Genomic DNA, 144,179 nt, shown 5'->3' with positions numbered 1-144,179 from the left:
AGAAAACTCACGGAGTGTCCCATCCCGCGGGGCGTCAACTAGGGCCGAGCACCTAGAAGGAGAAATGAAGGGACAGGAGACACAAAGATGGCAGCAAGACAAGGGTTCTGATCAAGCTGCACATTTTATTTTTCAACCACACTCTTATATATCATAAAGGCAGGGTGTCGGGCGGGGGAAGGAGGGGCGTTTAGGAGGGCAGGACGTCGGGTGGGGGAAGGTGGGGGAGCTTATCTTGTAGCTGCAATGCTTGTGCAAGTAGGGGAAAGGTTACAAGGTCTTAAGGCACAAGGTCACACAAGGTTGCGTTATCAGTACTCTCCGGCCTGGGCTGTCTAGCCCTGCCTCAGTAGTTTTCCACTAAGAGGCCACATGCTGCGTGGTCCCTGACAATGGAGTCTTCCCGAGTGAGGGGATGTTGCCACTGTGTCTTGGTCCATTGAATATTTTTATTATCTTCCTGATTCTAGGGATGATTTTCAAAGAAACATAGTAGAAAAAGATATACTTACAAAATTGATAACCAGTTGGGTTTATAATACAGTAAATAATTATGCTTACATTTTTTAAAAGAAGATAGCTCAGATCATTGATGTTCCATTTGTGAAGAAAATATAGAAAAGTACTTTGAATAATAGGAATAAAATCTCACTTCATATTACTTATAATAATTTTGTTTTCTAGTTGTAGTAACCATAAAGTGTTAAAAAGTGAGCTGGGTCACCAAAATTAGTTTCCTAAATCTTCAAGAGCTACATCCAAGTAGTGTCTGTGTTTCTTGACCACCAGGCTAAGTTTTATTTGAAAGACATCTATCATCTTCTTTGTCCTAAGCACCCAATCATAAGTGCAGGTACATTAAATAAGGGTTTGAGATCTCAGTTGGGGTATCTTCTATGAAATAATTCTCTTCAAATACTTTTAGAATTGTAGATGCTTTTTTTTTTTTTACAGTGTATCAAGAAAAGCACTGAGGAAGACTTCAAGGGTAATAGAGTTGCCATATTAAAAAACTGAAACTTAAGAGAGTGGCACAGTGGTTAAGTCACTAGTTAGGATGCCTGAGTCCCAGATCTGAGCTCCAGAGGTCGAGCCTTGGCTCATGTTCCTGCTAATGCAGACTCTGAGAAGCAGCAGTGAGAGCCTAAGTGGCTGGGTCCTTCACCTGTGCGGGAATTCCTGGCTCCTGGCTCGAGCCTGGCCTAGTCCAGGCCACTGTGGGCATTTGGGGGAGTGAATTTGTAGGTGAGAGCTCTTGTTCTCTTTGCCTCTCACTATGTCTTAAATAAATACAATTTAAAAAAAGTAGAGCATACACACGTTTTGCATGATGCAAAATTTTCGTGTGTATTTGTAAAGTAACATTGTATACGACACATTAATCGTCAGTTTGAAGCAATGGGTAAGATTTGCAATATAGTGTTGCTCTTATTGTTTATCTAAAAGTATGATTAGGATGAGAACCCTTTCTTTCTTTATTTTAATGTCTGCTGTTTTATAAGCCTATATTTTATCCATTGGATCCACATAATTTCTATAAGAAATATTTATTACTCTCAGTGATGCCTATTATCAGTATAAAGATACTGCCAAATAAAATGAAATCATAAATATAGTTATACAAATATGACATAATCACATTAAAATAAATACAATCATTGATGGTAAATACAATTTAGGTCTGCAACTTAGAGCTACATAACACTTTCTTAGGTTGAATACAAAACTGCTGCAACTCCATCTGAAATGAAATTCTCGAATATCTCCTTTTCTGCAAATTCCTGTTTTTTTTTTTTTTTTTTTTTTTTTTTTTAAGGCAATGATATTATTTATGTAGTCTAATGTGTTCCTGGTAGTCATGGGCCCATGAAATTCATTCGGAGCTCTTGTCAAAGAAATCTATTATGTCATCTCCATAGAACTTGCAACTTGTTGACTCAGCCTTCTCATTGCCAACTTCATATCTTTGTTCCTTAAAGTATAGATGGCAGGATTTAAGACAGGGGTAACAACAAAGTCCACAATGGCAAAAAATTTATCCAATGACTTAGTAGGGAAAGGCCAAACATAGAGAAACATGCATGGAGCAAAAAACAACACCACTGCAGTGATGTGAGCAGACAAAGTGAAGAACGCTTTGGATAAATCATTGGAAGAATTTTGTCTGACAGTGACCAGAATAAAAATATATGATACAATTAGGAGAAAGAAAGTACCCATAGAGATGAAGCCGCTATTGGCAGTGACCACGAATTCTAGCCTGTAAGTGTCCATGCATGCAAGTTTAATAACTCTTGGAAAATCACAATAAAAACTTCCCACATTGTTAGGGCCACAGAAGGGTAAATTTATAACAAAAACAAACTGAGACACAGCATGAATTACCCCAATAACCCAAGCAGTTACTATCAAAAGCACACACATTTTGGGATTCATGATAGTTAGATAGTAAAGAGGCTTGCAAATTGCTGTGTATCTGTCATATGCCATGGCTATGAGCAGCAGCATCTCAACTCCTCCCATGACATGAATAAAGAACATTTGTATCATGCAGCTACGGAAGGAGATGACTTTACAATCACTAAAGATATCCGAGATAATCCTAGGAACTGTGGTGGAGGAAAGACCCACGTCCATGAGTGACAGGTTGGCCAGCAGGACATACATGGGCGAGTGCAAGTGCGGGTCCAAGAGAACTGTGAGCACAATGAGAAGATTTCCTAGGATAATTCCCACAAAGAACAGTAACAGGAAGAGAAAAAGGACAAGCCGCGCTCCCAAGGATTGTACAAGTCCCAGCAACACAAATTCAGTTACCACAGTGTCGTTTACTTGGTCCATTGACTTGGAAAGAAGGGAACACTGACCTGATCTGAAAGACAAGGAAAGAAACAGTTTAGAGGCACTGAAAATGATTTATTAAATGCTGACGATTTGAAATTTATCATTAACAAATATTTCATTTATTTCAGAGTTGACTTACAAGATAGTAGACGCAGGGTTATAAAAGATTTACGTAGGACAGAGAGCACTGTATTCAAAGCTGACCGATTTTAAACACTTTTGTTCTATCAAATACATGAACTTATGAGACAAGTTAGGAAGTTAGGAAAGAATGCAAAAAATAAACTCAAAGAATTAAGGTGGACATTAAGGATAAAGATTAAAAACAAAAACAAATGAATATAGGATGTCAAAACTGGAAGACTGTATAGACTGTATATGAGCATATAAAATGATTTTCAAAAACATTATTTTAAGATGTAATCAAGTGTAATGAAATTAATAAAATTGTAAGTGAGAATATATATGCATGACAAATGTTAAGAGCTCTCTGCAGTCTGTTTTCTCTATGTGACTACAACAATGTTCCCCAAACTAACGCCTAAATCATGCTGTACTTGAATTTGAAATGCTAAGGAGAGACAAAAGTGGGATATGTTCAAATTTAAATAAGTTTCAACTATTCGATAAAGTCAGGTAAATAAACCAATGATATAAAGAGAATTGAGAAGTGTAGGGAACACACCTGTGAGTGTGTCATACATATGTATACATGTGTGAGCGTTAAGGAGGTGAAATGTTAATAACCAGGAGTTGATCAGTACACATTCTAATCATGCACTGAGACACACTGCTCCCATAAGTATGGAGAATTACTATGTAGTAAAAATTAAAGAAGAACGTTTAAGGAAATGGGACTGCCAACTCCCCTGATTTGGTCGTCATACATCACACGTTTATGTTGAACCATCACACCATTCGCCAAAGATATGTACAATTAATTAACAGCTCAAAAATCTAAAAATGACATTTAATACTCTCATTTTCCTATCAAATTAACAGAAAGTTTTGCAAATGTTATCATCAAAAGTAACAAAGACTCAAGGAAATATGAACTTCCATATATTGCTGGAGGATATGTGAACTTATTTAAATATAAAAACATTTTGCAGTTATGCATTAAAAATCTTATATTTGGGTCTTTTGGTCCAATAATATTTCTCTGGAATTCTCTTTGTTTTAAAAAAATGAGTTCAGCATAAAAATGTCACATTTTATTGGCAGTGATAAAATCTTGAAATAATTTAAATACCAAATACTAGATACTAGTTTATTATAATATATGCACACGGACTAAAATACAGTTATGAAAATTAATATTGATGAAAAAATTTACAATAGTATTAGTAAGACATTTATTAAAATATTAAGTACAATAAAGTTCAATAAATAGCATCATACAACATTTAAATGACAGCAGTTGCTTTTGATGTTTTAGGGTTTTCTAATCTCACTTCAGATTTTGAAGTATTTTCTCAGTATATGTATTTTACTTATATTAGATTTTCTGGATGAAACATCAAATGACATGAAAATCTGAAAGAATAAGTGGTGAGTTAAAATTGAAAACCAGGAGTGACTCATAATTATGAGTACAAACCATCTGAAGAAATAAAAGGCTACAATATTCCTTTCATCTAGAAACTTTCTCATGGCTGAGTTTATCAAGTAGGAAGAGTTGATACGGGTTCTGAGGAAACTTTTTTGGACTTTGTGTAAAATGATCATGGAACTTTGGGATATCCCAGCCAGACAACAACTGACAAAGCATCTCCCCTGCTTTATTTTCACCAGGGTTGGCCAAACTGAATGAATGTTGGTAATCATGAACTAATAATAAGGGAAATAGATTTTTTGATTCTCTCATCAGAAACAAAATTGTGCCCCACAAATATATAGGGAAATTACATTCAACACTATTCCTGCGTAAGTTTCCACTGCCTGGTGTTAAATCAGTTATATAGGTTTTTTATATACGAGTACATATTTTTATATAGGAGTATATATTTTTTTACTCATATATATATGAGTAAAGCCCCCACCCTTTCTGTCAAAAACTTCTGGAATAATTATATATTATTGATGACATCCTGATGACTCAAGAAAGCTTGTCTGGTGAGAGAGAGCCATGTGTTTGGCACCTCTGCCTTCTTAGGAAACACTGGGGGCCAGTGACACGCCTAGGATTCTTCAGAGGCCACATCCACACAGAATTCGTCATCTTTCCTTTTGGAGATTTAAAATTCGTACCTGGGGAGACACATCTTCAAAAAGCAAATGAAACACACATTAAATAAAAGTAAAATAAGAATTATAGCTTTGTATAGATGTGTTAAGGAAATTTGGTATCAACTCACCCAAGTCACTTTATTCTACAAGTAGAGAAACAACCCAGTGTGGTTCAGGGTCTAGCCAGTGTGCTGATGGTAATACATCTCAAAGCCAGAACCAGACATCAGAATTTCTAAATTCCCATCTCTTGGTTTTCAGCAATAATTCTTTACATCTGTTTAGTCCAATAGTCATGAGCAAATCAGAACTCCTTATGCTTCGTAGGAACTCTCCATCCTGTTGCAAAGGCCTCTTACTCCTTGAATTCTGGTTTTGTTTAAAATTATCCTTTCCTTTCGAGAGGACTGTTTCTTCTCCTCCTCTGAGCACTGCACTTCCCAATTCTACTCTTGTTTCTTCAGCTTGATCAGTCCTTGAATGATTTCATTTCAGAACTCATAGCTGCCCCTCCGTACCATGCCCTGGAAGAAGAGAAGAGTACCCAATCAGCACACTATCTTACTCTAGGCATTGCCTAGAGCTTTCAAATGTGCAAGGAATGTTGCGGGGGGTAGAGAGAGAGAGAGAGAGAGAGACCCCAGATTATTGGAGGTCAATGTTTGAGATTATGTTCCTCTGGTTTAAGAAATAATCTGGTCCTCAAGTAGGGTGGAAATAGCTGAAACCAGCTGTCTGCTTTGCGCAGTAGAAAATGAAGTTTACTATGTTTTGGAGAGTGCAAAAGTAAGAAACACACGGATCCTGAAAAATCTTCACACCAAGGAGACAAATGGAAAACATAAAAGAAGGGTATACACAGAATTAATTTTCTATAGTAAAACATATTTCAGTGATTGAAATTTGGAAAACAGGAGAGAGATGATATGGAATGAAGTGACAAAAACATTGCTGGAAGGAGAAAATCCTGACAAAAATATTTCATGGAAGGGCATAATTCAGAGTGAGATCAAAGGAATAAACAAAGGGAAGTAACCAGGGTAGGGCTACTTTTGCAATTGAAAGCATCCCTCTTACCTATCTGCTCAGGCATTGGGTGTGCCTCTTTTGGAGGAGAAATTTGGATAGCTTAGTTTTAATTTCTGCAAATAAAGCTCCCAACGACAAAGCTATATATAAATTTCTACATAATGGGAATGAAGCTAATTAGCGACTCTGATGTTACTGAGATGGCCAATATCCAGATCATTACTAGTTTCTCTTGGGGACTACAACTTTGGGTCACGATGGTTTCCTCAAGAGAAAAATAGCAGAAGAATTGCCTGGTGATGAGACAGAGGTGAGGAGGAAATTTCATGGTAATATGTTGGCTAATATAAAGTAATCCCTTTTTAGAGTAGAAAATCTTGGAATGTTTGAGATGAGAGAAGGAAAATATATCCAGGGTGGACAGCCATCCCTTCACTTGTGTTAGTCTGAATAAAGTTGAAGGAACAAAGCTCAAACCGCTGTCTGTAGACACAGTGTATGTAGTTAATAACAGAATAAATTCATCTTTCTCCTGCTTTCAAATAATGAATGCTTGCTTTTTTTTTTTTTTTTTTTTTGACAGGCAGAGTGGACAGTGAGAGAGAGAGACAGGGAGAAAGGTCTTCCTTTGCCGTTGCTTCATCCTCCAATGGCCACCGCAGCCGGCGCACTGCGGCAGGTGCACCGCGCTGATCCAATGGCAGGAGCCAGGTACTTCTCCTGGTTTCCCATGGGGTGCAGGGCCCAAGCACTTGGGCCATCCTCCACTGCACTCCCTGGCCACAGCAGAGAGCTGGCCTAGAAGAGGGGCAACCGGGACAGAATCCGGTGCCCCGACTGGGACTAGAACCCGGTGTGCTGGCGCCGCAAGGCGGAGGATTAGCTTAGTGAGCTGCGGCGCCGGCAGAATACTTGCTTTTGATGCCTACTGTGCTCCCAAACTGTTTGGTGTTGCATGTGACTCTCTGAAAACTTCCGACCTTTATCTTTCCTGAAAACAAGAAACACTTGTGTTTTATTGAATTTTTTTTCATATGTTTGAGAAAGCAAACACAAATGTAATGGGGAATTTTATTGAGTTGTCTTGTTTGTTTTACTTAAGAGAGAGATAACCATTCAAATGGACTGATGTTAAGTCAATGGGACAAGCCTAGTGACTCTCCCTGGGGAAACTTGGCTTTATAATTGGTATAAATCTGACTTTCGTGTTTTCACAGAGGCCTGAAAGTGTCTAGATCTGTCTTTGTTTAAGTAGCATTAGTTGGGAGCTGTGTCTCTTTTTCTCATGTTCTGAGACAAGAGAAATGATTTTCTTTGGAACAGCAGCAGATTAAGGAATGCTGGTTGAAACCAAGTATTTGTTTTCAAAATTAACTTTTTAAAATAGTGACATTCTACAAATTTATAAGCAAAATAAAAACTAGAAAGTAATATGGGCAGAAATATTAAAAAAACATAGATGTAGATGGAGTAGAGTACTTCAGTTGCTTAAGGGAAGCACAATTGTCTGACACAAGAGGAAAATGTCTTCTGTTGACCCAGTTTTGTCTGCAATAGTAAAGAGCCCATAAACCACTCTTTCCCGGCAATGTGACCTGTTCTAAAGTGTCCTTGTACCACTGGGAGCCTGGAGACATGGTACATCAGCACAGTAAGATGAATGAGGGAGGACCCAGGTAGAAACTAAGTTCTAGGGAGTTGTTCAGCCAGGAACAGAGTGTGCTGTGATTGGAGGGCTACCTCCTCAAGCAGGGGTCACAGATTTGCTGAATAGCAGAAGACGTTTGGATCAGTAGAGGAGCAGGAGTTGTAGATGTGCATTTAGTAATGTGAAAGATCGGAAGCAAAAGAATCACATGCTTAGATTTTTTTAAAAAAAATTATTTATTTATTTGAAATGTAAAGTTACAGAGAGGCAGAGCCAGAGAGAGAGAGGTCTGCATTTGTTGGTTCACCCCCAAAATGGCTGCAATGACCAGAGCTGGGCTGATCCGAAGCCAGGAGCCAGGAGCTTCTTCTGGGTCTCCCAAGTGGATGCAGGGGCCCAAGCTCTTGGGCCATCCTCTGCTGCTTTCCCAGGCCACAGCAGAGAGCTGGATTGGAAGTGGAGCAGCCAGGACTTGAACCAGCGCCCATATGTGATGCCGGCACTGTAGGCAGCAGCTTTACTCACTGTGCCACAGTGCCAGCCCCACATGCTTAGATTTTTAAGAACACACTCTTTTACTGAAGTATGGGTAATGGGAATTAAGGCAAACAAAAATTGAAGTGGAAAGACTACATAGGTGTCCGTATTCTATTCGAAAAGATGACAGGTGAAGCTGTAGACAACAAAGGTGACCTTGAATACATACATAAAAGGATACAATTGAGAGCTATTTAGAAAATGGAATTATTAGGATTTGGTGATTTGTTGGTTAATGAGTGAGGGAGGGAAAAATCCACTATCTTTCCGGAGTTTGGATTCTACAACAAGGTAGTTATTGGTACCATTTGTTGTGACTGAGGACACAGTAAGAAAAGCAAGTTTGAGAAACGTTTCATTGATTAACTTTAGATTTGTTGAGTGAGAGACGCCTGCGAGACATTCAGGTAAGAAGGCAGTTTGATTCGTGGGTTAGGAACTTAAGAAAAAGTACCAGGTTTGAGAGACCCTAGGGTCTACATTGTAATTAAAGCCATGGGAATGGATAACACCTGGGACAGAATATAAATGAAAGCAAATCAAAGATGAAATTTTGAGAACACAAGGATTGGTGGTTGAAAAAATAAGGAAATCTCTGCAAACGATGATGGAAATGAGTAGCATAAGATGTAGGAGGAGAAGCAAGGAATGTGGTATTTCAGAAGCCGGGGGCAATACTTGAAGGAGGGAAAGGGCAGCGATAATTCAGAGAGGAAATTCTCTTTCACATGAATACAAAACAGTTGGAATATGCACAACTGATTTATTTACACAGAGGAAGTCAGAGAGGTTATTGTAAGGTTCCTTGTGAATAACAGGAGAGAGTAGCATAGGTATTAGTTTTTTTTTTAATTGAACAGCGCTTATTTACAGAGGAGCAGAAACAAATACTTAAGCAATTAGTATAACTTCAAATAGTTTTTATTTCAAATTTAGAAATACTCATTATGTCTCACTATTTTTAGTTTTATTTTGTCCAAGAAGATGAACCACATCAGATGTCTAATTTCATTTTTTTTTCATTTTTAAAATTTTATTTTGCTTGAGGAATACAACTTCATGCATTTAATATATACAGATTTGGGAACATGATGCTTCTTTCCCACCCCCACCCATACTCCTGTCTTTCTTTCACATCCCTCTTCCTTTCTCATTCTTATTTTTTACAGAGATCAATTTTTCAGTTAATTTTTATACTCATAAAATTAACCCTACACTAAGTAGAGAGTTCACAAATTAATATGAAGAAAAAAACCAAGTAGATGAACTGAAAAAAAGAATAAATAAAAAAATTGTTCCTTGACAATCAAGGCAAAGGCTGTTAAAATGAACGCATCTCAAAGTGTCAGTTTTGCTCCTATAGATTACATTTTAGGTACTCAATTAGTTACTACTTATCAGAGAGACCATATGATATTTGTCTTTTTGTAACTGGCTTATTTCACTAGGGTAATGGTTTTCACCTGCATCCATTTTCTTGCAAATGAAATGATTTTTTTTTACCACTGTGTAGTATTTCATAGTGTAGATATACCATAATTTCTCTATCCAGTCCTCATTTGATGGACAGCTGAGTTGATTCCATATCTTAGCTGAGATAAACATGGGGGTACAGATTACTCTTTCATATGCTGATTTCATTTCCTTTGGATAAATTTCCAAGAATGGGATGGCTGGGTCATATAGTAGATCTAAATTTGGCTTTCTGAGATATCTCTATATTGTCTTCCACAGTGGTTGTACCAGTTTACATTCCCCCTTGTTAGCATTTGTTGTTTGTTGATTTCTGTTTGAGGGCCCTTCTAATGAGGGTGAGGTGAAACTTCACTGTGGTTTTGATTTGCATTTCCCTGATGGCTAGCATTTTTTCATGTGTCTATTGACCATTTGAATTTCTTCTCTTGAAAAATGTCTGTTCAGGTCCTTTGCCCATTTCTTGACTAAGTTGTCTGTTTTGTGGTTGTTTAGTTTCTGGAGCTCTTTATAGATTCTGGAAGTTAATCCTTTGTCAGTTTCATACTTTGCAAATATTTTCTCCCATTCTGTCGGTTGCCTCTTCACTTTGCTGAGTGTTTCTTTTGCAGTGCAGAAACTTCTCAGTTTGCTGTAATCCCACTTGTTGATGTTGGCCTTGATTGCCTGTGTTTCCAGGGTCTTTTTTAAGAAGTCTTTCCCTATGCCAATTTCTTGTAGGATTTCCCCAATGTTCTCCAGTAACTTGATGGTATCATATTTTAGATTTAGGTCTCCAATCCAATTTGAGTGGGTTTTTGGATAAGTTGCAATGTAGGGGTCTTGTTTCATGCTTCTACATGCAGAGATCTAGTTTTCTCAGCAACATTTGTTGAAGAGACTGTCTTGGCTCCAGGGCTGATTTTGGTTCCTTTGTCAAAGACACATTGGTTGTAGATGTGTGGAATAATTTCTGGGATTTCTATTCTGCTTCATTGGTCTACACATCTGTTTTTGTGCCAGTACCAGGCTTCTTTGTTTATAACTGCCTGGTAGTATGTCTTATTGTGATGCCTCCACTTTTGTTTTTATTGTTTAAGATTGCTTTAGCAATTTGGGGCTCTTTTGTGTTTCCATATGGATTTTAGCATCATTTTTCTATATCTGAGAAGAATATTATTGGTACTTTGATTGGGATTATATTGAATTTATAGTTTGTTTTCATTAGTATGGACATTTTGAAGATGTTGATTCTTCTAATCCATCAACATGGAAGATTTTTCCATTTTTTTATGTCTTCTATTTCTTTAATGTTTTGAAAATTTCATTGTAGAGATCTTTGGCATCCTTGGTTAAGTGTATTCCAATGCATTTAAATTTTTTTGTAGCTATTGTGAATGTGACTTATCTTAGAAGGTCTTTGTCAGCTATGGCATTGTCTGTGTATATAGAGGTTATTTGTTTTTGTGTGTTGATTTTATATCCTGCTACTTTACCAAACCCTTTTATGAGTTCCAATAGTCTCTTTGTGGAGTGTTTTAGTTCCCTATATATAGAATCATGTCATCAACAAAGGGCAGTGAGTCAACAAATACAGATTGTGTTTTTGTTGAATTATGTGAAATCCTCCAAACTTGACCTAAATGGAACAAAATCCTATAGATATTTGACAACAAAGTTAAAAGACTCAGAAATGAAATTTCATTCATAGAGTATTATTCCTTGCATCTCCTGTTTATTTTATGCATAATTACTCTTTGATCTTCCTAAAACCCTTGAAGTAAGACAACTGGTTGTTGCTATCTTTAGGCATAATGTGCAAAAGGAAGTTGTCACAAGCCATTTGCAATAGCCAAATCTGTGTGAAATGTGCTAGTATCAGTTGAAATTAGAAATCAGTGCTTTAAGATGTCCTGCCATGATTAAAAGGAGTATCAGTCATTGTAGTGAAGAACAAATAGTCATATACTTCACAAAGTCCTGGAAGGAAATAATCAGGCTTCTATGTCAAATGAAAGACTCAATTGTCTTAATGATGTTGGGCATTTCTCTTGCATGTACCCAGAGACATATCCTTCCTCCGTTGTAATCTAGATTTGTGAAACTATTTTATGCATTACAATTGTAAATGCTGCCAGAAATCTCCAGGGGAGGACTTTGCTCAAGAGACACGCATGTTGGGTCTACATCTACCTACATATTGCTTTGTAGATAGTAGATACTCAATCGGTGTTCAGTGGTTGTGACTTAATCTGCCGAATTAGTAAGACTCCTAAACTGGTTTCCTGTTAAGGGAATTGATGAAATATAAAGTCAGAAAGAGAAAATACATTTATGAAATTCACACTATTTGAAACAAGACTGAAGAATTTAAGTAGCTTGTATTTATCAGTAGTTTTAAAGTTTTTGATGTCAAGACCCTTTTGCCCTCTTAAAAATTATCAAAGTGCTTTTGCTTATGTGATGTTGCTCAATAAGAAATTAAAAAGGGAGTGCTTCAAAAATGCTTATTTTAAAATTTACTTCAATGTCACCACAATAAGTCCATTATAAGCTAATGTAACCAACATGAGAAATAATTGTTTTTTTTTTTAAAGTCAAAAAAAAATTAGTGAGTAGAGCAGCTTTGCTTTACATTTTTTTTTAACCAATTGCTTTACTATCTGCACTAAGAGAAAATAGCTGAATTCCCATGTCTGAGGACAGTCTGCGTTAACCTCATGCATATATGTGGTTGGAATAAAGAGGACCTCTGAAACCTCTTCAGAGGATTTTGGGGATCTCCAGGATTTAACAGACCATGCTTTAAGGACTGATAGCATATTTAATAGCAGGATTACAATCAAGAACTTCCTGGTGAGACAAAATTGAAACTTTAACGGCTGATCGATAGCAGTTCTGAGAACTGTTTTCCTGTGCCATTGTCTTGCAGGGTTTTCCCAGTGTTCTTTAATAATTTGATGTGTTGGGTCATATATTTAGTCTTTAATCCATTTTGAGTGGATTTTTGTGTAAGGTGTAAAGTAAAGGTCTTACTTCATGCTTCTGCATGTGGAAATCTAGTTTCCCCAGCACCATTTGTTGAATAGACTGTCCTCGCTCCAGTGATTGGTTTTAGCTCCTTGGTCAAATTTAAATTGGTTGTAGAAGCTTGGATTGATTTCTGACATTTCTATTCTATTCAATTGGTCTATCCATCTGTTTTTGTACCAGTATCAGGCTGTTTTGATTACAACTCCTTTGTAATATGTCTTGAAATCTGGTATTGTGATGCCTCTGGCTCTGTTTTTGTTGTATAAGGTTGCTTTAGCTATTCGAGGTCTCCTGTGTTTCCATATAAATTTCAGCATCAATTTTTCTATATCTGAGAAGGATGTCCTTAGTATTTTGATTGGTATTGCATTGAATCTATAAAGTGCTTTTGGAGAAATGGACATTTTGATAATATTGATTCTTCCGATCCATGAACATGATAGATTTTTTTCCATTTTTTTGTGTTTTCTATTTCTTTCTTTAATGTTTTTTAATTCCCATCACAGAGATCTTTGACATCTTTAGTTAGATTTATTCCAAGGTATTTGATTTTTTAGTGGCTATTTTGAATGGGATTGACCTTAGAAGTTCATTTTCAGCCTTTGCATTTTCTTTGTATACAATGGCTGATTTTTGTGTATAGATTTTATATCCTGCTACTTTACCAAACTCTTCTATGTGTTCCGATAGTCTATTAGTGGAGTCTTTTGGATCCCCTATGTATAGAATTATGTCATCTTCAAATATGCATAGTTTGACTTCCCCCTTCTCAATTTGTATCCTTTTGATTTCTTTTTCTTGTCTACTGGCTCTGGATAAAACTTCCAGGACTATATTGAGAAGCAGTGATGAGACCGGGGACCTTTGGTTCCAGATCTTGGTGGAGCACGTTATTCAGTCTCCATGTGTTTGCATATGTTCTAAAGATTCCTGAGTTGTTGATTACCAGCTTCACTCCATTGTGGTCAGAGAATATTCATGGTATCATTTCGATTTTCTTGAATGTGCTGAGTCTTGCTTAATGGCCTAGCATGTGGTCAACCCTATAGAAAGTTCCACGCACTGCTGAGAAGAATGTGTATCCTGTGACTGCAGGATGAAGAGTTCTGTAGTTATTGGTTAGGTCCATTTGGTCTATAGTGTTGAGTAATTCTGCTGTTTCCTTGCTGATTCTCTGTCTGGTTGATCTGTCCATTGCTGAAATAGGGTATTGAAATCCCCTATTACTATTACATTTGAGTCTATGTCTCTCTCTAGAACCCTTAACATTTATTTTTAATAGCCAGCTACCTTGTAATTAGGTGCATATGTGTTTATAATAGTTACATCTTCCTGTTGAATTGGTCCCTTAATAAATACATAGTGCCTTTCTTTGTCTCTGTTTACTTTAAATTTCTTCTGTACTTTTACTGGCTGATTTTCTGCACTCACAATCTTTCATAATGATGGCTGTCTTTCTGTGTTTCTGTGTGTAGCACATCCTTAAGCATCTTTTGTAAGGCCGAATGAATGTTGACAAATTATTTCAATATGTTTTTATGGAAGGTCATATTTCACCTTCATTCATAAATGAGAGCTTTTTAGGGTATAGTATTCCGAGTTGACAGTTTTTTTCTTTTAAGTCTTGGGCAATATTTTGCCATTTCCTTCTAATCCGTAGGGTTTCTGGTAAGTAATCAGCTGTGAGTCTACTTGGAGATCCTCTGCAAGTAAGTTGACATTTCTTTCTTGCATATTTTAGGATATTTTCTTTATGGTTTTTTTTTTTTTTTTTTTTTTTGTGTGTGTGTGTGTGGAGAGTTTGACTACAATTGTTGTGTGAAGGTCTTTTCTGGTAATGTCTAGTAGTAGTTCTATGTGCTTCCGTATTTGGATGTCACTTTCTTTCTCAAAATTGGGGAAGTTTGCTGTAATTGTTTCACTAAATAGGCCTTATAGTCCATTCTCTTTCCACACCTTCAGGAACTCCTAATACCAGTATGTTGGGTTGTTTGATAGTATTGCATAAATCACCAACACTGTTTTTAAGTTTTCTAATTTCTTTTTCTTTTTTTTTGTTTTTAAGGTAAAATTTCTGAAGATTTATTTTCTAGTTTGGGTATTCTTTCTTCTGCCTCACCAGGTCTGCTGTTAAGGCTTTCCACCACATTTTTTATTTGATCTATTGTATTCTTCATTTCTCATATTTCATTTTGATTTCCCTTTAAAATCTCAATTTCGTGGGAAAAATTCTTTCATGTATGGTTTCCTTTAGTTTTTGAATTTGCTTCTGATTACTTTTGAGTAATGCTATGATTAATTTTATGAATTCCATTTCTGGCATTTCCTCAACCTCTTCATCTTCATATTCTAATATTGAAATGTTGTTTTGTTCCTTGGTTGGGGGGGTGGTTCATGGTATCTCTCTTATTCTTGTTTCTTGAATTTCTGCATGTTTTAAGGCATTTGTGGAGTTGATTTTTTTTTTTACCTCTGATGGCTTTTATCTTTGAGCTATGCCTCTGTGGCTTATTGGAATTTCTGCGCTTTCAGTGAATACCAAGAGGTATGTGGTGGGTGTGGCTAGGAAACTCTGGTCACTGCTCCTCAGTGGGGCAAGTATCCATGGTAACATCAGGCGTGATAGATCTCAATGGCTGGGTGTTGGCCTCCAGTGTGTTCCACACCACTGTATGAACCACACAAATGATCTGTGCAGTCCTCACTTTGAGCACAGTTTCTGTTGCAGTGATCTGCTCTAGGCCACTAAGGTGCTCCAAATGTGTGGAGCCACACCAGGTGATAGCCCAGAGACCCACCTACACCATGCACCTTCTCATATATCCACCACACACAAAGCTCCCACAGTCACTGGGCACAGATGTTTCTGCCCTGCCAGTCTGTCCAGTCAATAGAGAGACAGATGTTCCCCAAGACCTCTCTGCCTAGGCGTCTTGATCCTGGGAGCCTACAAGAACCTCATCATTCTACATGCTTGTCCATTCACATCCTGTCAGACTCACAGTCAGTGGGGACTGTGGATTGTTATCTATCTCTACTAGAATCTCTGGATCACCTAAGAACCACTGGACGAATGTTGCTTTCTCCCCACTGCTGCCACTAGCACTGCTAAGAAGATGGTGTTCTGTCTCAGCTAGTTGATGTGCACAAAGTCTCCTGTAGCTCCTGTCCAAATCCAAAATGGCACCCACCTTATCTCAGCCAGGAAGCAGGTGCTGTTGTGGGGATGTTGGGATGAGATAAATGTGCCACCTCTACTTCCAATGGGTCTGCAGGCAACAGCTAGCAACTACTAGACCCCAGGGCTCCAGTCCAGACTCATGCCATGCTCTCCCTCTGGCTGTATCACCATGGTTTGCAGTCTGCTCTCACCTCTATCTCCAAGCTGCCACCTGCTCCAGCTCATGGCTGCTGCAGTGCGCCTCTACATGACTATAGATTTTTGAAAGCGGTGACAGGTACAAAGGTAACCAACATGCAGAGCTTTTTTGGCCAATCTTCATCCTCATTATGTTTTCTGGACAATCTCATATGGATGCAGTATGGGATGTCCCTTATTCCTTCGGCCCAGACAGCTTTGTTGGGGTGGTATCCATGTGTACACATGGAGTCCCCATTTCTTTCATGGAAAACTTCTGGATCTCTCTGAGTGCCCAGGAGCACACGTCTTACAGCTCATTCCATGGATGTGCTTGTGAATGTCGATGGTACACTCTCGGGTCACCACGTCAGTGGTGGTGGAACAGCCTTTCTTCTTCTCACCACCCTTCTCTGCGGGAGGATTTTGTAGAGCCCAAGTTGGAAAGCAACACTCACACATTTTTTATACTCTTTCTATATAGATTAACTTCTACATATGAGAGAAAATATGGAATTTGTCTTTCTGTGTCTGACTTATTTTACTTAATATAATGATCTCCAGATCTATCTATTTTGCTGCAAATTTCATGATTTTATTTTCTATTGCTGAATAGTATTCCATCATGTATCTATATTACATTTTCCTTGTCTAATTATCAGCTGATGGACATCTAGATTGTTTACATAGTTTGTTATTGTGGATTGGCTGCAATGAACATGAGAAAGAATATAGATGGGTCTTAAGGTAAATCTATTTTTAGTTTTTTGAGGAATGTACAGAATGTTTTCCATAATGAATGTACTAATTTCCATTTTCACAAACAATGTATCAGGGTTCCCTTTACGGCATATTTTTACCAGCATTTGTTATTTATTGACTTGGATAATAACCATTTAACTGGAGAGAGAGGATATGTCATTGTGGTTTTTATTTGCATTTCCCTGATGGCTAGTGGTCCTGAGCAATTCCATGTATTTATTGTCCATTTGTATTTCTTCTTTTTAAAAATGTCAGGGCTGATGCTGTGGCACAGTAGGTTAATACTCTGCCTGCGGCGCTGGCATCCCAAATGGATGCTGTTTCTAGTCCCGGCTGCTCCTCTTCCAATCCAGCTCTCTGCTATGGCCTGGGAAAGCAATAGAAGATGGCCCAAGGACTTGGGCCACTGCATCCACATGGGAGATCTGAAAGAAGCTCCTGGCTCCTGATTCAGATCGGTGCAGTGCCACCATTACGGCCATTGGGGAGTGAACCGGCAGAGGGAGGACCTTTCTCTCTGTCTCTCCCTCTCACTGTCTGTAGTTCTGCCTCTCAAATAAATGTTAATGAACAACTAAATACATTATCCCTCTTAGTAGTTTTTTTTTATCTGTTCTACTTAATATGACTGGTTTAGATCTGTAATTGATGCACAGTTATTCTTAAGTGTTGAAAATTAACTGAAATGTGATCCCTGTTGAACATGGTGGTGGGAATGGGAGAGGGAAGAGATGTATAATTTGGGACATGCTCAGGCTGACTTGCCCCAAGTGGTGGAGTTGGAAGCATACCAGGGGATTCCAATTCAATCCCATCGAGGTGGCATGTACCAATGCCATCTCACTGTTCCAGGTGATCAGTTTCAGTTCACAGTTGGTCATGGTGAAGGGACTGGGAGTCAAAGGGAGCACATAGACAAGTCTAGTACCTGCTAACGCTAACTGATGGAGTAAATAAAGGGGAGAGTGATCCAACATGGGAAGTGAGATACTCAGCAGACTCATAGAATGGCAGATGTCCTAAATAGCACTCTGGCCTCAGAATCAGCCCTAAAGGCATTCGGAGCTGGCTGAAAAGCTCATGAGAGTATTTCAGGCATGGAAAGCCAAGACACTCTGGCAAAAGATCTCTGCGAGTGAGATCCCAGTGGAAAGAACAGGCCATCAAAGAAGGAGGTACCTTTCTCTGAAGGGAGGAGAGAACCTCCACTTTGACTATGACCTTGTCTAAACAAGATAAGAGTTGGAGAACTCAGAGGGCTTCCATAGCCTTGGAAACTCATGACTGGAGCATAGGGAGATTACTGATGCCATAGACAGGAGTGTCAATTGGTAAAGTCAACAACAGGAGTCACTGTGCACTTACTCCTCATGTAGGATCTCTGTCCTTAATGTGCTGTACATTGAGATTTAATGCTATAACGAGTACTCAAACAATATATTTCACTTTGTGTTTCTATGGGGGTGCAAACTGTTGAAATCCTTACTTAATGCATACTAAACTGATCCTCTGTAAAAAAAAAAAAAAAAAAAGAAATTTTCAATTCCCAACTTGACTCTCACTGGGATTAAACATGACAATAGGTCTGCTCTGATTTCATCATCATTTAAAAAAATCATCTATTATTTTTCACTTTATGTTTCTGTGTGGGAGCAAACTGTTCAAATCCATACTTAATGTATACTAAGCTGATCTTCTGTATATTAAGATAATCGAAAATGAATCTTGATGTGAATGGAAGGGGAGAGGGAGTGGGAAAGGGGAGGGTTGTGGGTGGGAGGGACGGTATGGGGGGAAAGCCATTTTAATCCATAAGTCGTACTTTGGAAATTTATATGCATTAAATAAAAGTTAAAAAAAAACACCCTGTCTATTCATATCCTTTGCCTGTTTCTTAACTGGATTTTTTTTTTGTTATGGTTGAATTTGTTGAACTCTTTATATATTCTGGATACTAACCCTTTATCAGATGCATAATTTAGAAGTATTTTCTTCCATTCTGTTCATTGTCTGTTCACTTTGTTGTTTCCTTTGCTGTGCAGAATCTTCTTGTTTGATGCAATCCCATTTGTCTGTTTATGATTTTATTGCCTGTGCTTTCTGGATCTTATCCAAAAAGTCATTGCTTATGTCATGTCTTGAGTCTTTCCCCTATGTTTTTCTGTATTATTTCAGGTCTTAAATTTAGATCTTTCATTGATTTTGAGTTGATGTTTGTATAGGGTGTGAGGTAAGGATCTTGTTTCAAACTTCTGCATGTGGAAATCCCATTTTTCCAACATCATTTATGAAGACAGTGTCCTTTCTCTGGGGAATGTTTTCAGCATGGATAAGTTTTCTGTTTATTTTCTGTTCCCTTGGTCTGTATGTCTATTTTTATGTCAATATCGTACTATTTTGGTTATAGGAGCCCTTCAGCTTTGTTTTTATTATTCCAGATTGCTTTGGCTACTTGGGATCTTTCGTGTTTCCACATGAATTTCAGATGTTTCTTTCCAGTTCTGTAAGGAACATCATTGTTATTTTGATGAACATTGCATTGAATTTGTAATTTTTTGGTAGTATGGAATTTTGATGATATTAATTCCTCTTCTCTGTAAATATGGAAGATCCTCGTTTTTTGGGGTATTCTTCGATTTCTTTCAAAAAAGAGCTTTGTAATTTTCATCATAGAGGCCTTTAACATCCTTTAACATTACATTTAGTTCAAGATATTTGATGTTTTGGTGGCTATTATTATGAATGGGATTGCTTTTATGATTTCTGTCTGTAAGTTTGCTAGTGGTGTACAAAATGCTACTAATTTGGCGGTATAGATTTTGTATCCTAAAGTTGTACAGTTTATCAGTTTCTGTATAGTATCATATATTCCAAAAATTTGACTTTCTGCTTTCCTATTCATATGCCTTTAATTTCTTTCTCTTGCTTGATTCATCTAGATAAAACTTCCAATATTGTATTACTGAATACAAGAATTGGGAGTATACCCCCTTGACTGGTTCCACATCTTATAGGAAATGCTTATGTTTTCCCCATTCAATAGGATGCAATTATGTGTTTGGCACGTGCAGCCTTTGTTTTGCTGAGATTTGTTCCTGTTATACCAAATTTCTTTTTCTAAAATCACAAATGGATATTGAGTTTTATTTATCATTATTTTTATTGACAAGGGGATATTGTATTTACAATGTCATGTTTTAACAGATGTATGCATTGTGAAACTAATAGATCAAGCTAATTAGTGTGTCCCTCATGCCATTAACATCATTCTTTTATTGTGGTACAACACTTAAAATATACTGTCCTATCAGTTTTCAAGGATCAAGACACTGTTATTAACTATATTCAGAATGTTGTGAGAAAGATCTCCTGAAAAGATTCCTCCTAATTGCAGTTTTATAACAGTTGGTCAAGAATTATCCATTTCTATTCCCTCCTTCCAATCATAGTAACCACCATTCTACTCTCTGCATCTGTGAATTCAACTTTGAAAGATGTATGTATGTATGTATGTATGTATTTGTTTTTTTATTTTTTTTTATTTTTTTTTATTTTTGACAGGCAGAGTGGACAGTGAGAGAGAGAGACAGAGAGAAAGGTCTTCCTTTTTGCCGTTGGTTCACCCTCCAATGGCCGCCGCGGCCGGCGCGCTGCGGCCGGCACACCGCGCTGATCCGATGGCAGGAGCCAGGAGCCAGGTGCTTTTCCTGGTCTCCCATGGGGTGCAGGGCCCAAGCACCTGGGCCATCCTCCACTGCACTCCCTGGCCACAGCAGAGGGCTGGCCTAGAAGAGGGGCAACCGGGACAGAATCCGGCGCCCCAACCGGGACTAGAACCCAGTGTGCCGGCGCCGCTAGGCGGAGGATTAGCCTAGTGAGCCACGGTGCCGGCCTTGTATGTATGTATTTGTAAAGCAGAGTCTCTCTCTCTCTCTCTCTCTCTCTCACACACACACACACACACACACACAGAGAGAGAGAGAGATCTTCTGTCTGGTGGTTCATTCCCCAAATAGCTGCAATGGCTGGGGCTAGTCGCGGACAAACTCAATAGCTCCAACTCCATCCAGGACTCCCATGTGGATGACAGGGCCTAACCTTGAACCATCTTCCTCTGCTTTTGCAGGCATTTTATTTTTAAAAGTTTTATTTAGAGGGGGCCAGCACTGTGGTGCAGCGGGTTAAAGCCCTGGCCTGTGGCACCGGCATCCCATATGGGCGCTGATTCTAGTCCTGGCTGCTCCTCTTCCAATCTAGCTCTCTGGTATGGCCTGGGATAGCAGTAGAAGATGGCCCAAGTCCTTGGGCCCCTGCACCCATGTGGGAGGCCCAGAAGAAGCTCCTGGCTCCTGGCTTCAGATCAGCGCAGCTCTGGCTGTTGCAGCATCTGGGGAGTGAACCAGCGATGGAAGATCTCCCTCTCTGTCTCTACCTCTCTCTGTAACTGTCTTTCAAATAAATAAAATAAATCTTTTAAAAAAGTTTTATTTAGAATTCATCTTAAAATGCATTAATTTTCTACTAACATGTAATACGTGTACATTTTTCACAGGGCACAGTGCAATATTTCAACAAGTATACACACAGTAATCTGATCAAACCAAGCTGCTCATATTTCCACTTAATTACATTTTCTTTGTTGTTTTTGAGCCTACCAGCTCTTTTCTTCCAGTTTTTTATATGGTATATAATCCATTACTATGAACTGTAGAAGGCCCACTGTGCTGTGGAACACTGGGACTTGTTACTGTTGAGTTTTATTATGCAATATCAAATCTCCCTTTGTCACCCATTCCATATACTTTCTTAACATCTAATAATAACTATTTTAAATTCAAATGGAATTTTTCTGATATAATTATTCTGCTCTCATTGGGCTTCAATTTGCATAGCCTTCTGTTTTCTATTTTACTTGAATGGACCTGAAACCATTGGAGTGGGCTCAGAGGCTGGCCTGACGCTGAGTCAAGTGCGGAACCTGGGTCCATAGAATGGGGTGTTTGAGTTCATATGTGCTGGCATGGGACTAGAGTACTGATTGATGTTGGAGCCTAGAGTCTGAAGCAGCAGGAGTTGGTTTGGATCCTGGGACCATGGGGATTGGCCTGGTGCTGGCATGGGTCTGGACTTTGAATACCTAAGGATGGCCTGGAACGTGGGACTCTAGGGTCTGGCCTGTCACAGGAGCAGACCTGCCGCCTGAGAGCATGGTGAATGGCTGGGTCCCCGTCTGGAGCCTGGTGGAGAGTGTCCAGGAGCTGGCATGGCCCTGGGCTCAGCAGAGCAGACCTGTTCCCGGAGCCCACGACAAAGTTAAGTGCTCACCTAACTGCTGTTCCACATGTGTAGGGGACCTCTCTCTTCATTGTGCTCCTTGAGCTTGTGAAGAGGGGGATGTGGATAACTGGAAACTTTTATTCTACCCTCTTAAATTCACCTTTTCTTATTTCTGTTCTACACTCAGGGGCTGTCATTCTATGGCTAGAAATTCTTGGAAAATCTCCTTTTGCCTTCTTAGAGAGATCTTATTTTCCCTCCAACCTCCGGTTTCTGTCTGTTATTCTCAATTTCTCTTTCCTTGTTCTTATCTTAAGATAAGTCTGATCAGCAAAATATGAACTAGTATTTCTGTTTGCTCAGTCTTTGTACTGCTATCTTTATATCTTTGTTCCTTAGTGTATAGATGATAGGATTCAAGGCAGGGGTGATAGCAAAGTCAACAATGAACAGGTATTTATCAATTGATGATGTGGGGAAAGGCCACACATACAGAAACACACATGGGGTGAAGAAAAGTACAACCACCGTGATGTGAGCTGACAACGTGACGAGTGCCTTGGATAAGTCCCCTGCAGAACGTTTCCAGACGGTGGCCAGAATGAAGACGTAGGAAATGATTAGCAGGAAGAAGGTTCCTGCAGTCATGAAGCCACTGTTGGCAGCAACAACAAACTCAAACTTGGCCCCATCTGTACATGCAAGTTTGATTATCCTAGGAAAGTCACAGTAAAAGCTGTCTATTGTATTAGGCCCACAGAAAGGCAAGTTTATCACAAAAGCAAATTGAGACATCGCATGGACAACTCCAGTTACCCAGCCAATGACTACAAATGAAACACATCTTTTAGGGCTCATGATGTTCAAGTAGTGTAGAGGCTTGCAGATTGCAATGTACCTGTCAAACGCCATGGCTATGAGTAGCACCAATTCTGCTGCTCCCATGACGTGGATGAAGCATGTCTGTGTCATACAGCTTTGGAAGGAGATTACTTTGTATTCACTTAAAAGGTCTGAGATCATCTTGGGAACTGTGACTGTGGAAAAGCTCACATCAATGAGGGACAGGTTGGCCAGCAAGAAGTACATAGGAGAATGCAAGTGAGAATCAGCAATGACCAAGAAGACAATGAAGAGATTTCCCAGGATGATCCCTACATAGAACAAGGAGAATGTCAACATGAGAAAAACCTTAGTTCCCCACGAAGTGGAGAGTCCCAGCAGCACAAACTCGGAGACCACAGAGTCATTCAGGCCGCCCATTGACTTGTGCACAGGAGTGATTTCAGACCACCTGTGGGTAGAGTGATGAGAACTCAGGATTAATTGTACAATGGTATATTCCCTTTCTTTACTGTTAGGTTTTTCTATGGGCTACATATCCTGAGTTAGAAAAGGTTGAGTTTAATGAGAAAAATAAAAAGAATATGAAGGTATTGATAGTAATCAAGGGGATTACATTAAAAGAGAAATAAAATTATGGGTGTATTAGATGGAGGCAAATGAAATTATTTTCCTTCTTATTCCATTATCTCTTCATTGTCTCTCAAAGACTTCTAGAAATTTTCCATGACCACTTCCCTAGGTGTTGGTCCACTAATATCCTCAAGGGAAATAATTTCTATTTCTTTGACTTCAATACTTTTCATCAACTTGTGAAGTCTTCTTAGCTGAATTTCTTTTCTAAAAAAAAATTTTTTTTTCAATTTTCTTTGAAAGGATATAGAGATAGAGGGATGGGGGAGAAGACGAGAGAGAGAGAGAGAGAGAGAGAGAGAGAGAGAAAGGAAGAAAGAAAGAAAGAAAGGAAGGAAGGAAGGAAGGAAGGAAGGAAGGAAGGAAGGAAGGAAGAAGTTGATCTTCCATCTCTGTTTATTCTCCAAACACCCACAGCAGCCAGGGCTAGGGTAAGCCTAAGGAAGGATACTAGATTTCTTTCTGAGTTTCCCATATAGGTAGCAGGGAGCTAAGTACTGGAGCCATTACCTGCTGCCTCCTAGAGTGCATATTAACAGGAAACTGTAGCAGAAGCTGAGGAACCGTGTCTCAAACTAGGCACTCTGATATTAGATGCAAATTATCCCAATCAGTGACTTTTCTGCTGTAGCACGTCTTCCAGTCACAACCCCTCTACTCTCAGTTATCTTAGTGGAATTTCTTTCTTCATCATTCAAATCAATATGTTCAGGCCAAAAGTATTGAAAACATTTCACCTTATTTCACCTTGCATGTGTATTTTAATTTTGTTTGAAAAATTTATAATTGAGGTCAGGTGTACGAATTGAAATTGTTAATATATTGAACTCATGACTCATTGCTATGCAACATGCATGAACTTCTATATTTAATTACTTATTGAATACAATCACAGAATGTTAAGAAGCAAAATGTGGTAATTAATCACTGATAATTTTAATAAATAAAATTTATTAAATGATTTTCAATGCAAGGCACTCTACTTAGCACATTATTTTGTTTAAACTCCTTAAAATTCCTTATTTTAGGCCGGCGCCGCGGCTCACTAGGCTAATCCTCCGCCTTGCGGCGCCGGCACACCGGCTTCTAGTCCCAGTCGGGGCGCCGGATTCTGTCCCAGTTGCTCCTCTTCCAGGCCAGCTCTCTGCTGTGGCCCGGGAGTGCAGTGGAGGATGGCCCAAGTGCTTGGGCCCTGCACCCCTTGGGAGACCAGGAGAAGCACCTGGCTCCTGCCTTCGGATCAGCGCGGTACGCCGGCCGTGGCGGCCATTGGAGGGTGAACCAATGGCAAAGGAAGACCTTTCTCTCTGTCTCTCTCTCACACTGTCCACTCTGCCTGTCAAAAAAAAAAAAAAAATTCCTTATTGTAAAAATTTCTTATATTGGTTTAAGGTTCACTTACAAATGAAAAAACATTACTTTTCAGAGACAGGACTTGCATCTATAGGTGTAAAACACTCTAATATAGCTATGCAGCCATGGTTCTCTACTCTTCAAGTCCAACTCCTTCCAGTACACGGTAGATCTTCCCCATGTCAATTAATTAGACTTCCTTCAACTTTTGCTTTCCCTGAGCTACTAACATGGTGAACTTTTTTTAAAACCTAATCTCTGAAATCTGTGTCCCTTTATAATTACTCCTTTATTTCTCTTTTTCACTGACAATATGAGATCCACTGTTCCTTCATTCTACATGCTAACCATTCCAGTATTGACAGAGTGTTTTTTCTTAGAGAAAGAAATTCTGATTCTTGATATTCTACGAAATGATCACTTTGAAATCTTGTTTTACTAGAGCTCCATACAGGATTTTATTTATTTATTTTTTATCATGGCCTTGTTTCTGTAACTCCTATGCTTGGCTTTTGGGAAGCCAAGATTCCTCCTACTTCTAGCCTATAGAAACTCCACTTGTTCAGATAGTGGGTTGAAATGTACCAACTTTAGAAGAGAACATTTCCATTCCGTATTAAGAGCACGATGTGTTATTTTTCCAAGGTGGTAGTGATAATCCCATTGCCCTTAGCCATGGATTCATGTAAGACAAGGCAGCTCAGAACTGTTCAGTGAGTTGTCGTATGATATCTTCTGTGGAGAGCTTTTCTTCTAGGGAAAAAAGAAAGAAATTTACATGGAGAACAGGTTTTCTTGGTTGATTTTTTTCTTGTATTTAATGTTGGCATTATCCTACCTGTGAAGCAATCATGATTTCCTACAATGTATAGCTAAATAATTAAGAAACTTAGGAAGATGCTAGGACCCGACGGGCATGTTGAGTCACTTAACCAAAGCCAGTACATGGCCTGTCCCTTTTCAGAATTCTTGTAATGTAAGAAAAACAATGCCGTTTGTTTCACTCACTTTAAATCAGGTCTTTATCCCCAGACCAGTGTAATCCAAGCATTTCTATGAATGTTTTCCACTAGTTCTGACTTCCTTATGTCTTTTACTGGCATAATCTTTTTTTTTTTTGTTCTTTTGACCGTTCTTACTATTTGGTATGACTCTATATTCTAACCTGAGATTTAAAAACACTTCAGTGGCAGTTTATTCACTAATGTAGTGTTTCTGTATTAAGTTCTAAATCTGTAGTTTTATCTCTGAACCCCAAAGCTACATATCCCAAACTATGTATAGGATACACATCTATATGTTAAGAGTTCCATTTCCACCTTCAAATTAAATGGTCAAAACTGATCTTATGATCTTATCTGTTACATATCAACTTTAATCTACTCCACTAAGCTCTAATTCCCTCGAACTTCATCAATTCCAATGCCTTAATACATATTAATGCTATTTTCATGAAAACCCAGTGTAGATATCTGTGTGACACTCGTGTCTCTTCTATACTTTCCATGTATTTTTACTCTCAACTTTTTGTAATTCAGTTTGATCTTCTACATTTCCCTTATCATTTTAGTTCCATTTTCTATATTTGCTTTTTTTGACTATTGAGTTTTGATTCCATACTTACTCAAGACTAGATCAAACCATACCCTGCTTCTTGATCTATCTGAAGAGTCAATTTGATCAGGGAATATAAATCCTTTGGCAGTCTTTCAAGAGAAAGTTCCCAATAATCCACATCATATTACATACAACTACCATGAAGGCCATATAATATGATTTCAAGGAGTATTTCCATAAAAATTTTAGTAAATGAATGAATTTCAAAATTGATTTCTGATTAGAAATATTAGCAAAATAAATATTGAGAAATATTTCATTTTTAATACTTTTAGAGAAATTTTTAAACAATTTTTAAACAGCTAACTTTTGGTTATATATGAGACATGAATGTTAAGAACACAAGAAAGCGTGTCTGCTAGCATTATAATTTAACAAGGTACGATAGCCATGAAGATGACATCAAGTAATACTACTGGAGAGAAGGTGTGAAACTGAAATCATTGGTTGTCAAGTCACATAAAACTTAGGATAATTAAATGAAAATTATAAATCTAATAAGATAATTTAAATAAATATATAAGGTTAATAATAACCTGTTAAATGTGGTAAGAGTTATCACTTATAAAGGAAACAAATGGGGCTGGTGTTGTGGTTCAGTGAACAATGCTGCAATCTGTATCTGAGTCTAATTCCAGCCCCAGCTGCTCTGTTTCTACTTTAGTTCTCTACTACCATGCCTGGGAACGTGGTAGAAGGTGACTCAAATGGTTTGGTCTCCCCTACCCATGTGGGAGACTTGGATGGAGTTCTGGGCTCCTGGCTTCAGCCTGGACCAGCGTTGGCCATTGTGGTCATTTGGGAAGTGAGCTAGTATAAGGAAGATCTCTCTCTCTCTCTCACTCTCTCTCTCCTGCTCTCTGTCTTTCTCTCTCTCAGTGTCTCCCTCCCTCTCTCTGTAACTCTGCCTTTCAAAAATTAGTAAACTCTCATATAAAGGAAGCATGTACAATATATGCATTCTATTGAAAGAATATGACTTTTTCTGATATATTTGAAGCTCTTAATAAAATGGGAATTCAGTTAATGCTAATAGAAAAAATGATTCAAGGTTGTAAAATTATTTATTGTCACTGAACTAATCCATGCATTAACTGTGATGCTGCTGTACGATCAATTGGATCTGTGCTGGAACAATACAAAGTGACAAAAAGATTAATTTCAGACTCAGGGAAATTCTGAAAAGCAAACATATCAGCAGTTGGAGGACTAAGTGAATGCTCTCTGTAAAAGAAATCAGAATGTATTGTAAACCTTTAATAGTTAAACAATGATCAATATGACTAGCTTGAACACACAATGGAACAAAAACATACTTATGAGTTAGATACAAATTAGGAAACTACATTAAAGAAGACAAAATGTAGAGGAAAATCAAGAATTATTTAAAAAGTCATGTCACTCAATAGCTGTTTAACTTGTTGATCAACACTGGAAACAGAATTTTATGTTATCCTATATTTTATAGCAAATTAAGATCTGAAAAATTAGAAATCTTAAATGTAAAATATAATGACAAAATTTTAATAAAATGCGTAAATTAATTTTCAAAATGTGACTAGAACACTTTTCTAAGTTTACACTTAGAAAGTAAATTTCACTATTATACTATTTCCTGAAAAAGATTATTAAACTTGCTGTTGCTACGGGATTGGGAGAGCCTCGCCTCAGTTTCAGCTGATAGGAATGTGGAGTGTGTACTCATTTAGAGCGCCAAGTCATAGTAGAAGTAAAACCTTTTAACATTTTTTTATGACATTCTTTTTTTTTTTTTTTTTTGACAGGCAGAGTGGACAGTGAGAGAGAGAGAGAGAGAGAGAGAGAGAAAGGTCTTCCTTTTCTGTTGGTTCACCCCCCAATGGCTGCTGCAGGTGTTGCCCTGTGGCCAGTGCACTGCGCTGATCCGAAGCCAGGAGCCAGGTGCTTCTCCTGGTCTCCCATGGGGTGCAGGGCCCAAGCACTTGGGCCACCCTCCACTGCACTCCCTGGCCACAGCAGAGAGCTGGCCTAGAAGAGGAGCAACTGGGACAGAATCTGGCGCCCTGACCAGTACTAGAACCTGGTCTGCCGGCACCGCAGGTGGAAGATTAGCCTAGTGAGCCCGCGGCGCACTAGGATTACACAGTAATCCTATTTTGCGAATTTAACTGTAAGGGAATAGAAAAATGGAAAAATGTATTTGTAAAATTATTTGCTGTTAATTATGAATATTCCTTATAAAATTCAGTGGTAATAAAATAATTGTTCAAGAGTAAAGGAGAGTTTAAATAATAAATGGGTACTTTTCTGCAAAGCAGGCTTTATAAATGATTACCAAATTTATATTAACTATTATGAAAAAAAACATGTTTTTTCCCCCAAGTTGATTTGCTCTGTTTATTGTTCTTTTAATTTTAAAACAGGTGAATATGGAAATGGAAAGGCTATTTGCCTGATTTGATCAGTTTACACTATATAAATGTGTTGAAATATAGCATTGTGCCCCATAAAATGTACAAATTTTTACATGTTAATGTCAGTTTAAAAATTTAAACACTCTCTATTAATGTAATTTGATAATACCCATATTTGCATTTAAGCCTATTTATCTCTTACATAATTGCCTATGACAGATAATATATGCAGATTTCTACATTCTTGTTATATTGGTAGACTGGGTATCAAATGCTCTGTTGCTGCCAGTATGTGGTCTTTTGCTAATAGTGACCATTGGTAAAGCGATAAAGTGCATTAGTCCTTCAGTTTAAAAAATAAAAAAGTATCAAAATCATGGAAGAAAAAGGAAAATTCACATAGTAGTGATTTTTAATGCACAAGATGATACAGTATGTAACAGTGCAGAGACAGAGTCACCAATTTGCCTCCTCCAATCCTCTGGTTACCTGATGTGTGGTTCAGGGTAATTTACCAAACTTCCTCGTGTCTTAAGTTTCTTCATCAGTAAAAGACAGAGACCAAGAATCGTCTCCTTTTATGGTCACTATAAGGACTAAATGAGTTAAAATAAACAAAATGCTTGGCCATGTGGCAAATGTTAAATGTTATCCATCATGTTAATTTTCAGGAAATACAATCATGAAAGAAACCTGGAATTTTTCAGATTGCAAGCAACGATAGATTTCTGGCACAAATGGGCTAGCATACTTTTTTATGACTGATAGAAATGGAAAAATTAAGACACAGGCATAGTTTTTCATTTTTATGATCATTTTATGATCCAGAATCAGGATATTTCACACACCACTTTAATAAAAATAAAAATAATTCTACCTTGAAGAATATTTTGTGTTCATTTTGTATTGGAAATTTAACTTTGAAGAAAAGATTAGAATGGTATATAAAAAGAATGAAAATCATTCAATTAAATGAAAAGGAAGATAGAAAGAAAAATAGATTGTAGAGGGAAAAATGGGGATAATTATGTACCCTGGTGGTGGAGAAATAAAGATAAGGTATTATACTTACCTGTACAAGTATGGATTACACTCTCAGCTACTTCCAGGAATGAGAAAAACAGGGATTTATTCCTTTTTAGAGTCATCATTATATCTCTAGATACACAATTATAAACAGTTCCCATCTTTAGGAATGAAACCAATTAGTAGAACTGGGAATAATGGTCAAAAATATACTCCATTGTTAGCTTTCCAAAGAGGTGACATCTTTTCTGCTCTCAGCTTCTCCCAAGGGCCAAGTATCATCAGATGCAGAACTGAATATTGAGAAAGGAATAATTCCATGTGGTGGGCAATTATTAGGAAGCTGTGACAATATTTTTCTAAATTTGAGATTAATTTATTTTGAATTATTGAAAGTTATCAATATCACTGACTATATCAGTTTGGCATCTGTATCAGGTTAAGGACTGACCACCACTATGTGCTACTTCAGAGATATTGTAGTTGGTTCTAGATGACTGCAATAAATATAATTTTGCAATAAAGTGATTCATGAATTTTTTGGTTTCTCAGTGCAGACAAAAATTATTTAAACTATACTGTGGTTTATTAAGTGTTAAACAGCATTGTATCTAAAAATTAATGAATTAAAGTAGTTTATGATTTAATAAATTATAAATTTAAAATAAATAATTGTACTAATAAATAAATTATAGGTACTTAAGTAACATACTTTATTGCTGAAAAGTTCTAGAAATCATCTGAGCCTTTACCAAGTTATAATCTTTCTGCAGGTGGAAGTCTTGTCTTGATGTTGATGACTGTTGAATGATCAGGGTCGTGGTTGCTGGAGAATAGGATGGCTGTGGCAATTTCTAAAACTGAGACCACAATAGGTTATCTTCTTAGAATTGTACCTATGAAATCTGCTCTTTTTAAATTCATAAAAATAACAAAAGAAAAATAAAGATAGAGAACTATTAAAATCTAAAAGAAGTAATACCACAATACAGATGCCACATTCAGTGACTTTCCATTCATGAGACATTTTTCTGGAGCATATGATACTATTTGATAGCATTTTGTTTTCTATTTTTTTTAAACTTTTATTTAGTAAATATAAATTTCCAAAGTACAGTTTATGGATTACAATGGCTCCCCCCCCCCATAATTTCCCTGCCACTCACACCCCTCCCATCTCCCGCTCCCTCTCCCATTCCATTCACATCAAGATTCATTTTCAATTATCTTTATATACAGAAGATCAATTCAGTATATATTAAGTAAACATTTCATCAGTTTGCACCCACACAGAAACACAAAGTGTAAAATACTGTTTCAGTACTAGTTATAGCAATATTTCACATTGGACAACATATTAAGGACAGATTACACATGAGAAGTAAGTACACAGTAACTCCTGTTGTTGACTTAATAATGTGACACTCTTGTTTATGGCGTCAGTAATCTCCCTAGGCTCTAGTCATGAGTTGCCAAGGCTATGGAAGCTTTTTGAGTTCGCCGACTTCGATCTTATTCCGACAGGGTTATAGTCAAAGTGGAAGTTCTCTCCTCCCTTCAGAGAAATGTACCTCCTTCTTTGATGGCCCCGTTCTTTCCACTGGGATCTCACTCGTGGAGATCTTTCATTTAGGTCATCTTTTTTTTTTTTTTTTTTTTTTTTTTCCAGAGTGTCTTGGCTTTCCATGCCTAAAATACTCTCATGGGCTCTTCAGCCAGATCCGAATGCCTTAAGGGCTGATTCTGAGGCCATAGTGCTATTTAGGATAGCTGCCATTCTATGAGTCTGCAGTGTATCCCGCTTCCCATGTTGGATCGTTCTCTCCCTTTTTGATTCTATCAGTTAGTATTCGCAGACACTAGTCTTGTTTGTGTGATCCCTTTGACTCTTAGACCTATCAGTGTGATCAATTGTGAACTGAAATTGATCACTTGGACTAGGGAGATGACATGGGTACATGCAAACTTGATGGGATTGTATTGGAATCCCCTGGAACGTTTCTAACTCCACCATTTGGGGCAAGTCAGCTTGAGCATGTCCCAAATTGTACATCTCCTCCCTTTCTTATTCCCACTCTTATATCTAACAGGGATCACTTTTCAGTTAACATTTAAACACCTAAGAATAATTGTGTGTTAATTACAGAGTTCAACCTATAGTACTAGAACAAAAAAAAAATACTAAAAGGGGTAAAGTATTACATTGTACATCAACAGTCAGGGCAAGGGCTGATCAAGTCACTGTTTCTCGTAGTGTCCATTTCACTTCAACAGGTTTCCCCTTTGGTGCTCAGTTAGTTGTCGACAATCAGGGAGCACATATTATATTTGTCCCTTTGGGACTGGCTTAATTAACTCAGCATGTTTTCCAGATTCCTCCATCTTGTTGCAAATGACTGGGTTTCATTGTTTTTGACTGCTGTATAGAATTCTATAGAGTACATGTCCCATAATTTCTTTATCTAGTCTACTGTTGATGGGCATTTGGGTTGGTTCCAGGTCTTAGCTATTGTGAATTGAGGTGCAATAAGCATTAAGGTGCAGACAGCTTTTTGTTTGCCAATTTAATTTCTTTTGGGCAAATTCCAAGGAGTGATATGGCTGGGTTGTACAGTAGGGTTATATTCAGGTTTCTTTTTTTTTTTTTAGAGTTATATAAGAAATTTATTTTTTTGTTTTTTTTTTTAACTTTTATTTAATGAATATAAATTTCCAAAGTACAGCTTATAGATTACAATGGCTTCCCCCCATAACGTCCCTCCCATCCGCAACCCTCCCCTTTCCCACTCAGATTTCTGAGGAATCTCCAGACTGACTTCCATAGTGGCTTAACCAGTTTGCATTCCCACCAACAGTGGGTTAGTGTCCCTTTTTCCCCACATCCTCGCCAGCATCTGTTGTTGGTAGATTTCTGAATGTGAGCCATTCTAATCGGGGTGAGGTGAAACCTCATTGTGGTTTTGATTTGCATTTCCCTGATTGCTAGTGATCCTGAACATTTTTTCATGTGTCTGTTGGCCATTTGGATTTCCTCTTTTGAAAAATGTCTATTGAGGTCCTTGTCCCATCTCTTAAGTGGGTTGTTTGTTTTGTTTTTGTGGAGTTTCTTGATTTCTTTGTAGATTCTGGCTATCAACCCTTTATCAGTTGCATAGTTTGCAAATATATTTTCCCATTCTGTCGATTGTCTCTTCACTTTCCTGACTGTTTCTTTTGAAGTACAGAAACTTCTCAATTTGATGCAATTCCAAATGTTAATTTTGGCTTTGACTGCCTGTGCTTCTGGGGTCTTTTCCAACATGTCTTTGCCGGTACCTATATCTTGAAGGGTTTCTCCAATGTTCTCTAATAATTTGATGGTGTCGGGTTATAGATTTAGGTCTTTAATCCATGTTGAGTGAATTTTTGTGTAAGGTGAAAGGTAGGGGTCTTGCTTCACGATTCTGCACATGGAAATCCAGTTTTCCCAGCACCATTTATTGAATAAACTGTCCTTACTCCAGGGATTTGTTTTAGATCCTTGATCAAATATAAGTTGGAGTAGATGCTTGGATTGATTTCTGGTGTTTCTATTCTGTTCCATTGGTTTATCCATCTGTTTCTGTACCAGTACCATGCTGTTTTGATAGCAACTGCCCTGTAGTATGTCCTGAAATCTGGTATTGTGATGCCTCCGGCTTTGTTTTTGTTGTACAAGATTGCTTTAGGTATTTGAGGTCTCCTGTGTCTCCATATGAATTTCAGCATCATTTTTTCCAGATCTGAGAAGAAGGTCTTCGGTATCTTGATTGGTATTGCATTGAATCTATAAATTGCTTTTGGACAAATGAACATTTTGATGCTATTGATTCTTCCCATCCATGAGCATGGAAGATTTTTCCATTTTTTGGTATCCTCTTCTATTTCTTTCTTTAAGGTTTTGTAATTCTCATCGTAGAGATCTTTAACATCCTTGGTTAAGTTTATTCCAAGGTATTTAATTGTTTTTGTAGCTATTGTGAATGGGATTGATCTTAAAAGTTCTTCCTCAGCCGTGGCATTGCCTGTGTATACAAAGGCTGTTGATTTTTGTGCATTGATTTTATATTCTGCTACTTTGCCAAACTCTTCTATGAGTTCCAATAGTCTCTTAGTAGAGTTCTTTGGATCCCCTAAATAAAGAATCATATCATCTGCAAAGAGGGATAGTTTGACTTCTTCCTTCCCAATTTGTATCCCTTTAATTTCTTTTTCTTGCCCAATAGCACTGGCTAAAACTTCTAGAACTATATTGAATAGCAGTGGTGAGAGTGGGCATCCCTGTCTGGTACCAGATCTCAGTGGAAATGCTTCCAACTTTTCCCCATTCAATAGGATGTTGGCTGTGGGTTTTTTATAAATTGCTTTGATTGTATTGAGGAATGCTTTTTCTATACCCAGTTTGCTTAGAGTTTTCATCATGAAAAGGTGTTGTGTTTTATCAAATGCTTTCTCGGCGTCTATTGAAATAATCATATGGTTTTTCTTCTGCAATGTGTTAATGTGGTGTATCACATTGATTGATTTGTGAACATTGAACCATCCCTGCATACCAGGGATAAATCCCTCTTGGTCTGGGTGGATGATCTTTCTAATGTGTTGTTGCATTCTATTGGCCAGAATAGCATTTTGTTTTCTTCACAGTAGAAACTCTTTCAAAATTGGAGTCAATATTCTCGACCATGTTATGCTTACACAATTTACGTAATGTTCTAAATTCTCTGTCATTTAAACAATATTCATAGATCTCTACCAGCAGTAGATTCCATCTTCCGAAACCATTTTCCCTGCTCATCCATGAGAAGTAAGCCCTCCTCTGTTAATGTTTTATCATGAAGCTGTCACACTTAGGCCAAATCTTCAAGCTCTACTTCTAGTTCTAATTTTCTTGGTATTTCAGTCACACGTGTAATTATTTCTCCACTAAGATCTTGAGCCCTTCAACATCAGCCATGAGGGTGGGAGTCAACTTCTTGCAAACGCCTGTTGCTGTTATGTTGAACTCTTCTCTTGAATCATGAATGTTCTTTTAAAGACTCTTAAGTTGGTACATGACATTTAGACATATTTATGAATGCAATAGGATATTTAAAGTCATACATTCAAAACCAATGATCAAATCAGAGTTATTAGCATATCGGTCATCAAAAACTTTTAGCATTTTTTAATGATGAGTACATTTGAAATACTCTCCTAACCGTTTTGAAATATACTTGTATTGTCGTCACCACTTTCAGCATACTGTGTCATAGAACACCAGAATTTATTCTTCCTGTCCAACTTTAACTGTACCCACTGATGGGCCTCTTCCCAGCTCTCCTTCCCCTTGGTCTCCTTGGTCTTTGGTAACTATAGTTCTGATCTCAACTTTTTAAAATCCCACGTATAAATGAGATCATGTAGTATTTACAGCAATTATGTCAGAAAGTATTTATGTTTTTCCTTAACTGTGAACGGTTTTGTAAATTTACTTATTTCATATAACTTTTTATTTGGAATGAAATTTTGAATTTATAGCACAAAAAATATGAAGTAGTACAAGGAGTTCTCATATACCATATACCAAGTTTCCCCTGTGGATAACGTATCAGCATAATTGTCACAGCTGGTGAACCACACACACAGCTTCCCTTACTTCTTCTGATCTACACCCCCTCTACTCTCCTACCTTTCCCCACCTTTACAATTCATCATTCTGGGTTCCTAGGAGCTTTTGAAGCTCATGTAAGTAAGGACAACATGCAGTGCTTGTCTTTTGTGTCTGACTACACAAACATCTGGTTTACACTGACATCTGGTTTCATCCATGTCGGTGCACATGGCAATGTTCCATTCCTTTTTGTGGCTGAATAGTATTCCATCATGTATATGATCTAAATTTTCTTTTTTTTTCCCAAGGCTTATTTAGTTATTTGGAAAGGAGAGAGAGAGAGAGAGAGAGAGAGAGAGAGAGAGAGAGAGAACTTCCATCCACTGATTCATTCCCCAAATGGCTGCAAAGGCTGGGGCTGAGTCAGGCTGAAGCCAGGAGTCAGGAGCTTCTTCCAGGGTGGGTGCAGGGGCCTAAGCACATGGGCCATCTTCTGCTGCTTTCCCAGGCCACAGCAGGGAGCTGGATTGGTAATTGAGCAGCTGGGCCACAAACCAGTGCCTATATGGGATGCTGACCCTGCAGGTGGCGGCTTTACCCGCTACACCACAGCGCCGGCCCCCCTAAATTTTCTTTACTGTGAGGATAGACACCTTGGTTGATTTCATGTCTTTACTGTTGTGAACAGTGCTGTGATAATCATGGTGGAACAAGCTTCTCTTTGATACAATGCTTTCATATCTTTTGGGAGTAACCCATTAGTAAGATTGATGGACATATGCAAATTCTGTTTCTGGGTTTTTGAAAAAGATGTTTTTCCCAGTGTTGTGGTGTAATGGGTAAAGCCGTCACCTGTGATGTTGGCATTCCATATGGGCATTGGTTTGAATCCTGGATACTCCATTTCCAATCCAACTGCCTGCTAATGCTCTTGGGAAAGCAGCAGAGGATGGCCCAAGTGCTTGGGCCCCTGCATCCATGTGGGAGACCTGGAAGAAGTTCCTGGCTCCTGGCTTTTGTCTGGCCTGGCCCTGGCCTTATGGCCATTTGGGAAATGAACCAGCAGATAGAAGATCTGTCTCTCTTTATATGTATATAAAACTTTCAAATAATTAAGATAAATTTGAGAGGCAGAATTACAGAGACAGGAGAGAAAGAGAGAGAGAGAGAGAGAGAGAGAGAGAGAGAGATCTTCCACCTGCTGGTTCACTCCCCAGATGGCCATAACAACCAGGGTTGGGCCAGGCCAAAGCCAGGATCTTCATCCAGGTCTCCCATGTCAGTACAGGGGCCCTAGAACTTAAGCCATCTCCACTTGCTTTCCCAGGTGCATTAGCAGAGAGCTAGATTGTAAGTGGAGCAGCCAAGACTTGAACCAGTGTCCATATGGAATTCCGGCACTGCAGGCACACCACAGTGCTGACACCCTGTTTCTGCTTCTTAAAGAAAACTCAATACTGATTTGCATTGTGGTGGTACTAGTTGACATTCTCACCAACAGTGTTTGAGTTCCCTTTTCTCCACAGCCATTGTCAGCATTTGTTACTTTCTGTCTTTATGATGAGAGAGGTCTTCTGTTTGCTGGTTTACTCCCCACATGGCTGCAATAGCCAGATCCAGGCCAGTCTTAAATCAGGAACCAGAAAGAACATCCTGGTCTCACAAGGGTGGCAGAATCCCAGTTACGTGTGTTGTCTTCCACTGCCTTCCCGGGTGTACATTGGCAGGAAGCTGTATCCAAAGCAGAGTAGCTTCGATTCAGACTGGCACTGTGACAGGAAGCAAACGTTACACGTGACAGCTTAACCCGAAGTGCCATAGCGCGAGCCCCTCCGTTTTTGTTTGGGAAGTGCATTTTCTATTTCACTTATAAAGAGTGGCTTTGCTGGATGTTATGCTCTTGACTGGAAGCCTTTTTCCTAAAAGAACTTGAGTATCTCATCTCCGTCTCTTCTGGCCTGCAGGGTTCTTGCTGAGAAGTCTGCTATTAGTCTAGATGGCTTTCCTCTATATAGCTTGGTGTTATTTATTCTCTTACTGATTTTAATTTTCTCTCTTATCCCTACTTTTTGACAACATGATTATTTTATGCATAGGGGAATGTCTTTCTCAGTCGAGTGCGGTTGAGGTTCTTTGAGCTTCCTATATCTGAGTATCAGTGTTTATTTCAAGACTTGAAACTTTTTACCTCTTGTATTAATCAGTATGTTTTCAATGCTTTTCTCTTCTTTTACCCTTCAGGTGTCTCTATAATATGAATATTTGATTAATGGTATCTTGCGTGTCTTGCAGGATTTTTTCATTATCGTAATTCCTTTCTGTTTATTTTTTATTGACTGTATCAGTTAAAATTCTTTCCCTCAAGATCATAAGTTCTTTCTTACACTTGATCTATTCTATTGTTGAAATTCCCTATTGTATTTTTTATTTCAGTGATTGATATGTTGAACTCCTAGATTTCTGATTTTTAAAAGTAATTTCCATCACTTTGGTTTTCTCATCTCTTTAAATGGCGTGTTTGTATTCTCTTGACTTTCACTGAGTTTTTTTTTTTTAAGATTATTTATTTGTTTGAAAGACAGAGTTACAGAAAGATATATATATATATATATATAGAGAGAGAGAGAGAGAGAGAGAGAGAGGTGTCAATCTTCCATCTGTTGGATCAGTCTCCAAATGGCCACATTGGCTCTTGATGGGCCAGGCTGAAGCCAGGAACCAGGACCTTCCTCAGCCTTCCATGTGGCTGGCAGGGCCCCAAGGATTTGGGCCGTCCTCTGCTACCTTTCCAGGAGCAGTAGTTGAGAATTGGATTGGAAGTGGAACAGCTGGGCCTCAAACTGGCACCATATTGAATGCTGATAGGCCACAGTGCCCGTCCCTCATTGAGTTTTCTAAGTATCATTATTTTTGATTCTCTTTGCAGCCATTTCATAGATTGCCTTCTAATCACAATCTGTTTCTGGGGAACTATTGTGTTCTATTGAGGAGTCATGTTTATCTGGTTCTTCATGTTTCCTGTGTCCCTACATTGACATCAGTGCATCTGATATAATAGGTCCTTCTTTATGCAGTAGGTTTTGATGGAAAATAACTTTTTGTTTACATGGAACGTGGGTTATTACTCTGGTTATGGGTTTTATTTTGGTTTTAGGTGAGCCTAGATGTGTAATCATTGAGTGATTTCTTAAGATTTAATCAATAGCAGTAGTATTTATGAGTGTCACAATTGATTAGTCTACAGCAGTTCATTGATATAGAAGTATGACTCTGAAGTGGATATGGGCTTTTAGGGTTGACTCTTTGACGTCTAGATTTTTTGATGTCAGTCACACTAGAGTTTGTGATGGTTGTAGCCTGTGATTGATGCTGTAAGAGGGGCCTGTTCCTGTGTCCTTCCAGGGAAACTTGAGAGATGCTGGGGCTTCAGGCCCAATATCTGTGGTTCTGGGATTCTGTGATGTGTGTGAAACCTTCCGTAGCTCCTGCCATCCCTGTGTGTGAATGATGCTTGAGAGTACAGCACCAAAGATCCTAGTCTCCTGGGAGACCCTGTGGGATGTGAAGGGGAACTGAGTCACGGTCCTATAGGTAGATTCATGTTTTGCTGGGGACTGCGCATTGGAAGTCTTGGTCTGGAGTGGCAGAATGCAGGAAGCTGCTCTCCTGCTTCTGCAGAGTGCATTTTAGCACTAACAGTCACATCCTGGAGCTTCAAGTCCTTAATCAAGTCTCAGGGTGAGTGGCACTTTCTCTGGGCATTGTGGACTGGCAGCCTGAAGCAGAGGAGTGCAGACTCCAGGTACCACAGGTGAGGACTGGTCACTCCAGGGGTGTGGCACACGGTGACGTTCCAGAGCTGAAGCATGTGGTGGAACTGCCCCAGTCCCCGCAGGACTGCAATGGTTTTGCTGAGGCTTGTGTGAAGGCGCCCAGTACTGTGATCCACGAGTTGAAAATGAGGGATTCCTCAGATTGAATAACCTGCAGTTTCTTGTGGGTTGTGCTGCTGCCAAGTCCCAAGAGGCCGAAGGGAACTGTCCTAGATTACAGAGTGAACGAGTGTGGCTCCGGAGCTTGTGCACAGAAATGTCACAGCTACAGAATGGAGGGGACTGCACTCTGTTCTGGAGAGCACCTTGTCTGTGGCTCTGGGACTTCTGGGGCTACGGGGACGCTTGCTATCTACTAGGTCTGGACTAAGAATAGACTTGTAGCAGTGGCTATACCAGAGCAGCTCAGGTTCATCACTTTGGGGGCGGCGGAGGCAATGTGGATTACAGGTTTTGGAGCAAAGGAATTGCTTAGACCCCAGTCAGCTTTCTAGATCAGATTTAAAGTCAGTGAGGATAGGGGCCAGCCTTGTGATGTAGCAGGTTCAGCCTCTGCCTGTGACGCTGGCATCCCATGTAGGTGCTGATTCAAGTCCTGGCTGCTCCACTTCTGATCCAGCTCTCTGCTATGGCCTGGGAAAGCAGCAGAGGATGACCCAAGTGCTTGGGCCCCTGCCACCCATGTGGGAGACCCAGAAGAAGCTCCTGGCTCCTGGCTTTAGCTGAAACTTAATTAGTCTCTATTGACTACCTGTTCTCTTCTCCACTTTAGCAGTACAAACTAAAAGAAATGGATATGCAATGTCAATATGCAATAGCATGATTTATTATTATCTATGCTGACATCTTTTTTGATCATTGGTTTAGAAATATGAACATATGGATTTACATATTAATATTAAATACTTGTAAAGAAATAGTTTACCATTTTTTTAAAAAGAAGAAATTTTATTATATCTTTACAACTTTGGTGTAAGCTTAGTGAATACCCTACACAATATCACAATCTCAGCTCTCCCCATACGTCCTTCGAAGACCACTGGGCATAAATGGTATCCCCATCTTTGTGTGCATGCTTCACCTCAAATCCATTTACTTTCTGTTTCTGTTTTTATAGTATTGTCTTCCCCACAACTGTAATTCACCCATAGTTACCATAACTTCTACTATTTTATCATTATAATGGGGATCAATGTGGGGCAAAGTTGTTTGCTTTTTGGACAATTTTTAAAAAAGACTTATTTGAAAGGCAGAGAGAGAGAGAGAGAGAGAGAGAGAGGATCTACCTTCTGCTTGCTAACTCCCCAAATGGCCACAATAAATAAGTCTGGGTGGGCTAAGCCAGGAGTCAGAATCTCTTATCGTCCATTGGCTGCTTCACTCTCTAGTTGAATGCAATGGACAAGGCTGGGACTTGCTGAGGCCAGGAGCTTCATCCTGGTCTCCATGTGGGTTTCAGGGGGCCAAATATTTGGGTCAATTTCCAATGCTTTTCCTAGACCATTAAAGGTAGCTGGATAGTCAGTGGAGCAGCCGGGATGCTAACCAGTGCCCGTACAGAATGTTGGCACTTCAGGAGACAGCTTAATCTGCTGCACAACACCGACCCCAGATCCTTTCTTTGAAAAGTATATGCACATGAAATAATGTTCTTGCAAGTATACCTGTGACAGAACTCCACACCTTCTACAATTACTGTATTTTTATTAATATTCAATTCAAAATTTTGAAAATTTCCATTGAGATTCTTCTTGAAATATGAATTACTTAGAAGTGAATTGTGTTGAATTGCTAATGAGCTAAAAGTAATTTATATGCTTAGAAACTAAATGGTAGTAAGACTTCATTTGTTTTTTCTGCAAGAACTAAGTTATCTAGTTTAACTAGGAGTCAGTCAAGATGTGCTGGTGTTTTATTTTGTCCATAGTGAAGTGAGAGAGTAAGCTGCTTGTGGGCTTCAAATCACCTGTGAAGCAGTGGTGACTCCTAACATCAGAGTTGTATCAGTGAGCACAGTTGAGATAATTACTTCTCAAGAACATCCCAAGAAGTCACCACATGTCCGCTTGCACACCTCTAGATGGGTATGAGTGATGTTTTAATTATCGTCTTTCTATCTCATGTATTAAATGCAATATTTGTATACATACATTGTGTGTACATGCATTTATAATTTTGTATGAGAGTATCATGCAAGGGTTTACTCAGAAAGCAGAAAATTTGTTAGCTATGTAGATCAGAACCACACAGCTCATCTGAACTTTGCAGAGAACAAAGGAGTAATTGTGCTGTTATTTTTATTGACAGTTTCCCATAGACTTTTCTTCTCGTAAGTCCATAATTTTTTTGATTTGAAACAACTCATTTTCCTTCTCCACAATCATAATATCTCATGTTATTTCTTCATGTAAGGTAAAACTATTATCATATAAATTTTTTATTAAATGAGAAAAAGTAATGTTTCAAACTTTTGAAAACATTTCTCCTTGTGTATTTAAGGAAGACATTTCCAGAGAAGCTACATTTAAAACAACAATTAAGAATTAAAAACTTTAATTTAAAGGATTAAATTATGAAGAGCAGGGGTAATAGGATTATGATTTGACAATTTATCATTTTGTTTTCTAAATGAATATAAATGCCTTTAGAATTTTCTCTAGCTAAATCAGAATTAGGATAGACACGTGATGTGGTTTTAGAAATGGGAGTATAATGAAAACTCAAAGTGATTTTGTTAAGTAATACATAACAGGTGAAAGATGTTGTACAGTGTTGGGAACATAGGTAGCCTTTAACAAATTGTGGGCCGGCGCCGCGGCTCACTAGGCTAATCCTCCGCCTGCAGTGCCGGCACACCGGGTTCTAGTCCCGGTAGGGGCGCCGGGTTCTGTCCCGGTTGCCCCTCTTCCAGGCCAGCTTTCTGCTGTGGCCAGGGAGTGCAGTGGAGGATGGCCCAAGTGCTTGGGCCCTGCACCCCATGGGAGACCAGGAGAAGCACCTGGCTCCTGCCTTCGTATCAGCGCGGTGCGCCAGCTGTGGCGGCCATTGGAGGGTGAACCAATGGCAAAAGGAAGACCTTTCTCTCTGTCTCTCTCTCTCACTGTCCACTCTGCCTGTCAAAAAAAAAAAAAAAAAAAAAAAAAAACAAACCACAAATTGTGGCCATTATTTTTGTGCCATTTAACATCTTTGTTCACATTTGGTAATCAATGAATATATACAAAGTTTATTTTTGCAGTTTAAGTTGTAAGAATCTAAGTGTTGGATTTCAAAACACATTTTCATAATAAAAAGTACAAACTGTACATCTTGGGTTATCCAGAGCTTTCTGATCTGAGTCAGTTATTGGCTGTTCAGTTTACAGTCAACACGTGGCAAAAGAGAGCCACACAGTGTGTTTTCTCGCCATGTGAGATTGCTAACAATTATCCCTTGAGTTCACATGCTGATTTGTCAGCCTCTTTATGGCATTCTTAATCTCTTTATTTCTTAGTGTGTAAATGGCTGGATTCATGAGAGGTGTGATTACAGTATAAAACACAGCCAGAAACTTGTTCACCCAGGTGATACTTACTGGCCACAGGTAGATGAAGATGCAGGGTCCAAAGAACAGCACCACCACTGTGATGTGAGAAGTACAAGTAGAGAGGGCCTTGGATGCACCCTCTTTAGCATTAAGATGGATGGTAAACAGGATATAAGTATAGGAGACCAGCACGAGAATGAAGCAAGTTGTTGCCAAAAGCCCACTGTCTGCGTTTATAACTATTCTTAAAGTATTGGTATCCATACAGGCTAGTTTGATCACCAAAGGAATATCACAAAAAAAGCTGTCCACTACTCTAGGTCCACAGAAAGGCAGCTCCAAGATCATAGCCAGTTGGCTCATAGCGTGAACAAAGCCAATGATCCATGATGTCAAAACCAGCCAGATGCACTTCTGTCTGTCCATGATGCTGGAGTAATGGAGTGGCTTGCAGATGGCCACATAACGGTCATAGGCCATTGTCACCAGAAGAACCATCTCACCCCCTCCAAAGAAATGCACACAGAGAATCTGGGCCATGCAGCCCCCAAAGGAAATGGTCTTATCATCCTTTAGGAGGTCAGTGATCAGTTTAGGGGTGGTCACAGAGGAAAGGCACGAGTCTACAAAGGAGAGATTAGCTAAGAGGAAGTACATGGGGGAATGGAGATTGTGGTCGGTGATGGTTAATAGCACGACAAAGAGGTTGCCCAAAACTGTCATTAGGTAGAGTATAGAAACCGGCAGTAGGAGGATCACCTGGAGCTCCTGTGAGTCACAAAGTCCCTGAAAAATAAACTCAGACACCACTGACTGGTTTGCTTCTTCCATTTACAGAGTGTGTGCTACTGGGACCCAAATACAAAGAGATGAATAAGGGCTTCTGCAACAGAAGCAAGAACTTAATGATCAGGAACTAGAGAGCAGAAATTTACTGAAATTCTGGCATTGCACTAAACTCAAAATTGCAAATCAGTTTATCTTGGATGTAGATGTGTGTACAACATTGTGGATAAGAAAAACTAAGTATAGAAGAGCAGATAAATATTTTATTCATCAGAAATACTTTTCTATTTCTTGATTCATTTAAGAAATTGTTTTAAATTTAAAAATTTAAACAGACATACAAAAATACATACTAATGGAGTACTGTGTGGTGTTTTGCTAGATATATATGTTGTATAATGGTTAGCGTAAGTTCATTTAACTCTTCAAACATTTAACTTTTATTTATGGAAAAAAATGCAAAACTCTATCTTCTAGTTTTCTTTTAGAGAAATACACAGTACACTAATATCTGATCTCACGTTACTGTACAATAGAGCCCCAGGACTCTTCACTCCTATCCAGCTATAACCTCGTAGACTTTAATCAGCCTTTTCCTCTCTTCCCTCCTCAGCCTTTGGCAACCAACATTATTCTTTTAACTTCTGTCGGATCACATTTTATTAAAGATTCCTCAATGGAGTGAGGTCATATGACATTTGCATTTCTCTGAGTGACTTATTTAGAAGTATAATTCTTATTGTCAAAAATTAATATGATGATTGAAAACGTGGTAATAAATGTTCTCAAGTTCTTGAATCTGCCCCTCCTGCAAGAGATCAGGAAGACATCTTCAGTAGTCGTAAAATATATTCTGAGGATCCGTATTTATCAGATTGGATACAGCCCCCAAATCTAATGCTACATTTCAGATACAAACACACAGCTCTCAGAAATAAATAAATTAAAAAACCAATAACAATTAGTTCACATTTATATTCAAATAATTCAACATCATCATTAGCCTTGAGACTATATTGTCTTATTAATGTTAATTACTGATTTTGTCTGTGTTTACTACTTTGATTAAAAGATAGAACAGCCAAAATGCAAAAAGAATAAGATAACAGGGAAAGATAACTGGTCTCTAAAAACCATTCTTTCCCAACATGTGTATCTGAAAGCATGTAAGACTGTTTTTTATTAGTGTGTGAAACTCTGCTTTAAGGACTACTGAAGTCTCTGGGGTTAGTTGGGAGAGAAATCTTATATTTTTGGTAATCATAGAAACTAAGTAACATTCAGAACTCTAAGACTAATAATACAGGTATTGAAAAATGCTAAACTGAAAATATTATCAAACCAGTGGATGGGATGGAAAGTGAAGTTAAAACCAGATAGCTTGTAATACACTTACCCTACAGGAATCTGACACCAGCTGGTTCTTGGCAGACTAAGCTCACTCCAGATTCCCTGAAGTCTGAAGTGAGGTCCAGTTTGTTTTCTGCAGTGAGCGGTGTTGGTGATGACTATCTCATTCCAGGTAATATAAACCTGTATACCGCAGACAGTAGTCTCCGGGCTGGAAACCTTCCAGTTCTGTGTTTTAAATGGGGCCAAGTGTTCAGAAAGACTTTTGCTTTCATGCTCCTCAGGGATCCTTAGCTTCTCCCTTTCTCTGAATTGAAGATATTGTGTAATACTGGACCCTTTTCAACAAAAGCTTCCACTTAGTTAAATGCAGCTATACATGTAAGATAAGGAAGCATAAACAGAAAACAAAGTGTTGGCCAAGTAGTGGTTAAGACTCTGGTTGACTACCTGGATGGCAGTGCTTGGGTTCAATCCCTGGCTCTGCTCGTTGCCCCTGCTCCCCGCGGATGAGAACCTGGCAGGACAGCAGTGACCTGCTTCCTGCTTCCTGCCACCCACCTGAGGGGCCTGGGTTGAATTTGTGGGTCCTGGTTTTGGTCATCTGCTGGGCATGACCCAAGGCCACTGGTGGCATTGGAGGAGTGAAACTGCAGATGGGAGTTATCAGTCTTTCTGTCTCTGTCTCTCTCTCATATGAATGAATGAATAAATAAATAAATAAATAAATAAAATTAGCATTGGCTAGGATGTCAAATTTGGAGCCTTCTGACGTTAAGCTGCAACAGATAGAGAAAATAGTGAAAATTCTTCTTGCTGTGGGCACTGTGGGCACGGTGAATTAAATCATTTCTTAGGACTCCGACATCTGGTATCAGAGTGTCTGGTTCTGCCTGGCTACTCTACTTTCTATCTAACTTCCTGCTAGTGTGCCTGGCAGGCAGTGGATGATGGCCCAAGTACTTTGGTTCTTGCCCTCCATGTGGGAGATCTGGGTGGAGTTCCTGGGTCCTGGCTTCAGTCTGGCTTGACCACAACTGTTGCATGTGTTTAGGGTAGTGAACAGCATGTGGTAAGTATCTCTCTCTCTGTCTCTGTCATTATGCCTTTCAAATAAATAAATGAGTAAGTGCTTTCAAAAATTGATAAATAGAGCTATCCTGTGACCCAGGAATCCCACCACGGGTTTTATATCTAAAGGAAATGAAATCAGTCCATCGGACAGATACCTGCACACTTGTATTCATTGCAGGATTCTGAATAGCCAAGATATGGGAACTACTTAGTGTTCATGAACAGATGAATCAAAAATATGGTGAAGTGGAATATCATTTCACATTAACAGACGTGGAGTAGGAACTCTGTGCAGCAGGTAAGATGACAGCTGGGACTCCCAGAACCCACGTCAAAGTGCCTGGGTTTGCACTGTGGCTCCACTCTGTCTCCCACCTCCCCGCTCCTGCTGATGAGTACCCTGAGAGGGGCGGATGACGGCTCAGATGCGTGGGTCCCTCAGACACGTGGAACACCTGTGGAGAGCTCCTGTCTCTGACTGGGCTGTTGCAGGATTAGGAGAGTGAACCGATGGATGTGAAATCTCTTTCTGCCCTTCAGATATTAAGTAACTTTTACAACTTTAAAAGAGGAAATGCTGCCATTTGGAACAACATGGATGAATCTTAAGAACCTCAAACTAAGTGAAATGAGCCAGTCGCAGGAAAGACAAATGCTGCACGAGTTCACTTCCATGAGCTATCCAAAGTAGTCAGACTTACAGAAGGAGAACCACAGTAATGGTTTCCAAAGGCTGGGGAAGGGGGACAGGGAGGCATTAAGTGATTACAATGACTCAGTTTTTCTAGATGATTAGATTTTGGAGATCTGTTGTACAAGATAGTGCCCATCATGAATACAAAACAAATAAAATTGCAGGTACTAAATACATGTAATTATTGTATATCATTTTTACTTGAATAAAGCTGTTGAAGTGTTTTTGTTATATTTGTTAGGAAGATATAACACTCTTAAACCTATCATATCATAAACTGAGTCATGATGTCAGCTCTAGTCCTAGCAGACGTTGGATGAATTGTTTAAATGAGCAGGTTACAGCCAGATTAGCGTTGGTGTGTGGCCACTGTGTTCTTGACTTAAAGGCCAACTTGATTTTCTGCTTCCTGTGACTCAGAATAGCATTGGATATAATCTTCTCAGTATTCCTTGAAAAGATGCTTGGAAATTAGTATCTTGAGTGTAAAACTACTATGTTTTATGAACATATCTCTAAGTACTGAAAGATAATAGGTTATATTCTAATTAATTTTTATTGAAGAAATAATCTATCAATACATATAATAAGATTCAAAATTTATTAGATACATTGATGGTAAATTTTGCAGGCCTCCTTCATTTCCCCTTTCCTCTTGTTCGCTCTTGGATGAGTAACTGCCGAGCCAAAGTTTCTGTACATAATGAGCAGCGCACACACAGCATCCTCTGAGGTTTTGTTTTCCAGTTGCAGTTACCCATGGACAGCAGTGGTCTGGAAGAAGGAAGGTGAGTACTGTGCAAGATGTTGAGAGGGAGGGAGGGAGGAAGAGAGGGAGAGGGAGAGGGAGTGAGAGGGAGAGAGGGAGAGGGTGAGGGAGAGGGAGAGAGAGAGGGAGAGGGAGAGAGGGAGGGGGAGAGAGAGAGGGAGGGAGGGAGAGGGAGTGAGAGAGGGAGGGAGGGAGAGGGAGAGAAGGAGAGAGAGAGAGAGAGGGAGGGAGGGAGGTTGAGTCACATCCACATAACTTTTACTACAGCATATTGTTATGGCTGTTCTATTTATAAATTAAACTATTCATATGTGTATATAAAAAATGTGGCTTATATAGGGTTTGTCCTATCCGAAGTTTTAGGCACTCCCTGCAGACCTTGGAACATAAGTCTTGTAGATCTAAGGGATTACAGTTAACACGTATCAATGAAGATTTTTTTCTTTGTGAATTTTATTTGCTATTTTAAATTTAATTAATTTCATGTGAAAAGTGCAGTTATTATGTCCTATTTGTTTCTTTTCTTTGGTAAATCATAAACATTATTTATAGGTATTTCTGCTTTGGTTTCTTTGTCTCTATCCCTCTCCTCTGTAGTTGTGTTTCTCCCCTATAGTCAGTCACGCAGGATTGTCCTGACCTAGACAATCCCTGATGTCTTTTCTGTTCCTACAGTTTTGCCTTTGCTTTTTAAAAATAATTTTATTACCTATATTTCTGGTATACAACATTATTGTTTCATACACACTACATAGTGAAATGATATCTATAGAATAGTTAATATATCTATCATCTTACTCAGATGTGCATGGTAAGAGCTTTTATGATAGGAGCTTCTGAAATATCTTAGCAAATTTTGAGCATGAAACATCATGTTACCAACTGCAGTTCTCATGTGGCTTATCCTTCTCTAGACTTTTCCTCATATTTAACTGGAAGTTGGTAACCGTCAGCCTACTTCTCTCTATTGACTTCCCTTCTTCCTTTCCCTGCTCTTGTAACCACTGTTGCATTTTATTTCTTTTTAACCAGCATTTCTTGATGCTTTTTTTTTTTTGCTTAAGTGAGATCATACAGTATTTTTCTTTCTGTGCCTGGCTCATTTCATTTAGCATAATTTCTACCAGGCTCATCCATTTTTTTTAACAAGTGAATAATGATGTAATAATACTTGACCTTCATGAAAGTAAATTTGAAATTTATTTGGAAACTTTATGGGAAAAAGAAGTATTATATAACCCTTTGGCCAAATAAGCACAAGTTAAATCATAAACATTATTTATAGGTATTTCTGCTATCAGCTAAAATAATTTATATCACAGTATATTTATATTTGGATAGTAGTAAAGCAATGAAGAAATGCTCAGTAGCAGTGGTAGAAACATTCATATGTTCAGTGAGGTAACGTCCAGGTGGCCGTGTCAAAGGGCAGATACTTGGAGGTTGTCAATAAGAGCTCCAAATCAGAGTTCATCAGAACGCCCTGACAAAACACTCCTGTTTGTTCAGTCTTTGTACTGCTATCTTTATTTCTTTGTTCCTTAGTGTATAGATGATTGGATTCAAGGCAGGGGTGATAGCAAAGTCAGCAATGAACAGGTATTTGTCTATTGATGACTTGGGGAAAGGTTACACATAGAGAAACATGCATGGGGTGAAGAAAAGTACGACCACCGTGATGTGAGCTGACAACGTGACGAGTGCCTTGGATAAGTCCCCTGCAGAACGTTTCCAGACGGTGGCCAGAATGAAGACGTAGGAAAGGACTAGCAGGAAGAAGGTTCCTGCTGTCATGAAGCCACTGTTGGCAGCAACAACAAACTCAAACTTGGCCCCATCAATGCATGCAAGTTTAATTATCCTAGGAAAGTCACAGTAAAAGCTGTCTATTTTATTAGGACCACAGAAAGGCAAGTTTAATTACAAAAGCAAACTGAGACATCAGATAGTGAAGAGGCTTACAGATTGCAATGTACCTGTCAAACGCCATGGCTATGAGTGGCACCATTTCCACTCCTCCCATGACATGGATGAAGCATGTCTGTGTCATACAGCTTTGGAAGGAGATTACTTTGTATTCACTTAAAAGATCTGAGATCATCTTAGGAACCGTGGTAGAGGAAACCCCAACATCATTTAGGGACAGGTTGGCCAGCAGGAAGTACATAGGAGAATGCAAGTGAGAATCAGCAATGACCAAGAAGACAATGAAGAGATTTCCCAGGATGATCCCCACATAGAGCAAGGAGAATGTCAACGTGAGAAAAACCTTGGTTCCCCAAGAAGTGGAGAGTCCCAGCAGCACAAACTCAGAGACCACAGAGTCATTCAGGCCGCCCATTAACTTGTGCACAGGAGTGATTTCAGACCACCTGTGGGTAGAGTGATGAGAACTCAGGATCATTAGTACTAACACATGTCCCTTACTTATCCTTTCAGTTTGTTCTGTAGGCTGCTGATCCTAGAGTCAGAAAGCATTGATCAGATAACAAAGTGAGAAAGAAATAGAACTATAGTGATGAGGAGAGTGACGAAGCAACAAGAGAAAGATTACAGACATATGAACGTCTGGTGGTGGCAAATAGGTTACTTCCTTCTTATTCTATTATTGGACATTTTATTTTGTTTTATGTTTCCAATAACATGTAGCTATACCTTTTCCATGCCTAAATATCTACTTGTTTTCCCATCCTATTAATCTTAGGTGGCAGAAATTATTCACATGTTGATTCTCCCACATAGCATATAAATTCTCCTTTTCTCAATTTATTTCACTGATGAAAATGATATTTCTAGACTAACAATTCTAACACATTTTGCCTTGTGTGTGCATGCTTTGTTTCTGTTAGTACAATCCACAATAGGGGTCAGTCATACAGATTAAAATTTTTATGATGTTTAACTCTTGACCCCTTATGATCATTAATGCATTAATTAAATCATTCATTAATGCTTATGGATCAATAAATTGTACATACAAAACTGACACATAATTAGTGCTACAAAAGTGCTGTTCAGGGGTCAGGCGACCCGAGGGGTCATCGGGTCCAGTTAGGCCATTGATCTTGGCCCCAGAGTCCCAGCTGCTAGGGCTCCTCAGTCCCAGAGGATCCGGCCTCTGTGCAGGCTGAGACGTGGGCTGCAGGGAAGGCATCTGACCTGCCTGTGAAAGAAGCCAAAGCAGCTCGGGCTGAGGCTCAGGGGTGTCCCCTTGAGGGAAGAGGTCAAGGTTAAGGAGGCTGGGGCCCGTGATCCAGCTGCAGAGTGACTGGAGGAGACTCAGGAGGTGGCCGTTCTCCACAGCTCTGCAGGACAGGTGTGAAGTCCTGGATAAGTTCTTGGGCTCCTTCTGTGACAGGAGGCCAGAAGCCCATGTAAACTACCACACAAACGGAGAGAAGTCGGCACTTGTTCCATGGATGGGCATTCCGGTGCCCCCGTGGGATAGGAAGCTTCCGCAGGTCTCAAGCTCTGCTCTCATGACACAGCATTAAATTGTGTCACAGAGGAGGGCTTTTCCTTTGCTAGCTTCTTTGTACAGACTTAGGACTTACCCATAAAGTTCATCTTTCTACTTCATACTTAGACAAATATATATGTTGTATGTTTTCCTTTGCCTTTTAGTGCAAGCAATATATAGGTCAATGTTGATGTTGTCTTTCTTAGTTCTAGTAGGAAAAAACACAAGTATTTGAAAAGAAAAGGGTTAAACAACTGTTCCTCCTATGCTTTCTTCAAGATCAGGGGATTTATCTACGGAAAAGTAGCAAATAGTTACTTCAATTTATGTGAAGCAGCCGCCAGCCTTAATATCTATTCAGACTAAGGGTGAAAACAATGAATTATTTGTGTAATTATTTAGGCTGTTTTTAGCTTGATAATAAAAGTTACTCAATGATAGAATTTAAGAACTTATCACATGTTTCCAAGTAAAAAAGTGAATTATTCTATTTTCTCCTTTCCTCCCTCTCTTCCTGCCTCCCTTCCCTTCCCCCTGTTTTCACTCTCTCCTTTTCCTTCCTGTCCAATTCCTCTCTCCCTCCCTCCTCCCCTCACTCCCTCCCTCCATTTCTTCCTTCTTTTCTGTCTCCCTCACTTTAGTCTTTTCAAACTTTTTTTTCTTAATATCTTATCTATTTTTTCACTTTTTTAGGCTAGAATTTAGAAGTTAAAAAGTTGACTGACTAACACACATTACATATTAAGCTTAGGTTAAGCATTTACAAACATATTGTAATAATACTAAAATTAATTTCCATTTTCAGGTGTGAAAGCTTAATTTTCCTTTATCATACAGATTGGATGTGGCAGGACTGGATATAATCCGAAGTCTGTCTGGCTCCATCACCTCCAATATAACTTTCCTACTAAGAACAGCATCTGATAGGATTTCTTGAGTTTGAGAAGACTAGGAAAAAAGAGTTCTAAAGCAAGGCAGTGTGATCTACATAGAGGATCCAGAGATAAAGTTAAATGGCCAATAATGGTAACAAGAAGTTGATGCTAGCACTCAAGTCACTTCAGTGTCACACTGGAGTGTACTTCACCCTCTTACTGTTTATGACTGATTTTTCAAACGTCAATTCTCTTGATTAAAAGGCAGAACAGACAAAACACAAGATGAACTAGAAAATACCAAGGTAAATAAGTGGCTTGCAAAAACCCTTCTGCCCAGCCTGGGTGTCTGCTTGAGGAATGTCGGGTCTACGGGCCATGTAATGCCTGCAAAATCATTTGTTCTGGACCTGCCAAGGCAGCCACAGGTGGGACATGAAATTCAATAAATCCACAGCAGGCTAATGTGAAAGTGGGTAATTTTTTATGGCTTGCAAATGATGTTATATATATCCAAATGGCCTTGGCAGGAAAAGGGTTCCTCACCCTGTTAGAGGGATGCTGATTTTTGCTGGTGTATGAAACTCTCCTCAAATGAGTCCACAAGTCTCAGAGATTAGTTGGATGAGAAACCTTATATAATTTTTGGTAAGCACATAAACTAAATAACACACTCAGAACTCTAAGATCAATAAACACGTATGGAAAATGCTAATAAAATAACTCATTCTTAAATGAGTGGATGGGTGAAACGAAGTCCAAAAGTCCGTTTCTGACATCCTTGCTTTGCAGGAATCTTGTCTGAAACCCCACCCTTTTGGCTGGCAGGGCTCACTTTAGATTCTATCTGAAGTCTGAAATGATGCTCAGTTGATTTTCCGTTGTGACTGATGTTGGTAGAATGTGCTCTCTTCAGTCTGGCAAACTCTGGAATTCATTCTCTGAGCTGGGAACATTTCTTGCTGTGTGTTTTAAATAGAGCCTCAAATTTAGGATAGCTTACCTTATTAAGCTCCTGGGGGATCCCATAGCTTCCTACTTGTCCTGCCTTGAGTCTTCACATGATAAAACATTCTTTGCAAAGGTGGATTCTCATTGATGGAGTAAAACACAACAGAAAATGTGAATAAAAATCTAACAAAATGAAATTTAAAATGGCTTTATTCTGTTTGATAGGGAGCTATATAACACTCTTCCTTTTATTTTGTCCGCATGTACTCTATCTTAACATTGAACAAAGATGTTGGTTCCAGGGCCAGCAGAAGCTATGAGCTGTGAGGATGGGCAGGTGAGAGCCAGCCCATCTGTGCCCGCTGTGCCCCTGACTCAAGGGACGACTCCATCTCTTGTTTCCTGTGCCTCAGAGGACCATTCCAGGTATTTCTCTAGATGGTGGAAAGTGAATGGAAAAACTTTCCAACTGCTTTATTAATATTATGAATGTAGTGTATTAAATATGATTTAAGAAATTCATTGGACACATTTGTAGAAAATTAGAAACCTCCCTTCACTCCTCTTCTACCTAACCACCTGGGATGTAACAGCTGCTAAACAGGAGATGCAGTTTTGCTTTCCGTGGTCTCAGTGACACATGGTCAACTGCAGTCTGAAGGAAGAAAGGCTAGTTGAACATAATAGGACATTTTATAGTACTTATAGTGTTTTAGTAAAGATTTATTTATTTATTTAAGAAGTAGAGTTACAGAGAGAGGGAGAGACAGAGAGAGATCTTCCATCTGCTGGTTCACTCCCCAGATGGCTGTAGAGGCTGGAGCTGGTTGATTCAAAGCCAAAGGCCAGAAGCCTCTCCTGGGTCCCCAACATGGGTGCAGGGGCCCAAGCACTTGTACCATCGTCCACTGTTTTCCCAGGCCATAAACAGGGAACTGGATCAGAAGAGGAGTAGCTGGGACTTGAACTGATGCCCATATGGGATGCTGGCCACATATAATTATTTAAAAATTTTGATTAATAGTAATATTTGTAATTTTTTGGAGTATTGTGCAACATTTTAACACATTTAGAAAGCATAAGTCGATCAATCCAGGCAAATAGCCATTCCTTTTTATTCATTTTATTTGGAACCTATTGACTCGTCTCTCCCAGTTCTTTATATCATATCCAGTACAATGCTGTGAGCTCCAGTCACACCACTGTGTTGTGGAGCCAGAGAACTAGGACCCTCTGTTGGATGTCTTTTATTATCTGGTAGCCAGTCTCCTCATTCCCTCTCTGCCTTTGCAGCCTCCAGTGGTTACTATACATGTTCACATCTATTTTTTTCTAAAAGAGAACTCAACGTATGCATGGTTTTTCATAATTGCAATATGATTGTACATATTTATGGGGTAAATTGTGATATTTCAATGAATACATACAACATGTAATGACCAGATTAGTTAGCATATCCATCACCTCAAATATTCATTATTTCTTTGTGTTGGGAACATTCATAATCCTCTCTACTAGATATTTTGAGACACACAATAAATGTTTTCCGTTACTTCAGTGTGCTGAAGAACATCAGAAGTTAATCCTCCCATTAACCTGGTACCCATTAACCCCTCCCACAGCCCTTCCTTCCCCCACTTCCAGCCCCTGCTAATCACTATTCTACTTCTCTGAGATCAGCTTCGTAAGCTTCCTAAGTGGGAACAGGCAGCGATTCTCCTTCTGTGGCTGACTTGTTTCACTTAGCACAATGTCTGCAAGCCTCATTTGTGTTGCTGAAATGACAGGATGACATTCTTTTTTGTGGCTGAGTGGTATTTCAATGGTGTGTTCATAACCACCTGCTCTTTATACATTCATCCATTGGTGAAACACATTGGTTGATTGTGTATCATGCCTGTTGTGAGTAGTTCTGCAGTAACATGGAGTACAGGAGTGTTTTCTTTTCTTTTATTTATTTATTTATTTATTTATTTTTTGACAGGCAGAGTGGACAGTGAGAGAGAGAGACAGAGAGAAAGGTCTTCCTTTGCCGTTGGTTCACCCTCCAATGGCCGCCGCGGCCGGCGCGCTGCGGCTGGCGCACCGTGCTGATCTGAAGGCAGGAGCCAGGTGCTTCTCCTGGTCTCCCATGGGGTGCAGGGCCCAAGCACTTGGGCCATCCTCCACTGCACTCCCTGGCCACAGCAGAGAGCTGGCCTGGAAGAGGGGCAACCGGGACAGAATCGGACACCCCAACCGGGACTAGAACCCGGTGTGCCGGTGCTGCAAAATGGAAGATTAGCCTATTGAGCCGTCGTGTGTTTTCAACATAGTGATTTCCTTTCCTTTGGGTATATACCCATAGTGGAATTGCTGGATCATACAGTAGCTCTAATTCCAGTTTTTTGAGGAAATTTCATAGTTTTCCACAATGGATGCATTAATTCACACTCCCATTAACAGTGTATGAGAATTCCCCTTTCTATGTATCCTTGCCAGCACTTTTTTGGTCTTTTTTGTTAATAGCTGTTCTAACTGGAGTAAGATATTTCATGTAGTTTTGGTTTCATTTTCCTTGATGATTAGTGTAGTTGAACATTATTTCACATGTTTGTTGATGATTTGTATATATTCTTTGAGCCATGTCTACTTATATCATTGGTTCATGTTTTTAATTGAGTCTTTGGGGGGGCTGTTGGGTTCCTCAGATCTACTTACAAATTTCCACATATGGTGAAATGTGGTATTTGTCTATGTTTTAACTATTTCAATTATCATAATGATCTGTAGAGCCATTTATTTTGTTGTAAATGTCAGGATTTCACTTTTTATGGCTGAATAATATTTTACAATGTATTGATATAATATTTTCTTTATCCTGCATTCATTGATAGAAACAAATAGTTAAGATTCAGAATAAATAAGGAACTCAAAAACAGTAAACAATAACAACAAAAACCCCAAACCATCCAGTTAATATGAGGCAAATGAACTGAATAGGTATTTCTTAAAATAAGAAGGAAAAATATTCAAAAAATATTTAAAAATGCTCATTCTCATTGCAGTTACTTGGGGAGACAGGAGGAAAGAGAGAGACGGAGGGGAAGAGGAGCTACATTCACATGTTTATAACCATATATTGTTGTAAGTGTTCTATTTTATTATTAGTCTTACTGTGACCAGATTGTAAATTAAACTTTATTATAAGTATATGTTCATACTAAAAATCATGATATATATTTAGAGAGAAAGAAAGCCAGAGAGAGGTCTTCCATCTGCTGGTTCATTCCCTAAATGGATGTAAAGGCTGGAGCTGGGCCAGGCCGAAGCCAGGAGCCAGGAGCTTCTTCCAAGTCTTCTTCTTCCCAGGCTATTAGCAGGAAGCTGGATCTGAAGTGGAGCAGCTAGGACTTGAACCAGTTGCCACATGGAATGCTGACACTGCAGGTGGAAGCTTAACCGTCTACGCAACAGTGCCGGCCCCCTGTCTGTGGTTTGTACTGGCACTGTTTATGCCTTGGAAAATAGTCCTCATGGATACAGGCAGCTATGTTACCAAAATATATCACTGGAGATTTTTATTTCTTTAAATATCTCTGTGTATTTTGATTTTTAATTTATGTGACAAGTATGACTAAATCCCCATTGGTTTGTTTTTACAGGGACCTGCTGTTCCTGCCCCTCTCCTCCTTCTTTAGCTGTCTCCCTCTCTCCTTAGTGTTTTATTTGCTCCTCTAATTTTCAGGTCTCAAGCCTTTAAATTAATTGATTTGCTTAGTTTCCATTATTGTGATCTGAGGTCTAGGGTCCATAATCATCTCAGTTAGAAAATATAATTAGTGAGCTCTAATTGGGATGCTCCAAAACACCTTCCCAGCACTACCTCATTTAATCCTCATATGCACATAAACATTCGCAGATGATGAAACAATATAGAAGATACTGGGGAGAGGGGTGGACATGTGGTACAGCAGGCAAGCCACCACTCGAGACACCTGTGTCCTTGGGTTTGTGTCAGCTCTGTGCTCCAATCCAGCTTCCTGCTAATACAAATCCTGGGAGGCAGCAGGTGGTGGCCCAGGCAGTTGGGTCCCTGTCTCCCACATGGGAGACCTGGACTGAGTTCCTGTGTCCTGGCTTTGACCTGCCCCAGCCATGGCTGTAGCTGGCATTTGTGGTGTGAATATGGATAGAAAATCTCTGTATGTGTCTCTTTACTTTTCACAAATAAGTAAATAACATTTAAGAACAACATTATAGAGGCTGAATAATTTGTCTATCTCACACAAGTAAATGCAAAGGATCTATGGGAGGTAGCATCCGGATTGAAGGAGAGAGAGAGTTGGAGGGAGTAGGTAATTTCTAGGAATCTAAGAAAAATTTTTAAATGAACTATAGTAATTCCCTTAATTTCATAAATGTTTTATAATTTAATGTATTTCTATTTAAATAAAACAAAATCTACCTTTAATAAAGCTAAAGGTTTTAAGTACATGATTCTATAGTTATGCATTTTGGAACCATAACACTGTTCAGATGTACAATAGTTCCATTGCACTCTAAGTTTCTACAGTTCTTTCCTTTTTTAAATATTTTTATTATAGATATTTAAGTTTACAACGTTTTAATATACATACATATATAGTGAAATGGCATTGATAGTCAAACTAACATAATTACATGGAAGTCTTTTGTGTCTATTTGTTGTGTTTATGATATTAACTTCTATGAAAATAGATGCTAAAGCCTTCTCTTAGAAGGTTTTACATATCATATCATTCACAGTATTGTCTTTAGGTGTTACATTACTTCTGTAGATTCCTGCACCACACTTAGCATAATGGAGATTTTCAACCTTGATCTACATCTCCTTATTGCCCACCCCCCCAACTCTGGTAATAATCATTCTACCTTTTTTGTACCTATTCAACCTCTTTGTCTTAGTTTCTTCATAAATGATATCACAGAGTACTTTTCTTTCTGTGTTTGGCTTATTTCATTTAGCACAGTATTGTCAAGGGTCACCCATGTATTCACAAATGACTTTATATACTTCCTTTTAAGGGTGAATAATATTACATTGCATATGTATCCAACATTTTGTAAACCATTTGCCTGTTGATGGAGACTTACTTTAATTTCATATCACACTTCATTGTGGATAATGCTTCAGTGAACAAAGAAGGTCAGATGTGTCTATGACATACTGATTTCACTTCTTTGGGTATTTCATCCAACAGGGGGGTGGGATTGGTAGTCATGTAGTACTAACCAATGTGCATTATCTCTTTATATATTTATTTATTTGAAAGGCAGAGTCAGAGAAATAGAGGCAGAGAGAGAGGAGAGAGAGAGAGAGAGAGAGAGAGAGAGAGAGGTCTTTCATCTGCTGGTTTACTTCCTAAACAGTCACAATTGCTGGAGCTGCGCTGATCTGAAGCCAGGAGCCAGGAGCCTTTTCCAGGTCTCTCATGTGGGTGCAGGGGCCCAAGCACTTGGACCATCTTCTACTGCTTTCCCAGGCCACAGCAGAGAGCTGAATCAGAAGTGGAGCAGCCGGGTCTCGAACCAGCGCCCATATGGGATGTTGACACTGCTGGTGGTGGCTTTACCAGCTATGCCACAGCACTGGTCCCTGTATCTTTATGTTTGATATGCAGATATTTGGCATCCAAACACCTGTAATGTGATATGTCATTTATGGGTTGGGTTGCATTTCCAAAATCATGCAGTCTGTTATGTATTGGATTTGCATTTCTTCACTCTGTCTTTTACCGTCACCCATGTTGTGTGTATTAGTAGTTTTCTCTCAGTGTTAAAAGATTCCGTTTTATCATTGTACTTCTTCTAATTCATTCACTCCCCTCTTTAAGACATTAGGGGTTGTTTCTATTTTTATTGATTAATAATAAAACTGTGTGAACACACATTTACTTAAGTTACATATAACATCATTTGGGTATATACCTAAGCATAGATTTTTCTGGATCAGTCATCTATTATACATTCAATGACACAAATTCTTTAAGCAATTATTTTCAAAAAGATGAAATGAATGGCCAAAATCCATAAGAAAATTCTTTACAGATGTATTTGTTACTGGTGTTAGTGAAAGTTGTTTAGAATTTGCTATAATTAGTCTGGACTCACCGTGACACTATTTTACAGAAGTTTTCCATCATCAACACAGCTGTCAGTAACACGATCCAGAACACCAGGCTGGAATTAGAAAGTTTCAGATGTCGGAGGACCCAGTGAATTTGGTGAGGTTGAAGGGATTTATTCAACATTATCACAGAGCATAGGGTGTTCACCACCGGACACATCAGATTAAGGAAATCCTGAGTGCTGCGGATCTTATCAAAGCCCGTGCCTGCGTTATCACTCTTACTACTTTCCCTGAAAGGTGTTATTAACTCATGTTCTGAGATGATTAAAAATGGCCAGATGTTAATAAAACTATAAAACTGAATTCATATTATTAGAGATGTAATTCTGTGATAATAATTTTTAATAATAATGATGTGTCCAAGGTGGGAAAGGATACAGCTTAGTAAAATTATAGGTAAGTGAGATTCTGAATTCTGAGGAGGGCCTGGAATATAGTTAGAACCGAGTGAGACAAACGATGCACCTTCTGTCTGGGCAGTGCTGATGGTATTTTCCTCAGTGTGGTGTACATTAATCACAGAATATAGTAAATGCTCCATGAGTGGGAAACTGTAGTGTTCTGAGTTATAGGAAAGCCAAACGTACTGACAAACTACTCAAGCAGTGTCCTCGTGGTTTCTAAGTTTTGCTAAATTAGGAGCATTATTTGAATTTGTACCTTTTCTCAAATCCAGAAACACAGGTAGAAAGTGGGTGAACTATAATGATGAAAGTAAAATAGAATATAAAAAATCTTTTGTTTCATTTTATTTTTCTTGTAGAGGTGAAAAACATATTTTTTCTTGTTCTATAGGTGTAGTTTTCGTATTGGAACTAGAGTGCCAATTCCTATTGCAGCTGAAGTAAGATGGCTGGATGACTTGTGCTGGAACATTTAGCAGCAATCTGGTAGCTACACAATAGGTATGATCTGACTTGCTGATGGATCCATGCCCCTGGCTGAACACACACCTGGACCTGTAATTGTTATGAGACTTGTAGAAAGTAGAGAAACAGAGAGATTTTAATTAGAAGAATTCTTTACATTCATATACTAATTAATGGGCACATAAAGAGAAAATTTTTAATTTCTACTCTAGGAAGAAAGAAATTATTAGAATATTACCCTTTACTTTCTATTGTTTGTGGCTCTTTATTCTTTTTTTTAAAAGTACTTATTTACTTATTTGAGGGACAATGTGATACAGAAAGAAGGAGATAATGACAGATAGATAATCTCCCTTTTGCTGCTGCTGGCTCCCACTCAGCCGGCTACAGTGACATGGACTGGGCCAGGCTAAACTAGGAGCCTAGAACTCCATCAGGTTTCCCAGTGGTGGCAGTGGCCCAAGTACTTGCACCACCTTCTGCTGCTTTCCTAGGCACATGAGCAGGGAGCTGGATGGGAAGTGGAGCTTCAGCACTCCATATGGATGCTGGCATTGCAAGCCGTGCTTCACCTGCTTTGCCACAGTGCCAATTCCTGGTTGTGGTTCTTCATTGCAAACAGTAGAAAGTCTACCTGGTAGTTTGTCTCTGGCTTCCAAAAACGTGCACAGAATATTTGGTGTGCGACAGACATACACAACCAGAATTCATGGACTGGCCACAGTGGGTTTGCTTACTCATTATTCGTATCAACTGGGTATATGTATAAGTAGTTGTATCCTTGTCTTCTCTTTGTCATATCCTCACTGGTGCTTCCCCAAATCAACCTTTCAATAAACTCCTTGCACTCAAAGTTTGTCTTTGAGTCTTCCTCTGAGGGAGAAAGCAGCTAGCCAACCACATGTGATTTTTTGATGTGATAATTCAGACATTCCTACAAGATTTCAGTTCACTTACAAACATATGAGAAACAGAATTGATGACAAATAATCATTTCTTATGGTTAAATGACCATAATAGAAACATAAAAATTATAGCTATTGATGTTACCTGCTGGAATAACACATGGTACAGTGGATTTATATTCTTCCTTTTTGTAACAGCCACAAGCAAAGGCTCTGTCAGAATAGTAGATGCATTCATATGTTTAGTGAGGTAGATGTCATGTCAGGTAGTCCGTGTTAACTGACAGGTTCCTACGTGGAGTCGTCAATAAGCATGTGTGAAATAAGAGCTCCAAATCAGAGTTCATCAGAACGTTCTGACAAAACACTCCTGTTTGCTCAACCTTTGTACTGCTATCTTTATATCTTTGTTCCTTAGTGTATAGATGACAGGATTCAAGACGGGGGTGACAGCAAAATCAACAATGAACAAATATTTGTCAAGTGATGACGTGGGGAAAGGCCACATGTAGAGAAACATGCACGGAGTGAAGAAAAGTACGACCACCGTGATGTGAGCTGACAACGTGACGAGTGCCTTGGATAAGTCCCCTGCAGAACGTTTCCAGACGGTGGCCAGAATGAAGACGTAGGAAAGGATTAGCAGGAAGAAGGTTCCTGCTGTCATGAAGCCACTGTTGGCAGCAACAACAAACTCAAACTTGGCCCCATCAATGCATGCAAGTTTAATTATCCTAGGAAAGTCACAGTAAAAGCTGTCTATTTTATTAGGACCACAGAAAGGCAAGTTTATCACAAAACCAAATTGAGACATCGCATGGACAACTCCAGTTACCCAGCCAATGACTACAAATGAAACACATCTTTTAGGGCTCATGATGTTTAGATAGTGAAGAGGCTTACAGATTGCAACGTACCTGTCAAACGCCATGGCTATGAGCAGCACCATTTCCACTCCTCCCATGACGTGGATGAAGCATGTCTGTGTCATACAGCTTTGGAAGGAGATTGCTTCATGTTCTTTTAAAAGGTCTGAGATCATCTTGGGAACTGCAGTAGTGGAAAGGCCTACATCAATGAGGGACAGGTTGGCCAGCAGGAAGTACATAGGAGAATGCAAGTGAGAATCAGCAATGACCAAGAAGACAATGAAGAGATTTCCCAGGATGATCCCCACATAGAGCAAGGAGAATGTCAACGTGAGAAAAACCTTGGTTCCCCAAGAAGTGGAGAGTCCCAGCAGCACAAACTCGGAGACCACAGAGTCATTCAGGCCGTCCATTGATTTGTGCACAGGAGTGATTTCAGACCACCTGTAGATGGAGAATTACAAAAGGTCATTATCAGCAGTACTACTCTATGTTTCCTACTTATGCTTCTAGATTATTCTGCAAATTACATATCCAAGAGTTAGAAAGCATTGGATTGGACAGCAAAATAAGAAGAAATAGAATCATAGTATTTAGGACAGTGATAAAAAAGTGATAGAAAGTTATGGACGCATGAGTATTAGATGACAATGTATTAGTTGTTCCTTTTTTTCCCTTTTATTTATTTGAAAGGCAGAGTTTTGGAAAGAGAGAGAGAGAGAGATAGAGAGTTCTTCCATACACTGGGCCACTCCACAAATAACCGCAATGGCTGGGAATGGGCCAGGCTGAAGCCAGGAGCCAGGAGTTTCATTCAGGTCTTTCATGTGTGGGAATCCAAGCGCTTGAGCCATCTTCTGCTGTCTTCCCAGGTGCATTAGCAGAGAACTGGATCAGAAGAGGAGCAGTCAGGACTCAAAGGGCACCAATATGGGATGCAGGCCCTGGAGGCAGCCACTTAACCTGTTAGACCACAACACGGGCCCCTGTTTTTGCTTTCTGATTCCATTATTGGAGTTTTTCTTTTGCCGTGTTTGTTTTTACAACAAAGAATATCTAGATATTTTCCCTGCATATGTATCTATCTGTTTTCTTATCCTAATAATATTAGAAATTATTCACACATTAATTTTCCTCCTCTAGTATGTAAATTCTTCTTATTTAAATTTCATACTCCACTGATGAAAAAGAGATTTCTAGACCAAAAAATTCTAAACACATTTTCCCTCATTTTGCCTCTGTGTATATTTTATTTCTGTTTATGCAGTTTATTATGGAAATCAGTTGTACAAATCAGCATTTTATGATGCTTAACTCTTGACAATTTATGGTCATAATTCATGCATTGATCTTTATAGTTAAAATTATTCACACAAAACTGACACATATTTAATGGTAAAAAGTACTACCTATTCTGAAAACCTGATTATTTTTAGGAAAGGGACATATTAGGAACAGCAATTGAATTCTTCTGGACAAAGAGAGGTAACATGGATTCTCATGTTGTATCAGTGGGATCAGTAACCAAGACATAGATACCACTTTTATTTCACGCTCTAATATTGAGAGAGAGGGCAAGCGAGACAGAGATGGTGGTTCATGATTTGTCACCTAGCAAAGAGAATGTCTATTTGAAGAATTTTATGTTCATATCATATTGGAATTTACCTGTGAAAATAAAACCTTAAGGATATTACATACTGAGTGAAAAGGAATGAAGTACTGAGAAATAACAACAGAGAAGGGAAGACAAAAGGGGAATAGATGGTAAGGAGCAACAGAGGAGAGAGTAGGATAGTTACAGGTGGGTGCTGTAAAAGCAAAGTCTGACATCCTCGTCCTCCCTGTGTGTGCCTGCGCGGGTTCAACGCAGCAACCACAAGGGATGAGAAACCCACATAAAGCACTCCCCTTCTGATACACCGTTACTGTTTTTCACAACACTTACTGATGAGTAGTTCTTATCTGTACAAATGAAATCAGCCAGAGCAAGACTTGGAGGTAATGACCAGTATCAACTCAGTACTCTGGCCACTTCACTGACAAGATGGCTTTTCTTCTGGAGACCAGTTAGTGTGACGGACATGAAAGCTACCTGCTTCTTGTGGTTATTCAAGGAGAAAATGCAAATTCTAAGTTCATTTACTCTTAAATTATTGAACTGTATCACTTACATTGACTTCTATGAGACAACAAAGTTTCTGAGTTTCTTTTCCTCCCTCCCTTGCAGATCCCTCTCCTCTCCCCCCCCACGCCCTCCCCGTTCTCTCTCCAGCCCACTAACTCTTTCCTCTTTCTTTCCTTCTTTCCTTTTTGCTCCTTTTATTATTTTCTTTCTTTATCTCTTTCGTATTTGTACTCTTTTTTTCTTTTACTTTTTAAGCTTAGAATCTGGGTCTTTAAAATGTTGCTTGACTAGTACACTTACGTGCTATGTCTGTATGAAGCACTTATAAACATTAAATTTTAATAATCTTAATGTTTATTTCCAGTTTTCAGAGGGGAAAGCCTAATTTTCTCATGTCATATAGATATAATATGGAGGGACTGGATGTACAATAAGGTCCACCTGGCACCAAATCCTCCAAGATAGCTTTCCTACCAGGAATGACTTCCAATCTGATTCTTGATTTTGAGAAGACCAAGAAAAATGAGAAGAATTCTAAAACAAGACATTGTGTTCTACATAGAGAATTGAGACCAAAATACATTTAAATGGCCAATAGTGATACCAATGGAAGTTCATGTTAATACTCAAATCAGTTCAATAACATTGTTTCTCTTTAGACTGGGTTACTTCACCCTATTAATTTTAATGATTGAGTTTACTGCTTTGATCTGGAGGTGGAATAGCTAAAATTTGAAAAAAAAATTAGAAAATATCCAGGTGAATTAAACGGCTTGTAGAAACCATTCTTCTCCAACCCTGGTGTCTGGGAGCTTGTGGAGGAAGAGCGATTTTTCGTAGGGTGTGAAATTCTGCTGTAAACTGTCCGTATATCGCCAGGATTATTTGAACAAGGAGCCATATAACATTTTCAATAAGCACATCAACTAAATTATACACTTATAACTGTAAGATCAATAAATAGGTATGGATAAGTATTAATCAAGAAGTAAAATTTATTCTCAAATAAATTCATTCACTTTTGCAAGTGAATGGGGTAGAATTGGAAAATTCAAAAACCAGTTTGTGTTAGACTTACCGTACAAGGTCACCTCTGAAACAGGATCTTTCTGACTGCAGGGCTGAAATGAAGTCTGGTTGGTTTTCTGATGTGACCCTGTTGGTAAAATGGGTTTTCTTCACTGTGGCATACAGAGTGCAGCCTCTGGCTTGGAAATCTGTCCAGCTGTGTGTTTTAAATAGCTCCGAATTTGGAATGCCACATTGTTATGCTCCTGGGGCCTCTCTTAGCTTCCTTTAGCATCCCTTACTTTTCCTGAATTGAGTCTTCACATAATAACGCATGCTTTTCTCGAGCTAGATTCAAGTTAATCTAGTAAAATACCACAGAAAATGTTAATAAAAATCCACCAAAATAGATTTTTAAATGTTTCTATTCTGTTTTGTTGGCAGGACATAGCACTGCTCTATTTGGTCCTACCATGTCTTAAAATCAAAGATGTTAGTTCCAGTGCCTGTACAGTTAGATGAATTGTGTAGATGGGCAGGTGGCAGCCATCTGTGGTCCTTGTACTCTTGACTTAAAGGACTGCTGTATTTACTTGAATGGTGTAACACACACACGCACACAGAGACAGACAGACAGAGACAGAGAGACAGAGAGATCCGTCTTCCATCCAGTGATTCGTTACTCAAATGGTCTCAATGGCTGGGGTTGGCCAGGCTGAAATCAGGAGCCAGGAGCTCCATCTGGGTCTCCCCGTGGGTGTCAGGGATCCAGGCACTCTGGTCATCGGTGCTCCTTCCCAGGCACGTTAGCAGGAGTCTGAGCTGGATGCAGAGTGGCCAGTGCCAAGCCAGACCTCCGAAAGGGGATGCTTTCCACTGCACCACAATGCTGGCTCTAAAAATACCTTTTATAGTATATATTATATAAGTATATATTCTATAAATTTATAAAATATAAAGTACATAAACACATAAATGCTTTATGTGCAATTCGGGACATGCTCAAGCTGACTTACCTCAAACAGTAGAGTTAGAAACATACCAGGGGATTCGAATTCAATCCCATCGAGGTGGCATGTACCAATGCCATCTCACTAGTCCCAGTGATCAATTTCTGTTCACAATTGATCATAATGATAGGACTAAGAACCAAAGGGATCACATAAACAAGAATAGTGTCTGCAAATACTAGCTGATAGAATCAAAAAGGGAGAGAATGATCCAACATGGGAAGTGAGATACACAGCAGACCCATAGAATGGCAAATGTCCTAAACAGCACTCTGGCCTCATAATCAGCCCTTAAGGCATGCGGATATGCAGATACGGCTGAAATGCCCATGAGAATATTTCAGGCATGGAAAGCCAAGACACTCTGGGGGGAAAAAAAACCTAAATGAAAGATCTCCGTGAGTGAGATCCCAGTGGAAAGAATGGGTCATCAAAGAAGGAGATACCTTTCTTTTTTTTTAAAAAATAATAATAATCTCTTTAATGAAACAATTTTTCAGGTTTAAAATGGATTTATAATATTTATTTTTATAAAGGCAAGTAAAACCACCTTATAACACAAATTTAATGTATAAGGTATAATGCACTGGTTCAGTTTGACACATACATATCTTTAATATTAAGAATAACCCATTTGTTGAACAAGACTGAAACTATAAAACTATAATGTGTTCATCTTGAGTCTCTTTTTAAGCTTGCATTTTAAATCATTTTGCCACTCTAAAACCTCTCAGTATTTGATTTTAATTAATCTAGGCTAAAATACAATATTCAGTCTCTTCACTATTCTGACTTTAAATTTATATCAAATATTAATATATGCTCTTGAGAAAGTATCTTTTTTTGTAAATACAATCGACAAAATATTTAACAAACTGTATACAATAGTGTCTTTGTAGAAGCATGGGCTATGTGTCTTTCTAGGGCTAATATATATAATTTAACAATTGCTGTATAATAGCAGATGTATGATAGTTTTCATATAAACCATTAAATACGCTTTAAAATGTGGACACATTTCAAGAAAAGATATAGATGCTTATTTACCAACTATCTCTTTAAGTGGTGATTTTCTTAAAAAAAAGACAATGCTGATCAACTCATTTTAAAGACACTACTAGAACGTGTGTGGCCAAGCCCAATGCATGACGTTTTCAAAGGCTCAACTTGAAATTTCTCGAACTTCTAGGAAAATGATGTATTCTATGTTGACAAAGCCCTCTGTGTTGGGCCTTGTTCACGGTGGCAACCTTTTGCCAAAGGTTGACTATCCTAAGTCCTTGCCAGAAAAGGAGACTTGTTAGCCTTAATTACCATTTGGGGCCCTCATGCCTCAAGTTATTTAACTGAAATGGCACTAATTTTTAAAGTTAATCTCATACAATCTAGTAATAAATGTCATTTTAGTAACTTCTGCAGTCTCCTTACCTGCACAGTTCAGAAGCTACTGACACACTACTAACTCTGTTACTGATAAAAACAAATCAAGAGTTCTAAACTTGGGGCTGCCATGAAGAAAACAATATTACCAAAAAATACTATTTGTTCTTTAAATAATACCATTCTCAAGTGGTGCAGAACCTTGACGGAATATTATATTTGTACTTAAGCTGTATAAAGCCAGCCTTTTGAGAATGGTTAATGAACAGTTCAATTAACTGTATACGTTTTCCATTAGACTGAGAAATTACTAGAAATCTTTTGGAGTGCAGCTGTTTGTGGCATTTGTGTCAGAGTTGCTTGTGACTGCTTTGATTCTAGCTTGAGATTTTGGATTTTCATGTTTTAATTTAAATTAGTAGTAAATAGTTGTGCTAAGACTGAATTATAGTGTTAGTCTGACAAGCATGTAGTACATACTTGTATGTGATCAATGCCAAGGTAATGAATGAGTAGAACCTACCTTGTTGTGACTATCTGAATGAGATGTACAATTTCCCTATACTTTATGCTGCTTATATTTCAGTCATTTCAATGACAGCCCATTTAGAGATAATGGGCTTTATTAGCACTTTTGAAAACTGTAAAAGAAGCAAACTGCATTTGTCCACTTGTCTGTGCTCTTTCTGACAAGAGCAATATATCAACTCACTTAAGAAGTTGGGGCAGGAAGCCTCCACTGGGGCTTCTTTCTTCACAAGACTTTGATTTGAAGCCCTGGGACTTTTCTAGATGTGAAACAATGAAAGGGCAGATCTCCTTTATAGTGACCTAACAAGTCTCCTTTTCTGGCAAGGAGGTACCTTTCTCTGAAGCGAGGAGAGAACTTCCACTTTGACCATGGCCTTGTCTAAAAATGATCAGAGTCGGTGAACTCAGGGGGCTTCCATAGCCTTGGCAGCTCATGACAAGAGCCTAGGGTGATTACTGATGCCACAAACAAGAGTGTCAGTTTGTTAAGTCAACAACAGGAGTCACTGTGCACTTACTCCTCATGTAGGATCTTTGTCCTTAGTGTGCTGTACATTGAGATTTAATGCTATAACTAGTACTCAAACAGTATTTTTCACTTTATGTTTCTGTGTGGGAACAAACTGTTGAAATCTTTACTTAATGTATGCTAAACTGATCTTCTGTATATAAAGAGAATTGAAAATGAATCTTGATGTGAATGGAAGGGGAGAGGGAGTGGGAAAGGGGAGGGTTGCGGGTGGGAGGGACGTCATGGGGGGGAAGCCATTGTAATCCATATTCTGTACTTTGGACATTTATATTCATTAAATAAAAGTTAAAAAAATATAATTTACATTTAATAATATTAAAGCTTGTAAGTATATAGTTCTGCAGTTATACATTTAACCATTGCACTGTCAATGTATACATTTGGGTAACAATTATACTGTCAAAATATGCATTTTGTGTAATGATTGCCCTGGCAACACATATATTTGCATAAGTGTTGCACTGTCCAGTTCTTCTGGGGTACTTCATAGTTAACCTCACACTATGCCCTTGATTCGGGTAGTCGCAGATCTGCTTTCTGTTCCTATAGTTTTTCTTTTTCTTTAAAAAATGATTTTAGTTATAAAACATGATGTTTTAATGTATATAAACATACTGAAATGATGTCAATACTCCAACAAAATAATATATCCATTACTTGCATAGATAGGTTCTATGTGCATCTGTGTGTGCTCAGTAAGGACTTCTGTTAGCAAATTTTCAGTACGTAATTCCATGCTACTAACTACAGTCTTCATGTGTCACATCAACTCTCTAGCTTTATTCACTCTACTTCATTGGAGATTTATCATCTTAGATTTCCTTCTACCTCTTTCCTCCTCATCCCTGTCTCTGGTCATCACAAATCTACCCTGTGTGTAGATTTCACCATTCTTATTTTCTTCATAAATGAGATCATATGCTATTTTTCTTTCTGTGTCTAGCTTATTTCATTAAACATAAAAACCTCCAGGGTCACTCATGTTTTCACAAATGTATTTTTTATATATATATACACACACACATATATACACACATATATATACACAATACATATATATACATACATATATATAGATGAAGAGTATTCCATTTTTATATCTTTATCACATTTTCTTACCCAGTTACCTCTGTTGAATACTTAGTTTGATTTCATTTCATGCTTTATTATGAATAATGTCACAGTGAATAAAGAAGGGATGGGCAGATATCTCTATGCGGTGCTAGTTTTTCTTCTTTGTGTATTTATCCAGCAGAGTTGGCGAGTCACCAACCTTTTATCATCTTTTCTCTACAGCATTCATTATCTTTATGTTTGATGTTAGGAATCTCAATGCGACATCTGGTTGTGGTTTGCATTTGCATTTGCAGGATCCTACAGTCTGTTTTTGAGTCTGGCTTGCTTTAACCTGCATCTGAGATTCATCTTCGTTGTGTTTATTAGTTGTTTCTCCTTATTGCTAAAAAGCGTTCTGTTTGTGGTATACCTCTGCTTATTTAGCTGCTGCCCTCTTTAGGACATAGAGTTGTTTCCATTTTTGTTGGCTGCTAATAAAGCTAGATCAGCATTCATATACTTACATATATACAAATTATTTCCATATATATATATTTGTATACCCAAAAGTGGGTTTTCTGGGTCAGTTAGTCCATTGTATATTCAATGATCTGTCGTTTGGAAGGGTATATTAAAAAAGACAAAATAAGTGTTCATTACCCATATGGAAAGTTATCTGTAAGGCTATTTGTCATTAGTGCTGCTGCAAGTTGCTAAATATTAGACTGAGCTCATCATAATACTTTCTTAAAGTAATAGTTTCATTTGGGGGTCAGCGCTATGGCACAGAGGGTTAAAGCTCTGGCCTAAGGCGCTGACATCCCATATGGGTGCCAGTTTGAGTCCTGGCTGCTCCACTTTAAATCCAGCTCTTTGTTATGGCCTGGGAAGGTAGTAGAAGATGGCCCAAGTCCTTGGGCCCCTGCACCCATGTGGGATACCCGGAAGAAGCTCCTGGCTCCTGGCTTCGGATCAGCTTTGCTCTGGCTGTTGAAATCATTTGAGGAGTAAACCAGCGGATGGAAGACCTCTCCCTCTTTCTGGCTCTACCTCTCTCTGTAACCCTTTCAAATAACTAAATACATCTTTTAAAAAAAGTTTTCAGTAATAAACATAGCTGACAGCCTGCAAAGAATGAAACATCAGTCTGGAATGAGAAAATTTCAGATGTTGGAAGACCTATTTTTCTCTAGTGAAGTTAGAGGGTTGTTGAAAATTTTCATACTGCACAGCACATGTATCATTGTACATGTCAGGTGGAGATTCTGAGTGCTGTGGATCACATCGATGCCCATGCTGGCTTTACCACTTCCACCACTTTCTGTGAAAGATGTTTCTAATGTGTACTTTGGATTGATTTTAGTATTAGTCTAAACTTTAATTCATATTAGTAGTCAAAGAATTCTGGGATAATTATTTGTAATATGAGTGATTTTTTTTGACAGGCAGAGTTAGACAGTGAGAGAGAGAGAGAGACAGAGAGAGGTCTTCCTTCCGTTGGTTCACCCCACAAATGGCCACTAAGGCTGGTGCGCTGCACAGATCTGAAGCCAGGAGCCAGGTGCTTCCTCCTGTTCTCCCAAGTGGGTGCAGGGCCCAACCACTTGGGCCATCCTCCACTGCCCTCCCTGGCCATAGCAGAGAGCTGGACTGGAAGAGGAGCAACTGGGACAGAATCTGGTGCCCCAACTGGGATTAGAACCCGGGGTGCTGGCGCCGCAGGTGGAGGATTAGCCTAGTGAGCCGCGGCACCAGCCAAGAGTGATGTTTTCAAGGTAGAAAAGCTAAATCCTCACATTCCAAGGATTGATTTCCATCATCATATTTCACAAAGCGGAACTCTCTCTAAAGAGCAAGTAAAATGTGTGAAGATCAAAAAAGAAATATTGAATCTAATATAACTCATTTGCCTGTAGCACACACTCACATTGTATGACTTAATTTTTACAATGATCCCGAGCCCGCAAATTGGATAGTTTTGCTGAGAGGTTGTTTTTCTGCAAATGGAACTTATTTGAAGTCTCAGGCTGGGAAGCAGCATGACTGGTGTGCACACTTTTAAAGACTTATTTATTTATTGAAAAGCAGAGAGAGAGAGAGAGAGAGAGAGAGAGAGAGAGATGGCCATAACAGCCAGGGCTCGTCTGATCTGAAGTCAGGAGCCAGAAGCTTCTTCCAGGTCTCCCATGTGAGTACAGGGTCTCAAGGACTTGAGCCATCTTCTGCTGCTTTCCCGGGTGCATCAGCAGGGAGCTGGATAAGAAGTGGAACAGCCAGGACTCAAACCAGTGCGCACATGGAATGCTGCCACTGCAGGCAGAGACTTAGCCTTCTACACAGAATGTTGGTCCTAGGAGTGCACATTGATTGTCTTCTGACTCTTACTTCCAGGGTGCCCTCTAGACTCTGATTCTAAAGGCCTGTTTCCATGAAGAATAGTTGGTTTTTATGCATTCTGGAGATTTTCTTCCATATGCTTCATTCAAGTTCTTCCTGTATAACTTGTTATAAAAGATACTATTATCAATCAATTTCCTATTATGTATATGTTAGTTACTGTTCTAGATCTCTTCCCAGGGCCATCCCTTGATCCAGGATATTGGTCATGATAGGAGCATAGGGTTGCTGGAATCTTGATATTCAGGGAGTTCTGGGGTTGGACAGAAATCATTCCCTTTGGTGCTAGAAGGTCTTTTGCTATATAGAATCCAGAAGTCTCAGTAACAGATGAAAATAAACCTTCAGTGTTTCTGGAAAGACTATATAGCTTTCAGAAAATTCCAGTGCAGGAGTGTCAGGGCTGATTATCAGTTGTCTGAAATCTGGCTTTAGTGTGAAGGAGGGGGAGAGAAAGGAGAGGTTGAGTGTGAGATATGTCACGGGGCATGTATCTCGGGAGCACTCTTTGTTGTAAGATTCTTCCTCATGTGAGGAGTTGGAGCCTACTGAGACCAGCACTGCACATTCTGCTTAGACACTGTTTCTGGAGAGCATTATCCTCAGTGTGGAATATATTAACTACAGGGAGTAGTTTTGGGGGTGAGTAACTCCAGGGATTTGAGCTCTGGATAAGTGAGACTTACACACTACTCAGGCTGAGTCTGTGGGGTTTCATAGTTTCAGTGTTTCCCTGAGTTTAGAGCACCATTGACAGTGGGCCTTATCTTAAATTTAGATGTGAAGATACCGAGTGAGTCGATTACAACGATTCTAGTGTTTTTTTTTTTTTAACTTTTGTTTAATGAATATAAATTTCTAAAGTACAGCTTATGGATTACAATGGCCCCCCCCACCCATAATTTCCCTCCCACCCGCAACCCTCCCCTTTCCCTCTCCCTCCCCCCTTCCATTCACATCAAAATTCATTTTCAATTCTCTTTATATACAGAAGATCAATTTAGCATACATTAAGTAAAGATTTCAACAGTTTGCTCCCACACAGAAACACAAAGTGAAAAATACTGTTTGAGTACTAGTTATAGCATTAAATCACAATGTACAGCACATTAAGGACAGAGATCCTACATGGGGAGTAAGTGCACAGTGACTCCTGTTGTTGACTTAACAAATTGACACTCTTGTTTATGGCATCAGTAATCACCCTAGGCTCTTGTCATGAGTTGCCAAGGCTATGGAGGCCTTTTGAGTTCACCGACTCTGATCATATTTAGACAAGGTCGTAGTCAAAGTGGAAGTTCTCTCCTCCCTTCAGAGAAAGGTACCTCCTTCTTTGATGACCTGTTTTTAAAAAATTTCTTTAGCTTTTACTATTTTTCATGGAGTGTGTTGAATTCTGCTTTATTTTGGTCTGCAGTGGTAGTTTCAGTGTTGGAATTAATTTGTCCATTCCTGTCACAGCAGAGGGTTGATGACAGCAAGCTGTGGTCGCTAATGCCACAGATTGCTCACCGACTTACCGATGGGTGCATACCCATTGCTGAATGGACACTCGAGCAGCTGGCCTTGCGGGGCTTGAGAGAGAGAAACATTTCAATGACAACTATTGTTTATGCTCCTGTAACAGTTAATATTAAGTACAATTATTAAGTGAATAAAAGAGAAGGGAAGTTTATTTTCCTACATAATTAACAAGGAACTATTGGGAAATTACCCAGTTTTTGCTTTTATTGGTTATGGTTCTTTATTATAAACTCCAGAAAGGCTATCTGACAATTTTTCTGTGGCTTCCTAAAACACACACAGGGAGAGACTGGAGAAAGAAGAACAGTGCACACTTCAGAAATGAAGAAATGCCTCAATAGTTTGTCCTTCACCTGAGACAACTCTAGATGACACTGTCTGTCCAGGCTCCCGGAGGGCTACAGGGCTTGCATCTCTGTTGTGTTATCAGCTTAAGCATTCTCCTCTTCTGTCACTGCCCCTCGGATACGCCTAAAAACCAATTTCAGTGTTTATTTCTGAATATTCTTCAGGAGGAACCCTGTGTAGCAAGCTGGAGACGCATTCATCTCAAGTTTGTGACCATTCATGTGAGGTTTCTGATGTTCAGGACACAAGTTTGCAGCTTATGGAATGGCTTCAAAAAGTTCATGGAAATATCGCGTTAAAAGGTAATTTAATTTGGTGCAAATAATTTTGAAACCCACACATAGTTTTCTTATAGCACACATTTTACTTGAACTATTTGCAGACCTCTTGTATTTGTGAATGTCATGGGAAACAAGATATTTCATTATATCCTTTATTATGCTCAGTGATCACAGGTTAAATAAAGAAACTATAAATATGTTGCTGTCTGCTAAAACAACCTATTTTATCATTGGATTCAGTTTTTCTCTAGTACTGAAAGCAGTGACTGGAAGTTCAATATGAATAGAAAATAAGTGAGCAGTTTAGTGAGGTAGATGCGATATCCTGTTATTGGCTGTGTTAACTGGCTGTTGCCAAAGAGGAGATGTCCACCAGGTAGGTGAATGTGCAGATTAGAATTACAAAAAAAAAAAAAATCTGCGCTCAGGAAAATCTGTCAGAATGTCTCCATTTCCTCATTCTTTGAATTGCTATTCTTATTTCTTTGTTCCTTAGTGTATAGATGATAGGATTCAAGGCAGGGGTGATAGCAAAATCAGCAATGAACAGGTATTTGTCTATTGATGACTTGGGGAAAGGCCACACATACAGAAACATGCACGGAGTGAAGAAAAGTACAACCACCGTGATGTGAGCTGACAACGTGACGAGTGCCTTGGATAAGTCCCCTGCAGAACGTTTCCAGACGGTGGCCAGAATGAAGACGTAGGAAAGGATTAGCAGGAAGAAGGTGCCCATGCTCATGAAGCCACTGTTGGCAGCAACAACAAACTCAAACTTGGCCCCATCTGTACATGCAAGTTTGATTATCCTAGGAAAGTCACAGTAAAAGCTGTCTACTTTATTAGGCCCACAGAAAGGCAAGTTTATCACAAAAGCAAATTGAGACATCGCATGGACAACTCCAGTTACCCAGCCAATGACTACAAATGAAACACATCTTTTAGGGCTCATGATGTTCAAGTAGTGAAGAGGCTTACAGATTGCAATGTACCTGTCAAATGCCATGGCTATGAGCAGCACCATTTCCACTCCTCCCATGATGTGGATGAAGCATATCTGTGTCATACAGCTTTGGAAGGAGATTACTTTGTATTCACTTAAAAGATCTGAGATCATCTTAGGAACCGTGGTAGAGGAAACCCCAACATCATTTAGGGACAGGTTGGCCAGCAGGAAGTACATAGGAGAATGCAAGTGAGAATCAGCAATGACTAAGAAGACAATGAAGAGATTTCCCAGGATGATCCCCACATAGAGCAAGGAGAATGTCAACGTGAGAAAAACCTTGGTTCCCCAAGAAGTGGAGAGTCCCAGCAACACAAACTCAGAGACCACAGAGTCATTCAGGCCGCCCATTGACTTGTGCACGGGAGTGATTTCAGACCACCTGTGGGTAGAGTGATGAGAACTCAGGATCAATGGTAGAAAATATATCCACCCACCTCCTTTTCACTGCTAATAGGGGATTGCATAGCCTAGAATTTAAGTCATTAGATTGGGTGATAAAAAAGTGGTACAGTTACAGTAGTTAGGAGAATGCTTACATAAAAAGTGATAAAATCTTGAATGTATTAGATGAAGGCAAGTGAGGCTGCTTCCTGTTCTGTTATCAGACTTTTGTCTTTAAGTTTTCTAGAAAATTTCTTCACCAATTATGTGAGTGATGCCTGTCTAATAATTTCAGGAGAAAGAAATTATTTACACATTAATATTCCCCCACTAGTAGGCAAATCTTCTTTAGCTGAATTTATTATTTCAGTGGTAAAATAGAGATTTGTAGGACAAAATTCATTGATACATTACTTCTTAGTCCATCTTGCATGCGTGTCTGTGCCTGAACAATTTCCATGTAGGACAGTCACACGGAGGTTCTTCATGTTTAATTCATGACCATTATTATCGTAGTGATTGAATGAATCTCAGTATTTGGCAAATTATTGATATAAAGCTGAATATCTGTTAGGGAGTAAAAACTGTTAAGCAATCGTGGCATTAGTAGACAACATGTATTAATTGCTTTTTCTGCAGAGCAGACCCAGTAGAGAGATGAAATATCAGAGGCTGAGCTCGTAGGACACCATAATCCATCAACCCTAAATATCACACTATTGTCTTTAAGTGAACCCTGGATTTTTTCAAATATCTTTCAGATTTTTTGTACTTTTGCCAATCAAAGCAACAGTTTTTTTTAAATCTGATTTTGCAGTCACTCCTTTCACTACCCAACTCTCCATGACACCCCAATTTTCATCATGCCTTATTATATAAAGAATTTTGTATTTTGAATATCTTATGCAATGATAACTTTTCAATGATAATTTTCTTTGATATTTTTGCAGGATTTGATCTTGATTATCACGACATGGCTTCTTCCTTTTGCTTTTGCCTGCTGTGAAATCTTTCCCCTTCCCAGCTCTTGCCAATAGAAATTCCATTTGTTCAGGTTGTGGGAAGAATTCTCTCAGTTTGAGAACTGAAAAGCCTTGTCCCAGATCGAGAGTGTGATACTGCATTTTCCACACTGGTTGTTATAATCCCCAACCTGCAAACCTGGGAACTTGTAAGATTGTAGAGGAACATTCCCGTTTGCTAGCATGCAACACTTTACTGTGGGAAGTCCAGAGAGGTCTCAGGAGCTATTAGGGAGAGAAAACTCGTAATCTTCCTTGTAGACAGATCAATGAAATAGTACAGTCAAAACTCTGAACCTAATGGGTAGGTATGAAAAAACTGTTGCAGAAAAAAATCTTAATTGAGTGAATGAAATAAAAGCTAAACGTTGGAGACTCCAGACAGTCTGAATAGACTCACCTGGCAGATGTCACCTCTGAAACCCGTCCTCCGGCTGACAGGTTTCTCTCTGGATTCTGCTGTAAGTGACATGAAGTCCTCTTGGTTGTCTGATGTCAGCTTGTTGGTAGAATTTGTTGTCCTTGGTGTGGAATCCTTTAGAGTGCAGCCTCTGGGCTGGGCACCTGTCCAGCTGTGTTTTAAATAGAGTCCCAAATCTGAACATTATCATACTATGCTCCTGGGGCATCCCTTAACTTTCCACTTCTTCTGAATTGAGACTTCTATTAATAAAGGCCACTTTTCAAAGCTAGATACAAGTTAGTCTGGTAAGATACAATAGAAAATGTTAACAAAAATGTAACAAAATAAAATATTTCTATTCTGTTTGTTACGAGGACATAGGCTTCTATTTGGTCTGCATCTACCATGCCTTAAAATTGAACCATAATATCAGTTCTAGTGCCAGCAGAAGTTAGATGAGCTGTGTAGATGGGCAAGCGACAGCCGGTTCAGTACTGCATGTTGTTACTGTACTCCGTGTTTGTTTTTTAATTTTTCATATATTTTATTATTACTTAAGATTTCAATTTACATGTCAGAATGGCACCTGTCTCTGCAGTAAAGGTGACATCTAACGCATGCATGATTACACAGATCATACTGATTACGTCAGAGCAGTCAGCTTCTCGGTCTTCCTACCATCACTCCAAGCTTGGAGTGTTTGAGCTCTTCCCTTCCGGTCATTCATAAATACATCATGTGTTACTGTCAGCCATCGTTCCCTGTGTGCCGTGAGGCACGAAGGACGATTCCCTCCATGGAACTGTGTTTTGGCGTCTGTCATCCCACCTGCCTCCGCACCCTCCCTAGCCTGGTAATCAGCATTGGGCTTCACATGACTTTTCACTGTGCTCTTTTTTAATTTTTATTTATTTACTTTTTATTTAGTAAATATAAATTTCCAAAGTACAGTTTATAGATTACAATGGCTTACCCCCTCCATAACTTCCCTCCCACCTGCACCCCTCCCATCTCCCGCTCCCTCTCCCATTCCATTCACATCAAGATTCATTTTCAATTCTCTTTATATACAGAAGATCGATTTAGTATATATTAAGTAAAGATTTCATCAGTTTCCACCCACACAGAAACACAATTCACTGTGCTCTTGACGGTAGGGCCTACTTGAACTTCTGTTTCCTGTGACTCAGAGGAACATTGGAAGTAATCCTCTCACCAGCAGCTCAATTCTGGAACTATATCGTGTGCTTATCTCCAAGTGATAAAAAGATAAAGGGAGGAGACTTTGTAATGTACTAGTATATTAAAGAAACAGCATGTAAATATAGCATATTTACAAACTCAGACTTATAGCGAGCTCTTCTCCTTTTTGGATTCTCTGAATGGAGCTGATGATAATTTTGTGACCTCTCTCAAAGTCATCACTCCAGGCACCCGAGCAGGTGCACATGGATGGCTGCTGTATCTTGCAGGCCCTCCTGTGCGTGTTGCATCAGTCGCATGGTCATTGTCCGTGCAGGACATTCACACACCCGGAGTCCGAGACTCATCAAGTTCCTCTTCTGCTTGCACTTCGTTTCAAATGACAGTCCCTGAATATTCAGTACCATGGCGGGCTTCTCAATGTCTCCAGCAGTACCCGGGCCAGTCTCTGAATCTGACCCAGCCAGATACATATGGGTCTTCCACGCAGTCTTCACTTTCTGGTACTGTGATGGCTTGGAGTGAACACACGGTTTGGCAGAAGGTGCGCCCAGCTCTGGGAGATGACCGGCACAGGGCTCCGGGCCCTGTGGAGCAGTGGACTGCGGGGAAGTGGACTCGCTGAACGCATTCCTTGCCATCTCAGCAGGCAGCTGGACCCAGGAAGGGGGGATTCAGTGCACCACTGGGAATTTGCAGACAGAAAGATGTTTTTGTTTTCTGTTTTGTGACTTTGGTTGCCTTAGTCCTGTTTAACCTGTAGAAAACTGACCGGGTAACTTCACTGAGGTTTCTGATCTTGAATGGAGTTATAGAATGGGCCAGCACTTTTGCGATTTTTCCACTGTGGGTGGGTTTTGTTCTGTTACTCTCTCTAAGGAGAAATTTTACTGAGAACCAATGATTGCCCGGTGCTAAGGGAGGCGCCTTCCTCGGAACACATGATTGGAATCACCAAAAGGGGGATTTCTAGAGTGCTGGCCACCGCCTCAGAGAGAAGGGGCGGGCCCTCTCTCTCAAAAATGTTTTAAAATACATTAGCCACCACTGAACAAGGAATGTACCGAGATGGCTTCCTAGGGAGACAGCTAAGGGATAATAACTTGCACTGAAATACGCTAAATACTTGATTCCATGAGTCAGTTTATTGTAGCTAATTTCTGGAAAATAAGATAAATTTTTGTATTCATTTTTAATAAGTGAATGAAGCTATTTTTAAATAAAAGAAAACCAAGCTGCTGCTGTTACCTGCAAGAACAACAAACTCTGTTACTTTGTACAAATTTGTGAATGTTTTGAGAATAAATACAGTCTAAAAATAGCTATTTACCAAATGCTACCAGGCTCTGCAGAAGCTTGCGTGCCTATAAAATGTTCCTAGGGATGTCACAATATAATTTTTGTAATTAAATATGCCATTTGTAAAAACCCAAATTTCTACCTAGAGTGTAGGGTTTTTTTTTTTTAAGCTATAGTTGACTAGTACTTAATTGTTTTATACACCTTCTGACAAAATAGAGTTTATGCTATGATTACTATTTTTGTAGCATTTTTGGTAAATTCTTTTAAGATTTAGTTTACTTGAGAGGCAGGGTTACGGACAGAGAGAGGGAGAGACAGAGAAAGAGGTTTTCCATACGCTTCTTCACTCTGCAAATGGCTACAACAGTCAGAGCTGGGTTGATCCAAGCCAGGAGCCAGGAGCTTCCTCATGCCATCTCCCACTACTTTCTCAGGCACCTTAGCAGGGCTGGATGGGAAGTGGAGCAGCTGGGACTTGAACCAGCGCCGATATGGGATGCTGGCACTGAGGTGGCCACAGTGGCCCCTCATTCACTTCTGAATGAGCAAGGTTTTCAAAATCACACTCACCTTTGTGTCTTCTCTGTGACGTCTAGATTTTTAAACAAGTAACTCCCAACATTTCTCAGCCTCGTTTAAATTTGCAAGGTTAGTCTTTATGAAGAACTTGACAAAATATTTAGAGACCAGGAAAGGAATAATAACAATATTGTTAAGATCAATCAAATTGCCATTCTTATTTCAAAAACTACACATGTTTAAAGGGACTTACTTTTGTAGCCTTGAGTGGCCTTGATTAAGATATGTGAGACTGGACTTCGTGCTTACTTCTTGTTGTTGTCCAGCACTCCAGACATTTGGTTTGTCTGGCACCAGATTAAGAATCTAGGTAATAATAATTAACAATAACATATTGTAATTTTCTAAATCACTAGAAGAAAGACTTCTGAATGTTCACACTACAAAGAGACTTTGAATATATGAAGTGATGGATGCTAATTATCCTAATATCATCATTAAAATGCACATATCAAAATATTAAATTGTGCTCCATAAATATGTACAATTATTGTTTGTCAATAAAAAAATTAAAAAATTAAAAAAATCCATATGGTATGCCATTTTAATGTACCAAGTCAAAGGAACATTGTCCTTTTATCTCATAGCCTTGACAAGCTATTTATAGTATTAATATTAAGAAATGTAAAAGTTATATAGATCTAGGAGCCCTCATTAGTGTACTACATTAATGATGTAACTTAGGCTTAGTTAGCATGTTAATAACTACTACCAGTTCACTAATATTAGTTTTCAACATAAGTAGCTACAGACATTCTACTGCTGAAGGGACTTTTCAGTGTGCATTGTTGCATGACTATTTCTTTCTTTTCCTTTAATTTAATTTTACTGTGTGGCACACTTCTAATATTCTTTCTTTCTCTTCAGGCCGTGGGGTTTCCAAGGCAGAATCCCCGTGATGAATAGACTGAGGACAATTGGATCACCATGCAGGGCGTGGTCACTGTGCACTGGGGTCAGTGCAGTGGCAGGTCTAACTCTGATTCTATCCTATTAACAAGTACATATTCATATGTTGAAAAGCCTCCTTAAGGCCTCTTTTTCTTGTCATTTTTTGGTCAGGTAAGCAATGAGATGAAGTTGAAGTTGATAGTCTATTGAAATGCCATTATAATAAGGAATTTCTGCTTTCCAACTCAAGAAAAGTTTATTTATGTGCCCAACTTTTGGCACTGAACAAAGGAAACTTCAAATTTTTGTTCCCCACTGATAAATTGTTCTATAGATCTGGAATCTACCTTGATTCCTGGAAATCTTTTTTGTGTCTGGGTCATAGCATGTTCCAGGAGTGACTAGAGACTTGCATGTTGACCACTAAGTATACTGCTCCGGGCAGTGCCTTGAAGGTTTATGAAAACTCACTAAGCTTGGAGCTGGTTTTTCTTCCCTTCACTTTCCAATACTGTTATGTGGGTGAATCTGTTGCTTCCTTATATTTACTCAAAGGATTTTAAAGAGTATTACAGCTTCTACTTTTGGCTTCATATTATATTTTCATGCAAACAAGAGGAAAGCACAAATAGTCCATGTTTCATGGTTGGTGGATGAGCAGGTACAGGGAGTGGAAAGGAAAAGAAGTGGAGTAATATTCTACCAGCCCTTTACTGTTTAACAACTGTTATGGCACGAGTTTTGTTTGATAGCAACAGACATTTTTTTTAAAGTTTTTTTTTTTTATTTATTTGAATGTCAGAGTTACACAAAGAGAGAAGGAGAGGCAGAGAGAGAGAGAGAGAGAGAGAGAGAGAGAGAGAAAGTGTGAGAGCGAGAGAGAGAGAGAGAGAGAGAGTGAGTCTTCCATCCGATGGTTCACTCCCCAGATGGATGCAACAGCCGGAGCTGTGCCGATCTGAAGCCAGGAGCCAGGAGCCTCCTCCAGGTCTCCCATGTGGGTGCAGGGGACCAAGGACTTGGGCCATCTTCTACTGCTTTCCCAGACAACAGCAGAGAGCTGGATTGGAAGAGGAGCAGGCATGTCTCAAACTGGCGCCCGTATGGGATGCTGGCACTGCAGGTGGCGGCTTTACCCGCTACACCACAGCGCTGGCTCCAAGCAATAGACTTTTATATGAATTAATTATACTTCAGTACCTTTGTCACTTGGTTCTTTGGAGGTAGAGAGTCATTTGAAGATCAAAAATCAGTGGATATAAAATTACTGGAGAAATGCCTATGTTTTACAGAGGTATTGGCTTGTATGACATCAAAGCTTGTTTGGTGGTCAGAGAATCTTGTTGGATAAGATTAAGTAAGTAAAAAATATATACAGTTAACATTTAACATAAAAATTTCGTGAGTGATAATTTCGTGAGTGATAAATCTTTATTTATTCCATACCTGTAGCATTTATTCAAAAGCATAAAAATGTCTGAATATTACTGAGTGGATCAAAGACTTTAGGGATGCTGAATGTGTTAAAAAAGGAATCACATTTAAAATAAATAAAATTGTCAGAGAGAAGTTCTTAAGTATTCTATGATTAGCTAAAAGTTTCTGATGGAAAGTAGGAAGGAATGTTAAGAAAACAATTTAGAATATTTAGAATATATTTTCCAAGTGACTGACCCAATTGGTCAGATGTTGTGCATCCCAATTCCTATGAGCTGCTAATGGACTTTTAGCAATTTTGAGGGGTTGCAGAGTTGAAAACATGTTACTTTTTTTTTGGTAAATTATGAAAACTCACTAAGCTTGGAGCTGTTATCATTATCTAAAATAAATGAAAAATTAGCATAGGGAAGACTCATTTAAGAAATTAGAGAAAGACAAAAATTTGTGTATACCTTCACAAACATTTTTATCAATTTCAAATAACCAAGATTAGTTAAAAACAAGTGGGGAATGATATAAAATAACTTGATAGTAATTTTGTTTAATTATTCACTATTTCTTTTGTTGGGAAAAGCAATTTCACAAATAGAAATAGTCAACATGCAAAATATTTACGTAAGAAGCATGCACAGGCCGGCGCCGCGGCTCACTAGGCTAATCCTCCGCCTAGCGGCGCCGGCACACTGGGTTCTAGTCCCGGTTGGGGCGCCGGATTCTGTCCCGGTTGCCCCTCTTCCAGGCCAGCTCTCTGCTGTGGCCAGGGAGTGCAGTGGAGGATGGCCCAGGTGCTTGGGCCCTGCACCCCATGGGAGACCAGGAAAAGCACCTGGCTCCTGGCTCCTGCCATGGGATCAGCGCGGTGCGCCGGCCGCAGCGCGCCGGCCGCGGCGGCCACTGGAGGGTGAACCAACGACAAAGGAAGACCTTTCTCTCTGTCTCTCTCTCTCACTGTCCACTCTGCCTGTCAAAAAAAAAAAAAAAAAAAAGAAGCATGCACAGAGATAAGGTTAGGTATTCATAGCAGGACATGGAATATGAATTCAAGTTCAGGTTAAGTACAGTTGACCCCAGGAAGGTAGACAGCAGTTTGCTGATGACTGAAAAACAGTAGATGATTGCTTGTGCCTTGCAAACGACATCCCCAGTGCTGCTGCTGCTGCTGCTGCTGTTTCAGCTCCTGCTTCATTCAGTGAAGAGAAACAATGCAGATGTGGGCAGCCTTGAAGGATCCTTTAGGATGGGAGGTTTGGGAAGTTCTCTGAAATGACTGGATTCCCAGGTGAAGGAGAAAAGAGGAATTAATATTAGTTCAGAAGACCACGAAGCATAAAGAAGTGCACTTTCTAAGGAGGAAAATGAGAACATAAATACTTAGTAAAACTATATTTAGCCAACAAAAAAATAGAGCAGAGCTCACTTGGACAGAGGTCTGGAGAGTATACCATTCCCTGCGCCCTCAAGTCCAGTCCGTTGATTGCATCCCAGCCTCACAGTGGACCCAGAGGCAGCCTCCTTGGCATAGTGTGTTTCGACAGAGGTGCACACCTGTTAGGTCTGTCTTCTGTTGCATGCTAGTTATAGAATATGCTGCTGAAATGTCTTCTATTGATTCTTTTCTAAAGATAAAAGTTAATTAAAGTAGACATGTATATTTCAAAGATCAATTGTTGATTCTTATTGTCTTTTGGATAAATTTCTCTTACTCTGGTTGGATTCTCAACTACTTCTATTTTCTCTTGCCTTTTATTCTGTCACTTCCCTCTTTGTCTTTTCTAAAATCACTTCCATTATTAATCATGGAATTTACTGATTTCCAGAAAATATGCCATTAAAAATGTAAAGGTTTCACCTCAAAATGAACACTTTGCTGACAATTTTTGCTATACCAATAGCTGAGAAATGGGTTGTTCACTTTCTAGTCTGTTTTTTTTTTTTATCTTATTCAATGTGTGCTGGCTCCAAACTCTCAATTCCATGCAAAAGGTAATTTGAACTGCAAAAGTAAGGATCTTAAAAAGTTCAAGCCACATTTTATTAGATTGAATTCTTAAAATGTAGACTTTTGGATTTTAAGATGGTTTTATGTACTGCAAGACTGAACCGTACTCTTGATTCTATCCTGCAAGATTTGTTGTTGTTTTTTAGGTCTATATTATGTAACCCTATGCCATTGTTTTATTTATTTATCTTTTAAAGATTTATTAATTTATTTGAAAGGCAGAGCTAAAGAGAGAAGGAGAGACAGAGATCTTCCATCCACTGCTTCACTCCCTGATTGGCCTTAACAGCTGGGGCTAGGCCAGACTGAATCAGGCACCAGAAATTCCATACTGGGCTTCCACATGGGTGGTAGGGGCCCAAGTACTTGGATCATCATCCTCTGTTCTCCCATGGATGTTAGCTGGGAGCTGAATCAGAAGTAGTATGGCTAGCATCAAACCTGTGGTGTTCCACAACCTGCTTCTATAGCATTGTTTTAAATAGCTGCAAGATTACTATATATATATATATATATATATATATGCATTAAAATTTGATTTAAAACTGTGTTCTAATTTAAATTCTTTGCTATTGTTATTAGAATAGTGTAGTAAATATGTGAGTATCTAGATATACTATCTCTGTGCTAACAAGCTATTGCATTCCTTTTGGTTACAATACTCCCACAGGAATTTAACCCTCTGTTCTAAGACAGGAACCTTAGAAAAGCTCTGTTGTTTGCTAGATTTGAACATTTGAAATTCTGATTGTATTAATTTCCATTGACACCTATCATTAGCAAGAATTTCTTTCTTTCTTTCTTTCTTTCTTTCTTTCTTTCTTTCTTTCTTTCTTTCTTTCTTTCTTTCTTTCTTTTTTTTTTTTTTCCACAGGCAGAGTGGATAATGAGAGAGAGACACAGAGAGAAAAGTCTTCCTTTGCCGTTGGTTCACCCTCCAATGGCCGCCGCGGCCAGCACGCTATGGCCGGCGCACTGCGCTGATCCAAAGGCAGGAGCCAGGTGCTTCTCCTGGTCTCCCATGGGGTGCAGGGCCCAAGCACTTGGGCCATCCTCCACTGCCTTCCCAGGCCACAGCAGAAAGCTGGCCTGGAAGAGGGGCAACCGGGACAGAATCCGGCGCCCCGACCGGGACTAGAACCCGGTGTGCCGGTGCCGCTAGGTGGAGGATTAGCCTAGTGAGCCACGGTGCCGGCCAGCAAGAATTTCCATTATAAGCACTCCTTTGCACATAGTGATATTAACCTTTCTCTCTCTCTTTTTTAAAGATATTTATTTAATTTATTTGAAAGACATAATTACAGAGAGTGGTAGAGACAGAGAGAGAGGTCTTCCATCCACTGGTTCACTCCCCAGATGGCCGCAACAGCCGGAGCTGAGCCAATCCAAAGTCAGGAGCCAGGAGCTTCTCCCAGGTCTCCCACCTGGGTGCAGGGGCCCAAGGACTTGGGCCATCTTCCACTGCTTTCCCAGGCCATAGCAGAGAGCTGGATCAGAAGAGGAGCAGCCAGGACTAGAACCGGCGCCCATATGGGATGCCGGCACTTCAGGCCAGGGCTTTAACCCGGTGCACCACAGCGCCAGCCCCTACCCTTTATCTCTTTTTTTCTTACTAATCTGTTAGGAAAAAAAGAAAATTATTATTTTTTTGAAATTGCATTTCCTTAACAATTGGTGAGGTTCAGTATCTTTGAATGAATTCATCATTCATATTTCTGTAATTGTGGGTATCTGGTTTGTATAATTTTCTTTCTTGTTTAATTGTAACTCCTCAATTTCTAGCTGGATATATTTAGTGTAAACTATGTTTTTATTTAATAAAACTATAGCTCCTTTTTCCCTCAATGAATTGTACCAATTAAAGTGAATTAATATTTCCCACATAATTACTTTAGTTCAGTCGCTGTTATTATTTTAAGAAAATTTTTCTTGCAATGGTATTCTAAGTCATGAGGCAATTTAGAACTATGTGAAAGATATTTTGGAATTACATTCTGTAGAAGATGAATAATTTTAAATACTCAAAATGGCAGGGTAGAAGAGTGTTTCCCCACAGTCTCACTCATGACTTACTATTTACGTACTTTAGACTTTTCCACAAACAATACAGCAATAGTTGTGCCAACATTTACTGACAAATTTACCCTTCCATATCTATTTTTTTGGTCTTTTGATATCCCCCTAACTGATCTCTCTTCCAATCCCTGTATTATATTCTACACTTTCCAGATACTTCACATTTTTAAAGCACATATATTATTTTACTTTTCTAATTCAACGGCTTCTTATCACCCCTTAGATATGGACCAAATTCTTTGAAATACCTGGAAGATTCTACCTTGGTCATATATTTACTGGTGTTTCATTTATTCTAGATGGTTCTGTTTTACCATGGTCGATGTCACTCCTCTGAATAGATCATTCTTCCCACACTTCCTTTTGTATTTAACCACATTCACCCTTTAAATCTGAATAAAACTTCTTCCAGGCCAGGGCAGAGAACACTGCCAGGAGCTGTCATAGTTGGCATAGCACTTGGTGCTTTGCTTCACATAACTTATTAGTAGTGCAGTCAACTAGCTATGTGATTATTTATTGAATGCCTTGCTTTACAGCTAGATTGAAATTTCATAAAGACAACGCCTGTGTTTTACTGCAAAATGTGATACATTGCCTGCTAAACAGGAAGTGTCCCGGAAGCCTAACTGAATATTTCATAATATAATATAATATAATATAATATAATTAATATAATATGTGACACTTTCAAAGGACTTTCCTACCCTTATACTAGAAAAAGATCATTTCATTTCAGAAGTGTGTCATCCAGATATTTGTCCTTTGTGTTCTAGATGGATCAGAGATGGTCCCACTCATAGCTATGAACTTGGGCAGATATGTGGCCATACACAAGCCCCTCCACTACATGAATATTATGATCTCATGAATGTGTGTTTTGTGCCTGAGGATAAAGATTTTATTTATAACAGAATTTGAAACCCAATGGTATCTATTTTTCCTGTTTTTTTTTTAAGACTTTATTTATTTGTTTGAGAGGCAGAGTTACAGACAGAGGAAGAAACAGAGAGAAATGTCTTCCATCTCCTGGTTTACTCCCTAAATGGCCACAATGGTCAGAGCTGGGCCAAGCTGAAGCCAGGAGCCAAGAGCTTCTTCCAGGTCTCCCATATGGGTGCAGGGGCTCAACGACCTGGGCCATCTTCTACTGGCTTTCCCAGGCCATAAGCAGAGAGCTGGATCAGAAGTGGAGCAGCTGGGACTAGAATTGGTGACCACATATGAGGCTTAACCCACTACACCACAGTGCTCCGCAGTGTTCCCTTTCTGGTGGAGATTTTTTTTTTAGTACATTGTTTTTAATTTAAAAATTTTTTATTTGTTTTAACTTTTATTTAATGAATATAAATTTCCAAAGTACAGCTTATGGATTACAATGGCTTCCCCCCCATAACGTCCCTCCCACCCACAACCCTCCCCTTTCCCACTCCCTCTCCCCTTCCATTCACATCAAGATTCATTTTCGATTCTCTTTATATACAGAAGATCAGTTTAGCATACATTAAGTAAAGATTTCAACAGTTTGCACCCACACACAAACACAAAGTGAAAAATACTGTTTGAGTACTAGTTATAGCAGTCTAGTGTCTGCTAGTACTAGCTGATAGAATCAGTCTAGTGTCTGCTAATATTAGCTGATAGAATCAGTCTAGTGTCTGCTAATACTAGCTGACAGAATCAAAAAGGGAGAGAACGATCCATCATGGGAAGCGGGATACACAGTAGACTAATAGAATGGCAGATGTCCTAAACAACACTCTGGCCTCAGAATCAGCCCTTAAGGCATTCGGATCTGGCTGAAGAGCCCATGAGAGTATTTTAGGCAGGGAAAGCCAAGACACTCTGGAAAAAAAAAGAAGACCCAAATGAAAGATCTCTGCGAGTGAGATCCCAGTGGAAAGAACGGGGCAGTCAAAGGAGGAGGTACTTTTCTCTGAAGGGAGGAGAGAACTTCCACTTTGACTATGACCCTGTCTGAATAAGATCGAAGTTGGAGAACTTAAAAGGCTTCCATTGCCTTGGCAACTCATGACTAGAGCCTAGGGAGATTACTGACACCATAAACAGAGTGTCAAATTGGTAAGTCAACAACAAGAGTCACTGTGTACTTACTTCTCATGTGGAATCTGTCCTTAATGTGTTGTCTAATGTGAAGTAATGCTATAACTTCTACTGAAACAATATTTTACACTTTGTGTTTCTGTGTGGGTGCAGACTGATGAAATCTTTACTTAATATATACTAAATTGATCTTCTGTCTATAAAGATAATTGAAAATGAATCTTGATGTGAATGGAATAGAAGAGCGAGTGGGAGATGGGAGGGGTGTGAGTGGGAGGGAAATTATGAGGGGGAAAGCCATTGTACTCCATAAGCTGTACTTTGGAAACTTATATTTACTAAATAAAAGTTAAAAAAGAAAAAGAAGTTAGTCCTTAGGAATGTATGCAGAACTATACAGCTTTACAGTTACACACAACCTACTCCCTCTCTTATTCCCACTCTTATTTCTTACTGAGATCCATCCTAAATTGAGTTTAAACACATAAGATTAACTTTGTGTTATGTAATGAGCTCAACAAATGTATGAAGAGAAAAAAAAAAACACAAACTATTTCTTGACAATCAAGACAAAGGTAGCTCAGGTCATCCCTTCTCAAAGTGTCAATTCCACTTCTGTAGATTTCATTTTAGGTGCTCTATTCATTCTCACAGATCAGGGAGTACATATGAACATATGGTATTTGTCCCTTTGGGACTGACTTATTTCACTAAGTATGATGATTTCCAGATTCATTCATTTTATTGCAAATAAAGGATTTCATTTTTTTACTGCTGGGTAGTATTCCATAGTGTACATATTCCATAATTTATTTATCCAGTCTTCAGTTGACAGGCATTGAAGTTGGTTCCATGTCTTAGCTACAATGAATTGAGCTGCAATAAACAAAGGGGTGCTGATAACTCTTTTATTTTCTGATGCCATTTCCCTTGGGTAAATTCCCAGGGTTGGGATGGCTGGGTCAAATGGTAAATCTATATTCAGATTTCTGAGGTATCTCCATACTGTCCTCCAAAGTGGCTTTACCAGTCTATAATCCCACAAAAATGGGTTAGGTGCCTTTTTCCCAACATCCTCCCCAGCATGTGTTGTTTGTAGATTTCTGTATGAAAGTCATTCCAGCTGGGGTGAAGTGAAACCTCATTGTGGTTTTGATTTGCATTTCCCTGACAGCTACTGATACTGAACATTTTTTCATGTGTCTGTTGGCCATTTGGATTTTCACTTTTGAGAAATATCTGTTTAAGTCCTTTGCTCATCTCTTAATGAGATTGTTTGTTTTGTTGTTGTGGAGTTTCTTGATCTCTTTATACTTTCTGGTTATTAATCCTTTATCAGTTACATGGTTTGCAAATAATTTCTCCCATTCTGTTGGTTGCCTCTTCACTTTCCTGAGTTTTTCTTTCACAGTGAGAAACTTCTCAATTTGATGTAATCCCATTTGTTAATTTTGGCTTTGACTGCCTGTGCCTCTGGGGTGTTTTCCAAGAACTCTTTGCGTAGGCCAATGTCTTGCAGAGTTTCCCCAATGTTCTCTAACAGTTTGAAGGTGTTGGGTTATAGATTTATATCTTTAATCCATTTTGCATGGATTTTTGTGTCAGGTGTAAGTTAGGGGTCTTGCTTCATACTTTTGCCTTTAAAAATCTAGTTTTCCCAGCATCATTTGTTGAATATACTGTCCTTGCTCCAGGGATTGGTTTTGGCTTCTTGGTCAAATATAAGTTGGTTGTAGATGCTTGGATTAATTTCTGGTGATTCAAATTCAATTCCATTGACCTATCCATATATTTTTGTACCAGTACTAGGCTGTTTTGGTTATAACTGCCTTGTAGAATGTCTTAAAAATCTGGTATTGTAATGCCTCCGGCTTTGTTTTTGTTGTGCAAGATTGCTTTAGCTATCCTAGGTCACCTATGTTTCCATATGAATTCCAGCATCATTTTTTCTATATCTGAGAAGAATGTCCTTGGTATTTTGATTGGTTTCACGTTGAATCTGTAAATTTCTTTTGGTACTGTGGACATTTTGATGATATTGCTTCTTCCAGTCCATGAACATGGAAGATTTTTCCATTTCTTTGTATCTTCTGCTATTTTTTCCTTTAATGTTTTGTAATTCTCACAATAGAGACCTTTGACATCCTTGGTTAAATTTATCCAAGGTATTTGATTTTTTGGTGGCTATTGTGAATTGGATTGCTCTTAGAAGTTCAGTCTCAGCCTTGACATTGTCCATGTATACAAAGGCTGTAAAATTTTGTGTACTGATTTTATATCCTGTTACTTTACCAAACTCTTCTATGAGTTCCAATAGTCTCTTGGTGGAGTCTTTTGGATCCCCTATATGTAGAATCATGTCATCTGCAAATAGGGATAATTTGACTTCCTGCTTCTCAATTTGTAACACTTTGATTTTTTTCTTTCCTAACAGCTATAGCTAATACTTCCAGGACTATATTGAATAGCAATGTTGAGAATGGGCATACTTGTCCGGTACTGGATCTCAGTGGGAATGCTTCCAAGTTTTCCCCATTCAGTAGGATGCTGGCCATGGGTTTGTCATAAATTGCTTTTATTTTGAGGAATATTCCTTCTAGAACCAGTTTGCTTAGAGTTTTCATCAAGAAAGAGTGTTGTATTTTATCAAATGCTTTCTCTACATCTATTGAGATAATCATATGGTTTTTGTTCTGCAGTTTGTTAATGTTATGTTTCACACTGATTGATTTGCAAATGTTGAAACATCCCTGCATACCAGGGATAAATCCCACCTGTTCTGGGTGGATGATCTTTCTGATGTGTTGTTGGATTCGATTGGCTAGAATTTTGTTGAGGATTTTTGTGTCTATGTTCATCATGGAACTTGGTCTGTAATTGTCTCTCTCTGTTGCATCTTTTTCAGGTTTAGGAATTAAGGTGATGCTGGCTTCATAGAAATAATTTGGGAGAATTATCTTTCTTTCAATTGTTTTGAATAACTGAGGAGAATTGAAGTTAGTTCTTTATTTGTCTGATAGAATTCAGCAGTAAATCCATCTAGTCAGCTTTCTTTGTTGTAGGGTTTTGTTACTGATTCAATTTCTGTCTTAGTTATGGGTTTGTTAGGTTTTCTATGTCTTCATGGCTCAATTTATGTAGGTTGCATGTGTCCCAGAATCTGTACATTTCTAGGTTTCCCAGTTTGTTGGCATAAAGCTCTTTGTAGTAATTTCTGATGATTCGTTTTAGTTTCTGTGGTGTCTATAGTTAATTTCCTTTTCATCTCTAATTTTATTGATTTGAATCTTTTCTCTCCTTTTTTTGGTTAGTTGGGCCACTGGTGTGTCAATTTTGTTTATTTTTCAATAAACCAGCCCTTTGTTTTGCTAATCTTTTGTATTTTTTTTGGACTCAATTTTGTTGATTTCTTTTCTAATTTTAATTATTTCTTCTACTAGTTTTGGGTTTGGTTTGTTGTTGTTTTTCTAGATCCTTGAGATATATTAATATTCATTTGTTTGGTGACTTTTCAATTTCTTGATGTAGGCACCAATTGCTATAAACTTGCCTCTTAACATTGCTTTTCCTGTAATCCTAGGTTTTCATATGTTGTATTGTCATCTTCATTTGTTTCCCAAAAGTTTTTTATTTCTTTTTTGATTTATTCAATGACCCACAGTTTATTCAGGAGCATGTTGTTAGTCTCCATGTATTTTCATATGTTCTAGAGATTCCTGAGTTGTTTATTTACAGCTTCATTTCATTGTGGTACAAGAAGATGCATGGTATGATTTTAATTTTTTTTTTAATTTGCTGAGAGTTGCTTTATGGCCTAGCATGTGGTCAATCATAGAGAAAAATCCATGCACTACTGAGAAGATGTGTATTCTGCAACTGTAGGATGAAAAGTTCTGTAGATATGTTAGGTCCATTTGGTCAATAATGTCGATTAACTCTGCTGTTTACTTGTCGATTTTCTTTCTGGTTGATGTGTCCATTGCTGAAATTGGGGTATGAAGTCCCCCATTACTATTGTATTTGAATCTATGTCTCCCTTTAGATTCATTAGCATTTCTTTTAAGTAGCTAGGTACCCTGTAATTAGGTGCGTTTATGTTTATGATAGTTATATCTTCCTGTTGAATTGGCCCCTTAATCATACATAGTGCCTTTCTTTGTTTCGTTTAACAGTTTTTATTTTAAAGTCCATTTTATCTGATATAAGGATGGCTTCACAGCTCATTTTGTTTTCTGTTGGCATGGACTATCTTTTTCCATCCTTTGACTTTTAGTCTGTGTGTTAAATCTTTGTTGTTGAGTTATGTTTCTTGCAGGCAGCAAATAGATGGGTTTTGTTTTTTAATCCATTCAGCCAGTCTGTGTCTTTTAACTGGAGAGCTGAAGCTATTTATAATCAAGGTGACTATTGATAAGTAACAGCTTTGCCCTGCCATTTTTCCAAATATATCTGAGGTGACACACTAGGTTTGGCATGGTAAATCTCCTCTTTTTTTCTAATCAGAAGGGAGATTTATTCTGCTCAGCTGAGCTCCTCTCCTCAAAGGTGACCAGGGCCTGAGTGCTAGCTCCAGTGGGTGTAACATTCATTCACTCTGTCCAAAGGACCACAAAAAGGATCTGTGCCATCTTCAGTGTAAGCTCAAGCTCCTCAGCAATGCCCCTTACCAAGTAAACAGGAAGCCCTGAGTGTGTGGAGTCCCCCTCGGTGACTTCCCAAAGTCCCAGCCACACTGTTAGTCTTTCCACCCAGCCTCAGTTTTTTTCTTTTTTTATAGTTCTGGCACACAAGCCTCCCACAGTCATGAGCACTCAGCCCCTGTTAGCTCTCCCTACCAGAGTCAGGAGTTTCCACTCGGCTGAATGCTGGACATGGACACAAGCTGGCACAGCTGTTATGTATGTCCAAAATGGCGCCCACTCTACAGCTTGTTACAGGTCACCACTGTAAGGTGACTGGGAAGTGAGAAATGTGTCTCTCCTTTTTTTCCCTCTAGTTGGTTAGGTACACTATCCCCCTTGGGGCTCTAGGCTGGATTCCCTCTAGGATCTTCCTGCAGCTCTATTGCCAGTGGCTTGGGCTGCTGCAGCCTGGCCTCATCTCACTCTCCCATGCTGATATGGAAGCTCTCGGCTGCTGGAGTCCTGAGCCTGGGCAACTACGCCCTCCATGTAGGTCCACTGTGTCCCTCTAATTTGCATAGAATTTTCTCTGCTGTTTTCTCCCTAAATCTTCCCTGACACTGCACTCTTTCCACTTTTTTTAAGCTATCCTCTCCTAGACCAGAGCAGTAAGCTTCCTCCCTGCTCCACCATCTTGGAACCTTAAATACCTTTGGTGCATTGCTTTATAATTGTTTGTCATTGTTTATTTAAGGTAATAGAAACAAAGCCAATGAATAAAACAAGTTATTTTCTCAAATCTGAATTTGTGTTCCTGGGGCTTTCTACCTACAGACAAGTTCAGCATTTCCTTCTGGCCTTCTCTACGTTGTTTTATATAATAATTGTCCTTGGGAACCTGCTTATTGTCTTTCAGTGATATTTAATGCTCATTTACACCCCCCAATGTACTTCCTTTTGGGAAATCTTTCATTCATTAATTTCTGCCTTTCTACCTTGCAGTTCCTAAAATGATTTCTGACCTTTAGTTTGCCAGGTTTGTGTCAGCCAGATATTTGCCCTTCATGTCCCAGGTGGATCTGAGATGGTGCTGCTCATAGCCACGGCCTTAGACAGATATGTGGCCATATGTAAGTCCCTCCATTGTGAACCTACGGATATGCAATTTGCTTCTGTCTGGTGCCTGGGTTATTGGTCTCAATTCACTCAGTGGCCCAGTTAGCTTTTGTTGTTCATTCGTCATTTCGTAGTCCTAATGAGACAGTTTTTACTGTGATTTTCCCTGGTTCACCAAGCTTGCTTATACAGACCCAGACAGAATGGAGTTAATGGTTACTGCAAACAGTGGGTTCATTTCCATGGACATCTTCTTCTTACTGATTATCTTTTATGTCTTCATCCTGTCTGCTGTGTGGGAACATTCTTCATGTGGTTTGTCCAAGGCCCTCTCAGCTCTTTCAGCTCACATCACTGTAATGGTGTTGTTCTTTGGACCATTCATTTTTATTTATAGTGGCTATTTCCCACAGTTCCAGTGGATAATTTTCTTGCCATATTGGACTTCATGATTACACCCATCCTGTATCCTGCCATTTATACCTTGAGGAACAAAGACGTGAAGATGGCAATGAGGAGACTGGGTAGACAAGTCCTGAGTTTGAGGAACATCTCCTAAATAGCTTAAAAGAGCACAGTTTTTTGTTGTGTTCTTTAGACTCTTCAAATGCTGAAATCATACAAAAATATGTGTATTACCTGAAATATACTCAAAGTGTTTAATGTATATACCATCATATTGGGTCAAAAAATGTAATCTCTTGCAAATACAGGGATGGGGAGCGGACAATATGGATAGTTTTATTCCAATTCTATACTAATTTATTTTATTACATATTTAATTTCTCATTGTGGACAATTTTTATGTACCTTGCGACTTGCAAATAGAGAAAGCAAATATTTTTGTGAGACCTATATTTTAGTAAATCATAGGCAACCTTGAAAAGTTTATAAAACACAATTATAATACTATAGTCATAGAACAATTAATAGATGTTCCAATATTTATTTATGGACTGGATGACTTTCTCATAAATATATTAGCTTTCATAACATTCATTCCTTTGAAATAAAATAGCCACACAGTACATGTAGAATACTTTTTATGCTTATTAATATTTTTTTAAAATGGTTTTGGTTCATTCTTTATAAATGATAGTCTGTTCTTAATTTAAATATTTATTTAAACATCTGTAATATACAAAATAGATGATTACTTATGAGTTTACATTGAATTATCACATTAACTCTATTTAAAAAGTTATTTTACTATTTATTTTTAGTCCTAAAAATTTTTCACAGATAGGTAATGAGAAAAGGTAAATTACAGCTTTGGTAGTATGGCTTCAGATATAAGATCATCGAGATTTCAATTAATTCAATTAGAGGTAATATATTCAGCTTTTGAAGGACTTTGAAATATGAACATATTACTTCCCTTCACATTAAATGCATAATATGAATAATTTAACTTATATATTGTCTGACAATCAAACAGTATGAAGAGGAGAAAAGTTTAAAGCTGGAGGAAGAAGGAACAGTGTTGGAGAAATTAGGTAAACAAAAAATCAGTAAAGAAATGAAACAAAAGGAAAGGACAATTAGAGTGTTTCAAAAACAGCTAAAAGATATGAAGTTGAGGAAATAAAATTCTCTCTAGATTGCGATTATGATTATTATTCAGCTTTATTCTGCATAAGATGGGGAATGCTTAATGATTGCCTTTGTGGTTATCTCTCTAGAGAAGTTAGTCAGAATGTTAACCAAATGAAAAACTAATTCATCCATTTGTAAAGATAAAGAAAGGAATGTTCAATCCACTGGCTTATTATTAAAAATTAGAGAAGACCTTTTTGACATGATGTGATTAAAGAAACGCTTAGCCTACAGAAAATATCAAAATATGATTGCAGATGTTTTTAAAGTAGCAGAACCAATATTAATAGGTACCACTAATATGTTATTTTTTTTTGACAGGCAGAGTGGACAGTGAGAGAGAGAGACAGAAAGGTCTTCCTTTGCCGTTGGTTCACCCTCCAATGGCCGCCACAGCCGGCGCGCTGCGACCGTCACAACACGCTGATCCGAAGCCAGGAGCCAGGTACTTATCCTGGTCTCCCATGGGGTGCAGGGCCCAAGGACCTGGGCCATCCTCCACTGCACTCCTGGGCCACAGCAAAGAGCTGGCCTGGAAGAGGGGCAACCGGGACAGAATCCAGTGCCCCGACCGGGACTAGAACTGGGGGTGCCGGTACTGCATGGGGATGACTAGACTAGTGAGCTGCAGCTCCGGCAGCTATGTTATTATGCACTACTATGTTATTAATTTCAAATCATCTTTGAGCATAACCAAGTTTTTAATGATAGAGATTGGTAAAGCTTTCCAGACAGAAATCATTTTGCATTTAATGATCAGTAAACTGGTGGAACTGAACAGAATCGACGGAGACCTTTCATCTGGAGATACCCGATTTCCATTTGTGAATACGGGAGTACTCCCCAGTGCAGAGTACACAAGTCAGTGTGGTTAATTTAGAAGGTTATAGTGAACATTTTGATAATGTGAGAACCTGAACTACGCATTGAAATTAATATACTAACACCACAGTCTCTTCACTGCATTTTTAATCTCCTTGTTTCTTAGAGTGTAAATGGCTGGATTTAGGAGAGGTGTTATAACTGCATAGAGTACAGCAAGGAACTTGTCCACCCAGGTGATGTTCACGGGCCACAGATAGATGAAGATACAGGGTCCAAAGAACAATACCACCACCATAATGTGGGCAGTGCAGGTGGAGAGAGCTTTGGATGCCCCATCCTTAGATTGAAGTTTGACAGTAAAAAGAATATGAGAGTAAGAGATTAGTAACAGAATGAAGCAGATGGTTGCCAATACCCCACTGTTGGCATTTATCAATATTTCTAGAATATAGGTGTCCATGCAGGCTAGCTTGATCACCAGTGGGATATCACAGAAAAAGCTATCTAATTCTCTTGGTCCACAGAAGGGAAGCTTGAGAATAATAAGTAGTTGGCTTATTGAATGAACAAAGCCAATAACCCATGATGTAATTACTAACCCAATGCACATATGTCTGCTCATGATGCTGGAGTAATGCAGAGGCTTACAGATGGCCACATAGCGATCATACGCCATTGACACAAGCAGTACCATCTCACCCCCTCCAAAGAAGTGTCCAAAAAAAAGCTGACACATGCAGTCTCCAAAGGAGATTGTCTTGTTTTCCTTGAGAAAGTCTGTGATCATTTTAGGAGTGGTGACTGAGGAAAAGCAGAAGTCGAAGAAGGAGAGATTGGCCAACAAAAAGTACATTGGAGAATGGAGATGAAGGTCAATGGTGACTATGATCATAATGGAGATATTTCCTAAAATGGTGGTCAAATAAAGTGTAGAAAATATCACAAGGAGGAAGGCCTGGAGCTCCCATGATTCACAAAGCCCAAGAATAATGAATTCTGACACCACAGACTGGTTTGCTTCTTCCATTTGTTTCAGTTCTAAATTCACCTGAAGCAAAACACAAGTCAGTAGATTTTCTAAACAAACAAACAGTACAAAAATTAACAGGATTTCTTAAACATTATTAATGAAAGAGAATACCAGTATAATCATGATCCAAACAAAGTTTAGACTTCTCCTGTAAAGTTTAACATTCACACATTCTATGGCCCAGAAATTGCACTCTCACTTATATCCCAAGATAAATTCATATATATATGCATATGAATATACATACATACACAGATAGGGAAAAATTTATAATAATTTTCATTAACAAAATCCTATAATAATTTGTTTTTGTTCTAAAACAAAAGAATTACACCCACATAAAATGATAGAGATGATACAGAATTGCTTTAGTAAAGTGTAATAATGAAAGAAAAATGTTCATATGGTTCATTTTTGTCAGGTGTAAAGTAATAGAAGAATTACTTTGCAAAAACTTGTATAGGTGATGGAGTGCAAAGAGAAGATGAACAATATCAATAACCTCAAGTAAAGGGAGGACTGCAGTAGGCCTGAGGATGAGCACATAAGCATATGAGCACCCTCTAAGTTGTTTAGCTTTGTATTTGTATGGCATCAACATATTTTCATAGATATAATCTTACTACAGAATAATACAAGAACAAACAAAATAGACCTGAAAAAATGATGAAATCAGACTACAAATCAAGAGTTATGGTCAATTCAATACCGTGGACCTGAGATAAAAGACCATTTTGCTTAAAAGATACCTTTTGGGGCTGGCACTATGGCACAGCGGGTTAATGCCCTGGCATGAAGCGCTGGCATCCCATATAGGCACCAGTTCAAGACCCAGCTGCTCCACTTCCGATCCAGCTCTCTGCTATTTTCGGGAAAGCAGTAAAAGATGGCCTAAGTCCTTGGGTCCCTGCACCTGCATGGGAGACCCAGAAGAAGCTCCTGGCTCCTGGCTTCAGATTGGTACAGCTCCGGCCGTTTGGCCAACTGGGAAGCGAACCATTGAATGAAAGACCTCTCACTCTCCCTCTCTCTTTCTCTCTCTGCCTCTCCTCTCTCTGTAACTCTGACTTTCAAATAAATGAATAAGTAAATGTTTAAAAAATAAAATAAAAAAGGGACATTTTTAGAGGACTATATGGTATAAAAACAGTTCCAATATTTAAATTAAAGATGTTAGGTGTGGGCATTTGGCACAGTGGTTACACACTGCATGGGATGCATACATCCCATAGTGGAGTGACTGGGTGTGAATCCCGGCTCTGATTCTGATTCTAGCTTCCTGCTAATGTACATCTTGGAGGCAGCAGATGATTGCTCAGATAGTAGGGTTCCTGCCACCCACATGAGAGACCTAGATTGTATTCTTGATTCCTGGCTTTGGCCTGGTCCAGCTCTCTGTTTCAGGTATTTAGGGAGTGAGGCAGCAGATGGGAAATCTGTCTGTTTTTGTCTTTAAAATGAATAAAAATGAATTTTAACAATATTAGAATATATTTAGCACATTATTGAAGGTCAATAATTATTTCATTAATGAATTTACATATATAGTAAAAAATTAAGTAGGAGTATTAACACAAGTTTTAAAAGAAATGACATAGTAAACTAATTATAGTAAGAGGAACCAGTTAAAAAGAAGGTGACTGGGGCTGGCACTGTGGCGTACTATGTTAAGCCTCTACATTTTTTGAGTCCTAGCTGCTCTACTTTTGATCCAGCTCGTTGCTAATGCTCCTGGGAAAGCAGCGGAAGATGGCCCAGGTCCTTGGGCCTCTGCACCCACATGGGAGACCTGAAAGAAGCTCCTGGCTCCTGCCTTATCCTGGCCCAGCCCTGGCTGTTGGCCATTTGGGAAGTGAACCAGTAGATGGAAGGCTTTTCTCTGTCCCTCTCTCTGCCTGTAACTCTACCTCTCAATTAAATAAATAAAATCTTTAAAAACAAATTAAAAAAACCAAGATGAATTCTGAGAAAATATCTAGAAATCTCTGCATGTATTAAAATGAACTAAAGTCTGTGACAGAAATTGGGAAGGTGGACTGAGCATCAGGTTACTTGGGAAAAAGATTTTAATGTTAGGAATGAGAAGCCCATTGCTACCGCTGACTCTTGAAACACATTTGCAGGATTCTAATCACAAATTTACTCAAATTAGGTTCCAGAATGAATGCTTGTTTAGAAAAGAACTAAAATTGTTTGAGAATGAATGTGATTTCTACAAATCGTGAAAAAATAATAAATACTTTTGAGAATACCTGTGCTATGAAAAGATAATTGACATAAGAATAATGACCAAATAAGTGTATGAAACATACTCTATGTATCTATAGTAATTCTTACTATTGTCTTTGACAGTAAGTGCTCGAAGTTTTCTCCTTAAATTGTTTGGGCTGACACTGACATGTAAAGTTGAAATATCATTGATGTTCAAGTACAACAGTGTGTTCAGATACCAAATTAGAAAGTATTATATGTAGCAGGGGACTTTATTCTTGTCAAATAAATAAGAGTTCAGATGAAAACCTGATAGACTCTAGATGCTGTAAATTATGCCAAAATAATAAAATCTTATCCCTGATCTGGTGCTGAGTGCAGCAGGTGGAGCCACCGTCTGCAGTACTGGCATCCCATATGGGTGCTAGTTAGAGACCCAGCTGCTCCACTTCCGATCCAGCTCTCTGCTATGGCCTGGGGAAGCAGTAGAGGATGGTCCAAGTCCTCGGGCCCCTGTACCCACGTGGGAGACCTGGAGGAAGCTCCCGGCTCCTGGCTTCAGGTCAGCTAAGCTTCAGCCATTGTGGCCAATTGGGGTGTGAACCAGCAGATGGAAGACTTTTTTCTCTCTCTGACTCTCTCTCTCTGTAACTCTACCTCTCAAATAAATTAGTTAATTAAAAAAATTATTCCTGCCTTCTCACCTTATTACTTTGTTTAAAGTTGCATTATTTCAGTTCAATTACAGCAGAGAAATTTTACTACAAAATAATTCATATTGAGAGCAATATAAATAATATAGTTACAATTAATTTTAGGCATATCTTATGTAGGCATGATAAATATTCAGACTCCAAGAGTATATATGAAATCAGATAACTTAAAGCTTCATTCATGAGCATAAGGATACACTCCAAATCACTCCTCATATTATTAACTTTGTGGTTTGTAGTTTCTTGGTTTTTAATCCACTTTCAATTCAACAACTATATTTTGGACCTGTGATTCTAACTCAGCACTGTGCTATTCTCTATAGGGTAATAGAAGTGAAATACAGGATTTTATATGTTAATAAGTTTAAATAATTTTAAATTAAAAAAATCATTGGAAATTACAAAAATAAAAAAGCAACACTCACCAAAGAGAGTAACAATTTGGGAAAGGAATGAGACATAGAGACCAGTCTCATGTTTCATTTGTGAGCTGCTGACTTCAAGATCAGTTGAAAACCAAGTCTCTGCGTTTGGTCTCTCTGGATGTCTCCCATGTAGTAGGAACTTTCGCTTACACTGTGTAATTTAGTCTTCATAATAGCTTCATGAAGTGGTCTCATTGTGAGGTGGCCTCTCAGGGTAACCCGTTAGGAGTCTCGGAGCTGAGAAGTAGCATGACTAAGACTGGGCTAGATCCCAGCACTCTCTCTTCCTGTCCTTCTATCAGCCTGCATCTCCTTCAGTTCCAAGAGCATAATTCCATTTCCATGGTAACCATGGATTTTTAAAGCCTTTGGGAGTTTTTGGCCCTTATATTTTATTTGGTTTCTTGCTGCTCTTAATGATAATCAAATTTTTCCTATTCAGAAATTTCTGTCCATTGCAGTCACATATCAGTGCCTAAAACAGTCCCTTTACACGGGAACACCAGATTCTGGATTTGTGAGAACAATTCTTCCTCAGCTGAGTCATCTAGGAAGCTGCAAACCAAAATGAAAACATTGCCTTAGACTTTACAAAGTCCAGAGCCTCATGATATAGCTGAGGGACAATTTTTTTTATATTTAGGGAAGCTACACAGCACTTCCAAACCATGGCTTTTAGTATGTATGGAAAATGCTCACAACATTAGAATTGTCTTAAATATAATGGGTGAAGGAAAATGAGGAACACATTAAGAAATCTGTAAATATTGCATCTTACCAGAGAGACATCATGCGTGACCAGATGGTTTTCCATGGATAAAGCATTGTCTACATTCTAACTAGAGTCTGAAATGAAATCATTATATGCCATCAAAATTGTTGGAGCAAAATAAATGCTACATTATCTCAGTGACTGGTGTTCACGGAGTGTGAGGCATATATTCACTGCAGAGTGGCCTCTAGGGTAGGAAACATCCAAGATCCCTAAATCACATTCCTCTGGGACCTCGTAGTTTCTGAGTGTCTCTGAGTATCATCTAAGAGTGTATCTTACAGTCACAGACAGACCTAGTGAACATAGTGATAAAGCTTCTGATGATGAAAGTTAAGTACAGTTTGAGAACACTGATTTATTTAACTTTTTTAAAGAAAAACATAATTCCACATCTGAGCCGCTACTTCACATCCCAGCAGAAGCCAGATGGCTTGTTTGAATGGGCAGTGGATGCCCAGTGGTGAGAGATGAAAGACTTGTCACAAAACAACCAACCTGAGCTAGTGTATGATTTTAATGGAGAACAGAGAAAATGTCAAGGACAATATCTAGTCTAAGTTGAGCAATGTCCCAGGTTTAACAATTTAAGTACTTATGTTTATTAATATTTTTCTAAATAACAATGGAAGCCCACCTTTTATTTTCATTTACAAGCTATCATGTAAATTTACTTTTATAGTTCAAGATTCCAACATTTTAAAAGCGATTTAAAATTTTTAAAAGGATACATGACAGTTTGCCTCTATTTCCTTTTTCCAATTACTTTTTTTCCACCAGAAATAGTATTTGTCTACATGTTGGTGGGTATTCTTCCCATTCATTTCCCCTGTAATTGGTTGGAGGAGTTCTGCTCGGTTTTAATGTGCAGCATATGGAATGGTGTGTCAATATCCAATTTTATTAAATATCTTTAATTCAATCTAATGACTTCTTTTAGAGAAACTTTTAAGAGGGAATTAAGAGGATGCTAATTTAAAAATACTTCATTTATGCTCATATGTAAAGAGATGTTTTTAAACTATTCTTGTCACTCTTTAGGACTAGATACCTGGGATTTGAGGAGATCATGAAGCACTTGAAGTTACTGCATTTGGCATTAACCAGGTGTGTACTGATGAATGTACTGGCCATCTAAAGTGAAGAGCAGGAAAAGGAGGGTCCTGGGTAATCAGACATAGCCTAGAAATATTTCTATATAAAAATATAGTTGCTTAAGTTCAGAGAAGGCAAACTTTAGTTAAAATATGGTAAGTAAACTATTTAGGTTCCATTGTGTAGATATTCAATACAATGTGAGTCTAAAATTCATTGGTATATGATAACTACACTGAAAATAACCTGTAATATGGAGAGAGCTATCATTTATGCCTTCACATCAACTCCACATAGACCTTCAGGGAAGACTGACATGGATGTAATGCTTCTTTCCATCGCTCACCTACTTCTGTCTTAATTCTTTCTAATTTAAAGCTGTTTTTAATAAATATAAATTTCATAGGTACAGCTTTAGGAATATAGCAGTTCTTCCCTCCATACCTGCCCTCCCACCCCTACTCCTGTCCCACCTCCTACTCCCTCTCCCATCCCATTTTTCATTAAGATTCATTTTTAATTATCTTTATATACAGAAGACCAACTCTATACTAAGTAAAGATTTCAACAGTTTGCATCCACACAGACACACAAAGTATAAATTACTGTTTGAATATTAGTTTTACCATTAATTCCCATAGTACAGCACATTAAGGACAGAGGTCCTACATGGGGAGCAAGTGTACAGTGACTCCTGTTGTTGATTTAGCAATTGACACTCTTATTTATGACTTCAGTGTTCACCCGAGGCTCTTGTCATGAGCTGCCAAGGCTATGAAACCCTTTTGAGTCCACAAACTCTGTAAGTATTTCGACAGGATTATAATCAAAGTGGAAGTTCTCTCCTCCCTTCAGAGAAAGCTACATCCTTCTTTGATGGCCCCTTCTTTCCACTGGGATCTCACTCACAGAGATCCTTCATGTAGGTCTTGGCTTTCCATGCCTGAAATGCTCTCATGGGCTTTTCAGCCAGATCCGAATGCCTTAAGGGCAGATTCTGAGGCCAGAGTGCTGTTTAGGGTGTTTGTCATTCTATGAGTCTGCTGTGTGGCCAGCTTCCCATATTACATCATTTTCTCCTTTTTAATTCTATCTGTTGTTATTAACAGACACTTGGTCTTATTTATGTGATCCCTTTGGCATTTATTCCTATCTGTATGATCAGTTATGCACTAAAAATGATCACTTTAACTAGTAAGATGGCATTAATACCACCCAGCTTCATGGGATTTGGAATTCCATGGCAAGTTTTTACCTTTACCCTTAGGGGTAAGTCTGGGGGAATGTTTGCCGAACTGTACATCTCCTGCCTCTCTTATTCCCAGTCTCAGTTTTTTACTGGGATTAATTTTCAATTGGATTAAAACACCTATGAATAATTCTGTGTTGAATAAAGAGTTCAACCATGGTATTAAGTAGAAAAAGAACATAGTAAAAAAATAAAATAATAAGCTGTTCCTTGACTGTCAGGACAAAGGCTGATCAAATCATTGATTCTCATAGTGTCAAATTCACTTCTACAGATTTCTTTTAGGTGTTCAGTTAGTTGTCACCAATCAAGGAGAACATATGATATTTGTCCTTTTGAGAATGGCTTATTTCACTTAGTATGATATTTTCCACATTCATCTATTTTGTTGCAGATGATCTGATTTCATTTTTTTTACTGCTGTGTCATATTCTATAGGGTACATATCCCATAATTTCTTTATCCAGTCTTCTGTTGATGGGAATTTAGTTTGATTCCATGTCTTAGCTAGTATGAAGTTGGTTGTAGATGTTTGGGTTGATTTCTGGCGTTTCTGTTCTGTTCCATTAGTCTATCTATCTGTTTTTGTACCAGTACCATGCTGTTCTGATTATAATTGCCCTGTAGTAATTCTTGAAATCTGGTATTGTGAAGCCTCCAGCTTTGTTTTGTTGTATAAGACTGCTTTAGCTATTCGAGGTCTCCTGTTCCTTCATATGAATTTCAGCATCATTTTTTTCTAGATCTGAGAAGAAGGTCTTTGTATTTTGATTGGTATCACATTGAATCTATAAATTGCTTTTCAAAGAATAGATATTTTGATGATATTGATTCTTCCAATCCATGAACACCCCAGTTAGATTGGCTTTCATACAGAAATCAACAAACAACAAATGATAGCGAGAATGTGGGGAAAAAGGTACTCTAATCCACTGGTGATGGGAATGCACACTGGTAAAGCCGCTATGGAGGACAGTTTGTAGATACCTCAGAAATCAGAATATAGTCCTACCATATGAATTAGCTATCCCAGTCCTCAGAATTTACCCAAGGGAAATCAAATTGGCAAATAATAGAGCTATCTGCATCTCCATGTTTATTGCAGCCTAATTCTTAATGAACCTTTTCCAAGGAGATTCCACTAATCCTGAGTAATGAGAGGCTCTGGACTGGTTCCAAGCCTTCACATAAACTCCAGGGTTGCTGTCTTTCTATCTGGATCAATGTAAGCATTCAAGGAATAAACAAATCTTGTGTTTCAGTTTTACCAAATAAAGATAGATGAGAACAGAGGATTCTTCAATTGTACACCTGCTCGGTTGCAGGAAAAATTAGTGTTTCCCTTCTTTAAGAAGTAGCAGGGAATAGATACTCCTGTAGGTCTTGTTCAACTGTCCTCAGGTTAAAGCTGAAAGGGAGAAAGGCTCAGAAATGCTGATGTGGGAAAACAAGTCTTTATATAGTAAAGGCTACTGTATTTATATTTTCCTGAAGTTGGTCCATCAAATAGATCAAGTAATTTTGAATGTCTCTGCAATATGGAATCATGATAGATGATGAATCAATATCACTGATGTTATATTGATAAATTCACTTAACAGAGATTTTAATCAGGCTGGCACTGAGGGTCACTATGCTAATCCTCCACCTGTGGTGCTGGCACCTGGGGTTCTAGCCCTGGTCGGGGTGCCGGATTCTGTCCTGGTTGCTCCTCTTCCAGTCCAGCTCTCTGCTCTGGCCCAGAAAGGCAGTGGAGGATGGCCCAAGTGGTTGGGCCCTGCACCCGCATGGGAGACCAGGAGGACCTGGCTCCTGGCTTCGGATCCATGCTGCACGCTGGCCGTAGTGGCCATTTAGGGGGTGAAGCAATGGAAGGAAGACCTTTCTCTCTGTCTCTCTCTCTCACTGTCTAACTCTGCCTGTCAAAAAAAAAAAAAAGAGATTTTAATCAATTTTTAAACTCTATTCTAGGCTGCTTTATAAGACTGAGTCTTATTATAACTAAAGGGTTACTTTCATTATTCGGGACTTGAGAGTACTCTTCTTTGGATAGTGCTTTAATTGCCCACCATTATTTGGAAGCAAGTGACAAGAGCTACAGGATGTTCCTGGCTAGTGGACCAGCCAGACTATGTGAATGTCAAGATGAAAACGTCAAATAATGTTCAGATGGGGCACGCCTGTTATCGAAGACAAGACAGATGAGGCATGAAAATTAAACCACATGAACACTCTAACAATTTGAAGAATTTCCTTCAGGATTGATAGTATTCATTAAGTATTTAGGGTACAGGAATAAGGTGAATTGTAAGTAATTTTGTAAATTAGTTGCTGACAATTTAAAAAGGCACTTGGAAAGAGATGTTGACATCTACGTTTCAAACCAGTAGCCTGGTTATGTTTGAAGAACACAGACTGTATAAAAACCAGAATTTGGAATCAAGTATTGCAAAGAAAGAAATTTCCTTGTATGGTAATACTCATAGCAGACCTCTTTTCATTGTTTGCCTGAATCCTCTCCCATTGTGATGATGTAATGCTGCTGGTCATGGGGCAGCAGGTCCGATAGAGCTCCTCAGGGCCACCCTGGGGAGCTCAGGGGCCGAGCGGGATGATGAGTGTCGGCGGCAAAGGAACCACACCAGAGCCAGGAGATCAGTCAACGCCCAGGGCGCAGCCGGGTTCTCGACTTTATTGGGAGGGGAAGAGCTTATATAGACACAGAAAGGGGGCTCTCCAGGGCACAAGGGAACCGAGCCAACCAGCTGAAAGCTAAGGCAGGACACGAGCCAGGCATGCCCTCAAGGGCCTATCACAGCCGAGGACACATACTGTTCACGAATATGGAAGTCTCCTGTCAGGCTAGGTACCTCCCCCAGGGGCCATCTTAGATTGTTGGAAACTCTGAGTCACTGAGATGCGGAAGTGCAGCAAACTTGAGCAAAGCCTTGTTGAGCGAAGGCTTAGCAACTTTGTTTCCTTTTTGGTTGGAGCCCCTTGCATCTCCCCCTTTTCTTTTATTTTGAGGATAACTGTGTCTGTCTTAGGTTGTCCTCCTGTCAGGAATCGGAAGTTGCCTGTCATCGGAGAAGCCAGGGTTGAGAGCCTGACCGTCCTGTCTTAGGTCGACCATTCCCAGGAGATCTTACCCGTCATTGGCTACCAGTCCCTTTATTAGGAGATGAGGGGGTGAGTGGAGAGGTTTGGCTAGTAACCCAGGGGGGTATCCTGTTGACTAACAAGGGCCTGGTACCTGACTTCCAGCTGGTTGACATGGATTGAACGAAGCTGTTTTCTAACAAAGGAACCTAAGGCGTTAACCACAAGGGCCTATGAGCAGAAGCACAATTATGGCAGTGATTGGACCAAACAACGGCAGGAGGTAGGGCAGCCACCCTCCCCACATCCCTCCCCTGCCATTATAAGAGTCCATTAGGCGTTGCAGGTGACTTTCAAGGCTGTCTTGGAGTTGTTTAATTCGATCCTGTATGACTCCAGATTGGTTAACAAGAAAGCAGCACTCCTCCTTGAGGAAGACACAAAGTCCTCCCTCCTTTGCCGTTAGTAAATCCAATCCTCTTCTATGTTGAAGGGCTACAGAGGCCAGGGAGGAGATCAGTTCCTGTAAGACTCTAAGCAATTGGGTTACTTCTCGCAGGGCCCCGACAACCTGAGAATGTAATCGCTTGTTGAGATAAAAGGCGGAGGAGATCCCAGCCACACCAGTACCCACCCCAGTGCAGTCACCCAACCCCACAAGCAAGGGGCTAAGGGCCAGTGCCCTGGCTATCTGGGCTTTTCCAGTGAGGGGAATCAGAAGGGGCTCAGTAGCCAAGGCAATTTCAACCTGTGGAAGCAACAAGACAGGGGAGCAGGTTTGATCGCCTCTCATGGTATGGGTTAATAGGTGCTGGCATAGGAAGGAAGCATTTCTGGGTGCGCAATAAGACTGGTTAGGCAGTAGAGTTGTATTATCTATCTTTGAGACATTTGTTGATGCGCCCCCTGCCCAAGGGACAGGGGATTTGTCAGGGGGGCATGGGACAAGAGAGCTAGCATTTAACTGCATGCCAAGGAGCATAATAGGGGGTCTCCTTTGGTGAGGTACGCATAGCCAACAGCCTTGCTGGACAGGTAATGCAGAGGTGTTAAGCAGCTGGTATGTAAGGTTAAACATCTCTAGTCAGGTCAAAAAGGTTATTGACTGATATGGGCTATTTTCCTTTTCCACGTTACTGATTAGCTGGGATGTATTTTTGCTTGTAGAAGCACTTCCTCAACGGGGGAGGAAGTAGGAAGTAGGAGCGGGGATCCATACCTTTATTATTCTAATGAGGCCGTATGGGTCTCTTCCTTTCCCATCCACTGGAATTCCTGCATCCTCTCCTGAGAGCTATTTAGGATCATTGGAATTTCTTATCTTATACTTTACTGGGTTGCAAGCTCCTCTTTTATAGGAGCTCCCCTTTGGGTGGAATAGCTCCAAAGGACTCTTAAGCGACCCTGTGTGTGAATGTGGGCAGCTCCAGTAGGGGCAATACCCTTCCTGGCTATTCACACAGTCTCCCTTTTGTAATGTTTTCCAGCATATGTATTTATGGTTAGTTGCATAAATTTTTTTCCCAATCTGCACAGGACCCCCACCCGGTGGTGGGTTGGCAAGCATCAAAGCAAAGCTCAACTTCCTTTGAGGTACATTTGAAAGTGTTGAGGACTATTGGAGGATCGAACCCAATAGCCAAGACCCGAAATTCCCAGTGTCCCCCACCGGATGACGTCTCACCAGGGGACAGTTTCAATGGCAGGGTTGGGAGGATCGCCCCTGCAACAGTTAGCCACAGGTGTTTCATCATTCCTGTGAAAGAGAGAGAGAGAGAGACAAGGCCTCAAGTGGGCTGGGCTCTTGGGTTAAGGTCATTAAGGTCAGTGGGGGGAAGGTGTTTGAGGTCTCTGGCTGGGACCCAGATGGGTTTGTCTTCATTTTGGGGGAAGATGCATCCAAAGCCTTTGCCTGCCATTAGGAGGGGATCAGGGCCCCTCCAGGCCCCCGTGAGGGGGTCTCTCCATCGGACCTTAACAGTAGAGTACTTAAGAGTAGTTGTCCAGTGTCGCTGGAAAGAAGTGAGGTTGTCAGTTTTTGAAAAATTTAAAATATTTAAGGTGCATAATGCCATCTTTAGCTGGTCATGAGGGGGTGCTGCTCCCCCTTTTTGTTTTAAAAGTTGGGCCTTTAATGTTTTGTCTTTCAATGATTGCCTGGCCCGTATGGTTATAGGGGATACCAGTTACATGTTTAATTTCCCAATGCTTTAGAAAGGTAGCAAATGAGGCGCTGGTAAAACAAGGTCCATTATCAGTTTTAATTTGTTTAGGAATGCCAAGAACCGCAAAGCATTGTAATAAATGATTGTTAGCGTGTTTAGCCTTTTCGCCTATGTGGACTGTAGCCCAGTAGGCAGGAGAAAAGGTGTCAACAGTTACAAAAATATACTTAAGCTTTCCAAAAGAAGTGAAATGGGTGACATCAGTTTGCCAGAGGTGGTTGGGTGCCAGTCCACGAGGGTTGACCCTGGGCTCCTGAAAGGGAGGTAGCTGTAAGAATGGTGAGCAGGACTTACAAGTTCGGACAATTTTCTTTAATTCTTTAATTGGGACATGGGGGTATCGATGTTGTAACCCCCTCCAATTGATGTGAGTAAGGTTGTGAAAGGAGATAGCCTCATCTTGTGTAAGGTAGCACTGGGATGAGGATGCTAATGAATCCACAATGGCATTACCTTGAGACAAAATGCCCAGGAGATGTTGATGTCCCCAGAGGTGTTGTAAAAATATAGGCTTAGTCCATGACTTTAGAAAGTTTCTGGTTTGAATCATTAAAGGAGTGATAGGGTTATCATCAAGTTAATATGTAACCAATGGAGGTTGGGGAGTAGATTGGCCATGTAAAGACTATCAGCAAACAGGTTAAAGGGTCCCTGTATTGTTTTCAAGGCCAGGACAATGGCATAAAGTTCCTTGAATTGGGCCGACTCTTGAACATTATGAACTATGGTTTTTGGCACTTCTTGTCTCTGCATATGGGGCAGAAAGATGGCGATTGCTGCTCCTATTTTTCCCCCATCAGTGAACACAGTGTGAAAGGATGGGTCAGCCTCAGCCAAACATAATTTGGGTGGTATCCAGTCAAGTTTGGAGAAGGAGTTCATCCATTTATAGGGGCCATAGTGGCAATCAATCTTCCCTGGGAAGCCTTCTAGAGTAATTGCAATGCGGGTATTGTTTCGATGTAACCATTCGAAATCAGTCAACCGAAACGGTACAACAAGGGTATGTGGCTGATGACCAAAGAGACGATTGGACAGGTCCCTACCCTTTATGATGCAGTCAGCGAGGTGGTCTAGGGCGGCATAGATCTGGGGGGCCCCTCCCACGGACAGATGAACCCAGTGGATGGGCTCTCCATCTTGAGCCAAAAGGGATTTTCCACTGAAGATATAGAATAGGGGCGTGGAAGGGTCATAATGTCTCAGGCAGGAACAATACATAGCCTGTTGGAGCTTAAGGAGAATGTGTTGGTGTGTTTTTTCTAAAGTAATAGTCTTATACAAGGTACCTCCCTTAAGGAGGTCAAACAGGGGAGTGAGCTCCTTGGTACTAATAGGGATCTCAGGTCTCATCCAGTTAACTTCCCTGAGGAGCTTTTGTAACTGAGGTAAAGAATAGGTTTGTTGGATTTGAAGCTGCGGTTGAGTCGGGGAGACTGTATCTAGTTCTAAGCCCCAAGAACCTTAAAGGGGGGTACCTTTTGAACCTTTTCAGGGGCAATCTGGAACCCATGTTTAGTGAGCAGTTGTAAGCAGAAGTTAAGGAACTGGTCAAGCAGTTGGACTCGGGGTGCCCCAAGGATAATGTCATCCATATAGACATATAATAAACAACTAGCCTGTTTAGCTAAAGGCGTTAAAACCTGGGACATATAGTACTGACACATAGCGGGGCTATTGGCCATTCCCTGGGGGAGGACAGTCCACTCGTGCCTCTTATCGGGGCCACAAAAATTAAGGGATGGGACGGAAAAGGCAAACTTTTTGGAGTCCTCCGGCCTTAAGGGGATGGAGAAAAAACAATCTTTGATGTCAATAATTACGGTGTGGTACTGTTTAGGGATGGCAGGGATCCAAGGGAGACCCCTCTGGGGGGTCCTGAAGGGCATCATTTTCTCGTTTATTTTTCTTAAATCATGTAGGAAGTGCCACTTGCCGTTGTTTTTCTGAATAACAAAAACAGGGGGATCCCAGGGCCTAATGGAGGGCCTAAGGTGTCCAGCTTGAAGTTGCTGTTGGATGAGTAAGTGGAGTTGTTGGATTTTGTGTTGTGGGAGTGGCCACTACTCTACCCATACAGGGGGGCCCGGGAGCCAATTAATTTCAAGGGGCCCTGGGAGAGCAGTGGCCTCTAGGATTGGGGGTGCGGTCGGATGAATGGTCTTGGCTCCCCCCTCCTCAAGGCCTCAAAAGAAGGATCATCTCAATAGTTTGAGTGGCAAACCCTTCCCTCCTCAAATTGTTGTTGGAATTCTTGCTCCTCAAGAAAGTCCTCGTAAAAGGCCTTATGGTCAGTAGTGACGTAGGCCTCCACTTCTCCCAGGATATCCTGCCCAAGAAGATTGGCGGTCAGCCCTGAGGCTACCAAGGGGCAAACCTGCCCTCCGTTACCATCCAGGTCTTTCCATGGGAGGGGGTCGGCTGTCTGGAAGGATTTGGTCTGGCCACCCACTTCCATCAGAGAGGGACCGGGGAGAAGTCTCCAGTGCAGGGGGGTTTCCTCTCTCCTGAGGACTGTTCGGTCTGCCCCAGTGTCTATGAGACATTTAAAGCTTTTTCATCCTATGGTGATGGTCATTTTTGGTCTGATCCCTGATATTAAGGGGACTGTCCAGTGTGCTTTTACTGAAGAACCCCCTTTGTGTAATGGGGCTGGGGGCCACCCCAAGGGGAGTTTAAAGGCTCCCCCTTGATGTTTGTCTTTGATCGACAGTCCTTGGCCCAATGAAACCCCTTTCTACATCTAGGACAGGGAGTACGGGGGAGCTGTCCGGGGGTGCCTCCTGGAAATGGGATGGCTCCCTGCTTATGAGGGCACTCCCTCTTTTTTTTCTCTCTTTTTTGAAATTTTTATTTAATGAATGCAATTTTCATAGATAGAACTTCAGGAATACAGTGGTTCTTTCCCCCATACCCGCCCTCTCCCCCCAACTCCCATCCCACCTCCCTCTCCCTCTCCCATCTCCTTCTTCATTATGGTTCATTTTTAGTTTGATTTTATATATAGAGGACCAACTCTATGATAATCATAGATTTCAACAATTTGCACCCACTCACACACACAACATAGTGAGTACAGTTTGGGGAGAAAATTTGCAGTTGATTCTCATATTGCAATTCAATAGGGACAGAGGTCCAAACTAGGGAACAAGTGCACAGTGACTACTGTTGTTCCTTTAACAATTAACTCTCTCTTATTTATGACATAAAGGATCACCCGAGGCTCTTGCCATGGGCTACCAAGGCTATGGAAGCCTTCTGTGACTACAGACTCCACTGGTATTTGGACACGGCCATACGCAAAGTGGGTATTCTCTCTCCCTTCAGAGAAGAGCACATCCTTCTGTGATGACCATTTCTTTCCACTGAGGTCTCACAGAGATCCTCTGTGTAGGACATTTTTTTAAAATTTATTTTTTATTTAGTAAATATAAATTTCCAAAGTACAGTTAATGGATTACAATGGCTTACCCCCCATAATTTCCCTCCCACTCACATCCCTCCCATCTCCCGCTCCCTCTCCCATTCCATTCACATTAAGATTCATTTTCAATTATCTTTATATACAGAAGATCAATTCAGTATCTATTAAGTAAAGATTTCATCAGTCTGCACCCACACAGAAACACAAAGTGTAAAATACTGTTTGAGTACTAGTTATAGCATTACTTCACATTGGACAACACACTAAGGACAGATCCCACATGAGAAGTAAGTACACAGTGACTCCTGTTGTTGACTTACCAATTTGACACTCTTGTTTATGGCGTCAGTAATCTCCCTAGGCTCTAGTCATGAGTTGCCAAGGCTATGGAAGCCCTTTGAGTTCTCCGACTTCGATCTTATTCCGACAGGGTCATAGTCAAAGTGGAAGTTCTCTCCTCCCTTCAGAGAAAGATACCTCCTTCTTTGATGGGAGGGCACTCCCTCTTGAAGTGCCCCTCCTGCCCATAGCCAAAGCAGCTCTTCCCCCTCCCGGGGAAGGCCTGCTGGAGCGCACACACAAGAGTGTCCAGGTTCTCCTTTTGGGAGGCTTTTAGTAAGGACACCATGGTCTGATTTTGATGAGACATGGTTCCCACATCCTTGGTGGCAACGACCCACCGCCCCATGTTTCTGTGCTTTAAACCAGCACAGGCCAGTTTATGATCAGCAGTCATGCCCTCCCACACTAACATCTTTAGGAACTGATCCCTTAAGGGCCCTGGGGGAAACTTCCTTTGTAGACTCTTTTCCACCCTGTCTATGAAAGTAGCCAAATCCTCAGAACTTTTCTGTGTGATACCAGAAATTGGAGGCTCGAAGGGGCCCTCTTCAAGTTTCTTCCAGGCAGCCAGGCCCAGAGCACGAAGCTGCTCCTGGTAGGGGGCGGGAATGGCCACTTGCAGTATACCTGTGGAGTACTGATCGCCGGTGCCTGAAAGCATCCCATAGGTGATGGCAACAGGAGGGTTGGCAGCCTGATTTCTCTCGGGTTGGGTATGGCACTTATCATTAAAGAAGGCGCACCACTTGATAAACAAGGACCCCAGAAGAACGGCCTTAGCTAAGTTCTTCCAATCCTGGGTGGTGCAGTTTTGGTGAACGAGGCCCTGAAGGATCGTTTCTGTCCACGGAGAGTTTGGGCCATCTTCGGAGATTGCCTTTTTTAGTTCCTTTAGATCGTTGGCCTCCCAAGGGTACCAGGTGGCCGGTCTATTGCCTCTAGGGTTCACGTTCACAGGGAGGCACGTTTCAGGCCCCGAGAAGGGGGGTGCTCTTGCGCCCGCCATTGGTTTCGCCCTGAGGTAGGGAGGGGTAGGGGTGGAAGGAGTCTGAAAAGGATTGGAGGAAGAAGAAGGGGCGCCAGGAGATGTTGGCTGCGGCTCATTTCTAGGTGACCATGGGGCTGCACCAAAGGGGTCAGGAGGGGATTCTGACCCTATCTCCTGCAAGGGCTCTGCTTTTCCCTCATTGGAGCACTCGTTCAGGCTCTCTTTTTGAGAAGGGGGGGGGGGCTCGCCAGAAGGAGTCTTCTCTTTACCTTGAGTTTGGGTAGGGCGGGGTGGAAAACAGCTCTTAAGAGCAGTGATGGTGGGAAAAGCTCCAAGAGGGGGAATCTCACCCCTGTCGACCTGTGCTTTACACAAAAGTTGCTCTGTCCTGTCCCATGTCTCCCAATCAAATAAATTGGCCTCCGGGAGCCAAGGGGCCACCTTAACGAGGGCCCTCCAAGTCTGCAAGGCCTGGCTATCAGAGAGTTCCAACCCCTGCTCTTAACTAGGACTTTAAGGGTATCAAGGGAGGGATTGAGTTTGGAATTGTGCTGTCCCATATCTTAGGGGAGTACACTGACCTGTAGTCTGATTAGCCTGTCGGCAATTTCGTGAGTCCTCACACGGGGCACCAGTTGCTGCTCGTCATGGGGCAGCAGGTCCGATAGAGCTCCTCAGGGCCAGCCTGGGGAGCTCAGGGGCCGAGCGGGACGATGAGTGTCGGCAGCAAAGGAACCACACCAGAGCCAGGAGATCAGTCAACGCCCAGGGCGCAGCCGGGTTCTCGACTTTATTGGGAAGGGGAAGAGCTTTTATAGACACAGAAAGGGGGCTGTCCTGGGCACAAGGGAACTGAGCCAACCAGCAAAAAGGTAAGGCAGGACACGAGCCGGGCACGCCCTCAAGGACCTATCACAGCTGAGGACACATACTGTAACGAATATGGAAGTCTCCTGTCAGGCTAGGTACCTCCCCTGGGGGCCATCTTGGATTGTTGGAAACGCTGAGGCACTGAGATGCGGAAGTGCGGCAAACTCAAGCAAAGGCTTAGAGGCCTTGTTGAGTGAAGGCTTAGCAACTTTGTTTCCTTTTTGATTGGAGCCACCTGCAGTGTGAGAAGTCAATTGAACATCAATGGGCTGAATATATACAAGGAAAGGAGAAAAAAGCTTGTAATCTAGTGGTGCTGAGGTTAGCAAAATGCTTGTAATTTTCACTTGTATTGACCACCTAACTTGTGATGGTTCTTCACAGGATAACAGGAAACAACTGAAAACTGTTATTTTATTTTGCTCTTTTGATTTTTTAATATCTTTTGGTTCACTCCTCAATTGGCTGCAAGGGAGCCACAACAGAAGCCTGGAGCCAGGTACTTTTCCCTGGTCTCGCATGGGGGTGCAGGGGCCCTAGGACTTGAGCCATCTTCTGCTTTCCAGAGAGCTGGATCGGAAGTGGAGCAGCGGGGTCTCAAACCGGCACCCATATGGGATGCTGGCGCTTCAGGCCAGGGTGTTAACCCACTGCACCACAGTGCTGGGCTCCTCATCAATCTTTAAAAACAGATTCATTTTGTTTGTTTGGTTTTGGTTTTGTGGGGGCTTGACTACTATAAATGGTCTTCTAAGTTAGGAATCTCAGTTGTTTTAAAATTGTATTTATATACTTGTTTAATCATAGACAATGGGGCTCCTATCTAAATAAGAGGAAAAGAAAATGTAAAAAACTTCATCCTGATGAACACAATTTGATATAAGGTCAAGACATGTGTGTGTTGAATGTTGTTGTACAAGAATGATTAGGTGGCAAAGATGACAGTGAAATATGAAAATATTTAATGATCTCTTCTTAGACCCATGACAGATAACATTTTTGGGTTGCTGAGGATTGTCCTCTCCCTAACTTCAACTTTGTCCTAGCTATCGCTGGAATCCCGGGACTTATAAGGGTTGATTCTGCACTGCTGTTCTCGAAATAGGGCTTTCTTTCTGAGCTGCCATCTGCTCGGTGTCCATTATTTTTCTTTTGGCAGTCTGGCGAGGGAAGGACTGATGTGATACTTTGTTTTAGGAGAACAGCTGAAGTATCAATGAAGTACTGTACTGTTCATAGCATTAAAGGGCCAATACAGGCAGAACTAGATGTGAATGTGCTATGGAGGATCAGATTTGATAGAATGACAGACAGAATATCCAAAGGAATAGGAGGAAAAGAAAGGAATTTCAATGAGACTACATTAGTGTAGTGCATGAAATAGGATAATGAGTAGAATAAACCAAAAGCCAGACTTTGAAATAAGGCATACATAGCATGAGTCTTTGCTCTATTTACTATTTACTATCTATTTACTATTTTTTTTTTTTTTGGCTGCACATTTCTGGAAAGTAGCTCAGGGACCGGCACTGTGGTTTAGTGAGTAAATCCAACACCTCAGTACCATCAGCAGATGTGAGTGCTGGTTTGAGTCCCAGTTGCTCAACTTCTGATCAGGCTTCCTGCTAATGTGCCTGGGAAGGCAGTGAAAGATGGCCCCTGCACCCACGTGGGAAAACTGGATGAGGCTCTGGCTCCTAGCTTCAGCCTGGCTCAGCCTTGCTGAAGTGGCCATTTGGCCAGTAAGCCAGTGGATGGAAGCTCTCTCTCATCCATTTCTCTCTCTCTCTCTCTCTCTCTCTGCCTCTGCCTCTCTGTAACTCTGCCTTTCAATTAAATAAATAAATATTTAAAAACAAACAATGGAATGTGCAGTCAGTAAGAGTGATAATAGTGTTCTATGATTAGTTTATGCATTACCTTAGATATATACTCTTACCTTCTTTTTAGCTGTAGTGTTTACAGCAATGGCAATGGCATATTTTGCTACTGCTGTACAGCCAAGGCCCTACTGTGACAGTTTCTACAAGTCACTCATGTCTCTTTCAGGCAAGATAAACCATTGTTTTATCTCCTACCAGCACTTCACCTTGGGTTTTCTGTCTTGAGCCCTTGTTTTAGTTTAAATTTCTTTCTTCTATAGAAGATATTGATTTCAAGATTGGGGACAGGGGCCAGTGCTGTGGCGTAGGGGGTAAAGACGATGCCTGGCATCCCATATGTGCACTAGCTGCTCCACTTTCTATCCAACTGTCTGCTGTGGCCTGGGAAAGTAGTAAAAGATGGCCCAAGCCTTTGGGCCCCTACACCCATGTGGGAGACCTGGAGGAAGCTCTTGGCTCCTGGCTTTGGATCTGTGCAGCTCTGGCTGTTGCGGCCAACTGGGGAGTGAACCAGCAGATGGAAGACCTCTCTCTCTCTCTCTCTCTCTCTCTCTCTCTCTCTCCCTCTGCCTCTCCTTCTCTCTCTGTAACTCTGACTTTCAAGTAAAATAAACAAATCTTTAAAAAAAAGACTGGGGACAGATAGTTTACATGGCAGAGGGTCTCTGTAAGCAGAAGTAAGAAAGTAGAGAAGATTGACCCAGGGAAGGAGAAGCCAGTATAAATGTAAATTTTTAAACCACTGAAGAGGGCAAATGAATGGTGAGGGCTTACAATGTCCAACACGATGACCTTAGCATTCAGACTACTGGGTTTACTTAAATCATAGATGAAATCTTTTTGAGTTTTGAGAATGAATCAGATTCAAACAAATGGTGATATAAATAAAGAAAATCTATAAGTAGCTTTTCTGGGGCAACGTGATACAATACCATGAGAAAATGAAAGGAAATTATCTGGATTTGAAACTCAGAAGATTTTGAAAATAAATGTTATCTAAGAACTTCCTTTAGTACATGAAGTAAAATGGGTGGAAATTTAGAATAGCAGCTAGCATACACAGCCTTCAGAAATTTGTAGGGCGTTATCATATAAAATAATTACACCGTTGGGTTTAAGTAACTTTCTCAAGGTCACAAAGGTAATGAGTTGAAGTCCAAGCTTTCAAACTTAGGCAGCCTGAAACAGAGAATCTGTGTGCCTAGACACTATATTACGAAGAATGGAGAAAAATGGTAAAGAGGAGTAGGAAGACTAAATAATATTTTTTGGGATTGTGCTGATAAAGCTACTAAAACACTATTGAAATTTATGTGGAACACCAAGAAACCTGGAATAGCCAATAGTCAAAATGGTCTTTATTAAAAAAATATATTTTTTAAATTTAGGGTAAACACATTTCATGTAATTCATATATAAAGATTTAGGAACATAGTGATATTTCCCACCTAACACTCGCTCCCATGCACACTCCCACCATTCCTCCTCCTTTCTCTCTTATTTTCTCACTTAATTTTTACTATTATCTACTTTCAGTTTACTTTATCCTCATAAGATTAACCCTACACTAAGTAAAGAGTTTACAAATAGCAAGAAGATACCTATTTTCAAAACATAGCAAAAACTCCCAAATGCAAAAAAATTAAAAGAAATAAAAAAGAAATTTGTCAAGCATGCAGGAAAATCTGAATCTTTGTGCAATGCTACCATCAATGAGACAGACACAGTGAAAATCAGTGAAAGTTCTTAAAACAGTTAAACATAGACTTTCCTTAGCATCCCTGAATTCCACTCACTCAAAGCAATTGAAAACAGTTGTTCAAACAAAAAACTTGTACACAGACGTTCATATTATCAGCTTTTACAACAATCAAAGGTGGAAATAATTCAGATTTCATCAGCTGCTGAACAGATAACGGTGGTATATCCACGCAGTGGAATATTATTCAACCATTTAAAAGGAATTGAGACACACTTCAGTATGAGTGAACACTTTGTGCTAAGTGGGAGAGCCAGACACTAAAGTTCACACACTGTTTTGATTTCAGTTATGTGAAATACAAATAATAGATACATTTGTAGAGACAGAAAAATAGAGTAGTAGGTTTCAAAGGCAAGAGAAAGTCCTGGGGAGTGACTCCTCAGTAGATAAAGGGTAGTGATGAAATACTTTAGATTTTAATGGAAATAATGATTGTTCCATATTATGAATGTACTATGAACTGAATCATTCACTCAAAATGATTAATTTCATATTATGTGAATTTTAACTCAATAACAGAAATAATCTTCAAAATTAAACAAACAAAAACAATAAATGGGGCACATGCTATGGCATAGCAGGTAAAGCCACCACCTGCTGGCATCCCATATGGGCACTGGTTTGAGTCCCAGCTGCTCCACTTCTGATCCAGCTCTCTGCTGTGGCCTGGGAAAGCAGTGGAAGACGGCCCCAGTGCTTGGGCCCCTGCACCCGCATGGGAGACCTGGAAGAAGCACTTGGCTCTTGGCTTCAGATCAGCCCATCTGTGGCCATTGAAGCCATTTGGAGAGTGAACCAGGGGATGGAAGACCTTTCTCTCTCTCTCTCTCTCTCTCTCTCTCTCTCTCCCCCTCTCTCTCTTCCTCTCTCTGCCTTTGTAACTCTGCTTTTCAAATAAATAAATCTTTAAAAAAAAGATAAATGAGGAGATATAAATGAACAATATGGGTTAATCTTTTATTCTAAAAGCTTGGGTCAGCACATTTTTTTCCTAAAATGATTAATTTAGTTTCAATTTTCTCTTCACTTGATAATAGGTAAAAATATACTTTTGATTTAAAAGAATATGTTACAATTAACGCACTAAGTTTTCTCTTAGTTAAAACCCTTCAGGTTTAGTGTTATATAGAATTCAGACTAAAATTTAGTACAATGGAAATAATTATTAGCAATTCAATGATCAAAGACATATTTTGTTAGTATGTTGGCATTGCATTCTTGTAATACATAATACAATACTTATGATTAATGTTGTGTTTGGCATTTGTTCTGCTTGTGTATTTAATTTTCTAAAGGCATTTCAGGCATTTAGTATGTCCAGCATCAACCTATGAATAAAAAGACCACAGGACTGAATTAATGATTAGTAACAAGAATCACCATTAATGGCAGGTGAATCACAATCTCATGTCTTTATTTGTTACAGTAGAATATTGCATTTTCACAGTCTGGTTATAATGAACAAAATACATTAAAATGCTCAGAAGAGTTAGAAGCTAAACAGGCTTGTGAACTCTTCTACCTTATAGCCTTGGTATAAAAAGGAGGCAGTGTGTTGTGTTCTAGTGGTTACAGCTATGGACTCTGAAATCAGAAAGTAATTGGGAACGTTTGATGGAACTTACAATGTTTTTGTCAATACATGTAATTATTATATCATTTAATATTATTATCTATAAAATAGAGGTTAAATATGGATAAATTAGAAAAAAGTGTTTCCCAGAATGTTCATTAATATGCTTCTAAAATAATTTTGTTAGATTTTTATTTAATGAGCCTGTCAATAGCTGTTCCTTATTTTTACTTATATTGGTCCGAATTATTTCACAAATAGATAATAAAGTATCAGAAGCTAATTTTCCTTGAAGATATTATGCTGTTATATTTTATGAAATATAATTTTTTTATTTCTATTTACTTTCTCAAGAAAATTTCCAACCTTTTTCCCTTTGAGGCCATGGAATTCAAAGGTGGTATTCCCATGGTATATGACTGGGGACACAGATAGGCTGCCATGGGCGGTCACCAAAACCTGCTGGTAAGTTGTTTGCTGGAGATGGAGCAGTTGGGAGAAGCACTAGCAATGTAGCATCAAAGAGGGAAGCACTTCTTAAAGATTCAGTACGATTGACAACACTGCTTTTGGGCATCCTTTTTCTTTTTGGCCAGGTAAGTGGGGATGGAACAATTAAATACAATAGCCTACCAAAATCTATCAATTATTTTACTTATGCAGGCATTGTATGATACTTATACCACACTACTGATCTTCTCTCCCTGGTTCCATCTCGATTTCTTTTTCAACAAGCACTTACTGGACATCCATTCTCGTCAGTGTTTCCAAAAGAAACTTAAATTTTCATTGCTACATATGCTAGGTTGTATCTTGCTATACAGGGAAATATCTGGGACTTGATTGTATTAAATCATGTTTGAATAGAGACTGACAATGACCTTGAAAATTGGTTTTTCAGCAAATTGCCTCAGACCTCCCATATGTTGACGATAACTGTGAGAGCAGCAATTGATTTTTTTTTTTTTGACAGGCAGAGTGGACAGTGAGAGAGACAGAGAGACAGAGAGAAAGGTCTTCCTTTTGCCGTTGGTTCATCCTCCAATGGCCGCCGCGGCCGGCAAGCTACTGCCGGTGCACCGTGCTGATCCCATGGCAGGAGCCAGGTACTTTTCCTGGTCTCCCATGGGGTGCAGGGCTCAAGCACTTGGGCCATCCTCCACTGCACTCCCGGGCCACAGCAGAGGGCTGGCCTGGAAGAGGGGCAACCGGGACAGATTCCGGCTCCCCGACCAGGACTAGAACCCGGTGTGCCGGCGCCGCAAGGCGGAGGATTAGCCTACTGAGCTGCGGCGCCGGCCAGCAATTGATTTTTAATAGTGTTACAGTCATCAGTTTTCAATAGGGTTATGATGTAGGATGGATTCCTTACCAAGAAAACATCATTAATTATCCTTCCATTTAAATGCACTTGCATACCCACACCCGTCAAAGCACTCACCTCTCTCTCAAACTTACAACACGATGGGCTAAGATTTATAAGACATGGTCCATGCCCTCAAGAAGCTCCTAGACTTAGTAAGGGATCCAGAGAAACTGATTATTGAAAATTGCATTATGAAATAAGTAACGTAACAGGCTTGTGAGCGTGATGTGAAGGCATGATCTTTGACAAACTGATGCAAGAGATGAAATTCTGAAACAAGACATCAGCTCATTGAAGGAGATCGCGATCCCTTTAATACACAAAACAAAAATAACAGGTGAACCTGAGCAATCCTGGGAGGACAAGGAGTGTCTGCGGCTCATCACGTCCGTGAGGGGAGAGACTGGGGAGAGGGGCAGCTGACAGACTTCCAGAACTTTATTGCCGTTCTGAGACCTTCTGCAGGCAGAAGCACTAGGCTGTAAGTGGTGCGCAGGTACGAGAAGACCGAGGAAACACCCGCTCACTAAGCTGTGCTGCCTGCTTGCCTGTGAGCCTGCATGCCAGCCCTCTCGCTTGCTTCCATCCTTTCCCATGTCCCTCTGCCCCTCTTGTTCACGCCCCTTCTGTCATTCTCCCTTTGCCTTTCATCTCCTCCCCTACTGGTAACAATCAACTAGAAAGAAGTACATTGTAGAGAAACTGGCAACAGACTGCTCACCAATGTGAGCTTTACCTTGGCCACGAATTCCTCATTGAGAACATTTTGTGCTAAGTGACTGTTGTGAATTTTTTATGAGTAAGTAGGATTTATGTGTGTAAAACTTTGCTTCAGTTTTTAAGTGCTTATTTGAGTGTCCCTGAGAACCTTTTATGCAATATTTCAAAAAAATGAATATTAAAATAAAAAACAATGCAAAATTGTTTTAGGTCTTTGAAAAGATACAGAAATGTGAGTATAAACGTAGGACATTAATACTACATGTAAATCTGCTTTTTAGGATTTAACTCACAGCAATCCACAGTGTACATTCCTTGAGAGTATTTCTATTCAAACATAAATTTTTACTATAAATTCTCTTATTTTCTTCAGTTAAGTTGGAAACCTTTCTAGCTCTGTATATATGCAGCTATTTAATTGATTTAATAACTTAATAGTATTCTACTGTATAGATATATCATAATGTGATCAATACTTTCACTGTTATTTGACACAATAGCCACATTCTGTATGTACATTTGTTCTTATTCTAGTATGTCCAGAAATAGATTTGTACATTTAAAAGTTAATATATATTGGCAATTCATACTATCTTAAACAGTGTATAAGAGTAGCTTTTATTTTGAAACATTGAAAATACTGGGAATTCTTTCTTCCATCCAGCTCTAGCTCTGTCTGTATTTGTATCTTTCCTTGATCAAAACCAAGAAGGCACCTAATGACTGATAAGGTGGAACAATCAACCAACTGTTTACTGGCCATTGTTATGTGGTATTTTTCCTGTTTTGAGTTACCTGTACACACCTTCCCTTTCATTTTAACACTTTCTCCTCGTGGAGTTAATAAATTGGCCTTTTAATGAATTGTAACATTCTGATTGATAACAATATTTTCCCTTCTTACTGAACTATAATAGATGAAGAAACTTTTATTAATAAGGAATTTTTAAACAATTGGAATAAGAGAAATATAGAAGAATAAATCACATGTTTTTAAATACTGTCAGTACACTGAATGTACATTTCTTTCAGTTCCAGCGTATGTCTAGTTTGAAATACACACATTGCACTCTAAAATCCTTTAGATGGAGACTTGGCTAGTGGTCTTTCTCAGCTCACGTCCACTGTCATTCATCTCCACGACTGTGCTTCCCTGACTTCTTCAATCCTACTCTATTTCATCTGGTTATTTCCCATAAAAATTCCCATCTAGTGTCCTTGTTGGATGGCCTCCTAGAATCACCATGTGGTGTTTCCCTCAGGCTACAGTATCTATTCCATGTTTCCAGCATTTAGGATGTTTGATCCCCTATGTGGCCTGACTGCCTTCAGATCAGTTTTTGTCTTTAAGGTGTTTGTAGTGCTCCTGCCAGTTTATGCTGCTTTTCTGATGAGCAAGTGCAGCAGGAGCCCAGGTAGTGTGGAGTGGCACAGGGAGGAGTGAAAACAGACACATGGATGGTGTAGGGAAAGAGGAAAGCTTGGTGGTGAAGACACAAGTGGAGCACCCCCAGTATTCAATTTAGTATGAAATAAAGATTAATGCTGGTTGGTTGCTAAAATGGAAAATAATTTAGAAAGTCTATTAATGTTAGAAGCAAATATTGTAAAGATATCAGTAAATGAGATGGAACCCTTGAAAATATACTTGATCCTATTTGTATCCATCAGAATGTTATATGGGTCACAATGTCACATGCCATGGTATTCAGTTCATGTGTGGAACAATCAACAATGATGTGTCAGTGATTAAAGATAAAACAGTCTAGAAACTTATGTAAAGAAAATATTAAGTTAACATATCAGGCTGAACTTGGTTAAACTGATAATATTTGACCATCTTTTGATCTACTGAAACAGTAATTCATACAATTCAAATTAATAAATGCATATGTACAAATATTAAGAATTTATTGATAACAAAGATAAGCGTCTTTCTATTTATTTTCCATATTCATCTTTTTTTTTTTTTTTTTTTTGACAGGCAGAGTGGACAGTGAGAGAGAGAGACAGAGAGAAAGGTCTTCCTTTGCCGTTGGTTCACCCTCCAATGGCCGCCACGGCCGGCGCGCTGCGGCCAGCGCACCGCGCTGATCCGATGGCAGGAGCCAGGAGCCAGGTGCTTTTCCTGGTCTCCCATGGGGTGCAGCGCCCAAGCACCTGGGCCATCCTCCACTGCACTCCCGGGCCACAGCAGAGGGCTGGCCTGGAAGAGGGGCAACCGGGACAGAATCCGGTGCCCCGACCGGGACTAGAACCCAGTGTGCCGGCGCCGCTAGGCGGAGGATTAGCCTAGTGAGCCGCGGCGCCGGCTCCATATTCATCTTAAAACGTAGGTGTGCTATAGATTTTATCTTGCAACCTTCTCTTTCTTTTCAAATGTGTTTTATTAACATCTTCCATCTACTGATTTTTATGTCTATATATGTTATTAAATGACTTCTCCAGTTATATGAACAATGCATAGTTAAATTTTTATTATGAGTGTTTGTTATTTCTTATTTTTCTTTTTATAAACAATGGGTACAATAAGTGCCCAATAGCTTAATTTTTAGTTTATTTATTGTCAATAAACAGAGTAAATTCTTGAGGTAGGTCGTAGAATAAGCAAAGCTTTTCACTTCTGCTATCTATTTTTTTTTTTTTAATTTGACAGGTAGAGATATAGACAGTGAGAGAGAGAAAGACAGAGAGAAAGGTCTTCCTTCCATTGGTGCACACCCCAAATGGCCGCTACAGCCAGCACTGAGCTGATCCGAAGCCAGGAGCCAGGTGCTTCCTTCTGGTCTCCCATGAGGGTGCAGGGCCCAAGCACTTGGGCCATCCTCCACTGCACTCCCGGGCCACAGCAGAGAGCTGGACTGGAAGGGGAGCAACCGGGACAGAAACTGGCACCCCAACCGGGACTAGAACCTGGGATGCTGGCGCCGCAGGCAGAGGATTAGCCAAGTGAGCTGTGGCGCAGGCCCCTGCTATCTATTTTGAATGTGTCTTCTAGAAATGTTCTATCAATTTGCACCACCATCAACAGTGCATGAGCATGCCTATATCTTTATAGTCTCATTTATAAGAAGTCATCACCTTGTAAAACACATTGACAATTTGTTATTTACCAGGTTGTCAATGTATTTTATTATTTTATTCTTTTAAGATTTATTTGTTTATTTGAAAGTCAGAGTTACACAGAGAGGGAAGGAGAGGCAGAGAGAGAGAAAGGTCTTCCATCCTCTGGTTCATCCCCAGTTGGCTGCAATGGCCAGAGTTGAGCCGATCCAACCAGGAGCCAGGAGCTTCTTCCTGGTCTCCCACATGGTGCAGGGGCCCAAGCACTTGGACCAGCTTCTACTGCTTTCCCAGGCCATATCAGAGAGCTGAATCAAGAGTGGAGCAGCTGGGAGTCAATCAGTGCCCATCTGGGATGCTGGCACTTCAGGCGACTGCTTTACCTGCTACTGCACAATGCCGGCTCCATCAATGTATTGTAAACACTGCATGTTACACGTCTTTGATCACTAGTGTGTGGTTTACTTTTAATGTGATTATCTGGCCATATGGATTTCATCTTTTGTTAATGTCTTTATTTTAAATTTGAATTATCATACATTTTTCATTTATCTTATGGAAGAATTGATTTTATATTAAGTATGTCAATTTTTGTTTGATATTTTACAGCTATTTTGTATAAATTATTTACAATTCTTATATTTCTGTATAAAATAATTATACATATATCTACATATATGAGTACTGTATATATATATTTAGAATTATTTCTATTTTAATATTTTGGGTATTATCCTTGGTTTCTTCAATTATTTGTAAACATGAGTAATGTTTAGTTTTCCAAGCTAATTTTTGTCTAGGCATTCCTATACTTCCTTTGGGTTTCTGTATTTAACACTTAAAAACTCCAATACTTATTTACGTCAAGAGGCAAAGATCATTATTTTTGCAAGTGTCACTTGTTCCAGCATCCCTGGTTGAGAGTTTATCCTGCTCATCGTATGATAGCATTCTTCCCGATAGGTTATTGTGGGCTCTCTCTGACTCTTTCATTTCGTTCTTTACATTGTGACCATTTGAAGGAGAAATATTATCAAGCAATTGCTTATCATCCTTCAGTAACTCTCTGTTGCTCTTCAGATAAAGACCAAAATTCTTATCAGGGATACCACATCGTAAGGCTGTCCTGTCACTTCCGTCTGTTCTTCTGTCTGCTGGCCTTCCTGGTTCAGAGTGTTTACATGCTACTTCCAAAACTTGTATTGGTCGACTTTCCTTCATCAGCCTCTGCAAGCACCAGTGTGCTAAGTCACATCATCCTTAGAGCACTTTATTGTTTTCCTTAGAATCAGTCATCAACGTATGTCTGTGTTGATGGCTGTTTACTTAGCTTTGCCTGAAGTCACAATCAGTCTTTTAACTCAGAACCTTACACAGTTCCATGGGAAATTTTAGATGATTTTTAATTAATTTGGTGGATCTATGCGTACATGAATTTTCAAAATACCATGTGCTCATGAAACTTTTAATACAGATTTTAAAAATGATTGAAATTTGTTTCCTTCAATATTATTTCTGATAAATTCCCTTTATTCCTGTTTTGTTTTCTATCTCTTAGGTAATATCCTACAAAACCAATGTATGCAGTAAACTTCACTGAGGTTTCTGAATTTGTGTTCCTGGGCCTTTCTGCTTGCAGACCAGTGCAGCGTTTCCTCCTTGCCTTCTCTGCAGTGCTGTATGTAACAATTGTCCTGGGCAATGTTCTTGTTGTATTTACTGTGATGCTTGATCCTCATTTACATTCTCCCATGTACTTCCTTTTAGGAAACCTCTCGTTTATTGATTTATGTCTGTCTACATTAACGGTTCCTAAGATGCTTTCTGACTTGTACTCTGATAAAAATACCATTTCCTTCCAGGGATGTGTCTTTCAGATATTTGTTCTTCATGTTCTGGGTGGGTCTGAGATGGTGCTACTAATTGCAATGGCCTTGGACAGGTATGTGGCCATATGCAAGCCCCTCCACTATCTGACCATCATGAGCCCTCGGATGTGCATTTTGCTTTTGTCCGGTGCTTGGGTTGTTGGTTTCCTTCACTCATTGGCTCAGTTAGCTTTTGTGGTTCATTTGCCTTTTTGTGGTCCTAATGAGATAGATAGCTTTTACTGTGACCTTCCTCAATTTATCAAACTTGCCTGTGCAGACACCTATAGAATGGAATTCATGGTAACTGCCAACAGTGGGTTTATTTCCACAGGCACTTTCTTCTTATTGATGATCTCCTACATCTTCATCCTGGTCACTGTATGGAAACGCTCCTCGGGTGGTTTGTCCAAGGCCCTCTCCACCCTTTCAGCTCACATCACGGTGGTGGTTTTGTTTTTTGGGCCATGCATCTTTGTCTATATGTGGCCATTTCCCACAGTATCAGTGGATAAATTTCTTGCCATTTTGGATTTCATGATTACACCAATTCTGAATCCTGCCATATATACCTTGAGGAATAAGGACATGAAGACGGCAATGAGGAGACTGGTTAGTCATGTACTGAGTCTGAGGAAAATTTCCTAAGTAACTTAGATCACAAGTGCTGTCTTCTGACAGCTATTCTGTAGACACAAATGCCTAAGAATTCACACTGTCAGAGACAATTAATTTTCCTTAATCCATCAGCTCAAAAAACTTTTGGTAATTCATTCCAACTCCATGACCAAGAATTTAATTATATATTTACTTATTTATCATCAACTTTACATAGTTTTATGACTTTAAAATACAGAAAATGCACTTTTTCCTGTATCCCACATTTTGACTTATGCACTGAATAAATTGAAAAATTTTTAATGAATTTCAGCCTTCAGTGCTATATTTGTCATACTGCTAGTATATGTAGTTATATATTTTCGATGGTCACAAGGTTGAAAAGTATTAGAATCTAAAGAGAATAATGGGTTTGAAACAGTTTTTGGTAAGCAAACTGGTTCACATTCTAGTTGAATAAAGTTTGCCATTTCATTTCCTTGTTTTAAACTATTATTCATATTAATAAATGTACATGATTATACATTTTGAATTATAATTCTTGAAAGAACTTAAATTTAACGAGAAATATTATTATTCATATATGCAGAAAATAAGGAATATGACAAAGGAATAGTTTGACAGTTAGTATTACTAACATTACTAAAGGAAAAGTTACTGTCCCTTGCAAGCTTGAATTTAACCATTCTCTTAAATGTGGTATGGAAGGAAAAAATTAAGGTTTTAGGAACAGCACTCAGGCAAAGAAAGTAGAGATATTATGGAAGAAGGAGCATTGCTGGACAAGATCTTCTCTGAGAGCTGATCTTTGATTAGGTGATTAAGTTAAAATGAGGCCAACACACAAACCACAAACATACACAAAAAGTTCTCTGACTAAAAATACTGACCATTGATCAAAACATGTATACACTGAAGAACACCCAGATTTTCTATGGGCTATTGAAATCTGAACCTTACTGATGCTGATTCTGGCCAAAGACAGAGAAAACCATATGATAATATTCCATCATAAGTTACAGGTCTCTAAACCTGCAGACCAACACAGGAAAGAACACGCTGAGTGAGAAATTCAAACCCCATGATGGAAATGGCTAAGAATATCAAACTTAAAAGCAAAAACTTATTTAACACAGGGCAAAATTTGAAAGAACAAAATTCATTTCAGAAGTGAAGAATAAATTGCAAGGTATCCCAAGGAATATAATGATCCAAGTTGCAAATAAGTTCTAAAAATGAAAAGAACCAAGAAAATTAACTCTAATTAAAGCAGAGATAAAATGAGATCAGAGTCAAAGTTATATAGAACCAGGGAAATGATATCCATTGTATGCATTATTTTAAAATGAGGCTATTCAATAAAACTATTGTTTTAAACTTTTTCAGTGTCTTAAAAGAAAGCCTTCAACATAATCCAACAGGTTATAATACACTTGGAAAAACTTGAGAAATTGAGCTCAGTTTGTCAATTACAAATGTATCCTAGTAAAATTACTAGACACTTAGAATGCCATTTCTTCTGCATCTTCTTAAAAAGTTCAAATATTCAAATTGGAGAGAAAATCAGGTTGACATCTGATTTATTGATAATTATATATGAAAAGAGGCAATAATGGAACCACATTTTCAAGAAACTCTAGGAAATAAAATGATAGATAAAATTTAACACACAGGCAATCTGTTTTTAAAATCTATACCATAAGTATAGAAAAAAATTTTTAAGGGTGTCAGCTTTTGAGAAAATTGCACATATAAGTACTACCTCAGGAATCCAAGCTACATCCTATCAAGAGTTATTTAGGAAAGTTCCCTACACTGGTGTTCAGAATTTAATAACACAAACCAAAGTAAATCTGCACGTGAAAGAATAGTAGTTAAATGTTAATTGACCAATGAAACACACCACATTTTAACGAGGAGGGGCAAGGGTGGAACAGAAAAACAAAAAGAAAAAATATGTTGATTTCCTCATCAGTAACAGGTATGAGTCAGAGGATATTAAAAAAAAAAAATCTGGTTACTCAAATAATGGAAACTTGTGTTTTTTTCCTAAGTGGGAACTAAGGATATTACAGAAAGGTAAACACAAAAGTTATAAAATTTGATATCGAAATAATGTACAATTCAGACTGGCATTTACAATAGTGGTTAAGATGTCTCTTGGAACTCCTGCATCTCCCCTCCGGAAGCCTTGGTCAAGTCCTGGCTCCACTGCTGATCTCTGCTTCCTGCTGATGTATCCTCTGGGAAGCAGATGACTCAAGACTTGGGGTTCTGCTATGCACATGGGCAACCCAGACTGAGCTCGGGCTCCCAGCTGAGGCCTGGTCCAGGCCTGGTTGCTATATGAGTATCTGAAGAGTGAATCAACAGGTAGAAGATCTCTCTAACTTTCTGTCTCTCTGCCTTTCAAATAAAATGATGATAAATAAAAATACAAAATTAAAAAGAGCAAATAGAGATAATATTATGAAATACATGTAAGTAGAGTAAAACAAGAAAAACAATAGAACATTTTTTCATATATACATGTAACTGAAAGCATCATATTTTTCATCATAATACATGTCAAGATTTTCAGTAAAGTAAAATAAAATGAAAAATTTAACATCAACACAGTGAATGTACAAATTATAGAACTTATTAAAATACAGGATTATGTAGAGTAAAAGTCACAGTATTCATTTGTTTTATTTAATAGTCCTAATTTATTATTATATTCACATTAAAAGTTTGGAATAGTTTGTATATAATATAGTATGAAAGAAAACAGATATTATTTTTTTCCTTTTTTTTTTTTTTTTGACAGGCAGAGTGGACAGTGAGAGAGAGAGACAGGGAGAAAGGTCTTCCTTTGCCGTTGGTTCACCCTCCAATGGCCACCACAGCCGGTGCACTGCGGCTGGCGCACTGCGCCTAGCGCCTATCCGAAGGCAGGAGCCAGGTACTTATCCTGGTCTCCCATGGGGTGCAGGGCCCAAGGACCTGGGCCATCCTCCACTGCACTCTCTGGCCACAGCAGAAAGCTGGCCTGGAAGAGGGGCAACCGGGACAGAATCCGGCACCCCGACCGGGACCAGAACCCGGTGTGCCGGTGCTGCAAGGCGGAGGATTAGTCTAGTGAGCCGCGGCGCCTGCCGAAAATAGATATTATTTTTACTAGGAATCTAGATTTTCCATACAAGAGAAAGTAGGCATAATGCAAAAAAATTTTTTTGAAAAACTTATAGCATTGAATCTTATCGAACATTTAATTTTTAAAATTATTTTTAAAATGTAATTAGTTGAAAAACTAAGTTTCTATTAATTAATAAATTTAATCTGTGAGTTCTGATTCATAATATTTGGCACTGAATATTAACCATATATAAAAAAAGAAAATGAGAAGAAAAACCACACAACAAAAATAAGCATATAAAAATATTGATATTTTATTTTATATTTATAAATTTAAATATTCATTTATAGTAACATTATATTTTAAAATATAAAATATCATATTATATATTTATATTTAGATGTGGATTTAACACATTAAAAATGTGATTAATTAATTAAACTATAGGAAGGAGGATATGAGCAGAGAACTAGAAACTAGAAAAATGAACTAAATGTAAATTTTGGAATTCAAAAATGTAATGTCTAAAATTGAGAACTTTGTCAATGAGTTGGATTAAAAATGTATGAGTTGGAAGAGAAAGAAAAAATACATTCTTGTGTGACACTTTTCTCAGTTTGGGAAACTTCTCATCTATTATATCTACCAGTATCACCTCTTTATTTGCTGTTTTCTTGTAAAACTCTAGTTGTACTTATGTTAGATCATTTTGACATCTCCTATATAGCCCTCATGCTTTCCTCCCATTTTATTTATATTTAAAATATTTTTCCTTCAACCTACGTATATTTAATAATGAAAACATGAATCTTTCACTAGTAGGCTTTCATTAAAGTAACACAAAAGGTTTTTCCCCATATGAAAGAAAAATTATCCCAGAGGGAATTTCAAAAGGGTTAGAAGAGAAAAGAGTTCATATGTGCTTAAACTTAAAGGTCTATAAAGTCATAATTATGTTTTTTGGCCTAAAAATGAGTGCAGAATTATAATAAATAGCAATTATAACAAAACCACAAAAATGTAATTTATAAGATCTTAGGTAATTGAACTGTCTTGGAATTGGTACACAGATAAACATATAATTTACGGGCCTACCATACCCCAAACAGCATAGTATGGGCAAAATAGTAGACATGTGGACCACTGAAACAGAAGAGAAATCCCCAAAGTAAATCCACGCATTTTCAGCCAACTTATCTTTCACAAAGGTGCTACAAACACTCCTTGGAGAAAGGTCAGTTTCTTCAGTAAATGGTGCTGGGAAAACTGGACTTTCACACAGAAGTTTGAAACAAGACCCCAGCCTTAAGCCCTATAGGAAAGAAACTTAAGTTGAATCAAAGACCTAAATGAAACTGAAATGAATGGATGAGAAAATTTGGGAAACACTTTTTGATGTAGTCATACATAATTAATATTTGGATGAGATCCCCAAAGAAAGAGTAGTAAAAGTAAAAATAGACAAAAGGGATTATATCCAACCAAGAAGGAACAATTTACAGAATGAAAAGATACAGAATGGGAGAAAGTATCAGCAAAATGCACCACATGATGGATTAGGAATCAGAATATATAAGCAACTCAAGAAATTCAACAACAAAGTCCAGATAAGAAATGGACAAAGGATCCTAATACACATTTTTCCAAAGAAGAAATACATATGACCAAAAAATGCAAAAAAAGTGCTCAGTATCACCTATCATGGACATGCAAATAAAAGCCACAATGATCTATCATGTTATTCCAGTTAGAATGGAACAAAAAATGTAGCAAATGCTGGTGAGGTTATAGAGAAAAAGGAACCATAATACACTGTTGGTGGAATGCTAATTCATAGAACCACTATAAAAAACAGTATAAAATTTCCTCAAATATTGAAAATAGATTCATGAGGTAACCCAGCTATCTTATATCCAAAGGAAATAAAATCAGCATATGAAAGAGTATTTCCACTGCCATATTTATTACAGCACAAATAACAATAACAAATACTTGGAATCAATTTATATGTTTTTCACTGGTTGACTGGATAAAAATATGTGATGCATATACACAATGGAATATTACTCATCCAAGAAAAAGTAAGAAATCATGACATTTGTAACAAAATTGATAGGATTGGAGGTCAAATTTTTTACTGAAATAAGTCATACACAGAAAGAAACTATCACATTTTCTGTCAAATGTGGAAGTTAATCTATACATTTAATATACATGTTTATATTTATATATATATATATATATATAGATAGATAGCTACACAAGTACTTATATGTATATATAAATGTGTAGGTGACATGTTATTTTGTATATAGTTTTTATTAAATGTCTCATTTAATTACAACCCTTACATAATAGCATACCCTTCTTTACTCACTTTATCATTGTTTTCATGAACTCTGTATTATATAGTATTAATAAATCCACCACTGCTATTAAAATAGTGAGGGGTTGTGAGCAAAGATGGCAGTATAGCAACAGGATAATCTGAGTCACATGAAGCCAAATAGATTGTTAAAAAGGAGAGAAGATACACTCTGGAAATAGAGCTGTGGGAAATTCGTGATGGGAAGCCCAGGACAGTAACAGAGAACGGGCAGACCAACACTAAAAGAGCAAATAAGAAAGGGAAGTGGTGGAGGATCAGACCAGGAGGGTTGGTGCCAGCTCCCAGCAGACCAGGTGAGATGGGAAATCGTGGGTACACAGAGCTGCAAACAGCAGTGGCAAGGAGGGCTTGGTGAATTGCTTTTGAAGTTCCATCTGTAAAAAAGAGAAGGTATAGACCAAGGAATAGAGCGGTTGGGCACCCCTCTTCCCACCTCTCCTCCTCTATTCTCCCCTCTTTCCCAGACCTGCAGACATCTGGGAGAAGCCATTTTGTTTGTTTACATTTTCGAACCTAAGCAGGGGACTGTCAACTTTGCCTCCCATGCACACACCCATCAATAGCTGGGGCCATCTCACCACACCTGCCACCCAGGAACGAGTACTCATTTATGAATGAAGGAGAAATAAGGATCTTTCAGAACAAAAAGAAATTGGAAGAATTTGTAACTACTTGCTCAGGCCTACAACAGAAGCTCAAGGATGTGCTACACACAGAAACATAGAAACAGGAACATCACCATGAAAGAAGGTGAAGACAGAGAATGACCCAGGAAAAGTACAAAGGAAATTAAAATACAAAAATGAGACTATTTACGGAAACATGGCATGGCAAAGTTGGTACTTGAAAATAGTCAAACTGAATATAAAAGGTCTCAACTCCCCAGTTAAAAAAAAAAAAAAAAACGGATGGGCTGAATGTATTAAAAAAGAAACCCCATCTATTTGCGGCCCACAAGAAACACATTTTACCAACAAAGATGCACACAGACTGAAAGTGAAAGGAAGGAAAAAATAATTCATGCTAACAGAAACCAAAAAAAGAACTGGTGTGGCCATCCTAATGTCAGCCAAAAATAAACTTTAACACAAAAACTATTAAAAGATGCAAAGAAGGACTGTGGTGGAATAAGAAGGCCATGCCAAGATGGCCACTGGCAGGTGAGCGTCAGTTACTCAGGAATGGCTTTGAAACCTACCTGGCAACAGAGCCTGCCTGGCAAAGGTCTGTGATTGGATGGCTTTGGAAACCACATGACAACGGAGTCTGCCTGGTAACAGGTTGTGATTGGTTAGGGCATAAACCGCCCCTTGACTGGATTGGCTGCCTTGGCTATTTAAGCTACTGTACCAATTAAAATAAATGAGTCTGTGGGCTGCTCGCCTCTGGCCTGCTTTCACCCAACTTCCTGGGGTCTGGGTGGTGACTCTGTGCCTCTTGCCTCCACCATGCTCCTCCTCTCAGAACGAATCCACAGCAACAGAAGGACAGAATATAATGATTAAAGTATCAATTCAACAAAAGGATGTGACTCTCTAAAAGAATTGTTAAAATATTTAAGGGAGAAATAGACTCAAATATAATAGTAATGGGGACTTCAATACCCCACTTTCAGCAGATCAACCAGACAGAAAATCAACAAGGAAATAATAGAGTTAATTGACACTATAGACCAAATGGACCTAACATATTTATAGAGCTTTCCACTTTATAGCCACAGACTACACATTTTTCTCATCAGTGCATGGAATTTTTTCCTAGGATTGATCACGTGCTATGCCATAAAGCAAGTCTCAGCATTCAATAAAATCAAAATCATACTGTGCATATTCTTGGACCATAAGGCAATGAAACTGGAAATCAGCAACTCAGGAATCCCTAGAGCATATGCAAACACATGGAGACTGAACAACATGCTCCTGAATGAACAATGGGTCACAGAAATAATCAAAAGACAAAAATTATAAAATTTCTAATTTTAGAAATAAATGAAGATGATAATACAACATATCAAACTTAGGGATTCAGCAAAAGCAGTGTTAAGAGGAAAGTTTATAGCAATTGGTGCCTACATCAAGAAACTGGAAAGGCACCAAATAAATGAGTTATCAATACATCTCAAGGATCTAGAAAAACTGCAGCAAACCAGACCCAAAACTAGTAGGAGAAGAGAAATAATTAAAATTAGAGAAGAAACCAACAAAATTGAAGCCAAAAAACAATATGAAAGATTACCAAAATGAAGAGCTGGGTTTTTGAAAAAAATAACAAAAATGACACAGGATTGGCCCAACTAACCAAAAAAGGAGAGAGAACACCCAAATCAATTAAATTAGGCATGGAAAAGGAAATGTAACAACAGACACCACAGAAATAAAAAGAATCATCAGAAATTACTAGAAAGAGCCGTATGTGAACAAACCGGGAAACCTAGAAGTAATGGATAGATTCCTGGACACATACAGCACACCAAAATTGAGCCATGAAGACATAGAAAACCCAAACAGACCCATGACCGAGAGAAACTGAATCAGTAATAAAGACCATCCCAAAAAAGTGAAGCACAGGACAAGATGGCTTCACTGCTGGATTCTACCAGACATTTGAAGAACTAACTCCAATTCTTCTCAAGTTATTCAGAACAATATAAAGGGAGGGAATCCTCCAAATTTTTTTCTATAAAGCCAGCATCACATTAATTCCTAAACCTGGAAATGATGCAACAGAGAAAGACAACCAGAGACCAGTTTTCCTGATGAACATAGATGCAAAAATCCTCAATAAAATTCTGGCCAATTGAAATCCAACATCACATCAGAAAGATCATTCACCCGGACCAACTAGGATTTATCTCTGGTATGCAGGGATGGTTCAACATTCATAAATCAATCAGTGTGCTACATCACATTGAAAAACTGAAGAAAAAAAATCATATGATTATCTTAATAGGTGCAGAGAAAGCATTTGACAAAATACAACACATTCTCATGATGAAAACTCTAAGTGAATTGTGTATAGAAGGAACATTCCTCAACACAATCAAGGCAATTTAGGACAAACCCACATCCAGTATCCTATTGAACTGGGAAAAGTTGGAGGCATTCCCACTGAGATCCAGAACCAGAGAAGCATGCCCACTCTCGCTATTGCTATTCACTGTATTCTGGAAGTTTTAGCCAGAGCCATTAAGTAAGAAAAAGAAATCAAAGGGATTCAAATTGGGAAAGAAGAAGTCAAACTATTTCTATTTGCAGATGCCATGATTTTATATATAGGGGATCCAAAAGACTCCACCAAGGGACTATTGGAACTCATAGAAGAGTTTGGTAAAGTATCAGGATATAAATCAATGCACAAAAATCAACAGCCTTTGTATACACAGGAAACGTCAAGGCTGAGAAGAACTTATAAGATCAATCCCATTAACAATAGCTACAAAAAAAATCAAGTTCCCTGGAATAAATTTAACCAAGCTTGTCAAAGATCTCTACAATGAGAATTACAAAACATTAAAGAAATAGAAGATGCTACAAAATTTGGAAAAAATCTTCCATGCTCATGGATTGGAAGAATCAGTATCATCAAAATGTCCATTCTTTCAAAAGCAATTTACAGATTCAATGTGATACCAATCAAAATACCAAATACATTCTTCTCAATCTAGAAAAAATGATGCTGAAAGAGAATGATAAATACACAATCAAAAAGTAAACAAGTGGCCAGCGCTGTGGCACAGCGGATTAAAGCCCTGGCCTGCAGTGCCAGCATCCCATACGAGCACCGGTTCAAGTCCCAGCTGCTCCACTTCTGATCCAGTTCTCTGCAATGGCCTGGGGAAGCCATAGAAGGTGGCCCAGGTCCTTGGGCCCCTTCACCATTGTGGGAGACCCAAAGAAGCTCCTGGCTCCTGGCTTTGGATCAGCTCAGCTCTGGCAGTTGTGGTCACTTGGGGATGATGGAAGACCTTTCTCTCTCTCTCTCTCTCTCTCTCTCTCTCTCTCTGGCTCTATCTCTCTCTGTAACTCTGTCTTTCAAATAAATAAAATAAATCTTAAAAAATAAACAAATGAAAAACCCATGTGTAGGCATATTGCATCTAAATGGCAGGAACCCAGAGGCAGAGGAAATCAGTGGCAGGGGAATATTTCATTTGGAACAGGATAAGAATTATGGATTTTTTGTTGATGCTGTCAAAAACTTAAGAAAAGAATACAGTAAAATATTTAATGGCTTGAACCAAAAAAAAAAAGTGAAAGAGGAGAATGTTTCACAGAGAATCAAACACTGGGAGCATCTTTCACTGGTAAAGCTGCCCTACAGCAGATGTTAATTTAATGTATTTTCCAAACTAGATATCAGAAGGCTGACTTATATTAGTGAGTAAAATCTCTTCCATATGCAAAGACTTAGGTAATTACCTAACATAATTTTAGCCCATGGAAATTGTGTGAGATTATTGCCCATTGCTGCTTTTATACTTCCAGTCACAAGAAGATCACTTTCTGATCATGAAAGCATTCCTCATAACTGATTTAAGTGCACTCTTTTTTTTTTCATTCATCATGATTTATGTATATAAGTATTTAATTTCTATACAGGTTTTAATAATCTGAAGGCATTTCTATTATTAATTAATTATTCATTCATGTTGGTTAAGCACACTTCTCAAAATCACACTTATTAACATTCTATCATCGCTGTACTTTCTACATTTCAAACAACTCTCTATGACTCTACCTCTCAAATAAATAAATAAAATCTCTAAAAAATCTGTTACATGATCTTTTTGTCACATAACCTCATTATAAATATGACATATGATCTTTATCATGTTGATTTTGAAATTAGAAGTTATGTAAACTTGTGAGCTCATGTAAATGTGTTATATTCATGACAAAAGCTATGCTTACCTAACGTGTTAATAGCTGCTCCCTGCTCACTAATACCAGCTTTATCAATAACTATGGACATTCTACTGCCTGGAACATTGTTTCTTCTTGTTGGGACTTCTAGTGTATATTGTGGCACAGATGTTTGTTTTCCTTTAATTTGATTTTACTATGTAGTAAACTTCTGGTATCCTTTCTGTCTTCCATGGGGATTCTAAGACAGAATTCCCATGATGAATGGACTGAGGAATTAGGTCACCAAACAACAAGTGGTCACTGTTAGCTGGTGTCAGTGCTGTGGCAGGTCTAACTTACTCTAGTTATGGTCTGGTTATAATCATAAGATATCAAAATGAAAAGATATTTAAAAGTATAAAAGCATAGCTGGAAATTATTTTAATATTTTTTCTTCTTAGTTTTCTTATCAGGTAAGTGGGTGACATAAAGTTGGAGCTGGTAATTTGTTCAAGTGTCATTATTATAAGGATTTTCTCTATTTTCCTACTAGGATATCCCCAGGAAATAGCTTTGAGCAAAGGAAAGTTAGAATTTTTGTTTTTCACTCCATGGGTTGTCTAATAAGGTCTGGAATGTACCCTGATTTGTGGGAATTTTTTTAATGTCTGAATTGTGAGCATGCTCCAGGAGGGACTGGAGACTTGCACAGCTGATTATTAAGTGCATTGCTCTGGGCTATGCCTTGAAAGTTTCTGAAAGCTCATTAAGTTTGGGCTGCTTTTTCTTTCTTTCCCCTTACTATACTGAAGCTGATGAAACTGTTGCTTATACTTATTCAAAGGATTTCACAGAGTATTTCAGTTTCTAGTTTCAGCTATTACATTTCTCCTGGAACTATAGAAAAATGCAAGTGTTTTAGGTATAGGCTAAGTTTCATGCTTGCTGGATGAGCAGCTATGAGAGTGGAAAGGAAATGATCTGGGGTGGTATTTTACCAGTCCTTTCCAGTTTAGAGACTAGTACTATGGAAATAAAAATGTGTTATGGTATGAGTTTTGCTTGGTTGAAACAGAATTTAGATGAGCTAACTATTCTTCAGTGCCACTGACACTTCCTTATTCAGGGGTAGAGACAGTCATTTGAAGTTCAAAGATCAGTGGAAATAAAATTATTGGAGAAATCATTATGCTTTACAGAGGTATTTGTTGGTTGAAGATATCAATTCTTATCTGGGGTGTCACAGAATTTTGTGGAACTTTATTTTATTTTACCATGAAAATAAATTCAACATGAAAATGCATTATAGAATATCTAAGTTTGATTTATTTTTCCTTGGACAGACATTTAGATGTTGAAAATCACTTGTTTCATACTTCTAGAATTTCTTCAAGTATGAACAACATGCTTGTGGTCAGTCACAAACAGTTTAATGATAAGGTGCACATGCAAAGGGAATATCTTTTAAAGACTCTAAAATTCAAAATAATATTTTCAGAAAAATGTCACTAAGAGCATAATCACCTCAAAATTCTTGGAGAGATGTAAGAGGGGATTGATATAAAAACAAATTTATAAAATTATTTTCCAACAGACTGATTCAGTTGATAACATTTCAGAAATACCAGTTAAATTAAGCCTGCATAAGTTAATTGTAGAAATTTTGAGGGGCTGGTATTGTGATATAGCTAGCAAAGCTTGTCACTTGGAACACTGGAATCCCATGTAGGCACCAGTTTGTGTCCTGGCTAAACCACTTCTCATCCAGCTCCCTCCAAGTGGCCTGGGAAAAACAGTGGAAGATGGTCCAAGTGTTTGGGTCCCTGACATCCTTATGGGAGACCTGGATAAAGCTGCTGGCTCCTGGCTTTGGCCTGGTTCATCCCTGGTCTATGTGGCTGATCTTGGGAGTGACCCAGCAGTTGAAGATTCTCTCTCTCTCTTTCTCTCACTCTAACTTTCAAATTAGATGAATAAATATTTAAAAGAAAAAAAATTGATGGGACAATTGATTTGAAAAATATGTTAATTTTTTCACTAATTTCTAACCTTTATTAAAAAGAGTAGTACGAAAGGGAAAATCCATCTAAGGAGGTAAACAGAAGTTTCTTTATACCTCCATAAATATTCTCATCATTTTGAACAAGATTGGTAGACATAAAAGTGAGGAATAGTGCCAAACAGCTGTAGGGTAACAATTTTCTCTTAATCTTTTGAGCATTTAATCTTTTATTTGGGAAGGCAATTTTCACATGTAGAAACAGTCGATAACACAATCCATTTACAAAAGAAGTTTGCGCTGAGATAACTGTAAGTGCCAATAGAAGGACATAAAATACAAACCCAGATTCAGGTTAACGATGATGTAGAATATGAGTCAGAGCATATAGTTTGTTAATAATGGCTGTAAAATACTAGGTGACTGTTTGTGCCTCACAAACCTGTAGTTTCTGTTGCTGCTACAGTTTGTAGCTCCTGCTTTAATCAAAATAAAAAACACAATGAAGAAGTGTGGGCCTATTCTGCGTTTAAGTGTTCTTTAGGAAGTGAGGTCTGGAAAGTTCGCTGAATTGACTGGATTCAGAGATGAAGGGAAAACAGTAATTAAAATTATTGTCGTGGAATCTGAAATCTAATGAAGTGTGATTGCTAAGGACGAAATTAGGAGGTAAATATGCAGTGAAATTATATATATATACATATATATATGATTGATTTATTTGAAAAGCAGAGAGAGAGAAAGAGAGAGAGAGAGAGAGAGAGAGAGAGAGAGAGAGAATCTTGTATCCTCCAGTTCACCACTCAAATGGCTGCAACAGCCAGGACTGAACAAGGCTGAAACCAGGAGCCAGGAGCTTCTTCAGGGTCTCCCACTACATGCAGTGACTCAAGCACTTGGGTCATCTTCTGCTGTTTTCCCAGGCACATTAGCATGTAGCTGGATTGGAGGAGCAGCCAGGACTCGAACCATCACCTATAAAGGATGCTGGTGCTGCAGGTTGGGACTTCAACCTGCTGAGCCACAATGCTGAACCCAATAAAATTATATTTAGCCCACAAGAAGTAGAGCAGGACTCTCTTGGACAAGGAAGTTCCTGGAGAGTATGTCAACGCCAGCGCTCCGAAATCTGGGCCACTGACTGTGCATTACAGCCTCTCAAATCTATGGATTAGACAGTGGGTCCAGAAGGTAGCCTCCTGGGCGCAGTAGTCTCAACAGATGTGGACACCTCCATGTATCTTCATCTTACTGTTCTGTGTTTTTCTGTGAGACATGCTGATAATGTGTCCCTTATCAATTTTTTTAACTTAAAATGAGATATCAATATGTATTTCAAAGGTTAATTCTGAACACAAACTATCTTGTTGTTTTTGCTTTTTTAAACTTTAAAAATTTCTTTGTACATGGTGAACAAAGTCATGCATTTCATATCTATAGATCTAGGAGCATAGTGATACTTACCACTCTATCCTCCCTTCTGTGCATATTTCTTGCTTTAGGAAATACTAGCACAAAGAGATCGGTTTATCCTGCCAGGTTTTAAGAAAAGTTTTTTTGATTGATAATATAATTAGTAGAGCATGGGCAGGGAGAAACTTAGGGTAAAACATGTACCAAGAAACTGACATAAGGTCATCCATCCACTTGTCTGTGAATATGAGTATTCATGCACATTTACTGTGGGCTGGATTTGTGAATAAGATACTATCTCTGTCCTTAAAGAACTCATAGACTTGGCAGGAGAGACAGGATGGCCAATTGTCCATGATGAATTGTCATAACACAAAGAAGTAGGTTTAATGTACAACAGGAAGAAAGAGGAAGCGGTTTTTGAGAAGGTGATGCAGCAATTGTACTTACAGATGATAAATAATCTCTCAGCCAATAGCATGTACCAAGCAGTTCAGTTGTAGGATGCAAACAGAAGATAAACAAACAAAAACGGTGATGTAAGTAGTTTAAGAAAATCGGAGAGGGCTTTGTTGAGGTCGTGTAGACTCTAGATGTGAGACTGGGAAAACAGCCAGGGAGATCGCCTTCATAAAGGAGTTCTAACTTCTGTGAAAGACTAAAGTCATTGAACAAGTTTCAGCAGGATGGTAACTAATCAATGACTCTCACAGTGCCTTCTGTCTCAGACTGCCTTCTATCGTTTCTTTTAATCTCTTCTTATTTATAATTTTCTTTTCTCTTGCTTTTTATTCTGTGTCTGTCAGTTCCTTTCTGTATCCTTTCAAATCACCTCCATCCTTAATCAATCAGGAAACATTATTGATCAATGTATTTTCTCCAAAGAAGATTCTATGAAAAATATAAAATTTGCACATTAGGACTGACTTCTTGCTTAGAATTTTTCTATAATAGGGTTGATAGCTCTTTTGTTATTTCTGAATATTATTCCATAGTTTGGATACACCACCATTTATTTATTTATTAATTTATCTACTACAGGAAATGCTGATTATGAATAAAGCTGCTTTTAACATCTATTTGCAGATTTAGTGGACAGAGGTTTTCAGTTCATATGGGTAGAGGATAAGGTGCAAGGTTGCTGGATCATATGCTAAGAATTTATTCATTTTGTCAACAACTGCCCAAAACGAATGAGAGTCCCTGTTGTTCCATATCCTTGCCAGGATTCTGTGCTGACAGTGTTCTGAAATTTGACCATCTTAATAGGTAAGTGGTTGCATTTACCGTTTTAATTTCATCTTCCTGATGACATATCATGATATCATGTGGAGCGTCTTTCCACAGGCTTTATGCCATCTGTATATTTGCATATCTTCTTTGCTGAAACGTCTATTAACATTATTGGTCTTTTTTTATTTACTTGTTTGTAAAACATTTTTTCTTCATCTTCTGTAGTTGTGATCGTGCTAGATACACATTTTGCTTTTCAGAATGAGCATCTTTTTTGTATTTAATAAGTATCTTTTAAAACCCCCACATTACATGATCAAAATATAAAAACAATGGGCAGCTACTGGCAAGGCAAATCTCTTCTCATCTGCAGGAGTGATTGTCTCATTCCCTCTTTTTCGATTCTGCTCTGTATGTGTTTTCACTGTCTGCATCATTCCCTACTGGGTGCTCTTACGGAGCATCCCCCAGAATCCCCGATGTGAGGTTCTGACTACTTCACTTGTTCCATGTCCATAGCCCTTAGAATGCCCAGTCCTGATTGCTTTCAATCCCATTCATGTCTGTAAAGTGTTCATGGCACTCCTGCCACCTTATGCTGCTCTCTAGCTGGGGAAGTGCAGCAAAGGGCACAGGGAAGTCACAACATGAAAACATCAATGGTCTGGGATCAGAAGGAAAGCTTGGTGGTGGCTTTGCAGGCGGGGAATGCATGGTACGCAGTTCAGGTGTGGAACAAGGATTACAGTTGTTTGGTTGTTCAAACTGTATGTAGTTTAGAAAAATCTCATAATTTTCAAGTAAATCTTCTAAGAAAAATATCAATATATGAAGTGAATCTTGGAAATTGATATTTGGCTATATTTTTATCTATCACAATGTCACACAGTAGCAATTTTACAAATATCAAATTAGTAAATGAACCTAGAGATAAACAATTATTATTTGTCATTTATTTTTATTTTATAGGGTTTAAAATATGTTGTCTATATATTTTTGTAAGCTTTTTCATTAAAAGCACATTATGAACATTTCTTCATGATATTTTTTCTACATATAAGGTCAAATATTTTTCCCAGCTAAATATTCTTTGAATAAGGTAATTCTCTATTATTTGGATTTAGGTTATTTCTAATACTTTCCTTATTTATTTCACTTTTCTTCCTCAATGGTTTCTATCATCTCTTAGATATTCACCAAACACTTAACACTCCTGTAGGATTCTACCTTGAGAAGACCTTAGTTGTCTTTTATTTATTCAAGTTTGTTCTGTTCACTCCTCAGGATACTTCTTTTTTTTTTTTTTTAGATTTTATTTATTTATTTGAGAGGTAGAATTACAGACAGTGAGAGAGAGACAGAGAAAGGTCTTTCGTCCGTTGGTTCACTCCCCAAATGGCTGCAATG

General features: G+C 39.1%; 9 protein-coding genes and 2 pseudogenes across 9 annotated transcripts; 2 read left to right on the top strand and 9 right to left on the bottom strand.

The window, feature by feature from the left end:
• Window positions 1-1,902: 1,902 nt before the first annotated feature.
• On the bottom strand, window positions 1,903-2,850 carry LOC100337750 (olfactory receptor 4F6-like). Its single transcript, XM_008269588.5, has one exon. The coding sequence runs from the start codon at window positions 2,839-2,841 to the stop codon at window positions 1,903-1,905; it is 939 nt and encodes a 312-aa protein (XP_008267810.4). The 5' UTR covers window positions 2,842-2,850.
• Window positions 2,851-16,204: 13,354 nt separating this feature from the next.
• LOC149123062 (large ribosomal subunit protein eL31-like) lies at window positions 16,205-26,451 on the bottom strand (annotated as a pseudogene).
• On the bottom strand, window positions 18,508-23,432 carry LOC138842993 (olfactory receptor 4F15-like). The gene is made up of 2 exons (XM_089309605.1): window positions 22,523-23,432; window positions 18,508-18,605 (listed from the first exon to the last, which is right to left on the bottom strand). The coding sequence occupies exons 1-2, from the start codon at window positions 23,430-23,432 to the stop codon at window positions 18,508-18,510; spliced, it is 1,008 nt and encodes a 335-aa protein (XP_089165731.1).
• A 16,442-nt stretch (window positions 26,452-42,893) lies between the features above and the next one.
• Window positions 42,894-43,832, bottom strand: LOC100338512 (olfactory receptor 4K17-like). The gene has a single exon (XM_051822569.3). The coding sequence runs from the start codon at window positions 43,830-43,832 to the stop codon at window positions 42,894-42,896; it is 939 nt and encodes a 312-aa protein (XP_051678529.2).
• A 5,315-nt stretch (window positions 43,833-49,147) lies between these two features.
• On the bottom strand, window positions 49,148-50,015 carry LOC100338259 (olfactory receptor 4F21). Its single transcript, XM_051822567.3, is given in 2 exon segments — window positions 49,148-49,591; window positions 49,593-50,015. Coding segments are annotated over 2 exon segments (867 nt in total).
• An 11,216-nt stretch (window positions 50,016-61,231) lies between these two features.
• On the bottom strand, window positions 61,232-62,173 carry LOC149123061 (olfactory receptor 4F21-like). The gene has a single exon (XM_089309383.1). It carries the CDS (start codon window positions 62,165-62,167, stop codon window positions 61,232-61,234), a length of 936 nt encoding a protein of 311 aa, XP_089165509.1. The 5' UTR covers window positions 62,168-62,173.
• Window positions 62,174-74,373: 12,200 nt separating this feature from the next.
• LOC108178278 (olfactory receptor 4F21-like) lies at window positions 74,374-80,780 on the bottom strand. Its single transcript, XM_089309382.1, has 2 exons — window positions 80,760-80,780; window positions 74,374-75,312 (listed from the first exon to the last, which is right to left on the bottom strand). Exons 1-2 carry the CDS (start codon window positions 80,778-80,780, stop codon window positions 74,374-74,376), a joined length of 960 nt encoding a protein of 319 aa, XP_089165508.1.
• Window positions 80,781-93,715: 12,935 nt separating this feature from the next.
• LOC100339507 (olfactory receptor 4F15-like) lies at window positions 93,716-94,618 on the top strand (annotated as a pseudogene).
• A 1,977-nt stretch (window positions 94,619-96,595) lies between these two features.
• Window positions 96,596-97,507, bottom strand: LOC149123060 (olfactory receptor 4K3-like). Its single transcript, XM_089309381.1, has one exon. The coding sequence runs from the start codon at window positions 97,505-97,507 to the stop codon at window positions 96,596-96,598; it is 912 nt and encodes a 303-aa protein (XP_089165507.1).
• A 13,995-nt stretch (window positions 97,508-111,502) lies between these two features.
• Window positions 111,503-114,071, bottom strand: LOC149123059 (endogenous retrovirus group K member 21 Gag polyprotein-like). Its single transcript, XM_089311019.1, has 2 exons — window positions 113,201-114,071; window positions 111,503-111,834 (listed from the first exon to the last, which is right to left on the bottom strand). Exons 1-2 carry the CDS (start codon window positions 114,069-114,071, stop codon window positions 111,503-111,505), a joined length of 1,203 nt encoding a protein of 400 aa, XP_089167145.1.
• Window positions 114,072-126,867: 12,796 nt separating this feature from the next.
• LOC100345870 (olfactory receptor 4F15-like) lies at window positions 126,868-127,806 on the top strand. Its single transcript, XM_002718021.5, has one exon. The coding sequence runs from the start codon at window positions 126,868-126,870 to the stop codon at window positions 127,804-127,806; it is 939 nt and encodes a 312-aa protein (XP_002718067.4).
• Window positions 127,807-144,179: the final 16,373 nt, after the last annotated feature.

Source organism: Oryctolagus cuniculus, chromosome 12, assembly GCF_051225735.1.
Source record: "Oryctolagus cuniculus isolate XC-2025 breed Fujian yellow rabbit chromosome 12, ASM5122573v1, whole genome shotgun sequence".
Lineage (NCBI taxonomy): Eukaryota > Metazoa > Chordata > Mammalia > Lagomorpha > Leporidae > Oryctolagus > Oryctolagus cuniculus.
Note: the sequence above shows the minus strand (reverse complement) of the source record. Positions and strands in the feature narration are given on the sequence as shown.

Excerpts from the sequence above, each read along its gene's own strand:
- LOC149123059 (XM_089311019.1), bottom strand. The coding sequence starts at position 114,071 with ATGGCGGGCGCAAGAGCACCCCCCTTCTCGGGGCCTGAAACGTGCCTC. Across the intron at positions 111,835-113,200 it reads CCCTCCCATCAAAGAAGGAG|ACACTGGGGCAGACCGAACA; the intron begins GTATCTTTCTCT and ends AATGTCTCATAG.
- LOC100338512 (XM_051822569.3), bottom strand. The coding sequence starts at position 43,832 with ATGGAAGAAGCAAACCAGTCAGTGGTGTCTGAGTTTATTTTTCAGGGA.
- LOC149123061 (XM_089309383.1), bottom strand. The coding sequence starts at position 62,167 with ATGGACGGCCTGAATGACTCTGTGGTCTCCGAGTTTGTGCTGCTGGGA.
- LOC100337750 (XM_008269588.5), bottom strand. The coding sequence starts at position 2,841 with ATGGACCAAGTAAACGACACTGTGGTAACTGAATTTGTGTTGCTGGGA.
- LOC138842993 (XM_089309605.1), bottom strand. The coding sequence starts at position 23,432 with ATGGGCGGCCTGAATGACTCTGTGGTCTCCGAGTTTGTGCTGCTGGGA. Across the intron at positions 18,606-22,522 it reads AGTACAAAGACTGAGCAAAC|ATTATCTTAATATACAGAAG; the intron begins AGAAATACTAGT and ends GATTCATTTTCG.
- LOC100345870 (XM_002718021.5), top strand. The coding sequence starts at position 126,868 with ATGTATGCAGTAAACTTCACTGAGGTTTCTGAATTTGTGTTCCTGGGC.
- LOC149123060 (XM_089309381.1), bottom strand. The coding sequence starts at position 97,507 with ATGGAAGAAGCAAACCAGTCTGTGGTGTCAGAATTCATTATTCTTGGG.
- LOC108178278 (XM_089309382.1), bottom strand. The coding sequence starts at position 80,780 with ATGGTGATCCAATTGTCCTCA. Across the intron at positions 75,313-80,759 it reads TGGTGATCCAATTGTCCTCA|TCAATGGGCGGCCTGAATGA; the intron begins GTCTATTCATCA and ends CCCGTGCACAAG.